Source organism: Pseudopodoces humilis, chromosome 5 (assembly GCF_049639895.1).
Source record: "Pseudopodoces humilis isolate 2021_Gansu_Grassland_sample_001 chromosome 5, ASM4963989v1, whole genome shotgun sequence".
Classification (NCBI taxonomy): Eukaryota; Metazoa; Chordata; class Aves; order Passeriformes; family Paridae; genus Pseudopodoces; species Pseudopodoces humilis.
In genome coordinates, this window is record NC_142204.1 from 20,513,331 (window position 1) to 20,635,226 (window position 121,896).

Genomic DNA, 121,896 nt, shown 5'->3' on the forward strand with positions numbered 1-121,896 from the left:
CTGCTAGCCAGCTTCAAAGGAAATAGGATTAGGCTCTAATTTTCAAAACAGTTTTGGAGGATCTGTTGTGCCAAATCTAAATTATACAGATTGATTGATGCTAGGACTCTCGGAGATGTCCATGCAGTAGGAAGAATAAAGACTTAAGTGAAATTAAGCCCTCTGAATCTGGATCCTGGACCCATTATAGAGCTTTATGAGCAGTGAAGAAACTGAGGAATACTTGTAATGCCCTTTTGGAGAGGACTCTGGAATTGAGACTGGGGTTCTTCATAAGACTATAAGACTTTGAATAGGAGAGGAGCTGTATGTCCATAAAATACCTTTTAAAATTCCATTTCCAAGCCTCAAGCTTTTGTTTTTCTGGCTTTCCCTGAGCACTTAGACAATTAATGTGTTATAATTTTTACCTGTTATACTGTTCCATTTCTTCTGCTGCTTGATATGTTTTATTGGGATATCCATAGCACATAGGATGGCAGTCACCTGCTCAATTTACATCTCCAGATTACATGTGCACATGTGTGCCTGTATGCTTATGTCACATGATTTTACCCATAAAAAAACTGCTTTTCTACACTCAACATTTCCTCAAAACTCCCCACTATTATTGCTAAACTGGGGCCCTCAAAACCAGAGAAGTGAGAAGAAACAACCCAAACTGCACAGAAGACAAAACTGAAATGTAGTAGTTGAGGCTCAGCATCTTTTCTGTTGCACAGCTTTGAGAAGGATTGAGCACACACAATACTTTCTTCTGTTGCTTTCCTATTTCTCATTTAGTTTAAATGTTCTTTCAGTAAAACTCTGTGGTGTTGCTTTATATTAATTGTATTAAATATATTAGCAATACAATCCAAATTAGCAGCTCCCTCCCTCTCCCTGCACATTAATCCCTTCAGGATTAAAATTCACATACAAGTTGCAACACTGGAGCAGAGAATTGCATTGGGTAATCGCCAGTGGATTGCACATTCCAACAACAAAAAAACTGCAAAAAAAAGACATTTAAAACATATCTTAGTCATTCAGCAGCACACTTCCCTCCTCTCATCACTTCCCTTCGTTGCCCTCAGTTCCATCCTTTCCGCTGTTTCTGGTTTTTTGCCCTTATTTTGAGAGACTGACTGAGGGCATCACTTTCCGCCATCAGCCCTTTAGGCTGTGTGCAGGCAGCCAGATCTGCATCCAGCTTCTTTTGCCCACCGCCAGCTCCCACACTGGGAACATCTGCTCTGGGCAAAGCTCGTACACACCAGCTGCTCCCAAGCATCACCACAAGTGGTCATCCCCAGCCACCATCACTCAATTCTTCCAGCCCCACCTCGCCCGGTGCAATGGTGCAGGCGGGCGAGGTGTCTTCCTGTTGGGTTTTGGGGGTGAAGCCACAGGCCCTTATCCTATAAACATAGGTGGTGTTCGGCGGTGCTTGTGGGTTGTGGCAGAAAAGGGTGGAGCTGTGCAGTCACTGCTGGTTTGGGGTGGTTTGGGGCAGAGAGAGGGGAGGGAAATGCAGCCGAGGTGGTGATGGAATGGGTGTGATCCTGCTGGGGGCTGCACCGGGGAGCTGCGTGCCTCAGGGCCTTCGCTCAGAGATGTTTGTGTGGGAACATAATGGGTAAGCATGAACTTTTGCCATTGTGACCCCTTCATCCTGGATGACTCATGGATGAGATGGGGCAGATACATCACTCCAGGACTCTGGGATTTCCTGCCCAGTCTGATTGAATGGAGATATCACAGCCACTGGGTAGCTCCTACAAGGAGAGAGGTATTAGCCTGAGTTGTGGCTTTTGTGTAGAAAATCAAGAGTATGTTTTGCACATGATTTTTGTTTTGATGTTGAGGTCTGTTGATCTGTGTCTAGATTGTATCGCTCTTTTCATGCTGCTATTTGATGCATAATCAGTCTTCTTGGAAACATAAGGTTAAAGCTGCTCTATAGGAATATAGGAAATAAAAAAGACACAGATAAAAGTTGGGGTTTTTTTCTTAAATATACATCATTTTTTGAGCGAAGAAGATAAAGTGTGAGATGTTTTGCTAAAAGTCATGTTGGATATGACACCAGTGAGTTACCGGGTGTTCCTACATTTGGATACACCTGAACAAACCTTTCCATAAGACTATCACTGACTGGCAGATATCAGGGATAATGACAGCAAATGCTGCCCAGTTTCCAAAAACAGACCCCATGACATTAGCATGTTATGACATACAATGTACCCCATCAGACAGAACATCCTTTGTTATATTTAACTTATAACAGGCATCACTTGCCTTGGCAGTGTGGGTGTGAGGTTCAAATCGAGTGGGCAAATGGGCGCTGTTTGTCACCCGAGTCCTGTTGGGAGACAAATCTGTAGGGAATAGACAGCAACATGGTTCTCTATACCCTCTTTGCCTACAGGTGCTACAGGTTGGCTGGTAACCTCCTTGCCCTTCACAGACCAAGGGGAGAAAGGACTGAATTATGCCTTCTTCAAAGGCAGTGCTTTCCCCCACTGGAGGTGTTCTAGAAGACAGGGGACAACTCCACACCCTTGCCACAGGCCCCATGCTAGGGATACAACCTGACATGGAGAAATCATCTCATCCTCCCCACCTCCCTTTAAATTCCCACTGAAATACTGGAATTCATAGCTGTAAGACTGGCTGTATTTTTCCTTCACTGATCATTAATTTGTCAAAGTCAAAACAATACTAAATTAGAAAATAGATTCAGCACGGAGACTGCCAGCTTCCTTTAGCTTTATTTTGTTTACTTTTCATTTGTCTGCAGCCACTTCCTGGCTTTAGAAAATAGTGTTTTCTATGACTTGTAAAAAAAACTAGGTCAAATAATAAAAAAAAATGTTAATGGCAAGATCATAATTTTATGGCAAGTGATTAGAAAGATGTAAACAGAATATTATGCCTTTAGGATGTGTAACAACCATCCAGAATGACTTTCACAGGAAAAAGACATACCCAGAATTCTCAGGCAGCAAACTACAAAGGATAGTTAAATGGAAAATGAATCTGTTTGTGTATAGTTGCCCAAGAACCAAATATAATTTTCTATTAGATCTTTTAAAAATCACATTTTTTCATGCCTGTTTGCTTGCAGAGAGGACTGTTTAAATCAGTAGCAAATTGGTTAAGTGACAAACTTGATCAAAGCCTCATTATGCATGAAAATTTCATTTTGCTGGCTAGGGAATTGTGACAGGGAAGGTTTTGTGACTCTCTGTGTTTTCTTTGTGCTTCTCATGCAGCATAAAGGGAATTGCAAATTTCTAAAACCCCCATAGTGGGTATAGGGGAGCAGAGGATGCCAGCACCCTTGTGCATTGTCATCCAAGAGTGACAGCCCCTCTGACTCCAGCACTGTCCTCATTGCTGGGCCCACAGCAGGGTGAGTGTCAGGCCTGGGGTGGAGGGCTTTAAGGGTGGGAGAACATGTTTTTGCTATGCTGACAGGTCATTTTCTTTGGAGCTGATGCTAGCTGGTCCACATGACAGCCACCCCCTGGCTTCTCCAACCTGCACTGAAGCCAGAGAGAGTCACAGTTCAACAACCCCAAAAAGATAACACATAAGCTTAAGATTCAGTCCCAACTCCCCAGGGAGAAGCAAGGCAACACATTGATGCCACCAGCTTGCCTGTGTCAATGCAAAGTGCACAACATTTTGGGCAACATTTAGCGGTAGGAAAGAGCCACCCTCCCCAGGGTGGGAGGTATCCACAGAGCTTTGAGGTGCCTCCATCTCCCCCTTGATCTATGGCCAATCAGAAAATCTGGCCCAGGGCCTAAAAACACTTTTAAACTTGTGTCTCCTTATCTCTCCTAAAGAACTAGAATACTCTTTCCTGCCTCCCAAGAATTATGCAGAAATAAATCTTCTTGGATCTGCAGAATGCTTTGCTGACACTAATTGTATTATAAGAAAGAAACATTTATTTTTAATGGAACAGGACAGTTATTTTCAAAGAGCATGTTTGAAGGTCTGTTACTAAGATGAAAAAAGTACTCAAATTCAGTAAGAGGAGCAACATGACCTCTGCGTACTTACCATTGCTTTAGCAAGACCAAATCCTTCTCACTTTACTTCAGCTCATGCTAATCTCTGTGAGGGCTGCCTTTGCCAGCACTGAAGCTTATGAAGATGAGACCAGTTACACTGCCTAGATGCTGCTGCCAAACAGCTGGAAATTACTCATCTTCTCCCTCCATATCCATCCCCCCTCATCATGATACTGTCTGATGTCTTCTGTCCCATCCTTCTGTTCCCTGCCCTCAGTCCCCAGCCCACTGTCACTTGTTGGGACAGATGCAGAAGAGAACATTTCCCCCCTTAGAACCTAGACACAAAGCTCAATACCTTTGTTCCATCAGGGTTTTCATCACCTGGCTTGATAAAAAATAAGGGTTTCACCTTTCATCCCTGTGTACCAGCTGGCACCTACAAGTATGCCTGGGGTATTCCAAGGAGATGAAGGAATTGCCCAGCTCTCTCTGGTTTTACACCAAGTGACACACATCCTCTGCTCTGTGGCACTGTGGCACTGTGAGCTCTTGGACGTGCAATCTGCTTGATTCCTGCCAGCGTTCGTGACAAAGAAAAATTAGAACTGGATGATCAAGAAAAGAAAGTGTAGTGTGGGGCACATTCATTTTTAAATGGGTGAATTCTCCCAGGACACCAACTCTGCGCCAATTTTCAGCTCCATTGGAAATACGTAGATCAAATGTCCAACAGAGGGAAATGAATTGGCTGAGGTTGTAACTTTACACACACATTCTCTGAAGAAATACAATAGCTAGATTTCTAAGATTTCAACCTGACCATTGCAATGACAGTACTCAAATGAGAAAACAGAAAGGAAGAAAGGTGCTTCTTGCCACAGCTTTATCTTATGTGATCTCTGGTTACTGCTGATGAAAGAGAAGAAACCTGCTTTGCTTTAGAAAGCAAAGCAGACCCTTTCTGTAGCACCACCAAGTGGTTGAGCATCACTGGAAAAAAATCTGTCTGCAAAACCAGCCTCAGCAGTGCCTCACAGCAACATTTTCCAACTATTTTATGGTCTTGTAAGTGGTAAATACAATTTTCTGTCTGTAAAGATGGATGTAAACTGGGATTGGCATCACTGAAGCTGGCCAGAGTGTGCATGAAGATGGTATTAGGTGTGTTGAACTCAAAGTTGTCAGAAGACTGAGAAAACCTTAATGCTTATCTGGTTTATGTGTGAGTGAGCAGATGTCTTGAGCTGTGAAAACCAGGACTGGGATGTATTAAGAGTGCTACAGGCACAGAGTGAGAGACGAGTCTTTCTTTGAGAGGTTATTTTCCACTGGGAAATGGTATCTGGAATCAGTGGTAGGCAAGATCATGCAACACCTTTTTTAGCAGAGTTTACTTTTCTTCTCCTGAAAAAAAAAAAAAAAGTCTCTGTGAATTTATAAATCAGATTTGAACAATTATGAAGGGTGTATGATCACAAATAAATATGGGGGGTGATTCCTGCTGCCATGAAAGGCTCCTGATATAAAATTGCCCTTTGCCAGTGATAAGTGATCAGAGAAACTCTTTCATATGTCATAAGCTGTTGCTGCTCTACCTTTAGGGTTGCTACTAAAGGAGGGTTCCTTTGCCTTGAGTCTTCTTATGATGGAAAGAGGCCTATAACAGCTTAGTTGCTCAGGCTCATCCCCACTACAAAGAGACTTCCAGGGAAAGGGATTTCCTGGGATGTCCCTTGTAAAACCTGGCTCCCAACACAGTCCTCAGGAGCAAAGCATCTGCCTTAGGAGCCCAAGCCACTGGCATTGTCCTGGTCACAGGTTTTTTTTGAACCCACAAATCTGACTCATGGAAAGACTAAAAGTACTGCTCCTGGGGCCAGATTATCAGGCTGTATCTGTGTAAAACAGATTTCATCAGGTTTGAATGCAGGAGCAAAACCATTGTGTCTCTGGTGATTAGCCTTAGAAAGGCACGTGGTATAATTCTCCTCTCAGCTATCATGTCCCCCTTTAATTGCTGCGTTCATCAGCTGTGGGTGTCAGTAGGTCTCAGTCCATGATCCCCACTCATTTTCTGGCCAGAAAGCAGGACACTGAGGCTTGTGTTCATCGCTGACCTTTTGCAGTGCCACAGCAGCATTAGCTGCTTCTATCTCCAGGAATGGCAGGGACCAAAGGTATCTCTGCCCTTCAGGGGGGTTGCCCAAGTGAAAAGAGCCCCAGGAGGAATAAAAAGCAACCTTCTTCTGTACCAGCTAATGCTTCTGTAATTAAAAAAGCAGGTGCTCAGTGGCCATTCAGTTTGCCTGCCTGCAAACTTGCAACACAGCCAGAGATGCCTGAGGTGCCGCTGTTTGGAAAAGCAGCAGAAGGACTCAGCATTCCTAATGACAGAGATATGTTTTCAAAAATACATTTCTTAGCATGACAGGATAAGATGAAAGGGACCTGAGGTGAAGCTTTGCATGGCTCCATTTCAAAAACAGCAGCTGCCAGTGGTATGTTATTGGACTCATCCTCCAGTACGATACTGCAGATAAATAATGGGAATGTTTTTATTTGAAGAGAAGCACCAACAGACCAGGACCCATCATAAGCAGGCTTGTGAGAGCTCAGTGTGGTTTTCAGAGGAGGTGATAATGCATGGCTGCCAGTGTTCAGGAGCAGTGGCTGTTCAGCACTCCTGAAAAGAAGGGCAGATTGATCCTGAGGGAAGATAGATAAATTGAGGCAAAACACATGGCAGAATCTAATTTCCGAGGGGTTATTATAATCATTAATTACTCTTTGCATTTGTGCATGTGTGTCCATGATACACCTAACAGCAGCATTCATATATGAATGTATAAAAACAATATCTACATACCCATCTGTATGTACAAATGCATGCTCACATTGCTTTTACAGCTATAGTAGGGATCCTGTCAACACTAGCCATCAATATTAAAAGCCTTTTTATGTTTATCTTGATGCTTGAGGATCTAAAAGTCAAAGTTCACAAGGAGTTGAAATATTGTTCCCGTATAACTTTAAAAATATAATGACAGCAGAGCACAGCATTATGTTCAAGCTGAAGTCAAGCTGACAGTTTTAGTACAGAGCTGGACACCCCATTGTAGCTCAGGCCATCTGCATGCACACTACACTTAAAATGGAAAAAGGCCTCTGGGGAAAATGGACCAAATTCACTGTGTGTACAAGCAGGCATGATCCTTTGAGGTCTGTGGAATGCATTTGTTTACACCAGTAATGGATTTAATCCAGAGACTGTTGTTCCTTACGAGACCTCACTTTTCTTTGTTTTTATGCCAGTGTAATTCCACTTTGGTAGGAATAATACTAATTTATATACGTGGTGAAAATTTTTATTTTTGCTTTTCAGCACAGATGGTGGATGACAACTTTCACAGCCTGTTTCCTTTCCTAGCCTACTGTAATTTTTCTGCAGGTGCTGTTCCTCTGATTTTTTACATGTACTTCAGATTTGCATAGTCTCAAACAGAAGGCAACCAGGTGTTCAGTGCCCACATCCAATACCTGCTGCTTAGAGTGATTGGTTTTCCCCAGTGCATATCCTATTCCTGATGCTAATGATTGCCATGTTGCCTTCACCAGCATTTCCCTCCTGCCTCTGTCACAACCACCACCATTCCAGACAGAGAGGGCTGCCTCCCCCAGAAGTTTATTAATGCTGCTTGTTAATTGCCTGAAGACTGGAGACAGAGGGGTTTCACATGCATGAGGCATCTCTTCCATGTGGGTTGGTTGGATAACCTGATTTTCCCCGGAGAAACAGCTCGCAGTTAATAACGTGGGCCGTGTCAATAAAACTAGGCACAAAACAAAAGAATGCAGGGAGCAGAGAGCATTGTAGAGCATCAGAGCCAAAGTAAAGGGCTTGATATTTAGCAGCCAGGAGTGTAGACCAGAATGAAAATAATTTGGACTCTCCCTATGATGCAGTTAGTAAAAGTATTCATCTCTCCCTGCCTCTTTTACTGTCAGACTTTGTGTCTCTGGACTTAACTTTGCACCAAGTGCCACCAAAAGCAATTTCCTCTTCTAAAGTTTTTTAGCTTTTGCATTCCTGAGGATCAGTGGCAGAATAGGTGAACAGATCTGCACTGTTGACTTTATACAGGCTACTTTAAAGAGACCAGGGCAGAAAAGGCTACCTAAGCATCACACCGAGGGTGTGGTAGGAGAGGTTAAAGTACAAGCTGCCTTTCCTAAAAGCCTGTCCTGTCACCAACTGATGTAATTTCCCCTGATAGCTCGAGCATTAGCCCTCTCCTCGGTTTAAAAACGAGTCCCCGAGGAGCCTAAATGAAAGATGCCGGTACAAAAGTGCAGGGCCTGACCTCTCGCAGCTGCACCGGGGCTAATACTGATTCATTGTGCTGCTCCGTGTTACAGTCCAAGGGCAGAACAAGGGCCAGGGGAGGGCTACGGAGGCATTTCAGGCTCCTGCTTAGCTCATTCATAGACACCTGGTGTCCCGCCTCCTACTCACGCTTCGGTGCATCCCACCCCTATTGTGTAGAAAATCCACTCCTTTAGAGATCTGAGCTGCTTGGGCTGGACAAAGACCAAAATTAAATCCACAGCTGCCCAGGAAGAGGCTTTCTCTGTCAGGGGTTATTATCGAGGATGTGTGATGAGAGAGCAGAGCGGGGAACTCCCTTCGCCTCTGTCAGTTCCAGTTACAGGTTTGGATGGGTGCGTTTGCACATGTTTTTCTTGCTTCACGTAAACGACACAGGCCCCTCTGTAGCTGGTGTGGACTGTCGTGCCTCCACTGACCCAGTTTAGCTCCAGAGCTTTAGAAGAGGTTTGTGACCTGCTGCACTCACCACATTTGGCTGGACAGCACTCCGTTTGCTGCCTGCAGGAAACACTCGGTGTCATGGAGCAGTGAGGCCAAAATACCCTCATGGCAACTCCTTCACCCTCAATGAAGTTGCATCAAGGGTAAATTTGAATTGACAAAAGCCAGCTCCTATTCTCACTTACCCTAGACAGAACCTGGAATGGCACCATTAGTGCCCAGGGAGTTATTTTGAATCTACGAGGGCACAAGCATGAGCAGAATCTGGCACCAAGTTTAAAGGAGCAAAACAAAGAGAGGTTTATGTCAAACAGGAACAGCAGCAGGTGGCACGTATAGGCTATATAGTCCCAAGTTCTGGAATTAAAAGAAATATAATAAAAAACCTTTGTGGTTACTAAATATGTTTTATTCTTGAATCCCCTGTAGAACTGATCCGTCCCACAGCTTATAAAAATAGATGCAACAGGTGTTAGTTTGAAGACTTCTGTGCTTCATATTAAGGGCACTCATGAAAAGTTTATGTTCAGTGAAACTTGGAGGAGAATTACTGTGGAGGGGGATTACTGTGGAAAAAATTCTGCCCTGCTACACTGAGAACATCTGGAGCCATTGACCAGGGGAATTTAAATCTACATCTCAAAAGCTTTGCATATCTGATCACCATTCCTGCTATCTCTGTCTAAATAGCCTCATGCTGACAACCTGACCTATTTAGTTAGTGGCTGCTTCTTCTGTTTTCTCCATCTCATTTCCTTCTGGTCTCTATGTCTCATTTCTTTCAGGGTAATGACGATGAGTGTTGTTATCTGATTCTTCTCTTCATTTTCCTCTTTAATCTGATGTGTTTCCTGTGTTTTCTTTGGGCACATCAACCTACATTGCAGACCTGTAAGACAACCAATGATAAGGTTGCCTTGGGACTGACTAGCTAGGCTGCAGCATGGGGCTGTGAACATTATGCAAAGAACAAGGTATGGAGCTGAGAGTGGGATTTCACAGCTACTGTGAGGAATTGGGTGACTGAATCCCATTAAGGCTGCAGTGAGGTTTGGCAACCTTGCTCTTCCTGGCCACCTTTGAAGAAGGCTCAGCAGAAAGCTGAAGCCTAAATCTTGCATGAAGCAAGAGACAAGGTTACTCCCACAGGACTTGAGTAGTGTTCATTGCTATTGCAGTACCTGAGCTGCATGCTGTGGAAGGATCCCCTGGCACAACTCTTGTTATCCTATATAAGGATATGAGGGAATGTAAGGAAAAATTAGAGCATTTTAGGCATTGTCAGAAGATATTTTCAAAATGTTAAAGATCTGTACAGGCAAATAGCTAGAAAGGTAACTGGACTTGGGAAGGCTAGTATCAATACAAGACTTTGTATTGACATTTATACAGAAAGTTTAGTAGACAGAAGCTAGCTTCCCTATGTATTGCTAGGGCAGCAAACAGGAAATTATGCCCCACTTTGAGAACACTATGGCATTTGGGAAGCAAGAGGGAGTTAATCAACATGTCCAGCTCAAAGACAGGCACTGCCACACCTGTTCTACCCAACATCTTCAGCAATAGTTCTTGTCTTATTATGGAATTGTTTTACCTTTAAAGTCCATTTACATGTCAGAGTGATGAGAGAGGGCTCTGATCTCAACAAAACAAGCTGCAGAATTAGGGGCTTCAGTGATACACATTGTCCTAAGGGTGCCACCGTTTTCCTTTGCCATCTGCTGCAAAAGCAGTGCAGGAGGGTGAGCAGGCACTGATGAAGCTCTGCACTCTGCTGTAACCAAGGGCCCTGGGAAGGTGTCCCACACAGCTTTTTACTCACAGGCATTTAACATCCTGACACAATAACAGCATCGTAACAATGTGCTGCTTTCTTCTTGTTTGTAAGTATGCAAGAGTTGCTTTGGTTAGTAAAAACCCTACTTTAAAATGGTTTCATTTTGACTTTGAAAAGAGTAAGTGGAGTTGAACTGCCTTGAAATACAGCATTTGTTTTTGTCAAATGCTCCTATTGAAAGGAGCAGGAGAAGGCTGGGAAAGAACAAACAGACCCCACAGATCCCTACCAAGAGTTATTATAAGGCAGAGCAGTATTAAGATTCCCCACAAGCCCAGGACTCATATTAAAGAAAACGTTTTAAATAAACTTACTGATAGAACCTACATTAAAGATATGCCAAAACACCCAACCTTTTCCTTGATAACTGCACAGGAGACGCAAAAATACAGCCAGACAGAGGTTTCATTTTCAGAAATGTGCAAATAAGATCAAAATGTACAGGAAGAATTTCAGCTACACCTAAAATGTTGCTGTTATTTTTGAAAGCAGGTTAATTGGTGGTCTTGAGCCTTTCACTGCACTTTGGATCTTTCCCCGGAGGGAATTTTCTTTAACTGCAAGGATTCACTCTACCACATATACTGGAAACAATGTGAGAAAAGGATTTCTTCCAGCGGTAAAAACATTTCAGCAAGCACACTGATGAGGAATGTCTGGGATTCAAATACAGGGAAACCCATAGCTGATAGCCTGGAACTGAGGGAGATGTAACAAGGCAACTTAAAAAAAAAAAAAGAAAGAAAAAAGAAAGTTAATTACAAACATGTGTAAAGCATAAGGCAAGAAAAAGAAAACAGAGAAAGAATGGCAAGGATCCCATGGCAAAGTGACCGGTGGTGAGCTGTCATGCCCAAAGCCACAGGATGAGGCCCACAGCATTTATTGCTCACTGGAAGTAATTTTTCAAGTCAAGGAGCAATACTTCTCCAACATAAATGAAAAATTCCAGTCAGCAGAGGGTAACTGAAGCCCTCTTAAAACAAAAGTATCATTGAAGAGAGACTAATAAATCACCCAGTGACTAGATTTTTTCATTTGTACTGAAGACCTCCACTCTCAAATCTGGTCCCTGTGTCAAGCCCTTCCCTGTGATATTAACAAAGCACTTCAGGATGTGTTTATCTTTACTCAGTACAAACTTCAGAGGGACTTTGAATCGGGAATCAGCACTTTGGCTAGGAGTTTTGACTTGCTGCTGGGAGACTTAGCTGCTAGCCTGAGCCCTCAAGCCTCCCTTTGCCTGTATGAACCCATAGTAATTCCCTGCTTCTGCTTTCTGAAATGCAGACTGGGAGAGAGGGAAAGAAAGAAAGAAGCTCCTCTGGGTTTATCTGCACAAGTCTGTAGTTAACCTCACTCCTAAAGCACAGGCTTTTGCCCAAATGCTTTAGAGAATAAAGGAAGTTTGGGCTCACACTCAAGGTACAATGTAGCTGCACCCTCCAAAACTCTCTTCCCTTTTGCAGGCAGCAGTACTGAGGTGAGCAGGATTCACCTGGTGATGGACATTTCCATGTTGTGCTCTTGATTCCTTTTTGCAGGAATCAAGTGCTGATCTCTAGATTCAGCCATCATCCCAATACAAATTTATCTCCAGATTTTGTGCAGGAAATGTTGAAATTAGTGCTGTGTTTAAATAGTTCAGGCAAAAATACAAACACTGAACTTCACTCATTACGCTACATATTTTCTCAATTCTCTTTTGCCAATGCAAGAAAGCACACTTAGTCCTGAATGTGGATTGTGCTGTGAAGTCTGTAAGAACTTAGATTTATTTCACTGCTCTTCAGGAGGAGGAGAACTTTTTGTTAAGGTGACATGAAAAAAAATTTGAAAGGAAAAATAAACAGCACTCCAAAAACTCTTTTTAATAGATGTGCTTCTTTTTATAGTTCAAATACTTTCACAAACAGGGATTTTGCTCTGTGCAACCATTTGAAACAGAAGCTCTGTTACTGAATTAATTTTATAGGTAAAGTAGTAAATTATACCAGTTCTAATGAATGTGAAACATTAAACCTAAGGAAACTGAAGAGCTTTGTGAAGGCAAGTGAAAGCAAATCAGGATCTGAACAAAGGACAAAGTGATAGGGCTCTTGGATAGATTCAGCCTTTACTCCATCTGTTTGAGGTTTGGGGCAGACCTGGCTCATAAGCAAGAGAATCAGTACATGTGCTGCAAGGGGCAGGTCCCAAAGATGTCATATGAGACCCATAATTCTCTGCTAAAAGTACTTGCAGATCATCCACAACAACAGCAAAATCACATGTCAGTAGTAATTGCCCAAACCAGAAGAGAATGCAGCTCCTCACCCTACCCTTGGTTGTTCCCGTGGACTTTGGGGAAAATACATTAATTCTAGGCAGTTCTAACATGGGATTCCTGTTTTGGATTTATGGTGCTACCAGCACTTCTGGAGCACTTAGTTGCAAAGCTTAAAGTCCTTGATCTTACTCCTTGACCTGAATCAAAAACTATTTTTGAGGGTTATATTTAACAAATAACACCACTATCTATTGCCAACTTCATTATAAGTATTCCTTACATACTAAAAGAATGCAGAGAAGAAAGAGAAGATTCTTTGCCTTGGGAAGATTTATAAACTAATAAAGCTCCCCAAACACTGGAAAATATATAGTGGGAGGCTGGAAAGCAGCAGGCATCTATTCTGTTTGGTACTTCTTCACCTTCTCCTCTCCCTGTGCCACACACACACTACTCCAATGACCACAGAAGTCAACAGAGAAGGATCTATCTATGTCCATTGGCCTTGAATCATGTCCCAGGAAAAATTCCACAAGAGACAGGAGAGGATGCAGAAACACCTGAAAGTTATAAAAATGTCACAGGTGCCATGGTTGCCACCAGCCATGTGGACTGGTGTCTGTCTCTGCTGTGTGCCTCACTGCTTTAGCACACCTCCTCTGTCCCTCTCTGTTCTTTGGTTGCTCAGCTCCTTTGGTCAGACCTTTGGTCTGCTGTCTGACTGCACAGTGGATGGAAGGAGCAGTGACACAAAGGACAACTGGAGCCTGCACCCTCACTTCCTACAGCACCACAGCTTCTTTTTACCCCATGTTGTTACCAGCTAACCCAAATGTCCTTGTGTGATAATACACTCTGAAAGGTCTACAATGTCTCTCAGCCTGACTTAATCAAAGGAAGTTCTTCTGAACGCAAAGGAGGCCAGGAGGAGTCACCCTGCTATCTCTACAGCTGCTGTGGCTTTAAAACTACAGTGACTTAGGGGGTACCAGGCTTCCTCCAGTAGGGTCCCCAAACTGCAGTCACTGAGAGGCTGTGACATTCTTTTGGGATACTGTAATGCAGTTTGATCCATGAATGCATTCAGCTACAGAGGTATTTTGCATGGCTCTAAGAGGTTATTATCACCTCAGTTAATTATACATAAGGATTCAGACTCTGGCAAAGCTTAATTATCCTTCCATCAATCTCAAGGTCACAAAAGCTTAGTAGGGCTATTATTAGCAATACAAATATCTCCTTTCTGAATGGAAAAGCTGCTCTTTTTCATGCATATCTTATTTTAAAATGCTAAACACATTAGATAGAACCAAGAAACCACCTTGAGAATGTGCAATCCTCAATGGATGTGCTAAGACCAATACCATTTTTAGACGTGAATGTACAATATTAAAGATCTGATATAGGGATGAGGCAAAAATTATCAGAATGGGGTGCTTGAAACACACATTTAATCCTAAAAAATATGCCCTTGGGAGAGTGGTTTGGTGCCTGGAGCATTCCAGTGGACAGGTGCCTAAATAAATCTTTTCATCCAGCACCTGTTTGAACCTCTGGGCCCTGGTGTTATATGCATGATGTAGAAATAACAACAGTTGCATTCACTCAGGGCACACATTCAGATCAATCAATGTCCCTTTTGTTTCTGTCTGTGAGGGCTGTGATGGCATCTCTGAAGGCATCAGCTGAACATGTACCAGGTAGCTGCTCTGTCTGAAACTCCAGGCGGCTGGAAACAACAGCATGGAGAAGGCTGTCCCTCAGTGAAGAGCCTACTGGTGAGCATTGGGCTATCTACATTGTTAATCTTTTTGAACAGAAATAGTCAATAAACATGCCCTGAGGCCCAGCCTGCTTGCCCAGCACCACAAACCCTATTTCTTTAATCCATATACCACATAAGCCAGTACTAGCTCCTCTGATAATGTTCCTACAGTGCTTTGTCTAGACTCTGAGAAGGGATCTTGAAAAAGGAGATCCTCCCTTCAGGATGGGAAGATTTGTTAGCTATTAGGTATTCTGGTAAGTAACTCTGATGCACTCATAGGAAAGAATTTTTTTAACTTGAGGTGTTGGAAATTATTGTTGGGCATATTACACATTTACAATGTGGCTTTGGGTGAAGTGTTTTGGCCTAAATCTTGTACCAGGAAAGAAAAGGGGAATGTAGCTACTGACTTGAGTGGGACCTGGATCAGGACCGTTGTCACTCTGTATAAGTTTTCCAGCGGGGTGGAAATTTTCTTTTGACCATACTGTTTCAATTTACAGACTTTGCACACTGGCTGAACAGACTAGAGGTAGTCTGCTGCCCTTCCCAGGTCTCTGGCTCACAGGCACACCACCTTGCAGGTTGGATCTCACTCCCTTGCAAAAGCATTTTGAGTTTCCAGGGCAGGGAATTATTTGGTTCAGTAAGGTTTTTTTGGCCTGAGTGACACCAAAGCGTGAACTATTCCAACACACTCTGGGAACTGCAAAGTTTTTGTTTTACCTGCCACTGACAAGGATATCAATTCCTATGTTTAGATCACATCTCTTGCAGTGCTCTCTCTAAACAAGTAGCTCTTCAGTGGCTCTCATCTTAAGGCATGGTTTTGCTTGTGACTTCAGATTTTTACTGTAAATCAATTAAAATCTAAGCATAATAGTCTGTATCCCCCAACTATGTATATACAGTTGAGAAGTTTGGTGAAAAGGGAGAAATGAGAGCAAAAGAAAAAATTGTCAGAACTTCAGAAGTCAGAGCAATAAAAAAATTCAGAAGTTTCAAGGTAACCCTGATTATTTCTCCACTTGTTATGTTTTCCATCCTTACTCATAACTCTAGGATTCTATCCCAACCCCAGCCTAAGCAGTATTGACAGGAAAGGATTATGCACTGGAATTTGACATATTTACATCTAGAGAGTGCCAAAGCAAAATCTTTCTGAGTGGAACAAAGCCGCCCTTATTTGAACTAGCTTCTTCCTCTAGAATTGCAGATGAACACCAGGGTGAAGCACAGGAGGAGTTAATTGTGTAATAAGTGTTTCCTCAAAACTATATGTATTTTTTTTTTCAAAACAGGATACACAGTAAAATGAGAAATTGTTTCTTTGGCTTTTATTTCTCTCACAGTGAAACAGGAATCACTTGAGAAGAGCTTTGTCCCCTTCATGCTAAGCAGAGCATCTAGTAGCATCATCTTGGAAAAGATTTTGAGATGTACTATTTGCAAATCTGTGGCAACCAAGGGAACACCTACTCCATAAGCAAAAAAATCAGAGTTCAGGGATGTCTTTGTCTGAGGTCTAGCAGGCTACAACTGTGATGCTGTCTTAACTCTGAATAGCTCTGGGGTTTAGTATTTGCATTATAAATGCAGGAATTATCAAGCTCTGCTCACATAAAAAGATTTCCAAGTTCTTTCACTTTCCAAGCGCATGAGCAAGCACTGACTCTGGAGAAATTACATTATATTGGGAGCTTGCAATGGATTGTACACTAGAGACTCTGGAGAGATTTTCTTGTGTGAACAAGGACAAAATACACTTTTTGTTTGGGTGTCCAAGGCAGAATTTCCCTTTGAGCATCCTTGGTCAGCGTTAGACTAAATGGGTTCTTGGCAAGGGAATCCCTTTTTTTGCTGTTTGACCTCATGCCAAGATTTACAAATAGCTGTTCAAAAAGTCCTGAATGTAAATATTCTGAACAAGCATGTCTGACATTGGTGAATATCTGCACTTGGCTAGTGGAGGATGACAATGACCAAAATACATGCAGGAAGGCCAGGGTAGCAATAATGTACGAGTACTCAGAGGAGCAACAGGGATTAGCATCTCACAGTGCTAAGTACCACATAGCACTGATATTAAACCCAAAAGAGATACAGCTTCCCCCTCCCTAAACAGGTATAAACCAAGCAAGTGATGGCACGACAAATGGGCCAGGGACCAGTTATTAGCAAAATGACAAAACTGGGCAGAATAAGCGGCAGTTGCTTCTCGAATCAGCTCCGCAGTGGATGAAGGATTTTTCGGGGCGACGGAGAGCATTAAACAGGGCACACGGGCCGGTGCCGCGGCGGGACCCGAGAAAGGAGGGAGGGGAAGCGGGGGGGAGCCTGGCGCCTGTCCTTTGCCAGCTGGATGTGCCTGGGCGGACATGTTCCCGGCCCCTGTCCCCGGAGGGAATCCCTGCGGGCAGGGCAGACGGACAGACGGACGGACAGACGGACGGACAGACGGACGGACGGACGGACGGACGGGCTGGCGCAGAGCCCGTGCCGCTGCCGCGCCGCCGCCACCGGGGGGCGCCCGGCGCCGCCGCCCCGCTCCGCGCCCTCAGCCCCGGGGAGCGGGGAGCGCTCGTCCTTGCCTGCGCTCCTCCTTCCCTGCCAGCCTGCCTTGCCCTCCGCTTGTCCGCGTCTCAACAGCCCCGTTCGCTACGTCTCTCCTCCTGCAACATCTCGCCTCCCATCGTCGCCGCCGTTCTCCTGGGGAGTCGCTCCAGCCCAGCCGCTCCTTTCCTGCAGGGCTCCAAACTGCACAGAGAGCACCCTTGGCAAGCGGAAGGGCCACGCTGGATGTTTTCTGGCTGCTGGGGTGTTTGTACATCTCAGACAGACTTTTTTCCCGCAGACATTTAATCTCTCTGCAGCTTTGTTTAAGGTACCAGTTGAGCTATGTCAAAAAAAGGTAGTAAAAACACTAAATCACTAATCCATGCTTTAATGAAACTTCCAACGCACACATTTAGACCACCAGATGCCCTTCTCAGTAATTTAGCTCAAGGCAGTGGTTGAATTCCCGCTGGGAGAAGTTCCTGCAGCAGCCCAAGATTTATCTCCATCACATTTGCCAGCGTAGCCCTTTCAAGAGTGATCAAGTCCATAGTGCCTTAATGAAATGGTTTCTCCATTTATGAGAGCCGAAAATGAAAGCAAGAGTTAATGAACAGGCCCGATCAATACCACATCAATCAGGTAAGACAATTTATGGTGAAATTTGTTACTGTAACAGCATGTTACTGATGAACTCCCAGTAGTATAAAGGAACACTGGCAACACACTCTGTCTTGCTGAAGACCTTCTCCACTGCTTCATTACGAAGTTGAAGAATGACAGTAAAGAGCAGCATTAGGTCTGTGAGCATTTATGAGGAAATTAGGAAATGTTTTTATTGGATGAAAATGTCAAACAAGACATAAAAGCTGAGCCACCAGCCTGCCGAGGAATCCTTGTCTCTGTGCCTGCCTCCAGACATCTTATTATTTACAGAGAATTATTATTCTCACTTAGTGAAATAAATAATTTCAATAGCTTGCCATAAAAATTCAGTTACTAGAAGTGTAATTAGTAATTCTTTGTTTAATTTTTGATATCAAATACAGCCCAGCTGCACTGCTGGCTTTAACAGCCCAAGTTCCAACATCATGCAGCTACTATAAAGTCACTGCATGCTGTCAGGCAGCTTGCTGCCAACAGGTTATCTCAAATATCTTTACACAGAAGAGCTTGGGTGCTCACCTGCTTTGTCAAGTACGTGTAGTTTAATTAAAGAGTTATGACCCATTTCTGTGACTTTGGCCTCAGGAATTGCCAGGATCTGATGATGCTCATACTCCTGAAATTACCCTTTCCCAAACTTTTGAAAGGCAGATATCCATCATGAGAATAGTATCAGTTGATGGGCCTAACAATCCAGCATTCCAAGCTAAGCAAAAGGAGCAGCCACTGTGGAAATATCACACAGGTTCTTTCTACACATTATTTCTGTCCTACAAGCTTTGGGCACTGAGGAAGTCTTACAGAGGCCTTGCTGGCAGTGTCTGGCACAGAACTCACTCATGGCACAGATCAGGTATTTCACACTTTATGATCACCTTCTCGGGCTCCAGTCTGCTGGTCAACAGCAACACCTTGATGCGACTCAAACCCTGCTTCCAAGACTTGGTTTGTAACCACAGCAGGCAAAAGTGCCTCGACATTTCCCCATGGAAGCCGAGAACAAGTACAGGGCTGCAGCACATCCGGTGTGTTTCCCCAAGCCCTTCCCTGTACCCCACTGGAAGCACCCTGGGAAATACAATAAGCAAGCAGCAACCAAAAAAAAGGTGCAAAGAATATTCCAAATGTTTATTATGTATTAAAAATACTGCAAATAAGCCATACAGTTCATTTCACAGTAACCTAAACAACATTGTTCAAGAACTTGAGAAGTCAACAAAGAACAGTGCAGTTCCAACAGTGACAACAGTTACCTTAATGCCATGGCTCCCTCTTTCTCTGACAGCAATTCTTTCCCGTTTACAGCAGGAACAACACTGGATATGGTTCAGTATCCTATTTACCTAGGAGAACTCCTTTTCACTTGTGCTGTTCCCGTTTCTGGGAGGTGCTATTTCTAGGAATTTTTTATCTAACACAGTCGAGGATCTGTCTGGTCCAGGCTGAAGTGGGCATGATGCCCATGGCCTATTTCCAAGGTATCCGTGTGCAGACTTCTTTACCAATTATTTGGATAAAGTTGAAAAGTAAACTCAAAAAGGAGGGATATTAGAAATCCTTTCCAAAAAGACAGAAAACCAAAGAAGCTTCACAAGAAAGCAGTTTTTAGAAGACCATCTACAGAATTATGACACCTTTTCCTCACTCTCCTAGAAGGTTCCTTTGCTACCAATGCCCCAGCCAGACACCTGGTGACAAAAATAGTGACAAGAATCAGGTGCCAAGTCCTGAATGCGTAAGAAGAGTTCAGGTCACTGTCAGCTGTGTGAAAACTTGGAAATGTATATGCCATAGAAGCAATTCTGCTGATTTCATGGTGATTTTCCCTCTTGTGTGTTTTGGAGTGTATTATTGCTGTTGATAGCATGCTTGTTATACATGGAACACAACAGGTACAATTTTGGTCCTTCTCTTTCCTCAAATTTGTGGTGATTTTTACAGAAAAACCCCTTATCAAAGACCAAATTTTAGATCTTTTCAAGGAAGACACAGCCTAATCATGTAAACAGTCTAAAAATATGGCAAAAATATTACAGTACCCTCTTGAAATTAATCCAGTCCTTCAGATGTCCCTTCTAAGCACTGATCTTCTGCACCAGCAGCTGAAGAGGCTGGCAAAGAAGCATGTGATCATGAAGAATGAATCTCCTAGGCCTTAGCCCCAGGCAGTGCCACTTACCTCAGACCTTGTTAGTTCCTTGGTACAGATTAAGGTCTAAGAAATACACTGCAGCTCAGCTGACCCTTGGTAAACTGACCACACATCTGAGTCCCAAACTGCAGAAACAGATGAGGTGCTCCACACTTGCACCACTCAAGTTCACTGCAGCAAACAGTTTAAGATAGTTTGTTTCTTAAACCCAAATATACCAGTAAAATCCTCGGTGAGTGCAGCAGTATGCTTTGGGTCCCAGAACAGCTGTAGCCCTTCTCCCTTCTGTGTGGGATTTCTAGTGTCAGTGTGAAACACCTTCATGCCATTAAATATGTGCCCATGCTAACGAGGCTGTAGTGCCTCAGTTACACCACTACACTTAACAGTGGTACAACTTCATAGAGAAGATGAGCCCTTAACAAACTCAACCCCCAACTAAACTCGTGTTTTCTTAAAACAAAACTTAAGGGAAAGAAAAATCCAAACAACAAAAACTCCAAAAACACTACACGGAAATGAAATAAAGGAAATAAGCAGAACTGTCTCTATTATTAAAGTATTCTTATTCTCTTTGGAGGTATCAAATTGCTTTTAAAAAGAGTAAAAAACGGGGCATACAAAAGCTATTTTCCTTAACCCATTATTTGCCCAAGGAGCACCACTGCCTAAACTTTTTCATGTATTTTTTCTACTTTCACGAACAACCTTTCCAGATCATTCCTCAGGTCATCTATTGAGCTCTTCACAGACTCCAAGTTGTTCTCATTATTCTCAATTTTCACCGAATAGGCAACTAAACTATCCACTGCAGTTCTTATCATTTTCAAATCAGAATCAACCTGGCTAACAGAAGATCTCAGTTCATCTACAGAGCCTTCCATAGAAGAAAATTTTTCAAGGTAGCCTTGAGAATGTGCTTGACCTGCCTGATGATTGCCTTGATCCAACAAAGTACTAATTTGTTTCTGGATATCCTGGAGAGCACCAGAGGATGGCAAGCCACTGATGCTTCTCCTTAAGTTTTCCATGTCGTTGTACAGTGAAGTCTGTGCTTCACCTAGATTTTTCAGAGCATCTGTGACTGAAGTTACGTCTGTATTTGAGAGTCCCTGAAGAGTGGTAATGCTTTGTTCTAGGGTATTGAGCTTATTCTCATACTCTGCCTCCTTAGAAAGGAAAGATTCCAACTTTTCACTGTTTTGAGCAGCAACAGACGCTAGAGACTCTAGGCTGTCTTCTATGTGCCTCAATCGAGATTCCAGTCCTCCATTGCTCTTCCCAAAGGTTTCTAATGCTTTCCTGAAGAGTTCATTATCTTCCCATTTGTTGAGGTTGGCTTTAACTTGCAGTAAATCTTCATCAAGTCTTTTAATGTCACTAGGGAGCTGCATAATAGAACCCTCAGCTCTCAGAACTTTCTCTTGTAAAGCTTTTAATGAAAGGTGTTCAGTGTCTGCAGCCTCTTTGAACTTCTCATGTTCTTGTTTGAGGTTGACTAACTCTTTCACTTCAGTGTACACATCAGACTCCATGGAGTCTATTGTACTCTTCAAGGTCTCTATGTCCTTTTCTTTCATTTTCATGGATGCTTGCATTTCATCAAAAGCATCTTTTAGCACCTTAATTTCGTGTTTATACACATCTGCCTGTTCTAGTGAACCAACCTTTGCTTTCATATTATTGATTTCATCTTGGCTCCTTTGCTGGACTTCAGTGAATACAGCAATGTTATCATTTATAGACTTGGTCAGCTCTGTTAGTCTCTCTTCCACTGTGTTTTCCAGAGATGTGAAGTCTCGTTCCCTTGCATCCTTCACCATGTGAATGCCATCAGACAAGTCTTTCAAAATTTCATTTTGCAGCTTCTGAAGCACTTCACTGATCCGGTTTATTTCACTCTCCCCTTGTTTAACAGCCTTCTCGCTCACCTCCTGCTTCTGCTGAACAATTTTCATCATGGATTCAAATTCTCCAAATGTGGTTTGAAGAGAACGTACCTAGGCCAGAAACACACATGGTTAATACCAGCTATTTCATCCTTTTTTGTCCAAGATCCTTATAGCCCTTGTTACCAGACGAAACGATTACCTTGCAATCCTTCATGTGCCATACCTGAAGTGACACAGTGGCACACAGATATAGGAGGCACAAAAGCCCCAGCATCCTGAGCCTTCCAGCTCTATAGTACCTACACCTTCTGATAAGGGTCCTCGGCCTCACTGACCTGCCACTCATGATCCAGGAAATCTGTGGCAGTGAAAAAGGATCCCTGGTCTCCAGAATTTGCATGCAGACCCCCAAACCATCCCTCCCCTACAGGATTCCTGGTTCTAAAGACCACAAGTCTTTAGAAAAAGGAGGGAGAGGGGAAAAAACCAAACCAAAAGAATATCTGGCATCAACTTCTGAATATAGAAAAGCTGGGATTAGATTTTATCAGTCAAGAATACCAAAGAGCAATTCCTGATCATGAAAAAGAAGTTTCACAGTAGACAACAAAGAGCAACAGGAAAAATTAGGGGGAGAGGAGAGCTGGGATGGGCCAAGGAATGGAAATAGTAATCATGACATTTTGCTGCTCCTAGGGACCAAGAGAAACACAAGAGATTCGGGTTTTTTTGCTAACTATTTTTTAAGATTAGAAAAAATTAGGAAGTCTTTAATGTTCTAAATAGTTAGCAGCTTGTTTTTCCCACTCCTGCATACACCCACACAGTCACAGTGAGCAGAGCGCATGTATGTACACACAGAGAACAAAAGCACAGCAGCTGCCAAGGGCCTGCCTTGCATCTAGCTCAGGTTAACAGAAAGTTCCTACCACTGCATCAGGTACACTATTAAACCTCCCAATTACAAAAACTATCTTTACAACTGGTTTTAGTAGTAGCCAGAGGGAAAAGGTCAAGGGGTGAGGGGCTGTCACGTTCATTTACTCTCACATTTATAGGTAAGATCCAGGCCAGGGAAGCACACAATACTTAATTTTGAGGCCAAGCAGAGCATCAGTCTTAAGACTGTGGAGAAATCTTTTTGTGCATGTGTGGGTTGTACTTTCTTAAACTTAGTAAAGCAATGTAAAAACTCCCACTGGCTGCAAGAGGAATCCATCAAACAGAAAATACCTCAAGGCTTTGGCAGGATGGCAAGTGCTGAGTAATGCATGTTGCCTTGCCTCACACTACTCCCTGTGTCTGAGGGGTACATTAATCAGCCATGCCACATGGGCTGCCATGTTTACTGATTAGATACACAGCTGGAGGGGTGGTTTTTTCTATAAATAGAAAGAAATATATTTTATATGGTTTTAGAAAGAAATGCACAGAGCTGCTTTTTTTTTATTATTCTTTTCAACTGAAGCAGGCCCCAGCAGTTCCCTGACTGACTCTGAACCTAGACATTATTTTCAAAATACCTAACAGACACCCTAATTAGAAATTAAGTTATTTCTATGCATTTTTGCAGATCCCTGGCCAATCCTCCTTAGTTTTGAAAGTATACACAGTACAAGGATTGTAGAGTTTGGCCATGAGACTTGCCCTTGCTTTGACAGATCCCTGCAGTTTGAAGAATACCCATTAAGATCACTTATTTTCTTCCTCTTCAGCAAGAAGGTTTCTACTGTCTTTACTTTCCCGACACTTGTATTCTCTAGAGCTCCCATAGGAAATTAGAAATTACCTAAGGGGAAGGGTTGGAGAAGGTAATACTGCCATACACATTGCAGCTGGGCACCTGTCATTAGACTGACTTACCAACCTCGTTTTCATTGCATCTTAGCTGTCATTCATTCTGATTATTTCCACAGAGAGAAGAGAGCTTTTTCTGTATCACTATAAATGGAGGTCAGAAATCTAACAGGATAACACAGGAAAATTCTCCTCCCCCTCCTTTTACAGTGACACATTTCAACCAAACCACCAAATTAATATTTGCAAGTAACTATCTTTTTAGTCTAAGCAATCAGAAATAGCCACAACTCTCCAGAGGGCTGAGCCTCTGCAACTGTATGACTCATAGAGATGGATCCCACCTCACTCCACTGCATTCAGGCAATGTTCATGGTGTAAGTTGAAGCTATTCCCCATCTGGGCCAGCCACTTGAAGATCAGAGAGCTCTGATATAATAAAATGGACTGGGGTCTTCAAATTATACCAGCTTCTAATCTGATTTGTCCTAACCAAAAGCCACCAAGACTCAAAGCACTACCCTTGCACAAATGACCTTGGCCTCTCTGAGAACGGTGCTATGTAAAAGACTAAACCTCCACATAATTTCCTTTCTCTTCGATGTGTAAAGCAGATGGGTTTATATAATGCTTACTCCTGACAGAAGCTCTCTGCAGTCAGACGAAGGGCAAAGCAACACAGCAGCCTCTGCTGATGGCACTCTAAGAGTACAGCACAGGATCCTGCATCTTTGTAAAGCAATGAAATACAGCCTGCTCTCCTCTCCCTCAAGTACCTTTCTGTGCCACCAAACCAGAGCAACTGAAATTTCCACGGGTTACATCGAAACCCTGTGATCTTTCCCCCACCTTTAACAGCCATCTGCTATCACAGGCAAGTAAGTTTCAGTTGTCTTTGAAACCAATTATTTATAAACTTCTGTTATATACTCCTCTCCTAGAATACGAACACATACTTTCAATTTTCTGCAATGACATGAAGATGGGAGGCAGTAAATTGTCCCCATCCTTTGATTAGAAGGGCTTATACATTGCATGTACATCTGAGTTCTATACTCATGTACTGTAGTTTTACATCTTGCCACTGCAATTTCTTCCTTCTTACAAGCAGTCTACAAAAATGGCTTAAAACCCAGTAAAAAGCAACAACTTTTGCTAGTTCAAATCACTGTCCTGTCATCAGTGAGTAAAGCCCTCAGGATTTAAAATTAGCTTCAGACACAGCCCTATAGCCCTGAAGTTTATAACTCTTCTCCCTCACTGACATGAATTTTCCTTTTCCTCCTTGTTGTATGGGACAGGAAACACCAAGAGTGACAATATAATCTCCACATGTTCAGGCCACTGTGTTTCTGGAAGCATCACTGAACAGCCAGGAGATCTCTGCCAGTGCCTGTCCCCCACTGCCAGCCCAGGTCCAAGCTCGCGGGGAATACAGGGAATCTGAATGGTCTGCCATGCAGAAAGCAGTCAAGCTGAGACAAGAATTTCCTTTTCTTTGATCTGACTCACTCATAACTTTACATACTGTCTTCCAACCAATTAACCTACTCCTGGGAAACGAGTTTAATTGTATGTTGATGATATGCCATCACAGATGCCATTTTTAAAGGTTTCAGGCACCCTAGGACGTATCCAAGTGGATACTGCTATTTGTACAACTATAGCTGGGAGGCTAATAAGGGTCAGAGTGAAAAAAAGAAATGAGAGAAATGAGCATTTATTTCATTTCATTTGAGCCACATCCTGTACCAGCAACTTCACAGTTTTTCCATGATCCTGGACTATCTTAGACACTGCCTTGGACACTGCGAGCCTCACTCCCTTGGCCAGAGACTGCGGCAGGAACGTGGGAGGCAGGGTACTGCAGCAGTGTTTCTGGCACAGGCACTGTTGTTCGGCGAAGCTCACAGGGGTTTTGTTTTCTAGAGCGTGGGGACGCTGAGGCAGGATCCTGCCCCATTCTGACGGCGCTGCCACCCCATGTCCCTTGGCGTGCACACCTGCCTACTCAGGCAGCGACGAGCGGCTCGTTCGCCCCGCTAGGTTAAGTGATTTGAAGATGCAGAACCAGGGGCAGCAGCTCCTTCGGAACGGCAGCTCCGCACCGCTGCCGACACGGAACGCAGCGCTTCCCATAAAATGGCTTCAGGCACAGGCCCTGGAAAAGCCAGCTGGGGGCTGCGGCCACCGCCGCGGGGTCCCGGCCCGCCCCGTCCCGCCCAGCTCTGCGCTGCCTGGCAGGGATTTCTCGCAGCTCTGGGGCCACGTTTGCAGGCACGGGGAATACCGCGGCCCTGACTCCATCCGCCCCTATAATGCCATGAAAGCATCTTTGAGGGAGCGCGGAAGAGGAGGGGAAGCCAACGGGACACGTTCGCTTTTCCGCAAGCCAGGCCACCCGAGAGCTGCACAGCCCCTTATTTAAGGGGCGAATCCCCGCGCCCGCCCCCCTGCACGGGCGGCTGCTGCCCCCCGGCCCGCCGAGCAGCACCGAGCGCCCCGACGGTCCCCAGCCCGCCCGGCGCCGCGCTACCTTCTGCACCACGGCGTCCAGGGTGGCGGCCAGCTCCTGCCGCTGCCGGCCCGAGGCCTCAACCTCCCGGGCGCTCCGCCCGACCTCCTCCTGCAGCTGCAGCATGTACCAGCCGGCGGGCAGCGCGGCGCCCAGCACCACCGCGGCGCTCAGCAGCATCGCCCAGCTACGGCGGGGGCCGCCGCCGGAGCGGCCCCCCCCGCCGGCCCTGCCGCCCCGGCCGTGCCCCGCCGCCGCCGGCTTCTTTACCGGCAGCTCCTCGGCGCCGCCGGGCTGCGCGCCCTTCTCGTTGGCGGCGGGCGGGCTGCCCCCCTTAGTGCCCCGGTGCTTGGCGGCCGACATGGCGGGACGCCGCCGCCGCCGCCGTACGCAGAGCGGGAGCAGCGGGAGTAGGCGAAGGAGAGAGACAGAGAGGATGGAGGGAAGGCGGAGGCGCCGGCCCGGGCCGCGCCACGCTCCCCGCCCCGCCCCGGCGCCCGCCCCGGGGAGCCGCCACGCACACGGGGATGGGCCGCGTCCCTGCCGGGGGGCAGACGTGGCGCGCAGGGCACAGCCCCATCCCCTGGGGAGCGATGGGACCGGGAAGTGGCGGGCGGGGCGGAGAGGAGAGGAAGCGTCGGCCCAGATCTGCGATTAGAAACCTTCTCCCGACCCTGTGTGGGGGTCTCGGAGCGGGGAGCGCTCTCCAGCCTCCGGCGCAGGGCGTCCCCCGATCCAGACAAGTCCCTTTGCCAGTTTTTGGCCCCGCGCTTAAAGTTTTGGTTGTTTCTGGATTCTGCCTCACGCACCTTCTGTTTTGCTTGGTTGTGATTTAGGCTGGAATAGCTGCAGCAAGCTCCGGAATGACTGAGAGAAAGGCATGGAGAGAAAGTTATTTTCTCCATCCGCAACCCCTCTCCCCAACCCATTTCTAGTGCCTGCAGAGCAGAGACTTGGCATCGGGCTGGTCCCTGGGGACCCGGCAGCTGCTGCCCTGGCTGGCAGGAGCGCTCCAGGCCCCAGGCAAGCCCCTCTGAGGTCACGGACGGCTTTGTCCGAGATGGAGAGGCCAGGAGCTCAGCACCGAGTGTGCCCAAAGAGCCTTTCCGCTCCGAGCATGCTTCTTTGCCTCCCCATGCCGACATGAGCCTGCTGCCTTCATCTTCCCCACAGAGCTGGCACAAGACGGGAAAGAACAGGCTGTGGAGGCCTTCCTTCCCCTGTGCCGCGGGCTCCAGCTGGAGATTGAGGCACTGAATGTATCTGTTTCTCTATTTGATTACAACAAGAAATTTTGTCTTGGAAGACCTTGTCTTTTTGTCTTTCCTTTGATTACAGTATATTCTTCCTTTACAAATATATATACATAAAAAAATAAATTTTATGTTGAGTGTTACATAGAAACAATGAATCGTAAAGTCAGCAGGATCACAGCCTCTGATGTCAGCCTGTCAAATACAGTTCCACCTCTGCCAAGGCTTAGGATGAACTGAACAGTTAAGTCTATACATGATGTTCTAGTAACTACTAGAATAGGTGATAAGAGGAGAATTTATAGTGAATTGTCTCAGGCATTTTGTTAGCACAATTCTATCAAACGCACAGACCTGAGAAGATGTTGGAGTGACTGCGGGTTATGGGCACCACAACAGAACTTACTGACCCTAACAAGTAACAGAGAGCTTGCACAGGGTCAGGAGGTTGTCTTAAATATATCCCAGAGGTGGCTGAAGATGGTATGAGGGGGCTTGCACTTAAGCAGTTGAGGAAGTCGCAGAATAATCTGTTTTCCTCAATATAATGAGAGTAGAAATCTTCAGCAGCAAACAAAGCACCCTGGGAAAGCTACAACAGCAGTTTCCACTGTGAGCATCTAGCCACAGCCTCACACTTTATGAGAAGGGGATATCAGGTTTCCATTTAGGAAGGGCCTAGAAAGGCTAGGATTTGTAGCAGTACCCTAAGACCCAGGATTTTAGCTCTGAAGCTGTTTATTTCAGAGTTTACTATAAGAACTGAGCCATATGGACTTCACCAGAGAGAATAATCAAGAGGATCATCAATGTTAAGTATCAAGGGATGTAAATCTGTTTCAGGGGGTAAGGCAGTAAGGTAACTGTCACTATTTCTCCTTCTCTTGCTTGGTACTAACAAGGAAAATGTTAGCAATGTACTACCTAAAGATATTTCTCACCATGGAACCAATTCAAGATATTTCTGACCAAGAATACCATTCTACAAATAGCTTTTTGTTGTATTTGACACTGGTGGGTCAAACTCTATTTCCTTTGTACAGAAAGACCAGCTACTAGTGCTGAGGGGACTAATTAGGAATTTGCTGAGGTGGTAAAGTTGCTAGACAATGCAGACTGGTGTGTTGGGGAAGCTACTGATGTATCATTTTCTCTCAGAAGTGTCAATGTCCTGCTTTGCCTTTGTGTGAATTTGAAGACAAATACTTCAGTGGGGAGAAGTAGCAACCCTGTTTACCTCTCACAAGACTTATTTCCGCTTGGAATACAGGAAACTCCACAGAAGAACAAGCTGAGAAAGCATCCTTACACCTGCATTGTAGTCTTTCTGTCTTGACCTTGAGCCTATTATCAAATCTGGGCCTGATGATCTCAGTCAACCCAGAGTCTTAACATCCATCTGCTAGCACAAAGCCAGTCTGCCTGGCTCAGTTATTAGGATTAGGGAAAAATGTCTTGTGACTTTATGTTCTCAACTGAGTTGTCATGGGCCCTGGCATAAACTATAGCGTGCCTTGCCCTTTCCCTCTCCTCCCACACTAACCATGAGTTAGCCACATACTGGGACATTTCTGATCTGTGGGGCCAAATGCAGCTGCACATCCTATCCATTCCATAGCTGCCTTGCTGTTTGCTGGATAAAGCAGAGCACTAATTGAAGGCTTTACTGTCTTTGACAGTTTTACTGGTAACAGTAAGGAAGGTTATGAGCCAACTTGCTGCAATGAGTGAGCACAAACTAGTCCTTCATTTCAATTAACAGTGCTTCTGTAGTGAAAGGCCAAGAGTTAAAGTCAATTAGAGACACTAGTCAAAATTCCAAATGTGTACCTTTATTGTGGTTTAACTCCATCCAGGAAATAAGCACCACAGTCGCTCTCTCTCACCCCACATGTCCCCAGTGGGATGAGGGAGAGAATCAGAAGGGTAAAAGTGAGAAAACTTGTGGGTTGAGATAAAAGAAGTTTAATAATTGAAAAAAAATTAAAATAATATTAAATTGTAATAAAAATGAAAATAACAAAGAGGTAAATAAAAGCCAATAAAGACAAGTGATGCAAATGAAAACAATTTCTCACCAGCAACTGACTGGTGGCCAGTCAGTCCCCAGGCTGTGCCCCTGCACCAACCTTTCCACAGTTTAATTGCTGTCCACAATGCCATATGGTATGGAATATCCCTTGGGTCAGTGCAGTCAGCTGTCCTGGCTGTGTCCTCTCCCAACTTCTTGTGCACCCTCCTTCTGGCTGCTGAGGTGGTGTTAGAGGCAGAAAAGGCCTTGACCCAGTGTAAGCACCTAAAGTATCCCAGTGTTATCAACAATGCTTTCAAAACAAATCCAAAACACAGCCCCTTGGAAGCTACTAGGAAGAAAATTAACTCTATCCCTGGCAAATCCAGGACATACATGCATGTGCTTTATAGGGCACAAGGATATTGATCTTGTTAATTGAGCAGAACAAATGTAAAGGCTCTACAATTATTTTTCTGGCTGACATTGGGGACACCAGAAAATGAGAAATGAGCAGCATTTCTCTGGGGAGAAGATCTCTCTAGTAAGTAATCTACTTCAAAATCCATATAGTGGCCTACATCTTCAGTGCCTCTGGATCAGAAAGAATTGATACCACAAAGAAGGTGAAATGCTGAGTACTGCAGTGTCTTATTCTTGGCTTTTGGACCAAAATCTCAAAGCATGTCCTTGGTGCCTCAGCTATACATACAGATGTACACCTCTGATATGGTAGATAGATAGATAGATAGATAGATAGATAGATAGATAGATAGATAGATAGATAGATAGATAGATAGATAGATAGATAGATAGACAGATAGAGCAAGCTATTCACTTAAGAATGGGCTCCAAAACAGCTGGTGTGCTTCTGAGAGATGGACACTGCTATAACTGGGGGGAAAAAAAATTGTTTTAAAGCCATCCCTTTCTGGAATCCCATCCCTTACTCCATGATTTAGGTGGCATCCCTGAGATATTTTTTCCCCTGAAGTTATCTTTCATACCAGTATTTAGAAGCTACTTCACTTGATGAGGCTGACCCCTTTCCCTCCCTGTGCAAGCTAGGCCACTAAGCAGCACAGGTTTCCACAGCTACCAGTCCACAGAGACATAAAACAGACCCTAAATCACTGGCCCTGGTGTTTTTGCAATCTTTGTGCAGTTTTAGTGTGTTAATAAAAAAGTGCCAGCAGTCATCACAGCAAAAACTTGTGTTTTACCCATATTTCAGATTGTGTCTAAGCAAAAATGGATGTGAAAAAAAAATAAATAAATGATGCCCTTGGAAGTTGCAACAGTTCTGTACAAAGCAGTCCATCTGCATACCGTCACAGTCTTCTCCAAAATCCTTTGGAGCCTCTTTCAGACTTGTCATTGCCATGTGACATGCACAAAGTGGGGGCAAAGTAGTGCAAATACAGTTATTTAAAACATCGTCTTCTTTGTAGAAGCTATCGGATTAGCCTGTTGGACTTAATCCCATTTAATGTCTCTGAAGGCCGGGCTGACAGGTGCTCTGCATCGCTGCAAGCAAGCGCTCCCTCTCCAGCCGAGCACTTGGCACTTGCGTAGCCAAACTCGGTTCCCTGCTTCGAGACCCTGATTTTATAGCAGAGGTTACTGGGACCTACAGAGGGCTTTGGTCTACCCGAATACAACACCTATTCTGTGTAGTTCACCACGTGTGCTAAAGGTTATCAGCAGAAGGGGAGCTCTGTCTTCATGATCGGCAAGGCTGGCGTTAGCGAGCTCTTGCCTCAGAGATGACTGCCGGTGTTTTGCCCTCCGTGCTTCCTGGTGGGTGAGGCACTGGTGGCACGTAGCTCCTGTGACAGAAGTGGTGATGACCCTGACAGGTACTGCTGGCCCAGCGGGTGCGTGAAGCTGCCAGTGCATGAGGTCAATACAGCAATAAGCAAAGCATTTATAATGATAGTGCTGTACGGCCCCATGCTGCGTTCCTCAGTGGGCGCTCAGCAGGCCTCCGGACACCACAGCCATGAGCGAGACGGGTGATTAAACTCAGCAAGGTCCCGAGTGGCTGCCCTGAAGCTGCGGTGGCAGGGGTGGCGGTGGGGGGCCAAGATGGCGCGAGGAGGGGCGCCTCACTACCCCCACAATCGACAGAGTAAGGAAAACAGAGCAGGAACAGTTAAAACTCCCTTTGCAGCGCAGTGCACAAATGAGGGCACACACGGTCTGAGATGATACCCCGTCCCCTGCAGAACACAGCCCCTTTCCCCCCAACACCCGGGCTCGGCGGGGACGATGTTCCCGTCCCCGAGGCAGCCCGGGGGCGGGGCGGGGGCGGCGCCGGCCCGGACGGACGGGCCCTTCCGTAAACACCACCCGGCCCGGCCCCCGGCCTACCCCCGGCACGCCGGCACGGCCCATTGCCAGCGCGGGGGAGTCCGCCGAAATATTTTCCCGTGTCGCCTCATATTTTTCCACGCTTAGTGCCCGGTCGCAGGCAGAATGAAGAGATACAGGCAGTTTCTACGGACATAAGCGGAGGTTGGCCCAAGCGCCTCGGATAACTCGCCTCTGGCAGGCAGGAAAGGATGACGTACCTCCCCCCTTCCACCGCCAGAGATGGACGTGCCCGAGGAAGACACTAATAGTCCGGGCTGGGTCTTTAAATCTGAGGGGGGCTGTGTTAGCCCCGGCGAGCGCCGCGCAGGACGCCCAGGGGCAGCGGTGAGTGACCGGCTGGCGACAGCGGGGTAGGACAGGGCTGCTCTGGCCAGCCGGCGGAGCTGGCACGCGGCGGGGCGTCCAGGCACACTAGGCAATGAGTCGTGGGGTGAGTCCGGGTCAGCGCTGGCTCGGGGGCTGCCATCCTCCTGTGCGGTGTGGGTGGCAGGGAGGTGGTGGACTGGCCCGTCGCTCTGCTGCCCCGGTGGGGCACTCGCTGCAGCAGGTGGGTTTCGCAGTTCCTGCGCTGAGTCTGTAGTTTTCCCCTTGCCCTGTGTCTCCTGGGCTTTCGCCATCCCTTCTTGTCCGCCGGGACGATCCTCCCCGACGGCCGCAGCCCCTGGTCCCCCCCTGCAGCCCCGGTCAGCAGGGCGGGGGCATCCCGCGACCTCTCCGGGGCACGGGGGCTGGGGCCCTTAGGGGCGGGTGCCCGGACTCGCCTTCTGTGGGGCTAACGGGGAGCGTTCCCTCCTTGCTTCTCCCCCGGACTCCCTCCCCCCGGGCCTGTCCTTGGAAACGCTGTTTGTTTTGGTCGGCGAGTGCCAAACTCCTGCCTTTGCTAACTGTTAAAAACATGGGGCCGGGGGTGGAGACAGGCAGCGAAACAGATGGAGGAAGAGGAGGAGCCGCCGGCTCCCCTCGCTGTCGCTCCCCCTGCGGGGGAGGGGAGCGGGCAGGACGTCCCCGGGCTCCCCTCGGGAGCCGTGGTCCCTCGTCCTGTCACCGACCTGTCCGGGCGGAGGTGACTCCCGCGGGCAACGCTCGGGACACTCGGCCACATCTCACTCTGGCCGATAGAGTTTTTTAAGCCTTCACGAAGTGTCTCTTCAACGGGAAGAGCTGTGGCAGTAGAAAGCTAAAGGGGAGAAGTGACGGCTGTAAGCTGTGAAAAATGAGGCGGGAGGAAATGCAAGTAACTCTTAACAAAGGCTCTTTTCTGTTCTCGTGTCTTGGGTGCTGACAGAGGTGGAGTCAGTGAAAGGGAAACTCGAGACCAAATGAGATTCAGTCGGTGCCAGCTTGAAGATAGTAAGAATGTGAGCCGAGCAGAATAAACAAAGTTAAGACCTTCATAGTGGTAGAACTGGACAGAGCACTCATAAGTTTCTGTGTCCATGTGCACTTCGGCTGAATAAAGCAGGGCTGTGGAAAACCTTTCCTTGAAGATGGTATCTGAGGAAGAAACCCAACGAATGGTGAAACCATCTTCCTCCTTCCTCCCCCCAGGTGTTTCATAAAATAACTTCTAAAGCAAATCTTCCTGAATAAAAAGTGTGCTTGTGTCTTCTAAAACTAACCTGATATTGCAGTCTTGATAAGTTCTAAATGAAGAATCGAGTTGGGTGATGCAGTAACCAATTAGGAGCAAGATGCCTCTAAGCATTTTGTATTCCTTTTCTTTTTACTAAAAAGAACTTATTTATTCATTGTTAAATTAGCTAGAATCTCGGTACATGTAGAACTTGGGGTTGGTACATGTAGGTACTTTTAGCTTGGTCTCCCAAAGAGTTTAGTCCTTAAAAAACCTTACAGTATGGTACTGATTGAAAGAAAGCAAATGGTGCGATGAAGCCCACTGTGAAGGTGTCTAACCTGATATAAAGGTAGGTAGTCTTTAATGCAGCAGAGTAAAAGCAGGTTGTAAGCTCAGGCTGACCCTTCAATAGAATAGGTGGGATATTAATATGTATATTAAAACAACAGCCTAATATGTAATAATTAATGAACAAAAAAATATAACAAGATGGTGTTGTTTATCCAAGATGGTGAATTACAAAGAGAACTTGCAAGGCTGAAGGGCTTTCTGAAATATTTTTATGTGACCATTATGCTAATTGAAACTTAAAGTTCCAAATTAACTTGGCCATTAGTTATTAATGAGAACTTCTGTGCTATCTACAAAAACGTAAGGAAAATCAGCTCTTCCAGTGTATACTATAAAGCAAAGACTAAGTGACTCAGTTGTCTATTGTTGTAACTAATTAGAAATGCCATTTTTGGTTTGAACTTACCTTTCATATGCTCAATGACTGTATTTTTGCCTAAGTGTTTTAGATGGCCCTGAGGTTCTGCTTGTATATTCATGTATGTTCAGTTTGATGTGTTTATCTTTTAAACTTAAAAATTAGCAATAATGTTCTGAATCTGCAGAGTACACCCATTCTTGCTTCCTGCTGTGTTTGAAGCATTCTACTAAGAGATGTATTTAGCGTGGCAAAAGATTGCAGTGGTTTTTTTGTGTATCACCTTCTGTTGCAGTGTTGAAACTTCTTGCTTAAATTAAGTCTTCTGAAGCACTCCACTGACAGCTCTGCTGTATGCATGTATGCATATATTGTAGGAGTAGGTCTTGATTCATCAAAATGCCATGGGCCTCTTTGAAATGCAACTATTCGTTGCCAAAAGATCCTTTGCTAGGACTAGTGCTTAAGGACTTAGTGTAGACTTCTAATTCTACCTTAACTACTTGATTTTCTTGGAAATCAAGATGGGGTGGAAAATGGCAGTGCTGACTCTTCTTCATGGCTGATTTAGTGCTTCTCTCAAAAGTACCTTGCAAAGCTGAATATTTATTAACATTGTCATACCTAGAGGTAAGAGGAAGTTCATGAAATGATGATGTGTAAATTGTGTGAGGGTATTTGGGGTTTTAATGGTTATTTACCTTCTTCCATGTTCTTAACACCTGAACTGCACTGAAGTGCTCATACTTGGCAAGTGATTTGCAAGACTTTGGGCCCCTACACTGCAAATGACATTAATCAAATATTTTGATGAACCACGTGCTTCAGCATTAATCTTTCGGAGTTTAGTTATTTGTATGGAAATAAAGGGGTGTTATGTAAGATTAAAGCCTGGAAATAGTGTTCTTAATTTATCAAAAAATTAGTTGGAAGGTAGTAAAAACTCTGCAGGCTCTGGACAGTGTTACTGTATTTAAGTGAGCAGTTCAACATGAAGAACCTCAAGTATGTTCTATAACTAGTTTGTCACAACTGGTTTCTGGTCAGCATTAACTTTGAGTTAGTAACACAGATTTTAACTGAAGAAATAATTTGTCTTCTCTAGCATTAACTAGTGACCCATTTCTTATCTTGTAACTAAAATACAATTTCCAAGCCAAAATATCTCTGTGTTTTGGGGTTTTTAGGTTCTCTTGCAACTCTGTCTTGCTTAGCCAATATTGTTTTAAATATTTGCTTGTTAGAAATTACAAAATTGCTATTGTAATAAGAGTTTTGATGCTTAGGATCACAGGTAATGCTGCAAGTTCTGAATGCATGACCTCTATGTTCTAGTCAAGTGTCTCTTACTGGCTCCTCCAGTACAATGCTAAATGGATAGCTGTGTTCTTGCTAATGTGACCAGTTCTTTTCACAAAAAATCCCAGCACAAAGTATGACATAAATAAGGTGCTCAAGTGCATCCTCTTGGGAGAGGAAGAAGAGTAAACATACATTTAAGAAATGTTAATCATCTTAATTAACAGAGGGGTGCTCATTGGTGTAGTAGCTCATCGAGTTATAAAGGCCTATTCAGGATGAGTTGGTACCCAAGCTGTAACTAGGTGCCAGCATAAAGAAATATTCATTTTCACTACCTTCTGTCTATCCCAGGACCCCACAATATGTTGATTCAATAAGTACTTGCCGACCAAAACAAGACAAAGATCATCCTTGTATTGCCAAAAGTGTCTTTTTTTCCAAGTTCAGCAGCTGCAAAGTGTGGTATCCCCTGCCTACTGAAGTTGATGTGGTTTAATAATAAATGAAATCATATTTAGTTAAATTTGCTGATGGAAACCATTGCTGGTTATGCCTCTTCATAAAGTCCACTACAGAATGCTTCATGGCCGTAATCAGAGATGGACAGCTACTTTTGGTATCTGGGCCAAATTCCTTTGGTAGTAATTACAGCTGACTTCCAGCTCCTCATTTTAATATTATTAACATATTTTTCACTTCCTGTCATGCAGTTGTTAATCATCTATATCACACTGTGCAGCTGTCCATATTTTCTGCAACTGCAGATTATCTGCCTGGGAGGCAGTTTCTTTACATAGGCAGAAAGACTATGAAGCACAACACTTTTCAGAGGAGGTTGTTTGTGCTAAATAGAATGTTAGAAGCTCAGAGTTGACATTTGACTTAAACTAGAAAACCTATCCACCTTTACTCTTAGGAACAGTTTTTTGGGTCTGGGCCATTGTTGATCTGAGCACAGACCCACCTAAAGCAGCAGGCCAGACTTTCAGCTACACCCTGTTAGAAATGTTACATTCTGAATTACTTGCCTGTTCTCCCCCTGCAGCGTCTGTGTTTGCATCACAGTCGTTACACTCAGTACAGCTTGTTAGTGGAAGGAAACTCATTGCTAAACACCACTTCGTAATGAAGTCAGATGGGGGATGGTAACATCACGAGATGCTTTTATGTACATTGAAAACTACCAAAAGTCTTGCAACAAGTCAAGCAGCTTCAGGGGTTCCTGTGGGTAGTCTTTCATTTTTTGAAATATAACCAGTTTAGGAGTGTCTCCAACATAATCGTTAAAGTGTGAAACAGCTGAAGTTGCAAAGCTCATGGATAACTACATAATTCTGCATGTCAAGCCAGATAATTGCCTTTACTTTTCCTGTTTAGGAAAGGCAACCACTTGATCTTCATTCACAATATAATGATCAGTAGCATGTTTGAGAAGCAAACAAAAGTAACTGCTGGTTTTATGGGAATTGCGTTTGTCTTCCCAGGTCTTGTTTACTGTGTAGATAAGGTAAAGGGAATCAGAATGCCTCTCAATGATGACCAGAACAGTGACTCAGATTCTTCACGCCTCTCGGAAAGCACAGCCTCTTCCAGCGACTCGGAATATTCCAGGCAGAGCTTTAACAGTGATTCTTCAAGCAAACCCAGCTCCCCAGCGTGTAAGCCTATTTCAGCCTTACCTGCATTGTGCATGGACCAATAAGGCTAACTTACCTTGTTTCTCTTTGCTGTCGTGGGTAGAACCTGGGATTCTGAATCTGTTTAAGAGTATTATGAGAGAGGCATGGCTTTCTCTCTGCTGTGAAGCAGTGCATCTCCTGTGTGTGGAACACCACCAGCAGCTGTATCCATGGGCACTCCTTCCTTCAGAAAGTGTAAGAAAAGTGTGTCACCATGGTCTTCCTAACCTTGACATTGGTAGCAGTCTCCCACTCAATCAGATATGCCTTGTGCAAAGGGTGGGTTTCTTCTTTTGATCCCTGCATTTAAAAATTAATGCTGTAACTTACAGATATGTAATACCATATCAAGTTACATATAATTAATCTTGAATTCACATTTTTTTTTCATAAATATTAGAATCAAACAGAAAACACGCATTTGCACAAGGAAGATAATTTGGGTAATGGTAAAGAAAACCTTGGTTAAGATGTGGTTCATGTGTGTCTGTAAGCATTTGCAGACCGTGCTCCTTACATCTACGTAAATAGTCTTACATTATAACAAGCTTGTTAGTGGAGCTGCGGTTGGCACCCGGCTCTTTATCTTTCTTTGTTACCAGTCTTCCAAATACTAAATTAAATTACAGAATTTGAGGATTTAAAAATTTTGGGAATTTTCTCTTGTTTTCCAATGTAGAGTTTGTTTTGTCATTGCTGCTAATTACCGAAAAAATGAGTATAACTTACATTCCACAGCAGATGAAAGATCTGCTGATCTTAAGTGGGGGTGTTTGCAAGTCAGTAACTTCAGAACCTTTTCAACAGGGAATATAGCCATCATGTGCTCATAGTTATAGTGGACATCTGGTATCTCTCACTGCCCATGCTTTTGGTTGGGTGGCTTTGACAGAACAGTTAGTAGGAAATCTGTGGAATGCCAGATCCCATTTTAAAGGAAAGAAGATATCTTAGTTCAGATGTGGAAATATGAAAATGCTCCTCAAAATGTTTTGAGGCTTGTGTGGTATTTCCCCACAAACACACACACCCCTGATAAGCTGGGAGTTTCCTGAAGTTAGTGTTTTAGGAAGATATAAAGACTTGGTAATCTTGGGTTGCTTCTTCCAGAGTACTGGAGTCCAATTAGCAAGCAGTAAAATTTCTAGGTTTTAGTATATTCCATTGCACTTACCAGCTATAGCTATTTGGCTTGAATTGATCTTGTTTGTTCCAGCAGCAAGCCCTCCCAAGGTTATCACATTTGATGAACTGATGGCAGCTACAAGAAACCTGTCAAACTGGACTCTAGCTCATGAAATTGCTGTAAATGCAAATTTTTGCATAAAGCATGAAGACTACCCACAAAACAGGTAAGAGCCTGAATTTTGCAAAAAGCAGTGCTGGTGTTGGAAAGAGAGGAGAAATGAATGGAGCAGTCCAGACCATGTTTTGCGAGCTGATGATCCACCACCCAAGAATGATGTGGTTGCAGGGCATAATATCTGGGGAGGTGTGTTTCCCAACAAGTGATCAGTTCCATCTAAAACCGTTACAAGGATGAAAGCTAATTGGGAGTTTTTTCCATAACTAATTGACATATTCCACAGCTTTGCAGGCACAGTGAAACAAATTGTACACAAGGCATTTTGGGATCATTTGGAATCAGAACTGAATGAAGATCCTCCAGAATATGAACATGCTATCAAGCTCTTTGAGGAAATTAAGGAGGTAATGTTCTTCCTTCTTTGTATTGTTTTGTCATCTTAGCTCTAAGAGTCCCTTAGTTCACTGAAGGGTCTCCTTAACTTAGTTGAACCAACATCTTCTGGTTCTTCCTTTTATAGTATGAAGCTATGATTATTCAGAACTGAAAATAGATGTCTCTTTGTAGTATATTTATATCAACCAGGAATATGGCCACAAACAAACAGGGGCATGTTGACTCAACTTTCACTGCACAGTTACTGGATGAAAGTCATCTCTTTTCCCTAAGCTTCACATCTCTACTAGCCTGTTTCCAGAATCATACTATGAGCTTAGGGCATGAACAAGAGCATAAACATGACTGCACATGCCCACTTAGACCTCATTGTTTGATTATCGCACAGGTGAGCATACAAACCTTCAATCCTGGCACAATACTAAGTCTTTCAAAATTTTAAGTTAGTAAATGTTTGTTTTACAGGGTAGCCTCCCAGCTTTTGAACAAGTCTAGTTGTTGACTTGCTTTTTGTTTTATTAGCTTTGAGAATTTTTGCAGAACTGTACTGTTTTTTTTCAAACAGTCCTTTTTTCTCCACTACCTTTGATAATGTTCGGTTTTAAAATGTCTGCTTATAATCTGTCAGCTACATGCACCTGTCATGAATATTAAAATTTCATTGAAATGTGTTTACTAAGTGCTTTGGTTTTTATTAATAAGCTTTTCCTATTTTTCCCCCTCTAATTTAGATTCTTCTTTCCTTCCTGACTCCTGGAGCAAACAGGATTCACAATCAAATTTGTGAAGTTCTAGATACGGATCTTATAAGACAGCAGGCAGAACACAATGCTGTTGATATTCCTGGGCTAGCTAACTATATCATCAACACTATGGGAAAGTTATGTGCTCCAATAAGAGACAACGACATAAAACAGTTAAAAGCAACTGACAATATTGTAGAGTTACTGAGGTTGGTATTTGAGTGTGGTTTTTGGAGGAAAAAAACTCCTCTCTGACAGAGTAGTAAACAGTGGAAGGCAGGGTGGTTGGGTGAAGGAAGTCTAAAATTGTCAGTTTGCATAACACCTGTTCTCAAACTGTAGGAAAACTTCCTGAAGCATTAACGGGGAAGAGCTCTGACACATTGACCAGATTGTCTCTCTTACTTTGTAACGAAATGGGTAGGATACCTAGATGAAACCAGGCAGCTCTGAATATCTAAGCCAACAACTCTTGCAATAATCTGTTTCAGAAACTCTTTTTTTGTTCATTCTTAAGAAATGTAAGCTTGTACTGTTTCTCCTTGAAGTGTTAATTGCATGCTTCTTCTGGAAGGCCAAACTTTGGATTTAAAAGCTCTTTAGTTAAGATTTTATTAATTGAACTTTAGTAAAACATTTGCATAACAGGGCAGAAAACAGTGCCCCTTAGGTACACTGAAATATTAAGAGTAAATGGTAGTTGTTCCACTGTGTATATATAGGGATCAAAGCAACTGTGTCAAAAGGATTGTTTCTCTTAATGCAATCAGTGACCAAAACGTTAAAATCTGTTAATTTAGGCTACAATACACCAATTAATGTAGTTTTTGAAAAACTTGCAGGGCTGTAGCATTTAGTGATGCTACATTAGTCCTGTTCTCCTTAAATTAGACCAAGCCTTAAATATACTACTTCTTCAAGAATTCCAGATGATAGGTAACATATCTATTATTCTGAAATGCCAATGAAGGAGTTCACTTCTCCCAGAATTGAAATTAAAGTGATAATGTACATGTGCTTAGCATGTGCTGGTGAAAATCAATAGACTAAATTAAAGTGTAAAAATTTAAATTTCTCTTTTCAGACAAATATTCCGTGTTTTGGACCTGATGAAAATGGATATGGCAAATTACACAATTAAAAGCCTTAGACCATACCTCTGGCATAACTTGGTGGACTACGAAAGAACAAAATTCCAGGAAATTCTTGAAGAAACACCAAGTATGTATCATGCTATATTTAAGTTAAACTTTTCTTTGAAAAGAAGGTTATTTAAATATATGCTGTGAAAACTCTATAAGTTGCAGTTAACTTAGAGGAAAACTTCAATTTCTTGTCTGTATCTGAGTAATGGGAAAAATTTTTCATAAGGAAGCTATCACTGGATGATTGCTTAACTTGCTGTCAAGTTTGTCTGTCTGCAACCTAGGACAGTTACTGACAAACGTATATTTGCCAAATCAGTTGGTGTCTGAAAAACAAATGGTGATTCTTGCTGTCTGGATGCAGAAGGCCTACATAAGATGAGACTTTTCTCTTTTGTGTGCAACAGTTCTGTTAGTGTGAAGTAAACATGTAAAACCAGTTTGTGTGCCTGAAAGCTGGAAGGGGTAAGATCAATTTTTTAATAAACAAAAGGCAGGCTCTGAACAAAATTTCTTAGATGATGCAAAGTCAACTTGATCCACTATTACATGTTTTGTGCAATTTGGTTAAACAGTGTTCAGAAATATATCCTCCAAGAAGAGTAAGTAAGCTTGCTAACATCTGGAGCAGGGGCTTCTAAAATGGGAGCCCTGAGCCACTGGTAGGACCTGCAGTGTTCATATATGCAGCCTGAGAAAATCTCTGCCACAACAAATCAAATGTTTTAATCTTCCTTCACCTCTACTTTTCGCTCTTACGCCCTATCTGATAAGTGGCCTCTGCAAAAAAGGGAAAACAATCCTTTTTGGAAACTCCAACTTTTGAGTTCCCAAATAGAGACTTCCGTTACCTAAAAATCTTGACTGAAGTCTTATCAAGCTGTGGCTGGGTTTGTACAAACCAGGTAAAAAGGTGACCAGTGGAAGAAAGTGAGTGAGAGAAGTATCATGTATGAAGACTGAGCTGTCCACTATGTTTAAGTCTTTAGAAGTTGAATTTTCTTATATATACAGCTCACATTTTTCTCAAGGTAGTGCTTTATTTTGATGAAGGCATGCAGTAAATATGTGCTATTTGCAATGCTTAGGTGCCCTGAATCTCACAACAGAATGGATAAAGGAATCAATAGAAGATGAATTGTCATCTATTTCTGATGGGTCTTCATCATCCCCTGGTGCTGACTGTAGTTCAAAACCAATTATTAGTCCTACACTGGTGCTAAACAATGGCTACTTGAAATTGTTACAGTGGGATTATTGCAAAACAATTCCGGAGGTAAGAAATATATTTCGATGTCTTCAGATTACCAGCTATATGAAATCACTGGTGTGATATAATAATCCTGCTACTGATAACAGTAAGTGAATATTGTCTTGCACTCCTTAAATTTCTGCACAGTAAATTTGAAATTTGGAGATTATAATCTAGTCCAGTTTTTGAAATTCAAGATGGGCAAGTCGTCAACCAGAAAAGAACAAGGTAAAGGTTGTTCTCCCTCTTTCCAATCATAGCTCACCAGCTCCACCCCAAGAGCAATCTTTACAGTGGTCAGGTACAAGGCTGGCCCTTGTATTGACAGTACTTGGCTTTATCTTTAAAAGAACTGACTGTAGCACCCTGTTTTCCTAACAGCACCAGGAATTGGTGGGATCGCTCTGTAGAACAGAATCAGTAAAAACTTGAGGCCTCTAAAGTAGGTATTTACCCTTTCTCAGTGCATATAAACTATTAGTTCAAGACTCAATGTTCAGTTTTTCCTTCAAGCTCCTGACTACTGACCTCTGCAACTTCCCATAAAGCCAGTGTGAAATTTGCCATCAGTCAGGGCTAAAATTTGCATTTCAACGGAGGGCCTTAGCTACATGTAGGGTGGCCTGGCAGAGAATTTGCTAAATACATGGGGATGCTCTTGGTGTTCTCAGTCAGTGGACAGAAGTGAAACCACTTTCTTACTTTGCTGTGAACAGTTTTGAGTAAGAACTACGTACAGATGTCCTCTGGTGGATCTTGCTTGCCATACTATTAAATTTGAAATTGCTACCAAGTACAGTTGGATGTTAATGCCCCTGTGCTGCTCAGGATGAACTCTTTGTAACCTAAAATTAACTCCAGCTACATCTTGCTGTAGGGATTACTTATGTTCTTGGTATGATCAGCTGGCTTTTTGCCTGGAATAGGTTGTGTATCACTTGTAGAACCTGCTCTGGTGGTTGAATTGGTGGTTGTCAAGCACAGTTATTCATTATTATCCATCAGTTACAAATCATGGCAATTTTTCAAAAGACGCCCGAATACAGAAGACTATTATGTCTGTAACTTGGTTATTACAATGTCCTCTGGATCCTCTGAGCATTCCATGTCATGGGCTGAATTGGTTGCAGATTTGTCAGCAGTGATGAGGAATAAGGTGCTATATCCTCAGTTGCCTCATTACTTTTCTTCCCACCACAGGTTTACTTCTGGTACTTGTACATAATGCCACTTCATGCTATATTACATATTTAGGGTATTTCAGTTGCTGTATCCTCTGGGTTTATGTATTTGTGATTAAAAATAGCAGTGCTTCATGACTATCCTGGATCTGTCCTTCTCCTGTCTCTCTCCCTCCTTATTCCTAAATTTGTATTGTTGTTTCAATTCTAGACTCTAATAACAGATGAAGTTCGTCTTCAGGAGTTGAGAGAAAAGCTCAATCAATTAAAAGTCATAGCTTGTGTTTCTCTCATAACAAACAACATGGTGGGTGCAGCAATTGTAGATGTGCCTGATTTTGCTGACCAGCTGAAAAGGATCTCCTTTCCTCTTCTTGAAGGCATGAACAAGAAGTAAGGCCTTTTCTTTGCTCCTTTTTTCAACTTCTATTTTTTTTTACAGGAAACAGTTGGAAAAAATTCTGCTGTCATAGCTGGTGCTTGTTATTAATAGGAAGATACCAAATTTTAATCATTTATATATTCCCTTTATGGTACAAGGCCACTATATGTTAGACATGTGTTTTCAAAGGTAGATTTTAATGAAATCCTGGTTTTGATGTTAATGTACAGATTTTGGAACCTAGTAGTAAAGTTCATTCATATACTCCTAATACTGGAGAGACTGTGGCAATGCATTCATTAAATCCTCTTGGGAGTTGTTTCAAACTTGTTGTAGGTAGTTCAAGTTACTTGGCTGCCTATTTCTTTGTCTGCTTGTACTACAAGCAAGTCTGATGTATGTGACTGTCTTTTTAAAGAGTTTTCCACTCTGTTTTTTCTCATTAAATGCTATGTACATGATCCAGAAAAACACCTAGCCACAATGATAAAGTGAAGAAGTGGTGTCACTGCTGAACACTTGAAATTACTTTTTCCATTTGAATCACATCTAGGTTCTTATTTTATCTTCCACATGGAGATTTTCCTGTATATCTAGATTTACATAAATCTGCAGCAAAAGATGAAAGCTTTTCAAAATTCTCATTGCAGAGAGCAGGTTGAAAATAAAGTGTCCTCATTTGTCTCCTTTCCCTTTTACAACATATGCTATAGAAACTGCAGAATTTAATGCTTTTCTGTTTCTTCCAGAAGTTTTGACCTGAAGGAGGCTCTGAATGCTATTGGTGTCCAGATTTGCAGCACAGTGAATAAGTCTCTAAGTGAAAGAGGTCTTCCCACTCTTAGTGAAGAAATGAAGAGTAATTTAATGGGTCAAATCGCTCATATTGTTGAGAAGAATAATCCTGTCTGTTCCTTGATTGGTTAGTAAGATACTACCTAATAGTCATGTTGTATGTGTCTGTTTATAAACTTATCCCAGCAAGCTTAATCAGCTGTCTAATTATCTTCTAAAAGCATTTTCTTGCTGCAGTAAAATACTGGCTCAACTAAGACTACAGAAATGTTGTTTACTTAGAGATGGCGTTCTTGGTATGCTGCAAAGCGTGGTTAGTCACAGCTAGAAAGAATTGTAAAAGTGCATGTAGGGACAAGCCTAGGCAGCCTAGTATTTTGGAGAAGAATTGAGAAAAAATGAGTGTTATTTAGTCTTCTTTCTGTCCATTCTGGGTTAAAACCTAGTGGGTTTGTTCTTTTTCCTGTGTGTCTACTTCATGTTAATTAATGTAACTTGCTGCAGTAGGTTTATGCTGTGTCTACCTTGCAGTAGCTAAATGTAAGAAGCTTACAGTATTGTTCCCCACCCCAACATGATCCTGGGAAAGACTTGTTGCTTACACTGTTGGATTTTTAGCTGTGCTGATGTGCAGGGTGCTTACAAAGTGACTATGGCATCATCTTGGGTTTACATTTGTTCTGAGGATACTTTATATTCCATTTCAGACAAACGAATCCAGCTCTTCATGAGAAGCTTGCTTGCTCTTCCGAGTTTTCAGAAGTGTATGCCTACTATGCCAGGAGGCCTTTCTGTGATTCAGACAGAGATGGAGTTTCTGGGATCTCAGTATGGAAGCATTGTAAACTTCAATAAAAAAGTGTATGGACCATTCTATGCAAACATACTTAGAAAACTGCTTTTTCCTGAGGCAGCAATGGAGAAAACAGAAGCAGAAACACCTAGCAATTAAAATGTGGACCCTTTTTTTAGTCTTCAAAGACAGTGGAGAAGTCACATCTCTAAGAACAGCCTACTCTAGTGACTGTTGATGGGAAAAAGTCTTGTAAAATGTATACAGATAGTTTCTGAAATTCACTGTAAAGAAAGTCAAGGTCATATATATATATTTTAATAGAAAAATATTTGTTTAATGGATTGCCACTTATAATAGCCAGTGAATTATTGATTTCCATAGCAAGCATTTATTATGACTCACAGCGGGAAAGAGCTGGCAATGTACTTACTGTTTTGCCACCATCAAAACAATGTTTCAGCTGAAATATATTTAAATACAATGCATATTAGGAAATGACAAAACAACTGTAAATAAAATGTACTATGCTTACATTGTATTTTTGTAGAGTAACATCTCAGATGACAATTATGTTTTTGACAATACTTTGAAGAAGAAAGTTAAAGCATAACTGATTTAGTAACCAAACCCAGGTTCATACTAGGCCAAGTTCAGGTACTCCTGCAGTTACTGGACCCAGAACTTTGCCTCTGTTACATTAAGGAATGCCAGTGTTACAAGCTGTTTGAAGGATAGCAGTTACAGAATTTCATCGCTTACAAGCAAGAATCATTCAGAACTTCTCAACTCTTAATTAAGATTAATGATAAACACCTAAGAAACATGATTGGGGGGGTGGAGTAAATTTCTGTATATAGTCTTTATAAGCATTTTGTTTATTCAGTGGAGGTCATACAGATCTTTAATACATGTATGTACTGATCTTTGATCTTAATGAATGGGTGTTAAGTATTTTTAAGTTAGGTCCTCCTAACCTTTATTCCCAAAACCACTTAAGACTGACCTTACAGTGCACCACAGAAGAACTACCCCTTTCATGCCCTTATCCAACAGAATGTAAGTTTTTCACAAGATATTCTTAGGCCTGAAAGCAAGAACCCAAGTAATTAGTAGTTTTAAAAAATATTATTAGATTCACTTCTTTACGGGGTGTGTGAGAAATGCTCTGATTTTCCTCAAATTTCTTTGGACTGGGCCGCAATACTTAGTTCCCATTTAAGGCGTTGGGAGTCCTGCATACAGAAAATGAAATGGACTGAAATTGAGAAACATGGAAGTGAACTTGTTTAAATTTACACAGGCTTTATTTTGCATATTTCAGATTACTGGGATTAGGTAGTGCTGGAATACATATTATGGACATGTTCTTGTCTATAAAATTGAATAATTTACTTGAAAATTATATTTTAATATATTACCATATAATACTCCTTTTAAGATGTCATATATGGAAGACCTCAGTGTGGTACAAGTTAGAGTTTGTTTTTAATATTTTATATTATAATCTATTTTTTATGAAGAGACAAAACCTGTAAAAGTGTAATGTCTCACACTAATTGTTTATGCACATTGTGTCTATTATAAAGGTCTGAAAAAACCTGGGCATTTATTATCACTGTGGTTTTGTAGTCCATTTCTACAGGAATGTATACTCTTTATAGCAGAGGAAATTACTTCTATTCAGTTGCTCTTCAGTGTCCAAGGACTTTGGTCACATGTACATGTTAGGGTACATGTACATGTTACTTTGGTTCATGTGCATGTTACTTTATTCAAAATGCCTTTTTAGAGTAATTTCTCTAGTGCACTTCTGTTCTATCCCTTGTAAAAACATTGCACAAAAAAAAGACGAACACGTATTTTAAAGGGAACTGTTTTCTGGAAAACCTGAGAGAAAGGAACTCTTAGACTATAACTGTGCCACTAGGTAAGCCAGGCTTGCTCAGATGAATACAAAATTTTGGTAGGCAATTCAAAATCATTAAGAGAATGCATTTCAGAAGCAGCTAGGGGGAATGAATCTTAGTGATTTTCTACAACTTTAGAAATACCCTACATGATTTTGAGCTTCAGCCAAAAGAGGATTTTATGAACATGTGAAGGTGATTGCTAATATGATTATGAACTTTTTATTTTAATATTTTGTATGCATTCTATTTTACAAACAAGTATCAAACTATAGCTCTTTAATGAACTGGGGAAACTGTCATACTAGTTTTTACCAGTAAGTACTCAAAAGATAGCATTTATTGGGGGGTTTGGTAATTAAGGTGACTTGTAAAGGGCATTTTATAGCATGGCCTGTGTTTCCAGTGATTGTTTAATGTGTTTTAATTTAATGTTTCAAACATGGACATTGCATCTGTTTAATGTCATGTGTTGCATGCTGTTTATGCTACTGTGGCTGCAAAGAACTTGCCTCTACTCTAAAGTTGTCCTTGTGAAACAAGATGCCATTCTGTAGTAGCTTTGTTAAAAAACAAGTATTTCAGGGTTTGTATGCATTAAATTTTGTTTGTGATACCATCAGTGGTGAAAAGTCATTTATACAAACGTTATTAAATGCAACAGATTGTTAAATGCCAAAGATAAATGACTCCACTAATATTCTGTTGTGACCATTTTTTCTGTTACTTCTCAGGAGCAGCTCCAGTGTAGACTAGTGACTTTATCCCAGCTGTACAAATAATATTCAAAACAGTTGCCTGCTTAAATCTGACTCCTTGGACCACGATGTATTGGGTTTGCAAGGTGGAGTTGGAGGTGGAGTGGACTGCAGGGGTGACTTCTGTGAGAAGCTGCTCCAAGCTTCCCCCCGTGTCCGACAGAGGCCTTGCATGGATTAAACATGGATTGCCACGTATTAAACCAAGTCTCCACTGACTGTGCGCTTTAGGCAGGAAACCAAATGGAAGGAGTCTGAAATGTTACTCCTCTTTAGGGTAGGGGCCATAGTGCTCAGGATGGGTGGAGCCCGGACCCAACCCCATAAACGCTACTCATGCGGAACCTGAGCCAGAGCAGACGTGTATGTGTGCTATTTTCACTCCCTGCTCTTGGAACTTGTTTACCAGTTATTACATTTACATATCTATATTTATATTTATATATATGTATTTCTCAAAACCTTACTACCAGAGGAATCTGCAGAGATCACTAGTGCTTCTTGTTTCATCTTGAACTGGGGCAGATGAGTAGCTCCGCATTTGACTGCAATTTTGGTGTCTCCATAGCACAGACCCTTGCAAAGAAGAACAAATAAATTTGTAAGTGATTCAGCAAGAGGATGAAAGAAGAATAGACGCTACAAGCTGATGCCCTACGTTGCTTTACATGCTAAAAACTACAGGAAAGACGTTTGAAGCCCAACTCCTCCTCCGTGACCCTGCCGCCTCCCGGGATTCAGGCGGGACCCCCAGGCGCTGCCAGGTCCGCAGTGCCCCGGGAGGGGCCTGGCACCATGAGGGGCGGGCTGCAGTGCCTCGGGAGGGGCCTGGCACCGTGAGGGGCGGGCTGCAGTGCCTCGGGTGGGGCCTGGCACCGTGAGGGGCGGGCTGCAGTGCCTCGGGAGGGGCCTGGCACCGTGAGGGGCGGGCTGCAGTGCCTCGGGAGGGGCCTGGCACCGTGAGGGGCGGGCTGCAGTGCCTCGGGAGGGGCCTGGCACCGTGAGGGGCGGGCTGCAGGGCCGTGGCCGTGCTCAGCGCTCGGCGGCGCCCGGGCTGCGCGGGGCCGGAACCTTCGGGCGCCGCGCCGGAGAGCGGGGGGACGCGCTGCGCTGCAGCGCCGCGGTGCGCGGGTGGCGATGGAGGCGCTGGGTCTGGGTGCTCTCACCCCGGAGCAGGCGGCGGCCCCGGTCAACACAGTGGAGGTCAGCGGGGCAAGGGGAGAGCGGCCGGGCGCGCCTCGGGCTTTCCCGGAACGCGGCCGGGCTGAGCTGGGCTGCGCTGGGATGGGCTGGAAGGAGTCGCCTGCCGGCGCACACGTGGAGGTCCCCCGGCCCGTGCTGCACCGCTCGGTGTGTGCGGGGGGAGGGTTTGTGTGTTCCGAGCTGCCCCCGCGCAGCTCCTCAGGAACCCGGGCTCGGCCTCCTGAGGTGCCGTCCTGTCCCCAGTCTCTGCCCGACCTGTGTCCCGCACGCAGTCACAGGGCGGTCTGGGGTGGAAGGGATCTTACAGCTCTTGTCCTTCCACCCCCCTGCCATGGCAGGGACACCTCCCGCTACACCAGGCTGCCCAGTGCCCCTTCCAGCCTGGCCTTGGAATATTAATTTAAGATTAAAATCATTAGTCTCATCCCTAGGTCATCAGTTTAATTGCGTTACTATTTAACAGATTAAACCCCCTTTTTTAGACATGACATTAAATCATAAAAGCATGAAATCAACTGCTCTTCAGCTTTCCAGACTGTAAACACTACTGCATATAGACCACAAGGGACCAGTAGTAAAAGCCACACCATACTGCATGTGTCTCTTTTTACTGCATTAGTTTTGCCATTATCAGATGTTAAAATGGAATCACAAGCAAGATTAGTAGATTAACAAACAACAGGCTGAAAGCCAAGAGCACCATCAGCGTTTCTGTGGATATAAGAAAGCTAACAACTTTCTACAGGTTTTTTTTGGTTATTAATTTTGTAGTATTTTTAAATAGTAGTAGATGGAGAAGTATATGGGGTCTGGGAACACTCCTAAATAAAAGGATTTTGTCTCCAGCCAAGCTTCTGCCCTGCCATGGTGGGAAAAAAGTGGGGCTGATGGAAAGAGATCTTCCCTGTGATCATCAAAGATTAGAAATTGGGGAAAGTTTGTAGGAACCTTGATATACTTAGCACTTGTCAGTACTTTTGCTAAATCTTTGTAGGATTTAGGGTCCTGGTAATTGTTACAGAGACTTGTGTCTACAAGTGCTGGTCCCAGGTCTGAGGTTTTTGTGTGTATTTTGTAAAGTAAAAGTTGTAGGAAATCTTCCCTTTCTAGGAATATAATCTAGAGTGTTAACAGAACAAAACCAAAAAAAGGTTAGTAGATCTTAAATGAGGACATGGTGCTAAGGAATTTCTAAGAAAAATATATTTTCACATCAGTTGCTCTTAGGAAAGACACTGTGCCATTGCATCCTGAGTAAATACTGCACATGTGGTTTACTCAAATGATCCAGGTCATTTTTATCCATCTCTGTTTGCTTTAGAGAGTATTTTTTTTCTTTTTTTCTCTAAATAGATCTGATTTTAAATAATATTACTGATCAAAAAATAACAAACATGCAGACAAAAAGGCTCAGGCATGTTGGATATTTGGCTGTTCCTTGGAAAGATGTTTCAAACTGTTTTCTGTTTTCAGGAAAAATGGAGACTTCTTCCAGCATTTCTGAAGGTTAGTGCTGCACGCTCATTTCATGGTGTGAATACTTCATCTTCTTTCTCTACATTCCCTTCTCTAGCTTTTACTGTTTCCCAGAATACCTGTCCTCACTTTCCTGTGGATTTTGCCTTTCTTTTTAATTCCTTGCAGTTATAAATAGACTCATTCCATAGATTGTTTTCTTGATTATTCTTGTTATTTCTTGATTCAGATTATTTTGTGGAGACATCCTCCTAGAGGTTTGCATTTTGGTGTGGCTATTCTCAATCCATACTGTATATATGTAAGGTTTTCAGATGATTTTCCTGTTTTACTGGCTCTCAGAGACCCTATCCATGCTCTTTATATGACAGCTCCAGTGTAAGCTTGGAAATGTGTAGAACCAGAGAGTGAGCATCCAGCCACTTCCCAGGAGTTTGTCAGACAAAAGAATTTAGCACAGTTATCCAAAACGAGTTATAATTGCTTATATCTTAATTTCCGCCTTGTGATTCCGTGTATGATTAACGTTATTGAAGCTGATTTTACTTGCTGTGTCCATGTATTTTTCAGGTGAAAGGACTGGTGAAGCAGCACATAGACTCATTCAACTATTTCATCAATGTTGAGGTTGGTTCTCCTGGTGGGTGGGGAGTGGCTCTTAGTATTCAGGAAAGGCTGTGGTTCCATTTTGTTCTTTTTCTCCTCCAGATAAAGAAAATCATGAAGGCCAATGAAAAAGTGACAAGTGATGCTGACCCAATGTGGTACCTGAAGTAAGCATGAGATGATTTCCATATTGGTATAGCAGCATGAGTGCTATCTCATGTGTTTGTTATCAGCTAGAAATGTTTATAAACCCTTGTGCAGGTCTAAATCAAGAGGATGTTTTCCATGACTTATCTCTTACTTTATGCAATAAAAGATGGGAAGATTAAAAGGTTTACTGCACATGCAGGCTAAATTTTAACTAATTTGACCACAACTCAAATTAGTTACTTCGGGCAGAATCATTGCTTATTATTAACCAACTTGTGTTCATCAAAGTAATTTCATTTTTCATTGTGTGTAAAATTTTGCTTCCTTCAGGTTGCATGAAAAATATTTACCTCATTTTGAAACTGTATTACAGGTACCTCAATATCTATGTGGGTACTCCAGATGTGGAAGAAAGCTTCAATGTGACACGACCTGTATCACCTCATGAGGTATTAATGTTTGCATCTGTTCTGTTTGGGTTTTTTTTTATCTTGGGAATATCTTGGATAATAGCTGCGTGTAATTTTGAGTACATGCATGCTACATTAGATAGTGCAATGCATTCCACCATCTCTGTAAAAAGAAGCCTCAGAGCTTTAAGCATCAGGGAATAAAGCTTTTTAATTTTATTTTTTTTCTCTATTCAGTGTTTTTTGCTAGCTGAATTTGGGTAGGTTTCCTTGAAAGTAGTGAAAATTCTTCTCTTGCTTAATCTTGTGGCTCTCCTTATGACAGAGCTGAACCTCATGCTATAATGCATAAAGTTCTTTGATATTTTTATTAACTTCTTTTCAATATTAGCCTTGCTACTGTCTGTGCCATACATCATTTCAGTCTCAGTTTCCCTTCCAGTCTTTGGGAACTTGTATTTGATTTTTTGTTCATATTTTTAAAGTCTGATTCAGAAAGCAAACATGGAAACTTTAAGCGGAAACAGGTAGAAACTGTTAAAATTAGAAGCAGCTGCAGAAGAACATCAGCCTTCTGAAGAGTATATTTAATTTCATGGTAGTGCTGTAGGCATGTTGGTTAACGGACGGACTGTGTACTTCTGGAATAAAGATGCATGTTGGAGGACATGCTGCTGTGACTGAAATCAGAAGGTCTCTTGGTTTTGACCAACAGGATATAAGGTGGCTTCCATATGTATGAGAAAGCCATAAGCTAACATAAGCTTTGAACTTTATAGGATTGCTTTCATGTATCTAGAGCCATTCAGTTCTCTTCAAAGTGCTCAAGAACACAATATTTCTCTCCTGCTACCCTACTTTGAGATTTATACCGCTGCAACAGAGGGAGTGACCTCTTTTTGGTCTGTGAAGGGGGAACTGAACTTGGAACTTGTAGTCATTTACCTATATGCAGCCTGTTGCCAACCTCATAACTCAGTTCATGTATCAGATGCTTTTTTCCTTGCTTATCCATTTGATATTGAAATGTATTTTTTATCATCTAATCTAGGCAATAATGAAATGCATTATGTGCTTTGGAAAAATTCTGTAAGAATCAGCTGTCCAGTGACTGCCACTTGGACGTAGCCACTTTCTGTCTTGAGTGACCTGACTCAAATCTCATTTGGTTGGATGGAAAGCTTTGAAATAAAGCAAATAACTCAGCCAGATGTAATACATGATAGTTGCTGCACCTCACAAATGTGTAGATAATACTCAATCAGTAGATGTGAACATGCACAAAATGCAACAGGAAGCATTTCTTTCATATGAATGAAATAATGAAATTGCATGCAAAAATTTTTTGTGGCCAACAACTCATACTCAAGAATTCAGGTATTAATATGCTTGCTTACTGTATAATTCAAGTGACTATACATGCAGAAGGCAGCAAAATAAATGCTTATAGAGCATACTGACCTTGAGTTTAGAATAAGATACTCTTGTATCTTGAGTATATTCTCGTTGATGCTTAATGTTAGTGCCTTATTTCTCTTTATTTTCAGTGTGTTGTACACACATGGAGGCCACAGTTATTCCCTTAAATAGGATGGTGCTCAGGTCAAGCCTGGGTGCCTTGAGGAAAAAAAAAAAGGGTTGGATAGTTAGGAGTCTGCTGTTATATTTCTCTGTTGAAGGCTTATAAAATTCCTTCCCAAAATCACCTAAAATAATTCGATTTTTATGAGGGTCTGAGTGTATATCAAGTCATGCCTTTCTTTTACTTTCAGGTGTTTACAGTAAGAAGTTACCTCAAGGAAGGTGATAAAAAATTACACATGCTGGAATATTACACTGTAATTTGTATTTTTTATCTGTGTCTTGTGTTAAAAAAAACACACACAGAGAATCCCAAGGCATTTTTTTCCCAAAGTAGTATTAAAGAAGCCATCTAACTCTCTTTTTCCTCCAGTCCTTATGGGAGTTTATTGAACTCATACAGATGATGATATTCATACAGAAGAATTTAAAGTAATTAGAATATGGAAATATTCTCAGTTACTTTTAAATTGGATGTAGTTTCTGGGAGCAGAATGGCACCTAGTTTCTTGCAAAGCATGGCTTGAAAGCTGCTGGTGTATATCAGTATTTTATTATTACAGAATAGGTTTACTTTGTAGTGTGGAGAGAAGCATCCAGTTTGTGATGATTCTTGAGGCATATTTTTCCATAGAGCTGCATCTTCAATAGACAGTATAATCTTAATTGCCTTTCATTTGCACATAAGCAATGCACTAAAAGACTGCAGAATCATAGATGTGCAGGTCTGACTACTGTTAAACCTGTAATCCTGGAGCTGAAAGGTAAAAGCATGCACAGTGAGGTCACGAATGACCTGCTGTGAGTTGCTGTGTTGTGTTCAGCAGATGCAGTAAGGCCTGTCTTGCATGAAAAGGCACAGTACCTCGAGGGCTGGCAACATCTTAGAGTGAGGCTGGGGAGAGCAGACTAGAAAGATTGGATCAGAAATGTTTGAACCTTGAGATATCTAATGTCGTAGATATGTTTATTTTGCTTCTCTCGATCTCCGAGCAATTTGCAGAAAAATTCAGGGAATCCTTGCAAGAAGTGATTCTCTAGTGAGCCTTCTGTAAGTCATCTTCAGAAATGGTACCATACACTGAGGTTTGCTCATTCTGCTGATAAGGTAGCATGGTGTCTCTCTCAATCTTGTGCCTTTCCATGCTGTCAGACTTCATATGGCAGCACAAGTCTTCAGCTGTTGAGAGTCTGCATATAGAAATGTCCCTGAGCTGAGCACTGCTCAGACACACTGTGGTCTTTATGCCAGCTCTGCTGATTAGAACTGTTTGTTTAATTAGACCTGTTTGTTTAATTAGAGATTTTAGAAGCTAAGCTCTGCAGTGCTGTCTTCTGAAGGCACAGATCTGCTGCCTGCTTTTGAAAATCAGAGCAATTGTGTTTGGATTTTCTTGGATTTTATTTTAAGCAGGAGAGTCTGTCCAACATACTTTAGGTATCATGAAGATGTTGCTGAAGCTTTGCTTTGCTTGATTTCTTTGTGAGGATTTACAGGACAGGGCAAATACGGGCTGTTTTAAGAGAGATTGTTCAGCTTGAAGTCAACACCTGACCGTGTGCCTGTTGTCCTTTCAGTGCCGCCTGAGGGACATGACCTATTCTGCGCCGATTACCGTGGATATTGAATATACACGGGGCAGCCAGAGGATCATCCGCAATGCGTTACCCATTGGCAGGTGAGACACCACGTGCTGAGCTTCTGCTGTCATTTTTCCTTTGCTGCCATGTTGGGAAGAGTTTTTACTGCAAAACACATGTAGGCCAACCTTGCTTCCTTGTTAAAAGAAACAATGAGCAGGCAAATCTTCATGAACGGCTGTACATGATTTTTAGGGTCTAAGATATTGTTTTGCAAAAGCCTCTGATAATGTCTCCTTCCAGAGAAGGATACATATAAGGATGAATGTTGTCTCTGATTCTGTTGGTATAAAACCACAGAAGTAAATGCGTGCATGGAGCTGCAAGTTGCATTATTGTAAAATTAAATCAGGCATATTTGCTTTGTAGCCAAATTACCCAGTCTTTCATACATCGTATGTAGAGTAGCATCTGTGGAAGGTGCATGGTAAAACCAGTAAAGCAAGGATTAGTTCTGCTGCACAAGTTAAGGTTTCATTTAAAATAACTTGAATTACATTATTAGACCAGCTTTAAAAGCATACGTGCAAAAAGTTTTTTGCTGTTAAAAACTGTTCATATCCAGTTATGATTTCCATTGAAAATAATTTTCCTCATCTGTCTGTATTATATGTGTTTCCTTTGGCCAGTGCTCTTGTTTGACATGCAGTTTGAACTGGGACAGGTGTTTCACTGGAGTTTGCAGTAATAGCATTGAAGTATTCCATTTTACCTTATGCCAACTGCTTCCTGTTTCTGATATCAACAGCCAATGCATTAAGCTTATATTGTGTGTGATAAAAGATTTTACTTGTCATATGAAGCTTCTTGTCTCTAGAAAGCACTTTTTCAGTGAAATATAGTGACAAGATAGCTTTTTTTAATCTGCAGAAGTACAGAATGTGAGTTCATCAGTTTTCTTTTAAGATACATGAATATGAGAACAGCAGAGAAATAAAAATAATTTATAATATTTGAATACAGGAAATATAGTCTAATCTTGTTTTTTATTGAAGTGGAATTGAATGAATAGTCTTAGAGGTTGAAAATATTTATGTAATAGAACTCATAAATAATTATTGTTAACGTGTGTTTTAGAAAACACTTGGAACACAGTTCGTACAAAGGCTGTCCACCAAGGAGTGAAATTCTATAAGCTGGATCAAAAATCAACTTTTTGGTGGAAGAGGCTAAAGGACATGGAGGTCTTTTGGTAGATATAGTGGTAAACTTTTTGTCTTTTGTGACAAACAGCTTTCTCTTTGGAAGCAAACTGTGCTCTCTTTCCAAAGTTTTAATGAGAAATCTGTGAGTGAAAAGGTATGTTATGAAGCTGACTATAAAAGTACACTTTTCAATAATAACTGGAAAATCATTGCTGGTTTGTTGTTGAATATTGAAATTGTAGAAGTGACCATTCCATGATTTATCATGGGGTGACAGAATAATTCAGGTTGAAAGAATACAGTCTCCTGCTCAGCCTCTTGCACAGCCTTCTGCTCAAAGTGGGTCAGCTCAGTGCTTCATCCTGTCAGGTCCTGAAGACCTCCGTGAGTGGAGACTGCCCAACTTCCCTGTGCAGCTCTTCCACTGTTTGACTGTCCTCATGGTGAAGAAGTTTTGCCTTACATGCAGTCTGTGAATCTTTAGTTTCTCTTTTATTTACTTAATTAAGCACTGAATTCGTTTTTAATTTCTTGGAATATCTTTCCACCACGTGTTGCTTCACAAAATGTTTGCTTGCAGGCTTCTCTGCTAGGACACCAGGGAAATCAGAACTACTACTGAGGCAGCTTCTTGCTTAGGTTATGAATTAGAGGCACTATCTCTCTGCAGCCAGAAGGTGTCATTCCTGTGTGGGAAATGAGATAGGAACTAACTTTATTTAATGAAAACTGGTAACAGTGGATCTGCAGTGACATGTCCTTCTCTGCAGACTGTTTTGGGGACCAGGAGTCTCTGCACTAATCACTGGCCTTGGTGACCCTGCTTGTCACAATACCTGATAGCTGCATAACAATTTAATAGGAAGTTTTTGGTTTCTGCTTGTAGGTGTCCACTTTCAGGTCTCTTTTCAGTTACATCTTCAATGAAATAAGGTGGGCTTAAATGAAAACTTGTTGGTTACAGCATATATGAGTTCTGATCACCTTAAATGTGTATCTCCAATTTGTTCAGCATGGTTTTTGTTCTGAATTTGACTATTCGTATTTTTCTCTCTGAGTCTGAAGTAAAATTATAACTGGTTTTCTTGCAGAATGCCTATAATGCTGCGTAGCTCCAATTGTGTTCTTACTGGGAAAACTCCTGCAGAATTTGCCAAACTAAATGAGTGTCCATTAGATCCAGGTACATTTTCACTCATGTTCTTTTATTTTTCCCTATCTGTGCTTTGAGTTTTAAGTCTTTTTCAGCAAAGAAATACCCCTTCGGTGTGTTTTCTGCCACCATTAAGTCTTTGTGGAAACTTCTCAAGTGTGTGCTTGCAACTAAAAGAAATTGTCAGGCTTTTGGGTGAGAACATGAGTAGCTGGTATTTGCAGACTAAGTTTTCAACCACAAAAAACAACACACGAATATTTTGAATATTTTATTTTGAATTTTGTATATAGTGTTATACAGTGATGTGTCATATGAGAAAAAAAAAAACTGAGTTCATTCATTGAAAATTAAACAGATTAGGGAAGAGTGGAGCATGATGTCTTCCAGGGTGGGAACTCTCATTTGTCATTGCCCTTTGTAAAGCAAGAATAAAGTGTTACAAATTACATGGTATTATTTGATATGTAGGGAGGAGTTGGAGGGTTATAACAAGCAACTTCTTTGATTTTTGTCTGTCAAGTTTGTTCATTACTCTTTTAAGGGAGAATTTACTCTCCCATTGTGTACTTATGATTTACTTTCTAATAACTTATATTGAAAGGCATATTGGATGAGACAAATAAGGTGCAAGGGTACTGACATACAAAATATTTTTTTCTGTTAACTAGGTGGCTATTTCATTGTTAAAGGTGTAGAGAAAGTCATTCTTATTCAAGAGCAGTTATCCAAAAACAGAATTATTGTTGAAGCTGACAGAAAAGGCACAGTTGGCGCTTCTGTTACCAGGTATAGTAAATTCCTAGCATTACATAAAGGAGATAAACCCAAAGCTTTAGAACTTCATTGTTGTGGTTGAAATGGCTGTGGAGTTTTCTTCCTAGTATAGTTTAACCAGAAAAAGCTGTAGACATTCAGTGCTCCTGTTTTGCTACTGTCATTTTGTATGCTAAAACTTCAGTCCCTAAATAGTGTAGTATTCCCACAAAAATTAGTGAGAGTGGCTCATATATTTCAGGATTCATCCCAGATTAGGAAAAGCAAGCTCTAATTTAACAAAATGCACTTCCTAATTGATGGTGTTTGGTCTCAGTTTGCAGCAAGTAACATGAAGTTACTGCAGTGGAAATTTGGTGTAACCTTTTTTCTGCCTCTCTATATAAAATTGGCATAAAACCTTTAAAAGGTAAAGGCAGCTGAGGAGGAAAGAAATATTTTTGTGCAATGCAAATTACTGAAAATGGTAAAGTAGTCTAAATTTGGCCTTTCCTCCTTGGTCAAGTTTTGTTTCAATTTTGTTCAGCTTTTGGTTGGTCGTTTTTTATTTTTTTTAAGGTGCATGCTGGTCTGCTTTATGGTGCTTGTGACTGTTCAGTGTGAGGGCTGTTTTTTGTTCTCCAGAGGTCTCTCATGTCTCTCCTAGCTACTCTGTGGTCTCTCAGTAAATCTGGATGCGGTTAATGTACCACCAAGTACTGTTATGTTGTTACCACTGTTGCTGCAGTACTGGTTCACAGTTTGACCTTGCTGGTTATATCAAAATTGATTATCAAAGCATGTAAAGATGATTTTAAAAAATACCGACTTTTATTTGCTGAAGTCAAATATTCCAAGTAGTCCCCCAGCACAGGTGATAATTCCCTATTACCTTGAAGTTACAGGCTGATCCCTGACTGGTTTGATGGAATTTTTAAAAGAGGAGAAAATGGGATTAATTCAGATGAAAGATTGTTCAAGCTTGCTAAATTCTATATAAAAGATTCTAGGAGTCAGTGCAAACACTGTTGGACATGATATTCTTTTTATTTTAACTTCAGTTCCACTCATGAGAAGAAGAGCAGAACAAATATGGTTGTGAAACAAGGAAGATTTTACCTGAGGCACAACACTTTGTCAGAAGATATTCCCATTGCTATTATATTTAAGGTAATACAGCTGTTTGTTTAGGAAAAAAAGAGAAAAATGCTGTGCTGTAGCTCCAAAATGAAGATCGACAGCAGCTCTCAAGTTCATATATAGAGAAGGACTTGGCAGGGCTCAGAAACTGAGCTTTTTTCCCCTGGGAAGTCATCTTTATTGTACAGCAAAAAGGAGAATAAGTGCTGTATTTTTCAGCAAGGGGAGCATTGCTGGGCCAAGAGAAATACCTGCCACTCCCTTAATTTGCCCTCTGAGGTTGCTACAGTTCAGAAGGATTTTGGTTTGTTACGAGCTATGTTACAAGTTGTGTTAAGGGTCATTGTTTCTGGTTTTCTGTCTGTGGAGTCAAATGCATGGACTAAAGCCAGGAAAGGTGGTGGGTGGACATGCTCTGTCCAGCTGCTGGAAACGACAGTAGGGCGTGGCCAGGCCTTAGGGTGGGACCTGTCCTGCCAACAGCTGGGAGTTCCTTCCTGTTCTGTAATGCTTTGCTGCTGCCTGTAAATTTACAGACTGTTACGTTGTGTGTGCAGGAGGAAGTTGGGCTGCATTCTTGGAGGCACAAAAAAACCTCTGACTGGATGGACCTAGGCAAAACTCTTTTTTTGTGTTCTCTGTAGCAGGTTACAGCACGGAAGGTTTGGAGAGGTGGTCACAGGAAATGATGTGCCAGGAGAGGGCAGCACGAGGTTGCAGCATCCGAGCTGGTCGTGCCTGAAGCGCAAATGTTATTTATGGGCTTTTCTGTATTACCGCAGTGCTTGGTGTGCCTTGGTACTAGAAAATAGTTTAATCATTGGGTTTAGACTTGAGAGGTAAATAAATGGATATTAGCTCTGATTAAGAAAATCTCTTCAAATAAGGGAGGAGATCATCTGTTTTTAGTGACCAGGGTTAACAGAGTTTGAGAAGGTATTTATGGACAGAAATGCACATAAAAGTGCCAGGATTAAGTTCACAATTCTTGTGTTGCAGGAAAGTGCTAATATGGCTCTTAATCCATTTGCTCTAGTACCAAACTGCTGGATTCCACCTTACCTTATAGACTTTTATTACGTTTTGTCACCCTGTGCTGGTACAGATAAATACCTGCTCATGTAAACTAACTGCTCTGGGTTGTTGTCTGAGGAGATGGTTGTTGGCTTGTTGTTCTAAGTAAAGTTGTACTGACTATTTTATTACCTTCTGACAATGTTTGCTATAATTATATCCCTTGTCATAAGTATCTTTTATATTTTAGATAATATTTCTTAATTTTTCATTTATTAATTGAATAAAGGGTTGCAGCTGTTAGAAGTTCTAGGCTGTAGTGCTTTTCAATTATTCATTTTGATTTAATACGGTAGAAAATTAGCTATGCCCACTTTAACTATTGTGAATGTTCCATTCTAGCAGTTCTCATGAGTGGTCATTTCCTTTAATGACATGAAATTCAGGGATCTTCTGCCTGCTTCTGACGAGTCTCCAGCTGGAAATGAAAGCAGTCACCAGTCTGCTATTTTCCTTTCTTGGGCATTGCTCTAATGTGCTATTGCTTTATTCTGTTTAACTGCTAGGAGCAAGATTACAAATGCAAAAGCCCTCAGCCTGGACAATCCCAAACTCAGGAATGCCTGTCTAACTTCAGCTCTCTCACACAGCAGTATTATACACAGGAGATTTGTTGGAAAAGCAAGGAGAATAATTCCTTTCTTCCAACACTCAGGCCTTGGGCATGAAGTATGTGTCTTCCTTGTTACTAGCAGCTGTTCTGCTTCTTGTGGTGTAGAGATCCACATCTGCAAGGGAGTAAATAAAGCTGTATAGACAATCTAAGGTCTGAAATTTTGACTGCCTTTGAATCCTTCACTTGTACTGAAACAGCCTCATGTATAATTTCTAATTAAAAACTAAAATGAGAAAGCAATGGCAAAAATCCATTGCTCTGCATTTCCTCTCAGACCGGCATCCAGGCTACAACCAAGTTCCAAAGACCTCTGTGTTTTGACTAAGAAACAAAAAAAATAGGAATTGGTAGAAGGCTGCCATTCAGTGCATTGGCCAGCTAGAGGGGGCAGTTTGTCATGGACTATATGAGAGACGGGGAGCAATTTTGGATTGTCTTTCTAGTCTCAATAGCTTTATTTGACCTGGCATTTTGTATGTGACTTAAGAAATAGATCAGGTGCAGAAAATCATTGTAGCGTTATAGAAGAGAAAGCAAGTATTGCAGATCTATAATCTCATGTGTATTTAAAGCTAATGCATCTGTAAGGTGGAGGTGTACTAATATATCCTCTAGACATCTTTGTCAAAAGCAAGGACTGTGAAATTGAGAACATTACGAACACCACCAACTGACAGAGCTGAGGTCACCCTTATGTTGCAGGTATAAAGTCATGGACAGAGCTGCATGCTGGGGGAAGACCCGAACACAGAGTTCTCCATCCTTGCTTTTGGTGAGGAGTGAAGCCCAGGCACCTGGGCTTTGGGGAGCCATGGGAATAAAGTAGATCTAAAAGTTAACCAGATCTAACCTTGATCTGGTTAGATTAGATAGGGACTGGATTGTGTGGGGTCACCCTAAAGGAGGCATCTGCATTCAGTTCATCCTTCTCCATAACTGCAAGCCAGAATCACCTTGTCCTGTTGCTTTGTTTTTTCTGCCATCCAGACCTGTAGGGATCTTTGGGATAAGCGTGCTCTGATGTTTTACAGACAGTTGTGCCAAACACATGCAAGTTGTGGTTTTGTGAAATTTAGCACATTGACCACAACTAACTGCAATTTGATAGACTACAAAAGGCATGTGCCTGGCACTATTCTAGGGCAGACTTGGGGTATCTGCTCTTTAGATGTGGGGGAGCTTGAGCTTTGTAGCTGTGCTAGCTTAAATAGTTTTTCCTGACCGTTTTTCTTATGAGTGACGGAGCATTTGTGCCATCCCTATATAGGGAAATGCAACTTGACTTTTGAAGAAGTGACGTAAAACACAGTCTTGCCCCTTAAGTATGTGTTTGTTGCAGTTTTTAAAGGGCTGTTAACTGCCTTGTAATGGGAAACAAACACAGCTAATTTGCTTCCTGCTTACTTTGTAACACTTCTTCATTAGTTAATACACATATGCAGCCACAGGGGTGTTTATAGTGTCTTGAGCTGCCTTGCAGCCCCGAGAGACCTTTGTTTTAGCTGTGTCGGCTGTGGGCATCTCATAGGCCTGTGTGAACTGTGCACAGTGCTCTTGAATATGTCAGGTTAGGAGGTGCACATGCTTTACTTGGGGGGCTTGGACAGTTAGAGGTAGCAGTGAGCATTGGAGGAGGTGTGGGATATTTGTGTGGTATGTAAGGGTGTTTCTATCCTGAGAATCATCCGAATTGGAGGTAAGATGGTGCTGCTGCTTTTGCAGGATGCTCCCTACATTGCAGGGAGTTAGAGCTGCTCAAAGGTAAGGGCTCTTTTTCTTTCGACTTTGTGATCTCAGTTTGGCAGGTATGAATGAGCCCTGGGAGCTGAAGTAAGTGGAGGTTGTATGCTGCATCAAAACTGGTTAGGGAAGGAAGAGGATTATAAGTAACCTACAGGGACTTAGAAGTTGAATTTTATGACCTGAATCACTAGATGAAGTATCTTTAGTTTTTGTGGGAGCTATATATAGTTCTAGGACCAAAAAGATTTGAACAGCAAGCTGAATTTCATTTTTACAAACCTGGCTTAGCCTTGGAGCTGTTAAGGTGCAGCTCCAGAGGAACAGCTGGATGGTGGTCTGACTGGATCTGCAGGATTATGGGTTCCCATGGCTGTTGTTTCATAGCTCGTATCTTTTGAATTATGAAAGCTCTAGACCAATTCTGTCTGTGATGTCAACCTTGAACTACCTTGACATCTTTTTAATCCAGTCATCTGCGTGTCTCTGTGCTGTAATTTGGCCTGATGGACTGCAGAACTACATTCTAGGGAAGTGCCATGGAAACGCCTAGACATCATCATTAAGACGTGAGCTGGGGGAGGAAGAGCTGGGCTCACACTCTCATCTGTACATGTGTGTGTGCTCACACAAAGATAAACACAAAACACATTTGGGCAGAGGGAAGTTCCCCAGTCCTAAGAAGGAGTTGATTCCACTTGGACCACTTTCTCCCACTTGGACTCAGGATGATCTGAATATTCTGAATGCTTGCTTTGTCTTGTCTGTTTTATGTCCATTGACTGCTACCCTTCAACTGTGGTCTTCAGCAGCCTGCTACTGCCTCCTTCCTCATCCTTTCACTGCCACTGTTAAATTATGCTTTTACAAAGTCTCCTTTCCCCCTCCCCATAAAATTATCCCTTTGTGACTTTGCCTTCCAATCAAAAAGAAACAAGACATCTTGCTATTGCTTTGCTTTTTAAGCATTGGGCCCATTCCTGTATGGCACATCCTCCCTGTTTCTGTAACACAAGTAACAACCAAGGAATATTTTGTTACTGTCCTAATGATTTTACAGGCTAACTCCAGAGTACTTTTCTTGGTTGGTTTGGTTTATTAGTTGTTTGTTTGGTTTTTCTTGGAAGGATAGCATCAGGGCCACATTTACTGAAAAACAAAGTGTTAAGATTACAAATCTGCCTGATCGCAGCATGGGCCTGCTGCTTGTCCTCTCAGTGTTGCATGTAGGTGGATTTGTGTATGCAACTCTGATCAGGATTGTTGAGAGTACAGAGGAGAATAAATAGGTTTACTTTTAGGCTGTTGTATTAGCACATCTTTTTCAGTCATTTGCCTGAATTTTAGTTATTACCCATAAATTAATTTCCTTCAATTTGCACATATTTAACAACACATCATATGTTGTTTGGTGACAGAGCTTAGTCTTTCCCACTCAGAAACTGAGAATTCTCAAGTGATTTTGCTGGTACTAACTCCAGCTAGAAAATCTATGCAGGCATAGATTTGTTTTACTCTCATCCTTTTGCTGTAACACTTTTGATTAAAGAATTCGTCAAGGCAGAAGAAATCATCAACCCTCTTTAATTTAGTATGGCTTTCAGTTTTTAATGGATGAAAAAAGATAATAATATTCAGATTGAATTTTTTTCCCCCCAGTTTTTATATGACACTTAAGATTTGGTTGCCATCCTTGAATTAACTTGACAAGCAGAAATGGGGTGATATCAGCTTGCAGCTGATGTGCTTTAGATAAATATATTTGTGGTATACGTGCCTAGAATGGCACAACAATTTTATTCTTCTAAAAAGTTTTAGATTAAGTGCAATAGTTGTATGAATTTAGTTGTTCCTAAACTAGTTTCCTGGTCAGCTATTAATTCCTAGACACATTAAATTAAATTAATTTATTAATTTATATATTTAGTTTATATATTAAATAAATATTCCAACTATTAAATCCTGGAAACTTACTGTTGTGAAGCTTTCATGCTTTTGTAGACTTACCTTGTGAGTCTGGCTCTTAGGTCAGGAGGGGTTTTGTTAACTTCTCTGCTGAGGTGTTTTTAACTACTGTGTGACCTTATTTAAAGGGGTGAGGAAGTGTAATAATATTTGAGAAACAGAGATCTCAACCACAATAATATCATATGGCTAACTTCTGGTTCTGAAAAGAGCCTTGAGATCAGTGGGGTGACTACTTAATGGGATCAGACTATGATGAAACACTCTTACCTGGTGAAGTAACTGTATCTTGAGTTGGCCCTCAAGTCTGTCTGCGATGGTGAAATTGAGATCTGGGCTTTGCATTATTAACAGAGGAGAGTCCTCACGCTGTTCCGGGTGTGTGATGTTTTTCAGCACTTTTAATTTGTAATAAACCACAAGGTGAAAAGACAAGAGTTTGAGTTTAAAGGAACTTCAACCACTTCTTTGTTCAAAAAGAAAGAAATGAAAGAAAAAAAGAAACTGAATACTTCACAATTAGAGCAACAGTTTTACAAGGGAATGGCGTTAGCTAGGTGTTAAGCAAAGTGACACTCCATGAAGGCAATAAGAAGGGAAGGTATTTCTGCATTTTTGAGGAAAATGTGACTTTTTGGGGTACTGCCAGTTTTTAATGAGAACCAGAATACTAGAGTCTACATAGGCCATTATTTACAATGGTCTTTGTGGCAGGCACTTTGGAGAATAATGTGAATGCAAACGTAACTTCCTCACAAAGTTCTGAGAAACATATTATAACTCAGCCAGAAGAGGTTTAGTGAGATTATTCCATTTCTTGATATGGCAGAGCTCCAGGCAAATGTGTGAAGGGGGGGAGCTTTAGCACCATCTGGAATCCACAAAAGCCTTCACTGCTGGGTGCCACCTTGAAACACTTACTGATACAGAGATTTTTCTAAACCTGTTAAGCGCTTTCTTAGTTTATTAAGCTTTTTCTGCGGTATAAAGTCTAACAAGGTGTCCATGGATCAGTGAAATAATAGAATGTCTTTCAAGTGGAATTGTGTAGTGAAGTCATCTTCTAAATGCAGAGAGCTGCAAAGGGGGTAAATTGTAAACATTTTTCAAATATGATGGGCAACATCACAGTCAACGGAGTTTGCAAAATTGCTTGGGGTAAGAGACTGTGAGTACTCTTTAAGAAATTTCACCTTCCTTTCTTTATTGTAGAATCTGACTTGGTTTTCATTGTTAAACATTTTTATTTGTTTTTACTCAGGTTTTTGGGTTTTTTTTCCATAAGAAAAAACCCCACAGAATTTAACTCCTGTCAGTGAAGAAAAGGAAAAAAAAAACCCAAAACTGCTCTCCAAAAAGTGTTGTGTGTTCCTGCTGCTTATCAAGATTTCCATTTAACGTTCTTCCATAGCTGGAATATGTGCTGCCAGTGCCAGATGGCACAGTTTCTTAGAGAAGAACTAGCTCTTGCTTAGTAGTAATGCAGACAAACAATACCAAATTAGCATAAGCAAATGTCAGTGAGTTAACATAAAGCCTGTGTTATTTCTGTCTTTTCTTCTCTTCCTAGGCCATGGGTGTTGAGAGTGACCAGGAGATTGTACAGATGATTGGCACAGAGGAACATGTGATGGCTGCATTTGCTCCTAGCCTGGAAGAATGCCAAAAAGCTCAGATTTTTACACAGATGCAGGTGTGTCTTTTCACATGACCAGAGACCATAAAAATCAAGACAGTGGGAATTGACCACTTTGCTGTGTCAGCAGTGGACATAGACTTTGTGTTTTAAGGTTTGTTTTGGGGGTTTATTTCAAGCTGGGGCTTTTTAAAGCATCAGGATTTGTCAAACGTGAGATTTTTGCTCGTAACCTAACTGGAGAATAAAAAATCAGAGTCAAGCAATGCTTTGTTTTCAGAAGCCCAGGGTTGTGTTTTAATGACATAATCCTGTATATAAAAAGTAGCAATGTCCATAAAATCAGGGATTGAAGACTTTTTTTGAAAAGGAGTTGCATGCCCCATTTTGCAGATGCCCTGTTGATGTGGGTATGACCATTTCACCAGGAGTAGATGTGCTCCTATTCTAATCTCTGGTATGAAAACTACAGTAGCAGCTACCCTCTGTCCTGCTAAAGACTCTGCAGAATTCTCTTAGATCATGTACTTCTTTTAGTTAGCCACAACTTAGGCAGTTTTGCTGGGAGGAAATGAGAATATATTAATCTGCTAGAAGAAGCCTTTGGAGATTAATCTTATTTCTGCTATTTCATTGTAAACTTTGTCAAATCATTCTGTGTGTGATGTTTAGTGGTTTAAAGTGAATACCTTTCTGGTTTTCGTATTTGGAGGCTTTTGAGGGTTCCAGCTAGCTTAAAGATCTCCTAATTCAGAGTCAGATGAGTAAGACGGTGAGCTGGAGCAACACAGAGGAATGTGAAGTATCCAGGAAGTTAGAAAAACAGAAATGCAGAAGTTATTCTGTGCAAGAAATGTCAAATGAAGTTAATAGAGAGATAGCTCTTTGTGGAAAAGGGTAGCAGATGGAAAGGATAACCTGTCATTTAGTGGAGAGGGTGATTCTTTCACATACCTTCATGGCTTCATTTCCAGGCAAGAACTTCTTGTGTGGACTTGGATAGCTTGACTAATCTAGCTAGGAATTCTGCGGATTGATTGACAACTGGTAGGAGAGTAAGAGTCCACTGCAAGGCACTCCTGGAGACAGACATGGTTGCCACACAGTAGCTTTTGGGGATATTAAACAGTGAGTGTCACCTCATGGTTTAATATCTGAATGAAATATAGCAAGCACACAAAAGAACTGAAGGTGAAAATTCTAAATAAATGAACTAGGTATCTTTGGAATTTATAGAATCCTTTTTTCTATATACCTGCCATATCCTTTCTTTCAGTATCATTGTAAAGAATTTTCACCCCTTTCTGTTCCAAATGTTACCAACCTGTGATAAACATGTTGTATGCATAGTCAATTGTGTCAATTTTCAGGGTTTTTTTCCTTAGTATCACTTACGTCTTTGTTATTTTGCGGTTTCTTTGGTGTTTGTATCATCCATGGCTGGTGAGATTGCACTGGTTGAGGAATACACACATAACTCCACGTGTGTGTATATTTGTATAGGTTACGACTCTGATATTAACTCAGGTTAATTCCCTCCTTCACAGGCATTGAAGTACATTGGAAACAAAGTACGAAGGCAAAGGATGTGGGGAGGCCCAAAGAAAACAAAGATGGAAGAAGCCCGAGAGCTGCTGGCATCAACCATTCTGACCCATGTGCTTGTATGTGACGTTCTGGGAGTTTATTAAACAGGAGTAATCTTGTATGGTTATTTATGGTGTGAGCTTTGTTGGCAGGGAAAAATGTCTTTGATGGCTTTGTAGCTGAGATAAAGTAAATCATCCTCAAAATAAAGGGGAAGACTTGGATTGAGTCAAAAGAAATCTTTGTGAAATACTGTACCGTTGAACTAATCAAACTATACTTTTCTGCATAGCCAGGCAGTATCAGGTGTTAATTCAGAACTTTCATCTCATGACCTATATACCTTTATTCTGATTTACTTTCATTTGCCATCTGCTTCAAAGTAACTAATATATATTTTTTTACATTTTTAAAGAAAGTAAAACACTGAAACCCCTTTTGTAGCTCAGTCAGCCCATATTACCAGTGATTTAAATGGATGTTTGTCTGAACGAGAACTAAGTTGCTGATCCTGAAACATTGGTGTGTTTTTGTTTTGATTAGTTTTTTTGGGTTTTTTGTTCACAGGTGAAGGAATTCAATTTTCGTGCTAAGTGCATATACACAGCAGTGATGGTACGCAGAGTGATTTTGGCTCAAGGAGAAAATAAAGTAGATGACAGAGACTATTATGGAAATAAACGTTTGGAGCTGGCAGGGCAGGTGAGTTTTTACTTCAGAGCCAAACGTTTCTGGGTTTTGTAACTGTCTCCTATGAAAAAATGTAGAATAAGGAGTATCCTGTCTTCTCAATTGAAGTGTTTTCCCTCTCATTTTATTTTTGTTGGCTTTTCTGTGTTGACTCAAAGATCTCTTCCATGATTGAGACTAATACATTATATCCTCACTTCTGTATTGCCTCTTTATACCAGACAAAGGGACAGAGCAGTGCATATACAGCATCAGTTCTAGTTGTGGCATAATACTATTAATGTTGAGAAGGCAGCAGTAAGAGCTGTCCCCCAGTGTTCCCCTCTAAGCAGCTGGGTAAAGGAATAAACTGGGACAAAGGAGGTGCCTGCATGTCAGGTTCAGGCTGTCCCACTGTGAAGAATCCAGCTTGTGTAACAGCTCACAGAACAGCCACTCAAACCTCCCACAATTTGTTGTCATCTGCCTGTCTGGCCTCTAGAGTAGCATTAGTTAACAAAATGAGTGTCTCAAAGTTAACTTTAGCAACTAATGAAAGTCAATTTTGTGGAGTTCTCTGCTTGCAGAATCTTGACACTGGAGGCAGAGGCAGTATCAAAGGGCTGTAAAAGAGGGAATGGTTTGAGGTATCTGCCTGGAAGCATCCTTTTGCAGAGAGGGTGGCAGTTCACAGCTGTTGGCCAAACTGCATCATCCTAAGGCAAGAGGAATTGGCCTGTCAGCTGAAAGAACTGCTTGGCTAATATGGATTGGATTTTTCCTTGCCTTATGTGCTTATTTGGTTAAACAGTTTATATTAAAATGGCTTTGCTGTGTTCAGTTCTAATGTAAGTTGGAGTTTCAGTAGTTGGTGTCACCTGTGGTTATTGGTCATGCGTCAGAAATTCAGACAAGTACACAAAATACACTGGATGGCAGAAACTGCATCTCTGCTGCTCACAGCATTTGTATTGGGATTTCTGTTTCCACACACATAACAGTATTTGTTCCTTTTTGTTCCTATCCAGTGGACATTCTCATTTTATTACACTTTTTAAGATGTGTGCTTGCATATTGTTTCATACTCCTCCTTTCAGCCCTGCCCTCTATGTACATATGTGAACACATATACACACAGTGCTATTATTTTAGAGTAAAAACCACATGCTTTGCTTCCTAGTTTCTGAAGTTTAGTCTAGTCCTTAGTTTCTGAAGAAACTCAGATGGCACTCTTGAGCACATCTGAGGCACAAATGCAATGAAAAAAATGTTTTTAACTTGTTAGGATAAGAAAATTCTTTCTTCAAATTAATATCTTCACTGTTCATCAAATTTTTACCCTGGTGCTGAGACAGAATATGTTTCTAAAGTGTAAGGAGTAGTAAATGTACATTAGTGCAACGCTCTAATGGGATAAATATTTTAAGCTGTGATTGATTTCTGCTGTAATATTGCTGTAGTTCAGTATGGATTGTAATCAGTAAAATTAGTTTTTGCTTGGTCATCAGATTGTTCTTATTTAACTTTGAAGGAGTAGGTTTTTTTTTTCCCCAATACTTCTAGAAGCAGAAAGTAGAACAGGTCAAGAATTTTCTACAAGCTGTAAGAATAAGGCCTCTGCTCACACAGATGTTAACAACCAAAGTTGTTTTAAATTATGTGGGAAAAGGTTTTAAATGTAGGGGATCATCACAACAAAGCCGATGCATATTTTTTCTACATCAAGGAGAACTAGGTATGGGGGTTTTAACACTTGTTTAAGAATAGTTCTTTCTCTCTTGTGGTATTTTAAATGGTCATTTCAAGCTGAATGGTTGAATTCCCCTCTGCCATTTTTTTGGTGAAATACTATTTTTGTTGGATTGCAGACTAAGTAGTGTAGAGTGTTTCTAGATATTTGTGTTTAGCTAAAATTTGTGTGGATAAAGTGGTTGGTGGTAGTTTGTTTTCATTTTTGTTTTTTTAATGCCAGCATGTTCCTGGAATAAAAATCCTGTTGATTTAAAATCTGAATAAATGAAAAAAAAAAAAAGAAAAAGATTCCCATGTGAGGAGAAAAACACAGTGGTCTAAACAGTGTAAAGACATAAATGGCATTGTGTTTATAAAAATGTGTGAAAACAATAGCTGCTAATTTCACACCCCATGGGACAAGAGAGTACGAAATGTGCTTTAGCTTTAGATAACAGAGTTGTATCCACTAGCCAAGCTGGTTTACAGAGCTTTCTCTTAGTCTGTCTGCCACTAGAGGCTCGGTAGGCCAGGTGCCAGCTGAGGTGTTAGCAAAACCTACCGATTTCAGGCTTAATCTTTTCACCTACCTTTTCTCTTCCCTTAATGTGTTCATTATTTGCTAAGCATTACTCTGTTCTTTGTCCTCAATTTTTTTTTTTTTTTTGTTTCTAATGCAGCTTGCTTTGTATGGGTGAGATATGGAACAGCACCAAAATCCGGCACCCTGGAAAGCAAGGGATTTCTACCCTGTGACAAAAGAATACCGCCTTGACTTCAGAGATTGCCTAATCCCAGCTGTTCTGATAATATAATTAAGGCTGCCTAATGTCTTTAATTTTGCAACCAGTTTGTGTGAAAGGGAGAATTTGGCACTCTAAAGGCTTAAACGCTAAATAGCAATCTCAAGGCACCTAATTAGAATTCTCTGACATTAAGCTAATTGCTGAAACTGTATTTCAGCAGCTTAACTTCTTTATTAATTTTTCTTAGGATTTTCAATGAAAATCAATTGATGAGCTGTCAGTATTTTTTTTTTCCTTAAATATAATTTGCTCCTTAGTGCTCCTCTCTGAAGAAGGCTGAAAGGCTCTGGACTAACTATGAAATCCATTGAATATTATCAGTGGCATTCCATCCTTTTTCTTTAATCTCTTGCTCTTGACCTAAATAATGTGGTTATTGTGAGATTCTTCTTTGCCAGATAGTCAGAGCTCTTAGAGTCTGTGAGTGAAATTAGCAAAGTATGAGGCTTTCCAGACTGGCAGATAGTAACAAGTTGGTGTACTTGGGGTGTAACTGACTTTATTAGTTAGAGAAGAGGAAGGATGGTGTGGCTTTACAAACCCCATGGCATATGGAATTCAGAGATTCTTGCAGCTTTTTGATCAAGGAATCAAGTATGAAAATGTGTTCTGAGTGATCTTTTCAAGTGTTTAGTTAAGTGTTTAAATCCTGCTCAAAGCTCTTGAGATCAAATGTTTACTGTAGTTAATTTCAAAAAAGTTTAGTTCTTAACATGATTGTCATATCAGCCATCTTAAAATGACACATTTCCTCTACTTAACTTTTCCCCCTTTTGAACTTTTGAAATTCTTCCCTTATAATCTTATTTTTTTGGGCACCAGTGGGTTCTCCTTCCTAAGACAATGCTTCATAGAAGTTCCTTTTATTTCTTGTGGAAATCTAATTTCAACTAATGGTGAAGTCACGGGTGAGTTGGAGGTGACTTGCAGATGACTGGATTTCTTGTGACAGTGGTGAGAGGGTATAATTTTGTGTCTGTTAATGGTATTACAAACATCAGGTAGGGAAAGAGGGTCTGCAGCACCTTCCTCTCATTCCAAGGTCAGGTCTAAAAAACCTGTCTGTCCAGACTGGCAGTAGGATTCCACTTTTGTCAAGGGTTAGCATACAGTGCGTGTTGTTACCAGCTTTACAGTGTCATTTGCCAAATGCTTTGGTCAGCCCAGCTGGAACACAGAGGTAGAGGAAAGGAGGTGAAAGCTAGTGGTCCATCCTAGGAGAGAGGAATGAGAGTGGTTTACTTTCTTCTTTCCAGAAGGTGAGGAAAGGTGGGGACTGTGTCTCATGGAGACAGTTAAAATACAGTTTTATTCTGCATATACAAAAATTGTATGGTACAAATTACTCCAGAATGTCTTAGCTTGTGATGGATGAGCACATAGCTTCTTCTACAATGAGTGCTTTGTAGACTGGAAACTACCATTTCTGGAAGCTGCATTTTTGGTTCTTCTGAAACTTGGAGCTGTTTTAGACTCAAGTCCCAGGACTGGATTGTGAGGCTTTAGAGTTTACATTGCTTACTTGCAAAGCTACTCATTGTGAGCATGAGGTGCAGGTTTAAATGTTTTGGAAAACTATTGCTGTTGCAAGAAGAGGCTGAGCACACTGCAAAAACAAAGCAGATTGGAGAAAAAAGTCAGATTACATCTTTGGTAGATTTTTCTTTTTATGGCTATTTTAAGAAATAATTAATATACAAGAAATAATTGTCTTAAAATGCAACACTTTTGACCAGTTCTGTTACTGGGTTCATTTTGGGTTGATTGTTTGGGGTTTTTTTTTCATATTCAGCTGAGTTATGTAGCTTTATTGCCTAAACTGAAGACTTTTTGGGTTGTTGGTTTTTATTTTTTAAGGGAGAGATTTGAAGAGTATTGCACTTTCCAGATAGTAGCAGTTCTAGAAAACAGTGACAGATGTTGAACCAGGTGACCTCTGTGGGTGTAATTAGTTTTCCACAGATTGTGATTAGCAGAAAGTAGCAGGATAAAACTGTGTATGAGTAAGGAAGCTGCCTATGAAACCTGAGGTATGTATTAGAGTAAAAACCAGTGTTGCCTCCAAATCTTGTGTGTAATTCAGGGTTGTACATTTAGGGTATTATATCTCTAAAAGAGTTTGTAACTTTAGGGAGGAAGAAGTAAATTAGCTGCATTATAATGTAGCAGATTAGGGAAAATAGTTGGATAGCATAGAGAAATATGGCTGCACTAAAATACTGTGAAGGAAAAGCAAAGCAAAAAGGAGTAAGTGCATAAACTTAGACCATTGTACTTAATTTCTATTATGAAATAAGTTCTCAAATACTGTAACAAGGCAAAAAACTTGGGATAAAATTATCATTTGTGAAACAGAAAAGTTATTTCTACCTGTTAACTGACAAGTAGAAAGGTAGAAATATTAAACTTGTGTCTCCCCTCTCCTTCCCCATTTCCTAGACTTGAAGAAGTATAATTTTTCCCTTAACTGTTTTGTATTTCCAGCTTCTTTCTCTTCTGTTTGAAGATTTGTTCAAAAAATTTAACTCAGAGCTGAAGAAGATTGCTGACCAGGTCATCCCCAAGCAGCGTGCAGCTCAGTTTGATGTCGTGAAGCACATGCGGCAGGACCAGATCACCAATGGCATGGTCAATGCCATCTCCACAGTAAGTATTTCTGTTCTCATTCTAGGATGCAAAGCTTTTCCACCACAGTGAATGATGGAAGTGCATACATTTATTTTTGGTGAACCTTCTGGTTTTGGTTTAAAAAGCAGATCTATTTCATGTTTTTTATAGATTAAAATTGCAAAATTCCGTCATGGGCAGGGTGTTCGGAATTCACTGAAGAATCAATAATGATCAAGCATCTTTTATTTCAAGCTGATGTTTTAATTTTTGAGAAGGAATGGTAGAAACAGGCAAATTTAAAATAAAAGTGGTCATGGTTGTATTTATCCAACTGACTGTCTTCTAGGTTCTACTTGACTGTGTGGTTTTTTATTATCTGGATTTAGCTGGGGTCAGGTTACATCATTTGTACAAAAGATTTTTGAAAAACAGCAGGAAAACATCATGAACAAGAGGGGAAAAAAATCCCCTCAACCTCAATTTTGAGCTCTTTGAGGGCAATGCCTTTTTATTTTGAAGCTGCTGGAATGAACAAATTTGCAGCATAGAAGTTAGTACTTCTGTGCTAATGGTGCTGATCTATCTAACAGGAAAATCTGTTGCATGCCATAATATCCATGCCATATTATCCTTTTTTAAAAAAAAACCTTATAATTGCCCTTTAAATTTTGTCTTGGTTGGATTTTAGTCTGTTTCCATCTTCTGCTGGAACAGATAGTCTCATTCACACCAGTAGACAAGAACAATAATAGATACTAACTTTTTCTTTCACCTCAGACATCTGCAAGAGCAATTTGTGTGATTGCTCCTGAAATCCAGCTAGTAGCTTGTAAAAGACTTTGAAATGCATGATTGTTAAAAGAAATTAGATTAGACTTAAGTATTGTAGGAACTGGTAAAAATTGTGGAACTTAATTTTTAATCTTTGGTACTCTTGTGAGGGCTTTTCTGCCTAGCATGAAACTGAGGTTTTTCTTTGGTTGTTGTAAACAAATTAACTCCACATACTGCATCCAAAACCACCAACAGCCTGTAACTTACAAATCCCAATGTTAAAGCTTATCACTGTTTAATTTTATGAGTGCCCCAAATGTAGTTAAATCTCTGCAGTGCACATAACCAAAACAATTGACAGATTTGTTGCTCTAAATGCTAGTGCTTTCTTCTAGCTTGTGCCAGTTTTTCCATTTGGACTGACAGAGATAAATCTGCAAATATTCAGTCCATATTCAGTAAAGTCTTCGTTCTTCCTCTGTCTTTGGACTTTTTTTTACTGCCACATAAGCAGTTAAACACCATCTGCTCTTAAGCATTGAAAAATAATTTCTCAGGAACAATGCCCAGTGCACACCATTCAAGAGATTAAGCAAATACCATAAAAACCATTCTTGGAAATGACAATCTCCAATCTCACCAGAATGCTTCAATGATAGTCTCAAAGAGCATGAAATAACTGAGCAGATTCATAATTACACCAGTAGCATGCAAAAGAATTCATAGCCCGACTGCATCAGCTGTACAGTGGTACTCAGTGATATTTGCTCCGGGTCCTCTCCTTACCCTGGAAAAGCCCAGAAAAGAAGGTAGGACAGGCAGTAGTGCCACAAGCCTCATGGACATTCCAGCATCCTAAGAACCACCTGATGCCACTGAGGGGGAAAATTCCCATTCATAAGAGTTCTCAATAGGATGTTCTCAATGGGGGTGGACAACTGCCCTGGACACTTTCGGTTTTCTTTTTTTGTGGACAACTTTTGAAAGATCTAGTCTGTCCCTTCCAAAGCATAAAGAATATTTTGTATGACTTCTTCAGGCAGTATTTTTATTTTTTCCTAGTCTTTTTGATTTTAGAGTCTTCTGGGCAGCAAAGGAGAAACCACATATTTATTTAGCGTACAGATGCAATACTTTCTAGTGTGAAGAAAAACTACTGATTTATTGTATTGTTCCACTTACAGTCTCATAACTCCCAGTCTTTAAAGGATGAAATGGTCAGCGAGAGAACTCTTCCCAAAGATGCTGAACAAATGAACAGATTTCTTTTGGCTGACTTGCCATTGGGCATAATGTCTTCCCATTTGCTATTACAAATTCGAGGTATTTGATAGTCTCCAGTGGAAGCAAATAACAAAGTCATTTGTATGGGTGGTGTTTTCTTCCTGTTGATTACTGAATGGGATTGTGCTGTTAAAAGTGAAAATAAAAAACCCAAGCAAATCACTCTCTAAAAGGGCTTTGGTGTAGTACAGCAAGCGAGCTTCAAATTATTTGTTATTACTGGTGAGCTGAATTTGGCCAAAATGGTTCAAGAATAGCAGAATTCTTAGCAGTTCTTGGGACAATGTTATCTTTGGACTGACCAGTAACATGGTGCCTGGAGTAAATAGTATTTCAGACAGAAACTTTCTGTATCCATTGACTCAAGTTTGGAGAACTGGATATGGAATAAATGTCACAAAGGCAAAAATTGTAGCACCAAATTTCAAGATAGCAGTAGAGATTATTAATCTGCTCAGCATAGAATATGTGTCCTGGAATATGCTCTGAGCTCCTCTGTTCTCTTAATTAAAACCACATGTGATAGTGCCAGTGACAGTTCTGAAACACAAACACTCTGAGATGTGCATGGATCTTGCATTTCATATTTGATGTAATTCAAATAGAGGTTGGGTAGATCTACTCCTTCCACATCCACACACCCACCCACCCACACACTCTCTCTTTTCTGGGAAGACACATCAATGAGTCTTTTTCCTCTGGATTCCAAAAACAAAAGGATTCAAAAAAGTAGAGGGCTTTGATGTCAGACTTCTCCAGCATAAATGTCTGTGTTTTCTACAAAAGTAACTAATGGAAAAGGCAAAACTGAAAGCTCGTGGGATCTATTGTAAAAGTATTCATATCACTCCAAAGACTTTCCTTTCTTTTTTAAAAACTAAACAAAAAAAATCTATAAAACAAAACCAAAATAATTTGATTTGGCTAAATTTGAGTATTGATTTACCTGTGAGGGACAGACGAAAAAGAATATTTGTGTGATTGAATATGTAATAGCAAAAGTATCCTCTCATGTGAAAGAGCAGTCCTTTTGTTTCAACTTCTATTTAATACTTAGCACAGAAATGCTATAATTAGGAGTTTATAGGCAGATAGTTAAAAACTATTTTTTCTATAAATGGGCAACATTTGTTTTGCAAAGCTCCTCAGATACCATTCTGTCTAGACACTGGACAAAGTTAAGACAAGGACAAGCTGCACAAATTCTTTTGAAACATTAATTTTATTCTACAGGGAAATTGGTCTCTAAAGAGATTCAAGATGGACCGCCAAGGTGTGACACAAGTCTTGTCCCGCTTGTCTTACATATCTGCTCTGGGAATGATGACCAGGATCTCTTCTCAGTTTGAAAAGACAAGGAAAGTGAGTGGTCCTCGATCACTACAGCCATCTCAGTGGGGGATGCTCTGCCCTTCTGACACTCCTGAAGGAGAGGTGAGGAGTTTCTATTTTGCTTTCTGTGTTTCTTGTCCTGAGGAATGGAGACACTTGAATTTGAAGCAAGTAGTCCTCATCAGAGGAATAGTTCTGATGAGGAGGTTTCTGGAGAGATAAATTATCCTCAGCCTGATAACACAACTTACTTCTTACATCCCACCTGTTTACATCCTGGTCCTCCTTACTATATTGCCTTTTTTCTCCTGCATAGACTGGAAGCAGTTCTGAAAGTATTTGGCTATATGAGAATGACATGAACAGGTCCCATTTTTGCAGTGGAACTACTTGTTCTCTTCTGATGAGAGCAGAAAGAGAGGAGTCCTAAACCCCTCTCCCTTTGTTCTGTAATAAACATTCTGTTTTGAAGTTGCAGCATCAACCTGCAATGTTTCTGGAAATATGTACCAGTATTTCTTTAGCCATTAGCTTGAGGAAGAAAACCATCTTTGTACATATTTAAACCAAAAAATTGATTCTGACAGTTTTTTTGTTTTGTTTTGCTTTCCTTTTATTTCTTTTTTTTTTTCTGAATAGAAGATACTCTTGGGGGAGGAACTCTGAACAATTCAATATAAGCAAGTCTCATTAAGTAGTTGAAATAAAGTTACACTGTGTAAGAAGATACTTTTTCATTTAAAAATGTTAATGTTTGTGTTATACAGGATACGTGGAAAATTGATAAATGGACTGATTTTATATTTCCATTATGTTGCTGAGTAGCTAAGGAGAGAAATATAGGGTTATACATGGTTGGTTAATTTAAAATATATTTCAGTGCCTGTATTTTTTATTAGCCTGTAAATGCTAAAACAATACATTTCAATGTGATATAGAAAAGCTAACCATTCTTTTCCTCCAAAATTTCAGGGTCATTAATTTGTTTAATTTCTTTCACTTTGTACTTTATCATCTTTTTGTTTTTGTCAGTCATAAGTACAGTTTGGAGAGGAAAATGCAAGTACAGTAATAACACATAGAAAGAGAAGGAATAAAATTAGTGGGTTTTGGTTTTGTTTTTTCCTAGGCCTGTGGTTTGGTTAAAAACCTTGCCCTCATGACTCATATTACTACGGATATGGAAGATGGCCCAATTATTAAATTAGCCAGTAATCTTGGAGTTGAAGATGTCAACTTGCTCTGCGGTGAAGAACTTTCATACCCAAACGTGTTCCTGGTTTTTCTTAATGGTACGTTACTTTTCAGCAGTCTTGACTCTGATTTGTTGCTGATGGAGAGTTAGGCTTCAGAAACTCTCCAGTAGTTCTTGGAGCACAGTCAACTGCAGATGCTGCTTTCCATGTGCAAATAATTTCCTCTGTAAATATTTTGATAGGGTTGGGCAAAGTAGATGGGCCAGATGATGACACTTAGTTGCATGAAGTTGTGTCTTCAGAACTCTGACTGCAGATGTGTGTAGCTGGGAAATTGAAGCTTTCTCAAATTTCAGCCCTGTTTTTAAGCCCACTTGCATAAAGAGGCACAAAAATATGCACATTCAACTAGAGGTCTGTTTGTTTTTTCAGATATTGCCCAAAGGAGGTACCACTCGTAAAGTACTTTTAAAAGAAAATAACTTCAATTTGTAATATTGTAATAAATTTACAGATTCAGATCTTCCTTTACAGAAAGTATTTAGTTTTCTGTAATCTTTATATGTTTATATATATATATATATATATATATATATTCATGCATTTTAAAGTGCCTTTAAAAACAAAAAGAAAACATCAAAATATTGTTTGGGAAGTTCAGCAGTGCTATTCTCTTTAAAACTACCTTTGAAGGAGCATCTTGCTTTGTGTGTGATTAGAAAAATTAGGCCATGGAAAACAGGTCTCTCTTGTTAAAGGGATGGATTGGCACACGTGCTTTGCATCTGCACGTTCATATTTCTTTTACAACTGAACTGTTAACATTTCTAAAACAACAGGTACTATGGTGTCAGATTTCAAAATACTGACATTTTTATAACTATAACTCTGACTTCAAAGTAGCCTTTTGTCAGCAGCATCCGCTTCCAGGGACCAGTGTGTAACGTCTGCCACCATGAATAAGTTCTTCATTTACCCTTGAATTAAACAGCAGTTGTTCTTCAACCCTGTCTTTTCCCAGTAACATTAGAGCAACACTTGACCGAACTGCATTCCTTTGCTTTGCTTTTCTGTAGCAGTGTGTTGAAGATAAGGTTCAGTGAAACCACGTGCACTCTCTTCTGTCTTGTTTTATGGTCCAAAGACGAGTGCAGAGCCAAAATATTGGACTGTTCCTTCACAAGCTCAGTTTGCAATATGGAACAAGATAGTATGTTCCCAAACGTAGATGAATTAGTACTAAGTGAGGCAAGCCAAGTTGCTGTTCAGTCCAGTGGTTTGTGGGTTTAATCCATAAAAAATTGAAACTTGTGGACTTGGTCCTGATTTAAACTTATGACTTAAGAAGGCAGATGATCTGTTAAGTGCAAGTTCTTTAAGCTGTAAAAACCTTTCTGTTGTCTTATAAATTCCTTAAATATCATCCTTTGTCTTCTCCTTTAAAATTTTTAAAATGTGACCATAGATGTTTATTTTATATATTAATATATAAATAGATATTAATATATATTAATATATATTAATATATATTTGGGCAGGTGACTCTTTAAATGAATTTTACTCTCTTGTTTTTTCATTATGCATCAGAAGATAAAAGTATGAGCTGAAGTGCCCTGCCAAGATAGCTGAGTTGAGCTAAGTACCTGAAAGAGAAATTCTGGTGCTGATGTGAGTGATCACATATATCAAAATTTCAGGACTTTAAAATTTCTGACAAGGCAGGAGGGCCATTCCTTAGCCTGTTCTTGGAAACTTTGAATCCATTTCAGTACAGTTGAAATTGCAGACTTCAGAGTTGCTAACTTGTGCAGCAACTGATGAATGGGCACCTGAGCAGAAACATACTTGAAGAAAGCTGGAAGAAACACATCATTTGATTTCTTAGGCTCTTTGGAAGCATGCAGGTAGATGACTTGTGAAATTCTGACAATTTTGAATCGAAAGGGAAAAAGAGCCAATTCTTATTCACCTTAGAGAAGGGAGATCAACTTAACCACCCTAAACTAGGCACATTCAGATTATTTGCAAGAAGCAGGAAGTACTATGCATGCCACACATGATCAGAATTTGTAAATTGTTTTGGATGTGCTAAGGATGCACCAGGTATTTATTCTCTCTCTGAACAGGTAACATCCTTGGAGTCATACGTGATCACCAGAAATTAGTCAACACCTTTCGGATCTTGCGTCGAGCGGGTTATATCAATGAATTTGTTTCCATCTCTACAAATCTGTCTGACAGATGTGTCTACATTTCCTCTGATGGAGGAAGATTGTGCAGGTAAACTTCTTATCAGAATTGCCTCACTACTGAACTGGCTATAAACACTGTTCTATGCTGGGCTAAGACTTTCATGGGAACAGATTTAAACAAATTTTAACAAGTTTAGTACGACTTGAGCATCTCTTTTCTCCTTAAATAGCCGTCATTCAAAACAGGCAGAGGTTGGAAGAGGCAGAATGGGTTAATGAATGTATACATATTTTAGCATTAACTGGCTGTGTGCATATTCTGTGTGCACTCGAACAAAGCAGCAGTCACAACTACTGGTGGTTTTCCGCTTTATTCATTAATTGAATCTCAGAGCATGTTGAATGCAGTTTGTGGCATGTCAGAGGCTCCAAAATAGTAAATGCACAAACCATCAATTAATCATACCTGGTCAAGGGATCCAGAGTAGTGGCATATTCGGTGGCAGAGAAATCACTTTTCCAGTCAGGGCTAATACGTATAGTTTGGGAGATGTGAGTAAAGCTTTAAATTTTTAAAATTAAAGCAAGGGAAATCATGTGGATTTGCAAGGCTTTACCAAGTTTGCTTTGTAGCACCCCTCACCCTGCAATTGTTCAGATATCCCTGTTAACCATTTAAAAGTGCTTATTAGTCTTCTAACAGTTATTTAGACTTCAGAGGGGACTCCACAAGTATCTTGTAGCTATTTGCTGCTCTTTATCAAAGCAACTTGTCCAAATAGCAACAGCCCTTGACGTTGCCTTCTTGCATGCCATCCTTTGTGTCAGTGTTTTTGTGTGGTAGGGAAGCCTTCAGAGATCCATGTGCTGTTGAAATTTATGGATTCACCAGAGATCACCCACAGTAAATGCCTGTACTTCACAGCATGTAGGCAATTGCAAAATGCAACTTTGCATGTGGACACATGAGCACAAACTGTTCACTTAGTGTCCTGTAAAATCCCTGCAGTAACCACGGTACTAAATGCTGTTCTTAGCTTTGTAGTTGGGGAAATCTCAAATCTTTTAAAGCCAACATCAAAATCTTTAGGAAAAACTTAAAAAATTTTAGTTGAATGATTTAAAGGGGAAAGAATGGCTTTCACCTCAAAATGTAAGTCTTGATTTTTCTGATACACATTTTAAATAAATAGTTACTGATTTTATTTATGTGGTTTTATCAGTTAAAGGCCAATAAATTTTAATAACAGTTTACAGAATAGGTTGTGCATAGGTAGGGTTCTTAGTGTAAGTATAAATTAAGTTACCTGTTTAAGTATTTGCTATGGCAATCTTTTTTTTGATATATATCTATTTCAGGCCTTACATAATTGTCAAGAAGCAGAAACCTGCAGTTACAAACAAGCATATGGAAGAACTGGCTCAGGGATACAGGTACACAATTCAAGTAGACCATACTAATTTTCACCAAGTAAATACTGTGTGAAGGTGCTTCAGTCAGTCAGTCAGTATTTCGCAGTCTTGGGGTTAGCTAATTAGAGAAGTCTGCTCTCCTATATAAGTTCATAATCTCTCTACTGGAGATTTTCTGTTTAAAGTCAAATTAAGGCTTGTGTTCTTATTTTGTTACTGCTGTGAGATTTGGTGAGTATACAGAATAAATACATCTCACAGCTTCATCTTTCTGCAAGTGGAAGGTTTGAGGCAGTATCATTCTTCTCCTGATCGAAAAATCAAATACCTCACAGGAGTATCAACTTAACCACCCTAAACTAGGCACATTCAGAGTTTTTTAAAAAGTTTTCAAAGTTTCTGCAAATTCTTAGTTTATATATTTTTTAAAAACACCACACTTACACAAAGGCATTTAAATTTAGCTCTAATTAAATTTCACAAAACTATCACAAAAATGTATATGATTATCCTTATATTTGCCTACATTTACAGTGATGATGATTACATATGGGAAGATTTTATTTAGTTGTTCAAGTAAGTAATATTCATCTGTCAGACTGTGAAGCAGTGAGTGGGCAACAGGATTAATTAAAAAAACACATTTTTTATCAATATGTAATAATGCACAGAACTTTACATGTAAGAATATTTATCTGGTTTAACTTTACATATTACAGTCCTTTAATATATATACTAAGTACTTTATGTTTGCAGAAATATAAGACAGTACTTCTAGTGTAATTTTTAATTTATATGTAGGAATTTTGAAGATTTCTTGCATGAAGGCCTTGTTGAATATTTGGATGTGAATGAAGAAAATGACTGTAACATTGCCCTGTATGAAAATACAATCAATAAGTAAGTATGCATTCATTAACTGGTATGGGAAAATCTTTCATAGGGTGACTCTCTGAAATGGAAATATATAAATAATGTTACTATTTTCACATGTACACACTGCTCCCTTGCTAATGGTTGAAACTACTCCAAATGAAAGCTAAAGAAAGAAATCTGTCTGCACACATCCTAAATTATCCATGGGAAGTTACTAAAAATGGTTTAGATTTTGGGAGATCTGTTCTTGCTACTGACTCTCAAAAATACTAAATACTTAAAGGTATATCCTTTCTTTCTCTGGATGTGGCTCTTTTTTTTTTTTTTGTTCTGATCATTGGGCTGCTCATCATAAATAATTTTACCCAACAGATGTCCAGAAGGCAAATGGTTCCACGTGTTGTTTGATTAACTTAGCATATCATGATTATTTAGAAATTTATTTTCTGGCTATAAAGGGACTCTAGACACCCACCTTATAGTAAATGGAGTGCTGGGATGAGACCTTCCCTTTGACTTTTAGATGTATAATAGGTCCTGGTAAAAATGTCTGCATCATTATGTGTATTTTTTACCACACATCTTAAAACCATTTTTGATATGTGATTTTAATTCAGAAATATTTCCAGATCTGTTATGTTTTCCACATATTTGAAGGACCTGCTGCAATTTTTTTTACCCTTGTCTTCTGACTGTGATTAAAGAGCCCACATTAAAGGAAGAATTCTTTTAAATTTTTGAGTCCTCCTATCTTTTTACTGGTTTTTAATGTTTCTCTGACAATATCCTGTGAACTGAAGGCTGAATGTGAAATGCTAGAAGTTATCTCTGTGAAATGTTTGATCAGTAGATTTATGCAGAAAATTCTTTTTCCAAATAATCTGTCATGCTCAAGTATTCCTGCAAGCTAATAGAAATACATCATTGATTTCAGTGGAGCTGGGTGAGCCCTTCAATTATCTTTAACCTTTGCTAAATGGAATGCATTAACTCTGCTAATTAAATTGCATTGCTCCTATCCAGGCTTTTGAAGACTTTATCACTTTAAGAAATTACTCTTGCATGCTCTTGACTGAGTTCTGTATACATGAGCAAAGAAGAGCGCACACAATTGCTGTCATTTGTGCCAAAATTAAATAATTTCCACAAAGCACCGGAGCTGAAAATTTAAGTTACAGGACAGCTGACTCAGCTAGGAAGGTTAATGGGAATGTATCACATGAAATCATTGTTTAGTCCAAAAGAGGAGGAGAAAGTGAACTTGCAATGGACCAGTGTGGGGAAAGGACACCACAACAACTGCCAGGAAGCTCAGAAGATTCTTGTATTGTCCATCAGTTGTTCTGAGTTTGGCTTCAATGCTAACAGTGGCTAACAGTGCCATAAGTATCTGAGCTTGCATTCTATGAGCACATTGCTCCTTGTGTTTGGTAATGATACTCCCTACATCCTGAATAGTTGAGTTGTGTAACCCCTTTCCCCAGATGATCATCTTGCATTTTAAATGGTGTGACCGTGTTGGTACAGCTTGTTCTGGTAATGCAACTGATACAACCCACTATCTGAAATATCCCACTAACATTCCTACTTTTGTAATATAGGCTTCTTTTAGCTACAGTATCCTCTCTTTATCTTTCCAATCCTATTAGAGGGGTTTTCTTTGGAGTATTTGCCTCTAGTGCGTTCAGTTTCTTCCTTAAACATTTGTAACTGCTTTCGAACTCATAAGGTTGCCTTTCCTTTCTTGGGCCTGGTTCTGGCAGTGGCATTTTTGACCTGCAGAAACTGCAAGGTTTGAAGGTCTCCCATTAGCACTCTTGAATACTTCATAAGGTAGTAGAACCTGTGTAGGTTGCATCATCTTTGTTTGAAATAGGATTCACCTCACTGGAAGAAGAAATTTTGTTGAATACCCTATATGCAAACGTTTATCTACTGCTAAGCACTTGTACCCTCTGAAGAAATTTGCAAACTTCACTATCAGTAAGTCTCAAGCCTCTGGTTTTATTGTTTGAAAAGTGTCAGCAGTTCTGTGAAGCTCTGCAGAATGGAGGAGGAGTCTCTGCTTTAAGTTTGATTCTGGCTCTTGAGACCATTTTGCAATTACTTGACTGCAGTTTGGATTCACCTATTAGTATTAAGACAGGCTTTAGACAACATTGCTGCTTTTCTATCAAGTGGAGAAAAACAGTGGCTGTGCTTTGGTCAGCAGGTAGTTTTTAGGTTGTTCAGGTGTATTTGTGGTTTATAAAGATTTCTAGGACTGATAGATAGCTTCATTGGCTTAATCCTCAGGATTTCCAGGTCTGGTTTTTTTTCAGATTTCATTATTCTTCCAGTAGTACATATATTGTTTATCTAAGTTTCTGCTGGCACTTTTCTTCAGTCTGTTTGTGCTTGTGGGTAATTCCTTAGCCTTTTTTAGCTTAAGGTGCTTGGCTGTCTTTTGAGTGTTGCCATAATAAAGACTTTTCTGTCACTTCCTTGGCAAGATCCTAAAGTTTAGTAATCAAATTAATTTATTTCAATAATTAATGTCTTCCAAAAGACTTCCAAGAGAAGTCAAACATGAGATGAGATTTTCAGAATGCATTGGGTTTAGACGTGTGGGAGAAGCAATATATGCATAAACCCAAGCTATCTGTAATAAATCCAGGAAAGATAGGCTTTGAATAGGTTTAGTTATAATCATCTGTATTTCATAATTCCCCACTTCCTAATTACTTATCTTGATTTAAATTCCTATCTGCTCCAGCCAAGCATTATTGTACACTTCATTCTTAGTTATTAGTCTGTCCACTTGCATCCCAAAATGTGCTATGATTTGTCTTTGTTGAGCATGGACTTTCTCTTCTGAAGCTCATGCCAGATAGAACAAATTGTCTCTCTGTCTTTACTCCTTTTCCCTGGCTTTTTACTTCTCATGAGTACTGTCTTTTAACAACATAATCACTTCCAAAATATTTGCAGAGCTTTTCAAATAGTGTTGTATTATGTCATGTACCTATGGCATTGGATCTGGTTTGGAGACAGATGTTTTCTCTTTAACTGATACAGCTGACCCTGGAAAACTAAAACAGTTTTTTTAATACCTGAATCTGTTGTGCTCTTCCTTCTTCCATCTCTCCAGTGGATTTCTGGATCTCTGAGATTAGTGATTTGATGAGGAGGGCTCTCATTACATGAGAAGACTTTCCTTAAGGCATTTTGGGTCTTACTGTATAAACTGATATTTTATTGTCTTACTGAGCTCCCTCAGGTTGTCATTATCTGGAGGCTGTTCCTCCGTTACAGAATGTCATAAACCCCGATTTATTTCTCCTTCATTTCTTTTCATGTAGAAACAAAGCCAAAATAAAGTTGTTGGGTTTTAGTAATAAAAATAAAAATCCTGTAATGAATCCATGTTTTGAGGTCCTACTGACTTACATTCTCCTGAACAGAATTGAATTTAAAGTGTTATGAGATACTGCTAAATTAAATAAATTCTACTGAAGTTGTTTGTTCACAAGCCTGCCATAATTTGTACTCTTTCTTTTAAGAGATACAACCCATTTGGAGATAGAGCCTTTCACGCTTCTGGGTGTCTGTGCTGGGCTGATTCCATATCCTCACCACAACCAGTCCCCAAGAAACACTTACCAGTGTGCCATGGGGAAACAAGCCATGGGTAAGACTTCACTTTTTATTCCTCTTTGAAGTGTTATTTAGTTTTTGAAGCTATGTAGCAAAAGTGACAAAGAAAAATTCTTTCTTTCCTGGTTCACATTAAAGCTTTGCTAGGAAATGTAACAGAGCACTTCTTTAGCTTTGAGAAAAAAAAAAGAATTTACCTCTGAAACTTGGAAAGATTAATGTGAAAAAAGTACCAGTCAGTTTTATTTAAGATTATATCTGCAGTTCTTAACACTTAAAAGAAAATTTTAATAAACTGGGACATTTTCGCATTTTCTATTGTGTTTTATTGGAAATCATCATAACTTTCAAATTTTCAGCATATCTGCAGGATTGGCAGAGTGTTTTTTTTTTCTCTGTATGCTGCCATGTGCTGTGTGTTTCCAGACAAAAAAGAGTTGAAAAGTGTTCTCACAAAGAGAGACAGAGCACAGATTGAGGAGCGTTTCCTTGACTGGTTGAGTAATTGTCGTAAAAATAAATGTATCAATAGTTAACATTTACATGAGAGAGCAAGAAGAATCAAGTGTGAAAGAGAGTGGTTAGTTATTTGAACACTTTCCACAGCCATGGTTTAGATTTTGTGCTTTTGTTGTTTTGGATGAAGAGGGTGAGTACTGAAACAAAATCAATTTTCTGATTACTTACTATTTCATTTGACAATGTCGTATCTGGTCATTAAAACCCAACTGTTTTGTAAATTTGCTGCTGCGTGGGTAATTGACAGCAGTGAAGTTCTAATCCTTTCTTTAATACTCAGAGAAACCAGCATTAATGTGTCCAAGTCTGTGGCCTGTGATTGAGGCAGAGGAGCCTGAGCAGTCATACATCAATTCAGACAGCTGCATTCAGACTGGTGCTTTACAGGCTGGTTTCATGGCTTGTATTGATGGCTTGCTTGCAAGTTGGGAGCTACAGTAGCACAACTCTGTCTCATGAAGAAACTGCCACTTCAGTTAGGTTTACCAAACCATTTATTTTGTGCTCTGTGTTCAAAGCTGAAACACTGCACCTTTTGTGAGACTTCTCCAGCAGAATTAATAGCAAAGTAACTGCCTTATGCTGAACTGTCATGTTGAGCACATGAAAACAGAAAATAGCAAGATACATGTTCTCTATTTAAATTTAAAAAAAGAGAAAGGGTGGGTGGGTGGAAAGAGGAGCGATGCAATCTTTTTCCTTACAGTTCTCCCCCATCCCATTATCTTTCCCCCACCCCTGAGTCTCTATTTTATGACTATTAGTCTCAGAAGGTTTGGTTAGTTACCACACACAGTTAAGCAGGATCAGTGTGTACAGAAAGCCAATTCAGTATCTGTGGAGTTCTTTTGTAGTTTTCTGTGTGAAGGTTTTTTTCCCCGTTTTGTTTTGAGTGTCATTTGCAATTCATTGTCTGTGTTTTCTGAGGTTGGTGTATTCAGCTGCTTTGACCCTAGGTCTTGCACATTTAGCTCCTTGGATACAATCCTCTGACGTTCCTGCTGACGCTAGGAACACAAAAGCCATTGAATATCTTGAGCAATAAAAAAAAGCCTTTGTTTCAGTTTGTTATGACAAAACACCTGACTCAAAGAAAAAGCAGCTAGATAAAAGTAAATTTTAAAAGTTGGCACATGACTTGAGCTATATTTTGCTCTTCTGAAGTACCTGCAAACACCTGAAGCTTTTTGTAATAACTGCTTAAAAAGAAGCCACCATAAGTGGCAATATGTGGAGCAGAGATTTTTCTCTACGTTTATTGATCAGATGAGACCTAGAGGGTATTCCCCCCATTACATTCCATTGCACATACTTTTTTCTGTTTATTTTTGTGGAGCGATGTGATATAGTGCTTCAAACCCCAACCTTTAAGTAACCATCCACCTTTAGTGCTTTCTTTCTCCATGCTGAAATTGCAGAGCAGCTTCTCATCCAGCACTGCCATGTGGAAAGTCTCATGTCCAAGTTCTCTGTGTCACTCCCTTGACTGTCAAAACCTGGGGCAGTGAAAGGAGCTCAAGGTTCAGACTGGGAGAGGAGAGCCTTGTGCTTGTCAACACTGACCCACCCCCTCTGACCACATCACAGCTGCTGTGCCACAGCTTTGGATAGTCTTCTCTTTTTTAAGTCTCTTTTTTAAGCAACATCAAGCTGAGGAAAGGCATGAAAGCACAAGTAAGCGGAGAGTGGACATCAGAGATTGCAGTGAGGTCTGTAATCCAGTGTCCCTGACAAGTGTTAGGTCCTAAAATAGTAATGTTTCTTCTGGAGAGCATTACATGCCCTGAAAAATACCTCCCTTTCAGGGGTAGGTGAGTCATCTTGTTGGAGGACTAGAGCTGCACTTAATGACCAAACTGGATTTCAGTAAAATTAAATTGAAATTAAGCCGCTCACTTTTGGCACAGATTATTTACCATATGTTGCAGGTTGAACTGTAAGACTGGAAGGAAGTTAGGTGGTAAATACAACAGCAGCTGCAAAGACCTCAGTTGAATGTTGACACTTCAGTGCAAGGTTAACAGTTGTACCTTAAAATCTCAGAAGTACTTAAGATGAAAATACAAGAGTCTGTACTGTTTGCATTTCATGTGTTGGTAAAATAATGCTTAAGAGGGTCAAAGGCTTCTACAGTTACAGAAATAGCTCTAAACCGGACTTTTTAATTCCATTAAGACATAAAAAACCAGTCAGTTTTACACATTGTACATCTGTGACTGTGTAAAAGCCTAATAAGAGGAATGAAAACATACAGTTTTCCTGCCAGTAATCCCCATATTGCACATGCCCATGTGCTACTGTGTAAGTGATGGCGTGGGTACACAAAGCAAGCTGTACAATCACAGCCCAACTGTGCACTGCAGTTTCAACTCAAATGAACTCAAGTGCTGAGTAAGGAAATGAAGGTTTGGGTGTTGACTGTTACTTCAACCTCTGAAAGAAAAGGAAGGGCACAGATGTTGGTGGGTGAGAGCTTTGATGTAGAAGCTTATCATGAAGCAAAAACTTTTATATTACAAACAAAGCTTCTTACTGTATGATGTACTTTCTGCTTTGCTTCTGTGAAGTAGCAAAGCCCTTTATCTACTGCTCTGCCTTGTACTATAGCCAGCTGAATGTGTTAAAATTGAGTTAAGAGGATAAATATGCTTCAAGGAACTGAGTGCTGTGGGGTTTTGACAGTTGTGAAAGCTCTTCGGTGGACTGAGAGCTGGAGTCCTCCCAAAGCTAGCCTAGGGGCACACAATCTAAACAAACCTCAAAGCAAAACCAGCTTTTGCTGGTCATCACAGCTGGATCTGGATGTGCTGTGGCTGCAGCTCTGTTCTGCCACTGCTCTTTGAGGAGTGTTTGTGCTCTGTGACACGACCCCGTTTTGACACCTCTGCTCTCGTTGGTAGTAGGCACAGAAGTGCTGAGGCAGAAATGAGCTCTCCCCTCCGACACCCCCCCACAACTTACTCATAATCTTTTAACCCACTCCTTAATCTTTCTACTGTGAAAAGAGTATTTCTAATACTTAACATCCAGATCACTTAATGTGCGTACTGTGACAATCTGTCTGAGTTGAGTTGGAGCCCCCTCCGCAAGGCTTATCACAGCTTTTAAAAAATATACTTCTTGCTCTCTTGCTTTGTGCTCACATAAAAGGACAGAATCATAGAAAATCCATGGTGAAAACAGGGGAAATAGAGAATTACAGCAATTCTTTTCTTGGCATGTGCAGTAATAGCCCTTTTGGCTCAAGCAGATTGATTTCTGTATCCTTGTTAATTTTGATTGTACAGTTTAATGTTGTTGTAAGTGATACACCGGAGAATTGGATTAATGCTTATTTTAGCTGGCTGTGTGTTCTGGTGAATTCTCAAAACTTTCAGCATCAGAATAACAATGCCTCATTTATGCTAAATATCAGTAGGTAGTGTTTTTATAGTGATTATTTCACACTAAAGGATACTCAAATGATACTTAAAAAGAAAAAAAACAAACCTGTCAGGAAACAGAAAAAAAAGAAAGAATGCACACGTGCATTCACAATATATCAAGTACTGAGAAAAGCAAGAAAATGATCTTTGTTGTATCCAGGTCAACCTTGTGTGTTTTGCTTTAACCAGGGCTAATTACCAATGAAAAAAATTGGTTCTTGCTGTTGGGGTAATTATAAATGCGAGTCATTGTGAACAGGGTTTGTTATGGTGAACTTTAATTATACTTTACTTTTGCTTGGTTGTTTGGCTAGAGCAAACAAGGGCTCTGTTCTTTCAGTGAGAAAACAGAAATAAAGCTAGTGACTTCTTTCATTTCAGCACCCACACAGAGGGCACGTCCCAACACACCAGTCCTCTGCAGAGAGCTGCTGCTTTATTTTAAATAAGCAGATTGTGGTTTCAGGCTGTGGTTTGTTAGCCCAGTTTAGAGAAAGCATTATTTGTATAACCATTAATTCCTAGCAATTAGGAATAATATTGCTGATATTATGGCATGTTTTTTGGGTAATTTATTTCATTTGTGCTCTGGAATCACTCTCTAGTCAGTTTCTTTCCTGCCCTATAGCATATTTGTCATCGATATATATGTATATGTTTTCAATTTGATACAGCATTCATCTCCTGAAGAATAGCCTGAATATAGTTTATTATTGAGGCTCAGAATCTCAGTAATGTCAGTTGCTTCTGGCTCCCAGACAGTAGCAGTTCTGTTAGGCGTATCTGAACCTCTGATAAAACTTCCAGTTTTGGAATACGTGAAACATCTGAAGAGAAATCATTTGCATTACCTGAAATATGTAAAAATGTAATCTGAAATCCTTGATATATAGAGGACTTCCACAGATTGTCACTGGGGTGTAAAGGACACCCTTACAGTGTAAAAGATAAAATTGGTGCTCCAGACTTCATCCTTCATCCAGGTATAGCATATAAAGATATCAGAGAAGAAGAATATTGCAAGCAGTTTGAAAGTTAAGTTTGGCATGATTTTCCCTTGGAAAAGTTTCTCTCAACATCAGGAAAATGTACCTAAAACATTTAAACTGTGCTTCACTGCAACCTATTCTGAAAGCACACAAATTCTAGATGCAGAGGGGAATAATGGTGTAAACCTCTTAAGTTTTTAATTTGGAAGTATATTTTCCTATCTGTAGACTGGGAAAACCAGGGGGGTTGAGTCAAAAGTACAATGGGAACAATGTCTAACTAAATTCTCAGAGTATGTCAGGAATATTTAGGTAGGGCCAAGTAGGGCTTTGCAGGGTGGGACTGCAAAGGTCTTCAGTCTTGAGGAATCCAGGCCCTACCAGTTTGTGTCTTACGGGAGGCAAAAAATTCTATTCAGAGATGATTCATTTCATTATACAAGAAAAAGACAGAAAAAGAACTGCTTAAAAGCAAGAGACAAGTTAAGCCTGTCAACTCTACCAGATTTTTCTTGTCATTTGAGAAGAAAATCTACTTTCTAGAACCTGGGAAAGTCCAGGCCAGCTGTAACAGTTCATTTTCAGACAGTAGCTGTTGGGCTATCTCTCCATTCTTGTCCATGGGAAGGGTAGACCTGTTGTGGTTTAGGAAAGTGAACCTAGTGCCAAGGACAGGATAGGTCTTTGGAAGTGCCTGATTTTGTAGTTTGATTTTCTAGACATTTAATGTAAATGGGAATTGCAAGTAGATGCATGTAAAATGTGAAGCTGACCTCCCCAGTGAGCAGGTTTGTGTTCAGATATCCTTCCTGGCCATGTGAAATCTTCCTGGTACACTGACTGCCTTGATATTTCCAAGAAAGCAGCCGGACTCTGAAACTGCAGGAGAAAATGGAAAGGTTTTGAAAGACTTACACCCTTAGGACAAAGTACTGCAGAATATTTAACACTTAAAACTTTAAAATGTTAACTTTTCAGAGTGTAATTTCTTAATTGCTTAGAGACATAGCATAGTCCTGGTACAGCAAACTCCAATAACATATGATTGCCTTAACCTTTGTTCTGCTACACAACTGTTTATGTTTCCCTGCTGGGTGTTAATTATTTTTTCCTCAGATTTCAGGAGACGCTTTGGCATTCTGATGGGACAGGGCCAAAAATTTCAGTCTCAAGCTGGGAGATGTATACAAAGGGTTGAATTCTGAACTGTAAATTTAAAATTAATTTCATGTAAAAAGACAAATATAGAAGTGGACTTCTACTGTAGTCTTTCTATCAATGCTGCTTCTAATTTCAGAAAGTAAATCACTCTTGGCTGCTGCTAGTGGTATGCTTTGTTAATACTTTGTCCCACTCTAACACAGGCTGCTGTTGAACTAATTATTGCCCAAAAAAGGAAGGAAATATGAGGTTGAAGATGAAGAGCTTGATCCACAGTTTCTCTTGGACTCAGTGATAGTCTTTTCTGTTTTGGATCAGGTCTCTGACACACAAGTTGAACTCCACAAAAAAACCCAAACCCAGTAGCTATGAGAACAATAAAAGCAAACTTCATACTTGCAGGATTCAGTGTTGTGATTAAAAAAGAACATCTTATCTGTATTTAGTCAAATGGCTTTTATTTCTTTTGTTGTTGTTCTTTTTATATTGATGCTTAGGTTTTCTCTGTTCAAAAGAAAATAGTTCTTTCTGGGAGCTTAAATTAAGAGACTACTTACATATTTATTTTAATATAATAATGTAAAATTGTTTTGTCTTGGATTATTTTTTTTTCCTCTTTTCTTGAAGAATTTCTGTATGATTTTAATTATTTTGCATTTTGGTAATTTTCTAGCCAGACATTTCTAGAAAACTCACTGATGTTCACTGCTTTTGTTTTTCTTTTGCATGCAGGTACAATTGGATACAATCAAAGAAACAGGATAGATACTCTGATGTATCTCCTTGCTTATCCACAAAAGCCAATGGTCAAAACAAAAACAATAGAACTGATAGATTTTGAGAAACTCCCTGCTGGACAGAATGCCACAGTTGCTGTGATGAGCTACAGTGGCTATGATATTGAAGATGCTCTCGTCTTAAATAAGGCCTCTTTGGACAGAGGTAAGATCTATCAGCTCTTTCCCACTTCTCCAGTGTGTCTTCCAATATATATTCTAATAAACTTGTTTTCTTATAGTGGTATCCTGTAATAACTTCTATTGCAGTTATGAGCATTAGATCTCCAGTTAAGAAATTGAATTCCCAAGCTGCTTTGAATGCTTTTGTTGGTTTTCTGTATGATTAGTGATTGTAGCTCCATGCATGCAATAGTGTGGTGAAGCTGCCAACATGCATATAAAGTTCTGAGTCTGAATATTATAAGAAAAAATTGGCTAACTTCTTACCTCAAATAAAAAAGTGGAAATACTTGGTTTACAGAAAACATAAGGCATGAGTTAATCTGTTCTGTTGGGCTTGCTTTTTAGATGTTTACCTGAACCTTTGTTCATTACTAACAGAGAGGTCTCATTATTTCCACCAGTAACAAAAGCAGTAGATGAAATTAGATTTGTGAATGTATTTAGAGAACGAATAGAACCTGAGGCAGTCTGTGTCTTTGTAAACTTGGTGTTCTGACGGAGCAGTAGCAGTATTGCCTACTTTCCATGACAAAATAATAGTATTGTCTAAAGCCAAGTAATTTAGTGTTTATTAAGGGCTAAATTAATTACCTGCTTCCTTAAAAATAAATACCAAATCTGTGGTGGAGTGTATTTTAAGTAAAAGTACATAAACACCAAAGGGAAGGCTGACTAACAGAGACCCATGTTTGTGCAGGTCTCGCCTGTCTCATTCTCTCCACACTTCTTCAGCACTTCATGTTAATGCTGCTGAGGGCTGGAGGAGAGTTGCCTGATAACTTAGTCACTCTTCTCTCCCTTTTCTAAATAAATTCCTTTGAGACCAGGCATAGTGTAGTGATCAAATTGGTTTTAGTTTTAGGTGGCCAAAATCAGATTTGTCCATCACTTTATTCCCGCCCCCCAACTCCCTTCCTCGTAGTTGCTAGGAAGCAATAATAGTATTCCTAGACATGTATCTTTGGCATTAATGTCTGCTGCATTTAATTTATGCCTCCTTTTCTAAAACAACAACAGGCGTGATTTAAAACTGAATGTTTTCTTTTCTGGTAGACTGGTAACATTTAGAGGGAGAGCTGTGGTGCCTGTCAGGAATTACTTGACATAATCTGAAGATAGAGATGTACTGTATGTGGCCACAGCCATCTTTCAAACTAAATAAAGTAATACAAGATTATTAGCAAGCCTTGCTCTTGGCTCTCCGTAATTCTAAATGTGATTAAAGTCTTTAGTATCATGGTTGGTTGCTGTACTTGGAGAGAAATTCCACAGATTATACTTTTCTCATCCAAAACTCACTTGTTTTATAACAGTACATATAATTTCAGGTGAGGGGAAAAAAGAATAATGGGTTGATCATACTAAACACTCAGTTAGTACTTTCCTGGTAGACTAGCTTATGCCAGCCGCAAACATCAGTAAAGTTCAGGTTTCTTAGAAGTCATGAAAAGAATAAGTGCTCCTCTCACCCTATTACAGTCTCTTCTCCCATGTTACATCTTCCTGGAAATCACCAAAATCATTCAAAAGATTCAGTGATTTCAAGAGAAATGATATGTGTGTGTATGTGTGTGTGTGCAGAGATACAGAAGCAGATCAGCACAGTTCAGAACTGGACTGTAGCCCAGTGTCTAAAAAAAAGTAGCGTACATGATCTCACGTTTAAGTTGTGCACCCCTAGGTATCCGTGTACAATGTTATGTGTGTTCAAGCCAATGAATAATCTAACAAAAATATTTTGTATTCCATAGCTCAGATTTTATCTTGATCAGAAAGCAGCTTCGAATTCCTAGGCAGATGCGTTTGTGTTCCATTTTAGGTTTTGGAAGGTGTCTTGTGTACAAGAATGCCAAGTGTACACTGAAGCGTTACACAAATCAGACATTTGATAAAGTGATGGGGCCGATGCTGGATGCAGCTACCCGTAAACCAATCTGGCGCCATGAGATTTTAGATGCTGATGGTATCTGTTCTCCAGGTAGGTCAAACTGCATGTTCACTCATGGCATATTCATAGCCAAAGTGGAAATTAATGTTCTGTCGGTATTTTTTGCACACCTTGTTTTATACCTAGTGTTTTGGGAGTTTTTTTGTCTTGAAGTCAACAGTAATGTGATGGAAAATTTTAAAAAGTTAGTTCCTGAAAGCAGCATGTTCCCATTCACTGGGGGGACTTCTGTACTTGAAATGAGTAGTTTTATATTTAAGTAGAAGAGTGAGGTTTTTAATAAGGTGAATCTACTGAAGCATTATAATTTGTATTCTTATGTTCCCAAACTAGCAAGCTTTTAATACTGTAGTTTTTCCCTGTTTGTCTGTCATGTACTGTTGTTTTCTTAAGGATAGACTCCTTATTATTTTGATTTCATGCATCAAAATCCCCTAGCAAGATGTCAGTTAATGCAGTTTGAGGAAATAAAACCTTATAGTTTTAACACTTTAGAAAGATGTTTGCAGAGAGATAAATAAATAGAAACGTAAAGAGAGGTGTATAACTTTCCAATGGTAATAGATTTGAGAAAGAATCCTCCCATACTGTCATACTTCAGTTAGAAAATGTCTTCATAGATCTGCTAGGGTCTAGTAAGAAAGGTGTTTTAAAGGGCACCAAACTTAATTCCATTCTAGTAACACAATTGGGTCAGTTTTGCTCTTTAACACATCACAATGGAGCTTTCAAAGTTAATTAAGGAAAAAAAAGGCAAGAATCTTCTGAAGTATTAGGATAGATAGGACTAGGCTGGACTCCAGAGTGAGACTGTTCTCAGCATGTAGGTAAAAATCTATTTGAGATAGTTCATGTGGACAGAAGAGACACAGGCTGAAGTTCAGTGTAATTTAGTGGAGGAGGTGGGAGGTAGATACTTGGTGTGCAGTTGTATCACTTGGCATCCTCCTGATCTGGTTTTCAATGTAAAGGGCAGGATAAGGGAATGGAGCAGGGAAAAGCTATATGTGACATCAGTGTCAATAGAAATATCTAAATACAAGGTGAGATTGACAGTAATCTTGCACAGCTCATTGTGGAATGATGGGCTGTCCCAAATTTAGGTGTGAATTTTTAAATTTTGTCAGTTCAATCATGGAAAAGTGTTCTATGTTAATTTTCTCCATGCTTAGAGCAGATGACTTCAGATGCTTTTGTGCAGACTTCTGACACAGGGCATACTGAATAGCTGTTCTCAAAGTGCACCCAGCACTATGTTCTGCTATAGTTTACCAAAGAAAACTGGTTTAGTGATTCCCTTAGCATTCAATATTTAGTAAAACAACAGAGAATACTTCTTGGGCATGTTCCTCCCAGTTTGTCTTCCACTTTACTCTTTTTTTTTGAAAAGCTTAAAATGTGTTTCTAACACAGGCAGATACATTTTCATGGTGCTTTTTCTTCTTGCTCTCTGTAGGTGAAAAAGTAGAAAATAAGCAAGTTCTTGTGAACAAATCTATGCCAACTGTGACCCAGACACCTCTGGAAGGAAGCAGTGTGCCTCAGCAGCCGCAGTACAAAGATGTGCCAGTAACGTATGTTGCTATATAACTTCAGAGCTGGGCAGATTACATGAAGGAAAGGTGTTTGAGAAAATACTAAATTTTAGAAAATTCCCTTCTTCAACTATAACTATATTTGGGTGTTGTTTGTTTAAGTGAAGATCAAGAAATTGGCAATATATGATAAAGCTTTTGCTGTCAAGAAGAGCCCGTGTGAAAAAAATCCATATCTTGTCTTCTACAAGTTCAGCTTAATTCTCCCTTAGTTTCTGTTGCAGCTCTTGAAACTCTTTCAGAAACATGCTGTATTCTGCAACTTGTATGTAAATATGTATTTAAATATAAAATCCTTTTTCCACATATACAAGTTCCATAAAGATTATAGTTTGGTCAGGAGCTTACCAAGACAGAGATAGTTGTCTGTAACTTGTGTTTGGTTCACAGAAGTAAAACCAATGTTTTGGCTTCTTTTGCTAGCTACAAAGGTGCCACTGATTCATACATTGAAAAAGTAATGATTTCATCAAATGCAGAGGATGCTTTCTTGATTAAAATGTTGCTGAGGCAAACCAGACGTCCAGAAATTGGAGATAAGTTTAGCAGTCGTCATGGACAGAAAGGTAAAGGACACATTTAATAAAAATAAATTCATCTTGTATATGCCTTCTATATATACATAATGTATGTTTCCATTGATTGGTTAAGATATTTTATGAATACAGTGATAGAAGGCCATGTCAGGTTTTTTTTTTTTGTTAAGTTCACCTAACTTAGCAATGATCAACAACTCTCAGTTGATATATGACTCTGGAAAATTCAGTAATTGCCCATTTTAAACAGGTACAGTGTTTTTGAGGTTTGGTTGGGTCTTTTTTTTAAGTTACAGTTTGGATTTAGGTGACAGATTTGTCAGTGGATTGTCAATAGAGAGATTGGAGAGGTTCTGAATGCACAGAAAAGATGAGAGATGAAATGGGATGTTTGCATGTCTGTGCAGACATTCTGCTCTAAAGACAAGACTGCAGGTAGATAACTCAGAACCATGGTGTAAAAGGGAAGCAAATCAGGAACACAACTAGGAGTGCACCAGCAGAGAGCAGAAGGAAAGGGAATGTTTTTAAAAAGACACCTGGGACATGATCTGGGAACACCTCTGGATCTTAAGACCAAAACCTGAAAATGAGTACCTACTCAGAAACTGCTTGGTGGCATATAGTTCTCAAGTTCTAATGTTACTAGGAAAATGAAAATCGGGAACCTATTTCCATGTCTGCTGAAAAACAGCAGTGAACTCCCTTGACCTGAATGTGAAAAAATACAAGTCTCAGATCATCCTCTGAATCTCAGAGTTGGAAGGTGCGGAAAAAAGGGTATTAAGAAAGAAGTGACCAAAACCAGTCTGACTGTACCAACTTAAAGGCATGTTTTGTTCCCATTGGTGTCAGTGTGAGACAGGTTTTGACATGTTCTGGTCATCCTGTACACTTGGGAGATGGAGATTTGTAATATTTGAAGCATGACCTTCTGTGTTAGTGTATATGCCGTGCTATTATCTGAGTGTTGTAACCTCGTTACATTTTTAAGTCTTATTTTGGCTTGAGAGCATTACTTGGTCTCTTGTTAGATGTGATGGAAAGATGAAGAGGTTGATATTACCAAATCCTTCCCATTACAGCCCATACACCCCTTGTGTTCCTGTCCTAATAAATACTGGCCAGGTATAAAGGCTGTGTCCCTGTCGTGAGATGCAGAGCTAACCACAGTAATCCACCTTACTGTGGTGTCCAGGTTAGGGCATCAGGACATCTACCTACAACAGCCCTGTCAATCAGAAGAGGTAAAATGGATGCAGAAGGCAGTAGTTGATCACAGTGACAGCTGTTTTCAGATACTGCCTCAAGTTTGTGTGTTATCTATAAGAATAGTCTACACAGCCTTTCCCAGTACATCCAGCTCTCTGCAAGATCACCTGTAATTCCACAGTGTCTCTCCACACACCCACACTGCCTTTTGATTTCCTCTGTATTCTCAGGAAATACTTCCATTGTTTCTATTGTTATTAAGGAAGAGAAACTCTTCTGATAAACATTGAAATGTTTTTCCTGATTGTATTTTCAAGATGGTTTTTGATCTAAAAATACAAAGCTATTCCCACTGAGTTCCCCAATGATTTTGGAATTGGTATTGTTGAAGGTTTCAAAAAAGTAAAGAAGCAGCATTACATACTTGACTGTCCTTAAAAAACTGAGTCTAGTTCTTGTGCTGCAGCTTTATAGGATAGTTAAGGTACGTGAGGGGAGGAAGACTGTTAGCTTCAGAGGCAACCCAAAGGAGTTGAGCAATTGGAATGTTTAACTGCCCCATTCTTCCTTTTCTCAGGGGGGATCCTCCTTCAGGAAGATTTTGTGTAGATTCTCTTTCAAATATTTTTCCAGTCTCATACACAATGAAGTTGTGCAGTGCTTAAAAAGTTAGGAGCACTGTTAGAGCAAAGCCTATTTCTTGAAACAGTTTCAGCTTTGTCTAGTTAAACCCTTCTCCTTATAAGTGGTATGCAGTATTTTAACAGCAAGTTATTGTATAACAATACAATCAGTACTGTGCAAGACAAATTTTCTTATTAGAATTAAAAAAAAAACCCTCCAAGTTATATTAAAGAAGCTTTTAATTGTAATAAATATTTATAGGGATTTGCCTGAAAAATTTACATAGGTTAGTTTTTTCTCCTAGTTTGGGCTATTAATGTATACCTATGAGAATAGTTGAACAGAATGTAAATGAACTTTTTTTTTTCATATCCCTCCAAAAATTAAATAAAAAGAGAGCCCCATAAATATAGAACCATGAGTGGAAGTGGAAGAACGACAGGAAGAAACAGAATTTTGTCAGGCAGGCTGTAGTATGGCTTTAGGGTGCTAAGGACCTTCCATATGACAAAATGCACCTAAGACATCTCACAATGTAGAGCAAGCAACCACCTGTGGAAATCCCATAGTAATGAAAAGCAATATTCAGAATTATTCAGAATGCTGTAGGAAACTTTGAGGGCACCCATAATTATGCCTTTCATTACATGAGGTTAACAATGCCTGATCACCCTGTATCTGTGCTTGGGATACTAATAATAATAGTAATAGTAATAATAGTAGTAGTAGTAATAGTAATAATAATAATAATAATAGTAATAAACCCAAGCCCATCAGTTATTTAGAATGTGACTTTCAACTTGATTTTGGAGATATTAGTGGGAACATTGCAACAGTTGTGCTACAGAGTTTGCAGGCATGTGCCTGTTGCTGTCACATACATCAATCTGTAGTAATCCCTTGTGATCAGGGGAGTGATCATATTCCAAATTATTACATCTTACTAGGACTCATAGCCCTCCTGGCAGTAAAGCTCTCAGTTCCTGTAGTGCATTATAGAAAAAGATGTTACAGTAAACAGGAGAAAGGAGGAATATGGAGAAGATACATTTGATAGATACTAAGAAAAAAAATACTGAGAACAGTGCAGTTCACTGTTTTGCAGTTTAACTATACAATGAAGCAGCCAATACTGTCAACAACAGAACTGGAGAAAAGACATGAAAAGGAAAATCTCCTTTGATATCTTTTTAAAGTTACATCTGGTATCGTCCTCTGACATCAAACTGGGGAAGGATCAATCATATCAGAAGAATATAGACAATTGTGAAGCAGAAATCATAGTACTGACCGTTTAATTTTTTCTATTGAGAGCATTTTTAATTAGCTTTGAATTTTTTCTCTCATCTTGGTCTGAATGTAGGCAATTATGACTTCAAGTTTAATTTGTGACTGTTAGCTTTAAACCTGCCATAGGGCCATTTAAACATATAGTGAGCTTAAACTACCAAGTACCTTGGTTCAGTGAGAAGGAGAAAAAGCATATGTCTGTCTCCATTGTCAGTCTTTTTTGTGAAATAGTTATTTTCAAGAAGGGACACATGAACATGAGATTTGATTCCATGGAATAGCAGTAGTAGTGGGCTTTAAATAATTAAATATGTGTAAAATAAGAGAGTGCACAAACCATGTCTCAAACTTTTTGATGGTCTTTTTCCTGTATTCCAAATTGATTTGTATTTCAAAGCTGTGCTTTGTCACTGGAGCAGAAGGAAGCAGAGTAAGGGAATTAGAAAGTGTCTGGGATACAACAGATTAAATCTTACAAACCAGCTTTAGCCTTTTGTTACAGAAAAGCCTTTCGTTAAATATGTAGGTAGATTTTGTAGGCCTCTGTAATAATACAGATCTATGTCACTGCCTCTGTATTTGCTGCCTTCTTTGTGTCCTCTCACATGTCAACACGGTATTGGCAAGGGTCACCACTTCTGGCCTGTCCACCACACCCTCTTTTCACGCGAGTCCATGTTTTAAGTACACTCCTTCCAAGCTGCCTGTAAAAGGTTGCCTGTCCTTCAAGGCTTCTCAAAAAGAAGTATATGGGGAGAAGGAAAAAAAAACCAAACAAACGAGGCCACCATGTTGTGTTCTGAAATGCAAATATTTTGCTTTATTTTAATATTCATCTTCAAACTGGATGTTGCAGTAAGATCTTTGGGACTGGCATTGTCTCTATAGTCTGTAATGTCATTAAGCTCCTAGTGACTCACAAATAAATCCTCTCTGGTAGTTATATGTTTATCCTGAACTGCAGAACTTTGTTTTCACTGTATTGCATCGTATATTTTCCAGAAGGATAAAAAAAAAATCTTTTTTTGGGGGTAATTATTTTGTTGTTTTAATCTTGTATTCTTCAAGCAAAGTCACTTTTCAAAGCACAGAAGGCAAAGGGATTGTTAAGCTAAAGAAGCTTCATCTGAGTTCCATACAAAGTAAATTATTATATTTCCAGATTTCCTCTTGCTTTGCTACAAGTCACAATGAGGAAAAAGTTGGGCTCCTTTGATGTGAAAAAAAGCAATATAACACTTCTCTGAAAGAACATTTCTCAGTCTCTCATGTGAAAAAGGATTAACACCTCCAACAAAGGTCCTGTAGATCACAGAACTAAGCAGCAATACTGAACAGTATTCCTGAGGAGTGGAAAAACTGTATTTAAGCAAGAGATTGTTTGAACTGGCAAACAGAAGCTTTTTAATAGCTGAAGATCTAAGATAAAGGATTAAACCTTTCTGAAGTATCTGCACTTAAACAACTCTAAAGACAAGGAAGCAAGTTTAAATTCATGAAAGATTGTCTTTGTTTTCCTAAATGAACCGTGTTCTTTAGTGTCAAAACAAAATCCATTCACTGCATTATCAACTACATAAACTTCATGACAATACCACTCATCTACCTAAGCCTGACCTTGCTTACTTTTTGAAATTTTTATTAGTTTGAGCATCTGCCATCTGCTTTCCTAACTTCATAGTGAGATCAACTTATCTTTTTCCTTTTAATGGGCACTTGTACAGTACAGATAAGCAGAACATTTAAAATAAAATGCTGGTTTTAAATGGCTACTTGTGTAATTTCCCCCCGTGTTACAAGTCAGAATTAGTACTTTATCTCTAATAGAACATCAGTGGGTTTATAGTAATTAAATGGTTGAAGTGGCATTAAAAAGTATTCACTCTTAATCGACTGCAGGAATGTGGGATGATTAGTAGTTATTAGGCATCGGGGAAGGTAGGGATTTCTTGCCATATTTTTATCTTCAGAAGTTGTATTTGAGAAAATGTCAGAATGCCATTAAAACTTCCCATTCTGTTTTTTCTATTTATTTTTAACAAAACTGCTGCTTAGCTTGCTGTCTTAAGAAGAAAATTACAGCATTTTTTATCTCAAGCAGCAAACAGGTAACCTTCTGACCTTTTCAGTAAATCCTCAACTGAACCTCTGAAATTAGGGTGATTTAGCATTTTATGGCACAGAATAAAAATCTCTAATTCTGTTTCCAAATAGTGTATCCTGAACACACATTTTATTAAGCTCTTGACTCATTCAGCCATGTGTATTTTGTAAAGTTCCTATGGTTATTGTTTTACAATAGCTGCTTCCAGAAGCATTGTAAGGGTTTCAATTAATCAGCTCTTTGTGTGCTTCAGACTATGCAAATTTATCACATCAGACCATTCAGCAGCTCATGGGAAAGCAGTGTACAAACTGTATTGTCTTCTAGCACCTCCTCTCATTTAGAGTGATGTTTTTAATAAGAAAACTAATCAAGTTTACTTATGCATTATTTATCTGTTAATTTTAATTCTGTTCTTTACCTCTTATGTCAAATGGGATGTAGCGAGTGATATGATAGATCAGTGAATGATTCAATATTGAACAAAGCTTATGTGATGCAGCACTTTTTTCTTCTAGACTTCTTTTATGCTTAGTTAGCCAACACAGTATGTAATTAGAGAGTTTTGAAGCAGCTGTACATTTTTTGTTCAGCCTTACTAATTTTTGCAAATCTGTCACTTGTCCGTAACATACAGCGATGTGTTACAGCTACAACTTTGCTTAATTATGTGATGTTGTCTTATTTCTCAAGAGTATTTCCAAATTCTGCTAAATCTGGCGAAGCTAAAATAGATGCCTTTCAAGTCAGTTTTAGCTCTTTTACCACCGTATCATTAGAATGAGTAAACAAGCTCGTTTAGTAATGTGCTTCTTTTTATCTTGCTGATAGAAACTGGTACTGCTGCTGCTTCTATTCACGTCGTCTCCTTTGCTCTCTAATGTCCCTCCTGCTGGTAGTAATTAGTTTTCTATATTAGGTTGTTTTGACTTATTTGATGATTTTTTTTTTTTTTCCATTTGGCATGTGTGTGTATAGAAGGCACCTTTATCGTAGCCTGGTGAAAAACTTTCCCATACTGTTGTGTTCTGTCCCTGCCCCCTCCCGGCCGCCCCCCTTCCCCCTCTGCACAGAACCGAGCTTTTACAAGTCTGGCTGTGCTCGTGTTTGTCAGCAAACTGTAAAAGCAACCACACGAAAGGTACCAGCTCTGGAAACCTGAGTTTCTCCTGATTAGGAAAAGAAACTCAGACAAAAGTACAGGGGCAAGGGGCTCTTTATGCTGTCAGTGCCTTGTGGAGGTACATGGGTTTGAGATGCTGTCAGCATTGATGCTGATAGCGTGTGTGGGGCTGGGGGCTATTGTGCATAGTCAGGGGGCTGTCATTTATTGGCTGCCATACAATAGCATTGAAAAACACTGCCTATGGCTGTTTTATACTTGCATGTTAAACCACTGCGGATGTCTGATTTAAGGTTATTCTAATTTAAACTGTTATCCTTGCATTAAGCTTCCATGCTTATTAATCCACTTTTTATTCTTTTCTGATATTGTAAAATAATTTCTTAGAATTTTCTCTGATTTTCCTTCTAAGGTGACATTGCAAAATTGATACACAGGAAGTTTTTTTCTAGAATTTAATTTGTTTTCAATGGAAAAGAAATTAGATGTAGCAAGTTACCAGATGCTTTCTTGCTCAAGCACATAACCATCTTGTTAATCCACATTAAAAAAACACATTTTGTTTTTTGTTTTGTCTGCAGCCTTTTCTGGTGGTTAATACTTGATTCTGGTCCCAGATGAGGCACCAAAATGCATAGGTGAAAGCCATTCAGGCCTACTGCAGTATGGAATTTAGTCTCAAGTTGAATTGCTCAATTCCAGATGCAGCATATAAAAATTGCGAGAGGAGGGGAAGTGGATGAAACCAAATTATTTCATGTGTCCTTTATGAATGCTGGGGATCAATTTTCATGTAATGTCTAAATCAGTCGAAATTAAGAAATACTAACTTCTAGTAAGAGCCACAGAGCAAAACAGCCTCCTAGTTTGAGTGTGCCTTATTTATGAATATTGTATGGGGTGCAGTTGCTCAGTTATGAGATGCAGTTCGTACTTGAACAGGGTTTGGAACTTGAGGCTGTTTTAAATCCAGCCTCCTCTCCTTCACTGTTTTATTAGCCAGTTGCAAATGATAATTCCACTCACATGAATTAATTCAACTGGTCACTTTTTTTGCAGCTGTTGGCTTGCCTGGTACTGCTCTGCTGCAAAAAAAAAAAAAAAAAAGAGTAGCAAATTCAGGAGCTTAAAGTGTAGATCTGCAAGCATTTGTCTCCTAAAGAGCTTCTGAAAGCAAGCAATTGCATAATGAAATAAAGTTTATATTTTGAATGAATTGCAGTTACTTTCTTTTAGAAGTAGCATTGTATATAGGAAAAGTATCTTTCAGCTTTTTTAACAGTTGAATGAACTTTCTTAAAACATAGGGTAGGATAGCTTCTCTGTCCTCTTAAATGCACACAGACATGCTATAGATCTGCTACAGGCTCAGCAACTTCTTAAAATACAGAAGCTTAGAACTGAGGCTTTATAGCTTTCCTTTTTTTTTTTTTTCCCCCTTTTTTCTTCCCCTCTGTAAAATAGAAACTTTATAAATGGCCTAGTGAGCTTCACATTTCTGGATTCTGTCTAAATATTTTGTTTTTAACTTCTAAGCTCATTATGCTGTCTTTGTGTTAACTTGTATTAAAATCTGTCAGCTATGACTGGTCTCATAACCACAGTCAGCGGACCAGAATAAGTTAATTATTTACTTGTGTCACTAGTGCTCTTCATCTAATGAAATGCACAGCTGTGTTAGATCTGCAGTTGGGTGTGTAGGTCCTATTGTTACACAAGTCAGCGGAGGGTAGAAGCCGCTATGATGGAGAGCCCTCAGTTCTTTCTGCTGTTCTGCCTTTCTGTGTCGATTTCATGGATCTTTTATCATTCACTTTCACACAAAACAAACAACACAGTGGCTGTCTGCTATGGGAACCAGCTTGGCATATAAAAGGTTTTCAGAGCCTAAAGTAATTTTAAGTTAGCTAAGATTTAATTCTTGGCTTACAGGTGCCGTGAAGTCCAGATGCAACCTAATGCTTTCTTAGATGTAAATGCAAATAAGGCAGATTGTATACATGATAATGCACATATAACAGAGTATTTATGTATAAAATTTTAGGACAAAAAAAAAGCTGTGCGAGGAAGAGATAGTGGGTTGGTTTGGTTTATTTTGGTTTTTTTTTTTATTTTCAGCAAATGATTGCTGCTTGGCAGGGAGGGCTAGAAGGATGTTATTGATTTATCACAGTAGAACAATGAAAATTAGTTTCAATAGGTTTAAAAACTAAATGCAACAGCACACACCCCCTTGCCCCAGACAGTTTTTTTTCTGCTCCCTTCCCCCATACTTACCATTCTCATTCTATTAACTACTGTCCCATACACCTATCCCTGTCTTGCTTGGACAGTGGAAGAGGAGCTCCCTCCTGAGCAGACGCCGATATCCCCCTGTGAACTGGCTGGTCGGGGATGCCTTTTTAGGGATGTAACCAGTACCCTCAGTCTTCCAGGAGCCCCCTCCACTCCAGGACTGTTCCCAAAGCATGCTCTGGCACAGTTGCAGCAGGCTGATCTCAAATAGCTTGCAGACTTTTTCAGCTCTAAGGGCCTCTGGAAGAAATTGTCCAGCTGAAACAGTAGCTTTGGTTCAAAGGAGTATGAGCTTAAGCAGCTGCATTTTAGCACCTGAATTTGAATGTTAGGTCTCTTGATCATTTATAGCTGAAGTGTGTCGATTTGCAGAATTAACTATAGAAAATTGTAAGAGTTGGAAGGAAAATTTTGAGATGCATGATGGACATATAAAATGAGTTTTCATGTTTTTGTTTATTCTTTCTGTAATATTTTTAGACTTTGGAGGGTTTTCTTTGTTTTCTATCTGTTACTGATAGAGACTGACAAAAGCTTCCAAAACTTAAAGGGACAGTTTGTGTTCATGGACTGACAAAATTAAAGCAGTCTGTGGAGTGGATTGCACTTTGTAATTCATTGATAGCAGTCTTTGCTCAGCAAACTGATGTTACCTGAAAAAAATCTTTGTTGTTTTTTTATTTATTTTCCCCTACTTCTCTTTTCAGTCCCTGTCAAAGTCCAATTTGATATGTTTTTGTTGACAGTACTTAGCAAAGATACATATGATAAATAAATTTCAAATCAATAATAATTCTGTATGTCCAAAGATATAAGCTAAGAGGCCAAATTTCTGAATGTTTTTCTTTCAGGGAATTATAGCATCATCTTTAAAAACGGTGTCTCTCTTGAGATATTCCGGTCTGATTGGACAGAAGTTTCCAGTTGCTTCTGAAAGTAGGATCCAAAGCTTTATCCCCTAATTTGCTAACACACAAATCACTGGGAGCATTATGCTAATATATTAGCTATTGTATTAGTTATATGCTAATTTTGCCACTCCTGTCACAAGGGCTGTCTTCTAGTGTGCAGGTTGGGAGTACTGGTCATGGTAATGAATCTGGGTGAAAAGTGATCCATGAGAAAGAGAGGAGGAGGAAAACACTAAAGAAAATCTGGTGATGAGCATCAGCCCTGCTGGTGGTTTGCTCTTTTGTGAATTGAAATGTTTTCTCTTCTGCAGGGGTTTGTGGACTGATTGTTCCTCAGGAGGACATGCCATTTTGTGATACAGGGATCTGCCCAGATATCATAATGAACCCTCATGGCTTCCCGTCGCGTATGACGGTGAGTGGTGCTGCCCGATTCACAAGACACTGTCCCCCAAGAGGGAAAGAGAAGGGATCACCCACTAGAGACAATAAAAGCTTGAAGCATGATTTCACTGGGAATATTCTCCAGTCATCATGCCATGCACTTGCTCTACTCTGAGTAGCCAGCCCTCTGTTTCACTGTTTTGAAACATCCTACTGTAAAAGAAGTAATGTTGCAGGCTCTTTGTGCATCACTCTCATTTTCTTCTGTTTCAAGCTAAGAGGGGTGCAACTGAATACTTCACTTGCACCCTTGGTGTTTGAAAATTTCTTGCTCTTCCTTCCCTATTGCGTGTGCCCATTAATCTGGCTGAGGCAGACTGTAAGGTGAAGGTTGAAGAGGAGCTTCAATTATAGATTCAGACCTATAAAACTTCTTAAATTATGCACACCTCATGGAATTGAGGTGAGTCTTGCAACTGTGCTGCAGGGTCACTGCCTGCTAAATACCTTACTGCCTGCCCTTTATATGGGACCTCAGTGCTTCCTTCACACAGCCTCTGATCTTTCTTCCTTCGTTAACACCTTCCCTTCTGTTCCCCCGGCTGTAGTGCAGCGAGTCAATCTCCAAGGCTGTTTCCTCCAGCAGAAGGCCACACAGATCATGCCCATTTTTCAGACAGCTGGAAGAAGTGGAACTGCCTTGGGACATTAAAGGTGTTCCCAGAACTTGCGATGAGTCCTGTTTTCCCCCTTCACACAGGAGCACTCTCAGTTGGTTCTTGGGCTTCTTCCATTCCTCCTGTTGCATGCAGCAGGCTGCCATCTGCCTAGCTTGTGCTGTGACCAATCCAGCAGTGTGCCTGTCCTAATGACCAGGCTGCTAACTCTGCTTTTCTTCCACAGGTAGGAAAGTTGATTGAACTCCTGGCTGGAAAGGCTGGGGTGCTTGATGGCAGATTTCACTATGGAACGGCTTTTGGCGGCAGTAAAGTTAAGGATGTGTGTGAAGATCTTATTCGCCATGGTTATAACTACCTCGGGAAGGACTATGTAACATCTGGGATCACTGGGTAAGAATCTGCTCTTTAGATTTAGGTGTTTCAGGAGAGTGGGGAAATCCTGTTGAGACACATCTGAAAAAATTTTCTCATGTCTCAGAGCTTGGGAACTTTCTCTTGTTTGCAAACTGCTGTGAGATTGAGAAACGAGGCTGAAGAGTAGTGTGCATTTTTTTATTTCTTAGAAGCGTTTTGTGGATCCACATTTTAAAAATTGCTGGTGTATGTGTGGCTGTAATGAGAATGGACCTTGTGGTACATATGAAAATTTCCCAAGTTTTACTGCCTGGAAAAAAAAGCTAAAATCAAGACTTTCTTGCTGAGAGATAGAAAAAAAAAATCAGATTTCTGTCAGCAGAAAGTCTTACATATGCTTGGAATCAGATAAGCATTTTCATGTTGACTTTAATGGTACTGTAAATACGGATTTGGAGGCAAGCGTCTGTTCCTTGGGAATATTCTGTGTGTGCTCTTTTTTTCTTTTTTTTTTTTCTTTCGATTACACAATGTTTCAGTCTGGCATAATACTCTAATCTGCAAACTTCCTGCTGTGTTGATCAGACTGGCTTCTGAGACATGGAGTTCAAAGAACATAAGATAGTTTAGGAACAGGAAAAGGCCATATGGCTTCTCATGCCTGCCCTTCCAAAATGTATCTTAATCCTACCTTCCTGCTATTTTTATTATCCTTCCAGTCCCCTTCTTCTCAAGGAGCAAGTTTAGGTCTCTTTTGCAAGTTTTTTTAATATACTTTTTATTTTAATTGCCTTTCCTACCAACTTATTCCATATGTTGCTTCTCTTTTTGTTTTAGAGATATGATTTTGTTTTCTTTATTCACTGCATATTCCATAAATTGTATATCAAGTATCCTGGCCTTTGAAACACTTCCTGTTGGTATATTATGGTAGCTTTTAAAAAATCTGACTAATCATGTTTCCAAGGGAGAATATAATCATCTATCTAGCTCTAAAATCCCCCATCCTCAAACTTCAACTTTGTAGTGCCTTATTTAGGGATTTTGTTTAAGGACACTGATACTTTTCTCCAAGCAAATTACACAGGCTTAATCTGTTTGTTATGAAATTTGAAGGCAGATTTCATAAGAATGTGAAAGTTTGCAGATTTCAAATGTCTAATGAAGTTTTATTATTTTCTTCACTAGTCAACTTTTGGAATAACATTGCATAATGTCAGTAATGACTGAAGTATAACGCTTTTGTCTCCTGCTTGTTTTACATTGCACATACCTTTTTTGTATTTTTTTCAAACAAATTAGTGGCCATGCTGAGTCTGTCAGTGTTAAATCTGGTCATTCTTAATGCTGAAGGTGGCAGCTGGGTGAAGATGGCAGCTGGGAAATGACTGAGTGCTTTTCACTGGTTGCTTTCTGATCTTTAGGTGCTTACACTCTTCTTACAGTTGGGGGTGTTTTAAACACAGAAATCTTTAGCCATACTCCAGCTCATAGAATGGAGTAATGAGTAACACCCTCTGTATTGCTCACAGATGTTCTCAAGCTGATGGAAGTGCCTAAATACAGTTCTCAAGAGCCTTTTCCCAGCTCATCTGAGCCCCCAGTGCCAGCCAGGGCAGCAGTCTTGTCCCCTGGATGCAGCTGCTGGGCAGTGCTGCCAGGCAGCTGCGCTGATGCACAGCCACTCAAGGAGGGCTTTCACCCTTCTGGGCCTTGGGTGTTGCCTCAGGGTGCTGTGCAGGGAGAATTAATGGATGAGGACATTGTCAGGCTTGTAGTGTTCCAGTGCTAAGCAGGTCTTGCAAATGGAAATTTCTTAAAGTGCTCCTACAAAAAGGATCTTCTGAGCATTTTTGCTATAGGTATTTGCTTACATATATGCTTACCTTTATGAAGGAATATAAAGAGAAGTACCTTAAGTCACTCTTCAGGGTCTGACATGTTTACAGCCCTTCCTGGCTACTGATGACACTGTTGAAATGTTCCTGTAGATAAAGGAGTGACTTACCATGGTACAGCTGAAACAGGTACCTGCAGCTATAGGAGCATGTCTGCACAACATGAGACCAGAGTTCAGGAGCTTGTTCCTTGCTGCAGTGGAGACAGCAGCATGTGGTGCTGGCAGTGTACTGTCCCTGTGTTCAGAAGATTTCCCTGGAAAGGGTTTCAGACTGATTGCCCAGAAAGCCCAAACACATTTTTCTAGGACTCATCATTGCCAAATTATTTCACGTTTCTTCTGTACATGACACCTTTGCCTCTTTTAAGATAGATGTGTGCTAACTGTGGATGTTGGCTTTGCTTTGTTTTTTATTCTTTCAGGGAGCCTTTGGAGGCATATATCTATTTTGGTCCTGTGTATTACCAGAAGCTGAAGCACATGGTGCTGGATAAAATGCATGCAAGAGCTCGAGGACCCAGAGCAGTGCTCACCAGGTATTACAGGCTAAGCACAAAATTCTTGTGTACATGCAGAAGTGTGCCCAGCTGATCCATTGCTATAAAACAAAGTTTTTCACCTTGTGGTATTTGGTACAAAGTGCTATGAACTGTTATTACATGGTTGCAAACTAAAAACTCTGACAGTAGACTGTGGCAGGAGGTTGTTCTGAGGGTTCAGGTGTGCTCTGTGTGGTTCAAAACTTGAGTTTGCTTCTCAAACTTCTGCTAGCAGCTGGTAAAAACACCATCTCTGATTCACAGTACATGCTGTGGGCCCTTCATGTCAAATAGCTCATATCATAGGTATTTTAAGAGGTTTGTTTTATTCTTTAACATTTTTACTTTTGCAAAATCAGTTCTGAGTAGAAGGAAAAAATTTTAAATTACGGTCTAATATTTCAACACTTTGAGAAACCCTTTGGGGAAATTGAAGCCTCCTGCTTTTACTGGTGCTACTTACTTTTTCTCCTTAAAGCCAAGGTCTGTGTCTGCTTGCACTCATGTTCAAAGTTTCTGATATTCCTTGCTCACAAAAAAGAGTTTAGTGGCACAGGCTTTGCTTTGGGGATGCTTCTGAGGGGTCATTTAGTTCACTTCTCTCCATCACAATAGGATTGTTTACTGAAACTTGCCAGAAAATTAAATTCCAGCTAATCTTGTATATTCTAGTGAAGATTATTCCAAACGTCCTTTTGCCAGTTTTTCTGGGTTATTATGTAGACTGTTATACCTCACCTCCTGCATGGTGGTACTCTTCTTTTTGACCAGTCAAACCTTGTACTGATTCTGACCATAGAAATCTTCGTACTGTTTTTAAGATGTAAGCACAGTCATGTCTATCCCACCCTTACTCTTCCCTATAACAAGCATGATTTGTATTCTTTAATTCTTCATTTCTTTTTATGCCTCTGATCAAGTGAGGATGCACCACTCTTGCTTTGCCTGGCTGCACAACAGCTCTTACTAAGTGCAGCTTCTACCTGTTGATGTGCTGTTAGAGAAAGGAGGGGCAGGTCTCTGCTGTACTTGATACAGAGGTGTCTTCCTCTTTGGCTTTTCATTGCTTATTTCCTTTCCAACCTCACGCTGGCTATAGGACAAACTTGTGCTTTCCATGGAAATAAATACCAGTGGTTGAACTGGGAAGGAAATCAAGAAAAGATTTTGTAACTTGTCTGAACTTCTTCATCAACCACATTGATGGAGGTGTAGCCACAGCTGCTTGCCTATATGAACATAAATGATACTCCCAAATATGTTGTCTGCCCTATTTTCTGTTGTTCAGTGTGTTAAGCATTATATTGGTCCTTCATATGAAAGTGAAAACTCTCTGTTCTTAGCTAACAGTACACAGGATTTACTGGAACTCCTGGCTTACCTAAATCCCTTGATCTGCCTTTGTATTGCCTCCTCAACTTCTCAGCTGTTTAGAGATACTGAATTTAAATGAAGCCTAAATACCAAGTCAATGTAATGTTTATATGTAAAGGTGAAGGTTATGTGATTTCCCCCATCCCTTACTTTCTGCAAATTCTTTGTTCAGTCAGTAGCATCATACTGTGTAATTAGGGCTCCTTATTTGACTTTCAGGAAAGCTAGTGAATGTTCCATTTATGCTGCCTCTTGACTATTCTTTCAGGATTTTTTTTTTTGTCCTCAAATAATTAAACATTTGTTACTGCCATTGCCTCTGCTGAGAGAGTCGGCATTGCCAGCTTTCATATTCGCTATTGTTTTATCATCCATTGCACTTCCTGGAGAGTAGATTGCATCTAACATTCTTTTTTGATTTTAAAAGTAATCCTGTAACAGCTTCCAACGTGGAATTTGGCCGTCATTGTCTTGAAATGCATTTTATTATATATCAAATGTACCTTAAGTGACAGAGCAAAGCTGTATTTCCATCTGGAATAAGGCAGAATACTTGAGCTTCTTGATCATTACTGATTCTAGCTATTGTTCTGATTAAAACAAGACTTTGCAGAATTGCAAAGCAGCACTCTTTGTCAACATGGTCAAAAGCCACCAGGATGTTGCCCTCTGGAGTAGTACTCAAAATGAAATACAATCCTTAATTTCAATGCCATGGGTAGTTGACAGTTAATCTGTAACACAGTTCTATATGTGGTGCTGCCCAGATACCAGTCCTGCTGAATCTTTTTAGTAGATAAGCTGCTTTTAATGCTCCTTATAAGTGAGCAATGTGAGCTTTCTGCATGTATATTTGTTTTGATGGACATGGTCAGAGCTGCCACCTGTGTGTCTTTGGACATGTCAGATGTGCCAGGTCCTGTTGTGCTGCAGGGGAGCAATGGGACAGACACCACTCAGGGCTCCCGTCTGTGCTCTGGGGCCCTGTGAGCATGGGATGCCCCCCTCCTCCTCCTTCAGGCAGTGTTTTTTAGGTAATGTTCCACTTCTTTGAGATCAGTGCTACAGCAAACAACTCCATTCAAACTCATCACTAGTTTTCCTTATGAGGCACAAGGGAGATCTGCTGAGACCATGGAGGTAGACTTATTTCCCCCTCTGGCCAGTGAAACAAGGAATCACCATTCAGCTGAACCCACTGTTCTTGCAGAAAATGCAGAATTAGTGCCAATAAATTCTTAATGTGCTTAAAAACACTGAAGTTAATTGGTTTATGATTTTTTTTTCTAAAGACAACAGTTAAATAGAATGAAGATCACTTATTTTTTATTATTATTTAAAGCATCACTGCATTTTATTTAGCATTTGAAGATTTTAAGAACTTAGGTTTTTCTTTAATATTAAAAACACCTCTTTTTAATGATATTCCCAATCTTATTTTCAAGAGTCTGCTTTGTTTTCTGGTGTTATATTTAGAATAAAGAAAGAAGTTAGTTGCCCAGGGCAACAGCTGCAGTGTACATGTGTATAGTGGGAAAGGGGAAGAACAAATGCTTTATAAGTACTGTTTTAACAATTTAAATAACTTTTTGTATGAAAACTTTTAAAACTCATGTGAGCTGGAAGAAGAATCTGATAATCTTAGGAAGCAGAAGATAGACTCCTTTCAAAGGTTCAATCTCAATATTGAAATTTTTGGCACTTTAGAAAACTACTTTTTAGGTAGGCAGGATTTTGATTTGATTTCTTTCAATGAGATCATACTGACAGTGTGAGTGAAACTTAACAGCTAAATGTTCTAGTTGGGGTTTTTTTTTGTTTGGGGAGCTTTTTGTATTTTTTTATAATGGAATTTCACCTGCCTTAAAAATCTTCACCCTGTATCTGTTGGAAGACCCATGGCATATCTATGCATGGAGTTAAGGTCCTGTACTATACTTTCTCCAGAGGTTTTTATCCTGTCAGAATTGGGGTGAGACTATTTAGGCTCAAATTTGTAAAACTATTTTGTCATTTTGTCCTGTAGAACAGCACCAGGTGAAACTTCTGAAAGCAGTCTTGAGTATTAAATAGTATTATAGAAGTCAGTTCATAAAAACAGCTTTGGCACTTCTAGCACTGCAGCAAATGCCTGATTCCTTGGAGGTCCAAACTGCTTTTAAAATCTCTCTCCTGACACTTCAGAGGAGAAACTGCATTCACCACAGGGTTAGTCCTTTAAAACAGCAGTGGTGGTGCCATCATCTGGGGAGGGGGCCCTGGGGAGTTTAATCAGGATGTAAACAACTTCTATCCATTCTTCCAACACTGGGAAAACCAGAAGGTTATATGAATGAAAAGGACAATTTGAATTACAAGCAGATTAGTTTTAAGGTTCCAGTGTGGTCAGAGTAAGAGAAACTGCTTCCCCCAAAAAACAAATACAATTTGCATCTTTAGAAGATATTTTGGTCTGGTAATTAGGCTAAGTTTTTACATGTTACAAAGGATTATTAGCTGTTGAAGGCTTTCAGAAATTCTTTCCTGTGGTTTGCAGCAAGTTGGCAAAATCTCACTTTTTACTATCTTTAGTAAGCGTAACAAATTCAGTTCTTGGAAATAATAGAAACAAAGTATTCTCCAAAAGTAATGGTCCAGATCTGTCATTGAATATTTTAGGTGTATTACACTGCTGTAAGTGTCAGAAACAGTGCATAAATGTGAGGTTTCAGGGAGCAATGAAGTTCAGTAACTTCTTTTAAATACCTTCTCTTTGCTGTCATATTTCAGGGAATATACTAAGATGTAAATATTCATTTAAATGCATGCAGTATATTAGTGCTGTAGGAATTAATGATTGTTTTTGCTTCATAGTTTGCTCTGATATTTGCAACCTAAGTACTACATCATTGTGCTGGTACATGAGAGTAGAACTGATACTATGAAATGACAAACGAGGTTAAAAGTTTTGATTGTGTCCAACAAAAAAATTGGCTTAAGCAGTCTTAATGTTAGATAATATACAGTACCTTATTTTTTTACCTCAAAATCTTCAGTGTATACTTGATTGCTTTATTAAAATTTTCCTCTAGCATCATAAGGACAGGGAATCTCCCCAGACAATAAAATAAGAGTTTGACTTGTGTAGAGAAACCTGTAGAATGAGTCTATTAACCATCATACATGAAAAAAATAAACTAGATAAATGTTACTTAAAAAAAAAATACCATTTCAATCATGAGTTAGCAATATGTGTACTACTTGTTTGCTGACTTATTTTGGTATTCTCTCACAGATCAAAACCATCTTTATTTTTGAAATCAGCTGTAGTTCAGCTGAAACATTAGCTTGATGATTGATTCATTAGCTGCTGAATATTGTTTTATTTTGTTAGCTACACATGATAATGTCTCATCAAGAAAGACTGCCAAATCTGTGTCCAAATTGTCTTGGATACTCTTCGAAATATTTTTGTTTTCACTTATTCAGCTGCATTCTGTGAGGTAAAAGCTGTGGCCTGATGCTGTAGTTGCCACTTACAGAACTGCATCATTATTGTGGGTACAGGAGCAACACATTTGTGAGATCAGCAGCTCTGGTTCTGTAGGATCAACCCCTGTGTTGTTCCTACAGTTTGAAGACAGGCTGGAGTCATAGAATGTATGTTTTGGAATACTTACTACATTTCCCAAATATTTATTTCAAAGGCAACCCACTGAAGGTCGATCCCGTGATGGTGGTTTACGTCTTGGAGAGATGGAACGGGATTGCTTGATAGGTTATGGAGCCAGCATGCTTTTATTGGAGAGACTGATGATTTCAAGTGATGCCTTCGAAGTGGATGTTTGTGGGCAGTGTGGCTTGCTGGGGTACTCTGGATGGTAAGTTGTCTAGTGCCTCTGTGTAACGGAACTGCCCTTGGTTACAGTGCTTCTAGTTTTCAAGAGCTGACAGGCATCAATTAACAGTCCTATGCACTTCAATCAAAAAGTTAAAAATTGGTATTTGGAAAAATGGTGACAGGGGATGGTTCTTTATTGTGGTCTGATTGAAGTTAGGACTGAATTGAGTGTGTAGTCAATGAGCCAGGGATCTCTCCTGTTGTGGGGGCAGAGGTGTTCTCTTCCACAGCCAGGCTGTTCCATTCAATCTGTCTGCTGACCTTCCATCCCACTGCTGACCTTCCATCCCACCCTTGCAAGGAATTATCAAGCACCCGATCCCAAATATTGTCTGTATTTTGAAAGGGGAGAACAGCAGTGTCAATGTACTTGGTGCTTCTGCCAGCAGAAATGAGGATACTGGCTGGGCTAGTCACAGATACTCCTGCTACAATCCCATGTTGACCCTCACAAGGCTGAAGAGTGAAAGTGGGTACAGAAGAATAGGAGAAGAAAGCAATATCCCCTGCTTTCTTTTCTCTAGCTATGGGGTTCATAATCCCATGCATTTGGTTTTCTTTGACTGTGCCCCTCTGTGCTGGTCTTACCTTTGCAAGGCATTTTGCCTAAATTTTTTTTTTTGCTTTTGCTTTGTAGCCTTGTAAAACAAGGAGTTCCTCCTAAAAGCATTAGGCAAATGCACTGATCCCATGTTGGAGCTTTAGAGACAAGCAGCTGTCTGTTTGGAAATTCAGCTGGCTTCTGCCTGAATGCCTTGTCCCTAGGAAACTTCCCTCTAGACTGGCTAATGGTCTTGCTGTCTTACTCTGAGACCAGACTCTGAAACAGTACTGACTTGGTCTCCAGAAAACAAACTGGTTTTTCATGTAGGGGAAGCATAAAACTGGATGTCAAAGTTGTATGGAGCTCACCACGTGTAACACACTGGGTTTTCTCTCCGGCAGTTTTGAGATGTTAGATTTAAATTTGTCCCGTAGAATGCTGAAAATGCACCGCTACTGTTAGAAGATAAACAAACTTCCATTTATAGAAGAGACTATAGATAGTCTTAGAGGCGAGGGAGATGTTTTGCTTTGACCTGGCAAGCAGAAAACAGACATGTGAAACCAATAGGAATTTGAGATACAAGGTTATTGCAAGCTTTGCAAAAAACAGGCGACCTGAAATCCCATGACTAAGGGAAGAAAAAATAAATGGTGCACGTTCAAATTACAATTTACTCTAATATTGATATTGGGGAAAGATGGAGAGTTAAAAGGAGGAGGAGAAAGATTAATTTCTAAACCTCAAAAGACCACAGTTGGGAACTTGCTGCATCTTGGATATCAGCATCAATCTATTGTGAGAGGCAGGAAATTGGACTTTATTCACTTCAGTACCTCAAGGCTGATTTTTCCATGATACACTGAAGTAGGAAGGTATATTCTCAGTTTGTTGATGTGTAAAGGTGACAGCTACTGTTTTTGCCCCTGGTCAGACCTTTCTTCTGAAGTCTTTCTGGCCAGAAACCAAGTACCACCTTTGTTCACAGCAGCAGCAGCTCTGCTCCTGGGGGAGCAGATGTTCGGACAGAGGTGGGTTAACACATGTAATCCAGAGGAGAGATGAGCCCTTCTCTGAGCATCCTGCTGTGATTGGTGATTTTCTGCTGGGCATGGTCCTGCTGGCTCTTGTGCCATAACTCTTTTTGAGACTCCTGTTTTTCTTGAGGGTGTGTTCAGTGTATGTAAGACGGGAAGCTTTTTTCTGACCCAGGTCTTAAAACTACAGCAATGCAAATAACAGTCATAGGAAGTAGTGTGAAAGGAAGGACATGCCATAAGTCAAAGAACCAACCACTTCTAACTGTGTAAAGCACTGTCTTTAAAAAACCTCACAAGCAGATGTAGCTCAATTATATTTTCAATAAGACCATGACTTTCAGAGCAGTCCTTTAAGATTTTTCAGAATCCACAGGAAGTAAAAGGACCTTGAAGAAAATCAGGAATTTGAACTTTAGAAGTAATACTACATTTTATTTTTAAGGTGTTGCTAATACATTTCACTTTTTGAAGTTCCTAGCGAAGTTTAGTAACTCCTTAAATAATTGTGAAAGAAACTACTGTCTCAGACAGAGCCAGACATTCTTGCAATCTGATTCTGTGAAAAGCTGTCTGATGTGTGAGAGTAATCAATAAGAGAGCTTCTACTAAATTTTATACTGAGTCTACCAGTATCTGAAGTAAGTGGCCCTATAATGAGCATCACAGTAGAGACGAAGTCATTAAGAGAAACTTCCAAATGAGCCTTTTCAGTGACTCAGGCATTAATAAGACATTGCTGCAAGAAACCTTTTAGAAACATTGTTTGTGGCTAGCATTAAGGGCACTTGTCTTATGGAAGATGAGCCCTTCCTCTCAGACAAGGACTAGCCCCCTGGGTACGTTTTCTGCAAGATAGTAACGGCAGATCAGTGTTGGGCCTGAACTGGTATTTTCACAGGGGAAAGGGGCTCCTGTGGCAGTGACAGAATTTGTCCCTGTAAAAAATTCGGTTGAAACTTACTATGATTTACTGGGTTTATGCAGATTTTCAAACTTAGCTGTTGCACAGGTGCTTAGGAACAGAACACCACTGAACGTAATGAGCAAAATTTGGTCCTTTTTTGACGATAAGTTGAGTTAGTCTGATCTCTATAGCCTTTCAAAATATACATGAAGAAAAATTTTGTTTCTGGTCCATCGATTCAGCCTTGGATGGTAAAAGTTGCCTTTTTTCTGACCTGTTTAATGTCAATTCTAATACCAAATGGTCTTTCAAGTATTTGTTTCTGTGACCTCTGTGTGATGCAGTTTTGTGCTTACTGCACCTTTCTGGGTGGTCCCCCTCAAGTACAAAGCAGGCCCAGAATGGTGTAGCTTTGAGCCTGGGTGCAGTGAGTGGTCTCTGCTCCTCAGTCCCTAGGAGATGTAATCAGATGCCAGACATGTGCTCACAGCAGAGAAGTTGTGTCTCATCAGGCTTCCAGGGCCTGCAAGGAATTCTGTCTCTCCTATTGAGAGCAATTGCTTGCTTGCCATCACTGGAGAACAGCTCCCATTTAGGTCACTTCCTCCCACCATAAAATGTACCTATCCCTATAAATGCTGACTAGGGGAGTAGTTATAAACCTGCAATTGACTGTGAGCCTCATTCTGTACCACAGAAGCCTTCAGTTTTGCTAATTCTTCCTTAATTGGATCTTCAGACTGTTATGACTTTATGCCAGAAATATAAATTTGAAACACAGGAACAAAAAAAGGAGCTTTGTTAGACCATTATGAAGTGCTTAGTCACTCTGTGTTCCCAAAGGAGTAGCTTTCTCAACTCTCCAAAAACAGAAAACGGAATATGCAGGAGAATGAAGAAATAGGGAGGTTGGAAATGGATATTTATTAGAAGTATTTTCTACCACCACTGAATTTGAGTCCCAATACTGCAAAGATGGCTGACTAGCCTATTATATATTATATAGTCAAGGCTATATCTATATGACAAAAAATCAGTTTCCCTCTGAACTTTAAGATCATTAGAGCAAAGAGCACAAAGAAATGTGTTTAAAGCAGTTTTACTGAATTTCTATGCTGACTAATATTTAAAGATGTAAGATGAAAGTGCCTCTTTTCTGGAAAGTGTAATGATTTGAGACATAGGGTGAAATTGCATATAAAAAACTTTCTTTCTTCCTGACTCTTCTTTTTGTGACATATATATAACACAGAAATTGGACCATTAACCATTTTTTCAGAAACACTTAGCTTTGTTCACCTCCTTTCTGTCACTATGCAGTGCTGAATTTGTTGACACTGTGAGTGCTGAAAAAGCAGAAGTCGGTGCTGTTAGGTCCTGAGCATTGTGATTGCCCTCCTACAAAAGTGCAGATTTAACATTAGGCTCCTATTGATTTCAGTCAGATTATTTAAAGACTTAAAGCTATGACTTAAGGGCTAAAACGTGTCTCAAGCATTTGGTGCTTCTAGGACTGTGGCCAGTGTTTAAATGCAGATGGACAAAACAACAGTGGCTAGTGGCAATTGGGTTTTTTCAGCAGAAGTTATGGACCAACTCTAACTTTCTTTTTGTTTGTTTCCCCAGGTGCCACTACTGCAAATCATCATGTCACGTGTCTTCTCTGCGCATACCTTATGCCTGTAAACTCTTATTCCAAGAACTGCAGTCCATGAACATCATACCTAGGCTAAAACTAGCTAAGTACAATGAATGAACAAGATCAAAAAGACCCAAAAAAAGTACCTTAAGGAATTGAAATCCAGCATATCTAACTCAAGAGTTTTTTTGGTGAACAGGAATAAACTCTAAAACTGGAGTGAGGGGAAGTGAAAGACAGTAGGAATTTTTTCTTCCATATCCTCCTTGTTTTTAAGCTGACACGGAAGAGTCTGTCAGTGAAACACACTAGGAGCAGTTGTGAAGCCTTGATTAGTCATGAACGGGACTCGTGGGAATTGTGGAATAAGGCCTTGGTCCAGCAAAGCCCTTGGATCACTTCAAAAAATCTCATGCTTGCGTTTGAAAAGGTCTTTGCTGGACTAGGTCTTAAGCAGAGCTAAATATGCATCTTATTCTTAGAGGTTAAAAATGTTTTCCAAACCATTATAATAAATGTTTTAAGTAATACTGGCTGAATGTTGATAGTTGTGTAAGGATGGTAAGGCCTTATAATGCCTAAACCATTTTCTGTTCCTAAAGCAGTTTGCTAAAGCATTAAAGTTTTCTAAAGACGTGTCAGTGTTAGAGAAATGAAACTTCTTTCTCAAGAGCTTGAGATCAGACATTTTGAGTGCAATTTCAGCATGCAGATGCATTTGTGTGCCAGCGATGGTGTGCTTGTACAGGTAATATGCTCTCAACTGAATGTACGCAGTTTCCATGAAGTTCAGGGGAGGAGGTGACTGCATATGTAGCAGATGCATGATACAGCACACAAATAGCCAGTATTCCATTCCTACTGAGGGTAGCAGCTCTGATAATACACTGGCTCAAAGTCCTGAAAAGACAGGCTGCAGACACTAGGTAGTGATCATTACCTGGTGTGCTGTCAAAGGGCTCTAAAACGTTTTTAAAATATGAAGACAGACAAAACATTTTAAGAACAAAACAAAGCCAAGCCTATGAAGAAGAACAAATCCTTCACTGACAGTGAAGCAGGTTTGAGTAACCTGAAAGGATTTAGAAAGGGAACAGCTGGATTTTTTTCATGAGGTCTTAAGGCCTAGAATTAAAGCAGTGGATGAACTAAGAATCATTTAGTTCCCTAAACTAATGAGCCCTTACTCAGCAAAATATGCAGTTAACTTTTTAAGCAGAGGACATTGACGTGTACAGACTTCATCTGTCCTTCAGTGAAAAGCAGCACTCTGGGTCAGCAAGGATACAGAACATTGCCTATGATGTAAAAGTCTTGAGATGTTCTTCTCATACAACTTTGTGTGCTGATCCTGACAATCCTGACACTGCTCATGCAGTCATGTTGTTGCTGTTCTCTTAGCTTTGAGCACAGATGAGTATCAGCCTGAGTGGATTTCTTTTTAGCCTTCCACAAAATGCTTAAACTATTACTTTTGTGTTCGGGCTTAAAAACCAAACCTGAAGAAACAGATTCTACTTTCCTTCTTTTTTTCCCTCCCACCCTTTTTCTTGCAGTTGGACTGGTGACAACACAGATGTCAACACAGCACACCTCGATTGGAAAAGCTCTTGAAGCACCTCTTCCAGGATCCAAACAGCTCAGGGTTATTTACAAAAGAGTTTTAAGAGAGTGAGAGAGTGACATCCTCCACACTGGAGGAAGAGGTT

At 40.3% G+C, this 121,896-nt stretch overlaps 3 protein-coding genes across 10 annotated transcripts; 2 read left to right on the plus strand and 1 right to left on the minus strand.

The window, feature by feature from the left end:
- Positions 1–19,035: 19,035 nt before the first annotated feature.
- Positions 19,036–26,732, minus strand: CKAP4 (cytoskeleton associated protein 4). Its single transcript, XM_005527530.3, has 2 exons — positions 26,312–26,732; positions 19,036–22,086 (listed from the first exon to the last, which is right to left on the minus strand). The coding sequence occupies exons 1-2, from the start codon at positions 26,651–26,653 to the stop codon at positions 20,755–20,757; spliced, it is 1,674 nt and encodes a 557-aa protein (XP_005527587.3). The 5' UTR covers positions 26,654–26,732; the 3' UTR covers positions 19,036–20,754.
- A 5,263-nt stretch (positions 26,733–31,995) lies between these two features.
- TCP11L2 (t-complex 11 like 2) lies at positions 31,996–47,718 on the plus strand. Of its 7 annotated transcripts, none has more exons than XM_088055161.1 (10): positions 31,996–32,360; positions 37,002–37,175; positions 38,413–38,548; positions 38,786–38,906; positions 39,630–39,850; positions 40,726–40,862; positions 41,875–42,062; positions 43,431–43,612; positions 44,354–44,523; positions 45,104–47,718. In XM_088055161.1, the coding sequence occupies exons 2-10, from the start codon at positions 37,040–37,042 to the stop codon at positions 45,346–45,348; spliced, it is 1,536 nt and encodes a 511-aa protein (XP_087911287.1). In that variant the 5' UTR covers positions 31,996–32,360; positions 37,002–37,039; the 3' UTR covers positions 45,349–47,718. The 7 variants fall into 7 exon arrangements, with proteins under 7 accessions (XP_087911287.1, XP_005527588.2, XP_014112141.2 ...); XM_005527531.3 differs by having other exon boundaries at positions 32,000–32,360; positions 44,351–44,523; XM_014256666.2 differs by having other exon boundaries at positions 32,000–32,254; positions 44,351–44,523.
- A 769-nt stretch (positions 47,719–48,487) lies between these two features.
- Positions 48,488–120,823, plus strand: POLR3B (RNA polymerase III subunit B). Of its 2 annotated transcripts, none has more exons than XM_014256684.2 (28): positions 48,488–48,621; positions 50,534–50,566; positions 51,107–51,163; positions 51,245–51,309; positions 51,666–51,741; positions 54,862–54,962; positions 57,161–57,252; positions 57,894–58,011; positions 59,040–59,148; positions 66,084–66,206; positions 67,697–67,813; positions 68,304–68,438; positions 73,427–73,588; positions 76,844–77,044; positions 78,072–78,234; positions 80,265–80,418; positions 81,690–81,764; positions 82,545–82,643; positions 86,162–86,289; positions 93,082–93,291; positions 95,131–95,289; positions 96,716–96,833; positions 97,278–97,420; positions 107,261–107,364; positions 108,237–108,403; positions 110,690–110,803; positions 115,867–116,040; positions 120,175–120,823. In XM_014256684.2, the coding sequence occupies exons 1-28, from the start codon at positions 48,526–48,528 to the stop codon at positions 120,302–120,304; spliced, it is 3,423 nt and encodes a 1,140-aa protein (XP_014112159.2). In that variant the 5' UTR covers positions 48,488–48,525; the 3' UTR covers positions 120,305–120,823. The 2 variants fall into 2 exon arrangements, with proteins under 2 accessions (XP_014112159.2, XP_005527589.1); XM_005527532.3 differs by lacking the exon at positions 48,488–48,621 and adding an exon at positions 48,880–49,060.
- The last annotated feature ends 1,073 nt before the right edge of the window (positions 120,824–121,896 follow it).

Excerpts from the sequence above, each read along its gene's own strand:
- CKAP4 (XM_005527530.3), bottom strand. The coding sequence starts at position 26,653 with ATGTCGGCCGCCAAGCACCGGGGCACTAAGGGGGGCAGCCCGCCCGCC. Across the intron at positions 22,087-26,311 it reads TGGACGCCGTGGTGCAGAAG|GTACGTTCTCTTCAAACCAC; the intron begins GTAGCGCGGCGC and ends TTTCTGGCCTAG.
- POLR3B (XM_014256684.2), top strand. The coding sequence starts at position 48,526 with ATGCTAAAAACTACAGGAAAGACGTTTGAAGCCCAACTCCTCCTCCGT. Across the intron at positions 51,164-51,244 it reads ACTATTTCATCAATGTTGAG|ATAAAGAAAATCATGAAGGC; the intron begins GTTGGTTCTCCT and ends TTTCTCCTCCAG. Across the intron at positions 95,290-96,715 it reads TGATGGTATCTGTTCTCCAG|GTGAAAAAGTAGAAAATAAG; the intron begins GTAGGTCAAACT and ends TGCTCTCTGTAG.
- TCP11L2 (XM_005527531.3), top strand. The coding sequence starts at position 37,040 with ATGCCTCTCAATGATGACCAGAACAGTGACTCAGATTCTTCACGCCTC. Across the intron at positions 38,549-38,785 it reads GAAGACTACCCACAAAACAG|CTTTGCAGGCACAGTGAAAC; the intron begins GTAAGAGCCTGA and ends CATATTCCACAG. Across the intron at positions 44,524-45,103 it reads TCCTGTCTGTTCCTTGATTG|ACAAACGAATCCAGCTCTTC; the intron begins GTTAGTAAGATA and ends ATTCCATTTCAG.